The sequence below is a fragment of the Thermobia domestica genome, chromosome 14, assembly GCF_964235325.1.
Source record: "Thermobia domestica chromosome 14, izTheDome1.hap1.1, whole genome shotgun sequence".
Lineage (NCBI taxonomy): Eukaryota > Metazoa > Arthropoda > Insecta > Zygentoma > Lepismatidae > Thermobia > Thermobia domestica.
In genome coordinates this window covers 17,297,181-17,441,359 of record NC_137467.1, presented here as the reverse complement: position 1 = coordinate 17,441,359, position 144,179 = coordinate 17,297,181, and positions in this window count along the sequence as shown.

The following is a 144,179-nucleotide window of genomic DNA, read 5'->3' as shown; positions in this document are numbered from 1 at the left end:
GGTAGTAAGTCTCCATACAAATGACTAATGTTTATTTTTTTACGTTCCAGGTAGTTGAACCAAAGTGAAAGAAGCAAAAGAATGCCACTTACGAAGGAAGAACGTATCATTCTGTTGGCTGGTAGTGGTACCACGCGTCATGTACCCCATGAGTTCAATGAAACTCACACAGAACGCAGATAACCCATGACACAGTGGCCAAACTCATTCAGAAATTCAAGAGGACAGGTTCTGTGACCGACGAACCTCGATGTGTAAGACCGAAGACGGCAACAAATGAAGTTACGTCAACGATGGTGCTGGCAGTGATGGTCAAAAGCCCGAAAAAGGGAACCCGACGCCTCTCTGCAGAAATTGGTATCAGCCAAACCAGTGTCATGCGTATCTTGCATACTAACAAGTGGCACCCATTCAAGCTACAAATGTTGCAGAAGCTGTCAGAAGACGATCCTGATCGCAGGGCAGAGTTTTGTGAATGGGCACTAAACATGTACCACAGTGATCATGATTTCGTTAGTACCATCCTTTTTTTCAGATGAGGGAAATTTTTATGTTAGTGTTGAGGTGAACACGCAAGATGTGAGATACTGGAGTGATACCAACCCACATTGGATGTCTGAGTGCAAACAGGAAGGTGCAGCGAAACTCATGGTGTGGCGATGGGGTAACAGGATTGATGCCCCTTTTTTTATTGAAGGAAACCTTAACGCCAAAGGTTATCTTGACACGTTGAAAAATGACATCTTCATGTCAATCTTGGATGACAGTGGGGACTTCCTTGCATTTTTCATCAGGATGGAGCACCACCCCACTACGTCATTGAAATGCGCCGACGGCTGGACCAGCAGTTCCCTGGGCATTGGATCGGTCGATGTGGGTCCGGTGGAGTGGCCACCAAGGTCAGCAGACCTCACTCCCATGGATTTTTATATGTGGGGCCACCTGAAATCGAATGTGTACCAGGAGAAAATTCGGGATTTGGATCATCTTAAAGGAGCAGTTCGAGTTAAAACCAAGTTTGGTGCAATAGAAAGAGTAACAAAAAATAAGAGACCCGTATTTTTTTATATCTTGATAGGCCGTCTCGTTCAGCTTCTACAGACATTTGTTTTTGATGAATCGTAAATAGTGACGTCATTGGTGGGACTTTGGATTTAATAGATTGTGTTTTGGATTTGTTAGCAGTCTTGCTCTGTGTTGAATTTTTGATGGACGTTTTAGTTAGTTGTTTTTCCTATAGCATTAGTATAAAAAAGAGTACAGAGAGAGCAGTAATTACGTTTGTTGTGCGAAACAGTGTTTCTTCCAGACATGTTTTTAGGGTGGCATTGTCTCCCGGAGCTCTGAGAGATTCCCCCGGAGGAGACCAAAATATTACGTCTATAATGTAATAAATATAATAGTACTGTGTAAAAATAATGTGCCTCGCCGAATACTAAGTGTCCCTTTACCCCCTCTCCCCCGGATTTTTTTCTTAAAGAAACACTAGTGTGAAGTAGAAAACACGTGTTAGTACAGCGCGTGCTGTGTCTGTGAAGTGAAGTAGAAATGCCTAACACCTGCTGTGTTTTCGGTTGTAATTCTTGTGCAATTGAAGCTGAGGACGTAAAGTATCTTTTCTTACGTTTGTAAGTCGTGAGAAATCACCAGATCGATATAAATTATGGCTCAAGAAAATCAATGAAAAAAAAAATGTACCAAATAAAATCACTCGTGTTCCAAACATCTTGAAGAGCCTGCCTTCAAGAAGTCAAGTCTACTGAAAGAAAAGTTAATGCCAGTGGCGGATCTAGGCTGGGGCCGGGGGCTTAGGCCCCCCAGTTTTTGAGTGACAGAATTGATTTAAAATTGATTTAAGCTATTATTTAGATATTTTTGAAAGTTTTTAGTAAACATGATATACATATCATAGTCTGGGTTCTGACTACCCCCCCCCCCCTGAGTTTTTACCGTCTAGATCCACTTCTGGCTAATGCCAGGAGAATTATTTACACGCAAACAGAAAGAATGCTGTTCCAAGTATATTATTCACAGGTTTAAAATCCGAGCCATTGAACAAGCACAGATCTATGTCCAATTACCAACGTACAAATATCGTACAAGACGCAATTGACGGTTGTAGTCAAGACGAGGCATTAGAGGGTAATAGAGACGATGTCACTCATGATTCTGAAGATACTGCTTTAGAAATAAGCTATACAATGTGAAATATACCGGCTTGTAGAAGGAATCAGTGACTATGACTGTTCCTCAAGACATTGATTCATCGTTTAATTTCTCTGTATCATGTGACAATGATGATGAGACGGGTGATGAGAGTTGTTCCGCGGACAGCTATGAGAATAAAAGAAATTTAACCGGTGAAGTGTTTTTCGTATTCTGGCAAACTTTACAGATGTTATTTCATTTTTGCCTCATATGTTGCGCTCCTGTACATACCTTGAAGCACAAAATTAGGGTCAGCGTTAAAAATTGCAACAAAACGTGAAAATGAACATACTTATGTTTGGGAATCGGAAGAATGATTAAAGAAAAGGTACTTAGGTGTTGCAGCAATCTCGTCCGCCATACATATTGGTTTCGATTTTTTTTTTTTTTTTTTTTTTTTTTTTGGTTGAAACGCTGAACTCATGCTTTATAGAATACGTTTTATAATATAAAAACGTTTGTACAGCCCACCATCAGATATCATTTTCTATATGCAGATGATATTTGTAAGTCTTTGCAATCAGTTCTGGAAAAGGAAACCGCACCTCTCACAAACGAAATGCTTGGCACTGTGTAGTGTGTAAGCCTGCTCTCGCTACTTGCCCACCTATGACGTCATCACAAAATCTTTCTTCCTCTGTTACTCGCTAACGACTGAACGTATCGCGATCAAACAAACACCATTCCTTTTAGAATTTTCAACTCTACAAATGGAAATAAATTGTAAAAAATGCATTTCTAAGTCGAACTGCTCCTTTAAACAAACAATCAGTGCAGCTTGCAAACAAATAACAAGTGCAACATTGACAATTGTTGCTCGAAATTGGTTGGAGCGCCTGTCATTTTGTCTCGACATGCAAGGGGAAACATGCGGAACATATTTTATAACTGTAGTGTAGTATTATCATCATTTGTATGGAGACTTATGACTCACCCTGTATTTAATTATAAGTTGATCATATGGCGGTAGCAGTAGGGTCATTTCAGGAAGGGGCAGGGTGAAAGACTCCCAAGATTCGTAAATGTTCTTGTTTCTCATTAATACAGGGTGGCCCAAAAGTAAGTATACAGTCCCACACTGATCAGTCATGAGATTTTATATAATTTTCTTATTGTTCTCCACACATTTATTGATTTAGTTTCTTCCTTATCTATTCTTAATTTATTTTCACTTATACCTGAAGCTTGGTACAAACGAAACCAAATAAATTTATTATTTTAATAAACTAAAATGTCATACTTGATCGATGCTGGTCTGAAAACCTACTTTTGAGCCACCCTGTATATTACTAACAGAATATCCGTTTTTCGCACGGGGAGAACATGTTCCATTTTGGACATAAAGAACTGAATTTGGCTTTAAACGGCATCGGAAGTTTCACTGTTCATCTCATCGACCCCGATAGCTATGGATTCGACACTAATATTGATCAGAGCTCCTTCGTGGCTAAATGGTTAGCATACGCGCCTTTGGCGTGGGAGACCCGGGTCCGATCAACGGCGGGAGCTCATATGGTTCCGATTCCATGTTAATCAATAGGTCCACGTTGCTGAACGGGACATTAAACTCAACTCAACAACTTAAACTCAACTCAACAACTAATATCAATCATTTTTTATATATTTCTCCCCCTTCCGCTCCCTTAAGTTGCACCGTCAAAGTGAAATGATAAAATACATTCCAGGCCCAAACATAATCTATGTGGAAAATTTGATCGAGATTGGTCGGGTGGTTCAATAGGTATGAAGTCACAAAGATAGCCACTTTCATTTAAAATGGTGTTCCAAAACAACACCGACAACGTTTAGGAGGTAATTCCTGACACCAAAACAAGACAAAATGTATAGACCAATCTGGGTGCACAAATGCTTGCTTTTGGAGTTATAAGCTGCCGAAAATATGAAAAAATGAACTTTGACAATCCATGGTTCCACAACTATGGAATCTACCGTAGTCGGATCAAGACTTCACTTAGAAACTAGTATGTTCTCTATCCAAATATTCATGTTATAGAGTCCTAAGGTACTCATGTCACAAGTTTTATGGAGGTAGTTGGTGAGTACTTCAAATTATATGCCCGTAGCCAAACTCCCTCTATAAAAATTGTTGCGTGAGTACCATAGAATTCTGAAACGGATTTTTGCGTATGGCACATATTAGTTCCTAAGTGAAGTCTTAATCCGAGTCCGGCAGGTCCCATAGTTTTGGAGCTATGGTCCTTTAAACTTAATTTTCTCATGTTTTCGGCAGCCTATAACTCCGAAAGGAAGCATTTATGCACCTAGGTTGGTCCATACTTTTCGTCTTATCTTGGCGTCAGAAATTATCTCCCAAATGTTGTCGGTGTTGTTTTGAGACATCCTGTATATATTAGATTTTACTGTGGATTATTCACGAAAAGTTAGAATCATGCAATATTTCATTTACGAATACGAATATGTTTTGCCGCAGATTTTTCTTTTTTTTATTTGGCATTACCTAATCTCTAAGCAAAATTACCACATTCCATGTCGTTTTGTTAAATCAAAACTTCGAGTCTGTTTTGGTCACTGGGAATGCCTCCTCTGGGTAGGACATTCTTCAGATAAGTATGCAGTCATTTACTATTTCTATTGATGCAAATATTTCTTATTTTCATTTAATTTAGTTAACTTCATTTTTTAGAAGTGTAGCTTTCCCTAAGACACCTCGTATATTGCAGTTAGCGCAACGCACTAAAATTACATGTCACATTGCGAGACAAAATCTAGTTCTTGTCAATGAACAGTCGAAAGAAAATGTTTCCTGTTGTTTTTCTTATTGCATTTCAGCTGTCACTTGTTTCCTTGCTTTATATATATATATATATATCGCTTCTGTCTTTTCGGAAGGGGAGAAAGCACACAATTTCATTAGACTCCTCACACGAACTCGTGCTTTCTTTAAGCTGGAACAAAAATAAAAATGAAATCTTTGAGCTTTACGTCCCACGGTTATGCTGGGGAGGCTAAAGGAGACGGTGATGAGTAATGAATGAAATGAAGGAACTGGGAGGAAACGGGAGAACCCCGAGGAAACCCACGCACACGGTGTTTGTCCACCACAAAGTTCACTTGGCGAGGGCTGGGATCGAACCCGGGATCCCAAGTACCAGAGGTGAACGCTCTACCACTGAGCCACCGCGGCCTCCGGAACAAAAACAAGTAATAAAGAAAAATAGATGAATATAACATTGTTCTTAAATTCCAACGACATATTATGGTATTATTTTTACGAGGTGTGATGAAAAAACACGGTGAATAATTTTATTGCAAACAAAGTAATAATCTTACATTGAATTTGATGTAATCTCCTTCAAAATACTGTCCTTGCCTAACAATGCATTTACTCCAACGTTGAATCCATGACTGGAAGTCTTATTTTGAAAGGGCGTTCAGCTGCTCTGTCGTGGTCCTCTTCATGTCAAGAATGGTGTCCAAACGTTTTCCTTTAAGAGGCCTCATCCCTTCGAAATTAAAATACCGCTAATTTTACAGTAATTATGTGATATCTTCAAATAGATAAAAGATAATTGAAATGTGAAACAAGAGCGCCCTAGACAATTTTATTTTGCGTGAGGTAACGTTATCACAAGTCATTTAGTGGCTTTCCGTTTTCAGCTGTTTAGAAACGCGAGAATAAATGCCGATTTTCAAAATGGCTCGAAATCGAAAGCAGATAAGTGAGTCGTGATAACGGTATCTCATGTAAAATAATATTGTCTAGGGCGCTCTTGTTCCACATTTCGATTATCTTTTATCTATTTGAAGATATCACATAATTACTGTAAAATTAGCGGTATTTTAATTTCGCCGGGATGAAGACTTTTAATGGTTTGGTTAGGTGAGGTATGATGAGGAACTGGTTCCTACAAAAAACACAATTTAGATATTTTGTAAGAGAATTTTTAATGACTTGAGCCCCCTAACATATTCATGCCCCTGCCTCGAAACCTCTGTGACTGGTTTCAGGCCTGGCCTGGACATTACTCGTTTTTGTACCAACTCCTTTTTCGCTTTTAAATTGCTCCTACCACTTGTAAACAGTCTTCAGAGTAACAACATTATTGCCATACACCAATTCAACATTTCATGAGTTTCTTTGCCTTTTTTTTTTTCCAACTTGGAACAGAACTTACTGTATACATTATTGATGCGCGACAGACACGGTAAACACAACCTCATTCTAGCGGCAAAAGACGCGGACTAACAAGTCAGAACATGTTCCAACTTGACGCTGCCTGTCTCAACGGGTCACGCTATCGGACAAATTACGTCAAATGGTTGTAGCATCATTAGTTGCTGCTAAAGAAAAGAAAATCATCCGCGGTAATTTTTTGATCATACTTTGTAAATTATTGCGTTTGGTTCTAACGGGTGTGTCAAATGTCAGAGTCATAAGTCAATTCGTTACGGTTAGGGATGCGCACGAGACAAGATTTGTGGCTGTTTCGTCTCGAAAATGTGCTGTAAAAGTGATGTCTCGACTCGAAAAATGTATATTTTTCTATTGAAAGAGCCGTGTCTCGACTCGAATTTTGTCAGGAAAATCCTGTCTCGACTCGTCTCGTGCGCATCAGTAGTTACGGTTAAAGATACAAAGAAAGGAAAGTTATTCGAAATAGGCGGTTTTGAATCAAAAATTCTGGAGTTTTTCTAACTGTATCAGTCATTTAGGCTCCGCACTGGTAAGGTACCCTATATTAAATGAAAATATAACGTTTCCAGTTCAGCAAAGTGTTCGAACGAAACGTAAGGGCACGTCAAAAATTAACACTATGAACGTCCACATTATTGTGTGTAAGAACTTCGAATACCTCAACTTTTTTTTTAACAGTGTTGTATTGTTGGTATGATGAGACGCAAAGGAACAACCAACTGAACTGGCAATTTTGCTTTTTAATTTAACATAGGGCTAGTGATGCCAATCTGTGGGGAAAACCCATATTGTGGGTTTTTGACAATGATTTCTCGAAATGAAATAAAGTGAATTTTCGTATATATATATATATATATATATATATATATATATATATATATATATATATATATATATATATATATATATATATTAGAATTTATGGGATTTTCCATATATCTATTCCACTGACACCATCAAAATTGTTAATGGGCGAAGAGCAGACAAAAGAATCTTTAATAATCTTGAAGTCAAGGCTAATTATCAAATTTTGCTACTACAAAATACACATTAGTGTTAGATTTATGCAATGAATTGTGAATCTCAAAAGAAACAAGTGCCAAGGAACGTCACTTATACTCTGGTACTAAAACAAAAAGAAGAGAAATGAAAGAAAGACCAGAATTAACGGAAGAAAATAAAACAAGAAACGTCCAACTTTCAAATCGTTTCATACGAAATGATTGAAGAATGAAGTTTGTCCAGTTTTATTACATTCAGTCGAGTTGAGTTGAGTTGATTTTGAGTTTAACGTCCCTTTCATCAGCGAGGCTATATGAGACGGGGACCTACTGATTAACGTGGAATCCGAACCACATGAGCTCCCTCCGGGAAACGAACCAGAGCCACCAATACCAAAGGCGCGTACGCTAACTGCTTAGCCACGAAGGAGCTCTATGTTTAGCAGAAGATTGTGGCAGAAGAGCGTGATGGAAATACCAAACTCACAACAAAATGTAAGCCTTTTTATTTTCATCAGCATTTTCAATTACCTCTTTCAATTAAGAAAAATATTTGTTCATAAACTGTTTGATAAGCGTAGACGATCGTAATTTTTGAATAATTCCCTCATATATTGAAGAAAATGACTGACTACATTTATTTCACTGTTTATGTTTTCTAAGTTTAGATAATTTTGTTATTAGTATGGCGTGGAACATTCAAGAGCAAAATGGGTATTTCTGCCTCTTGAGAGGGAATTTTATAACGTTTCAGATTAGCATCACTGCATAGGGCGCCTTATCAGTGTGGAAGGGCGCCAATCCTTGTTATATGTACGTATCGTTATATGTATTTTTTTATGAATATACAATATTTGGCGTAATTTGAATTCAATATGTCTTAAAATCCTCATATATGCCTTCTTAGACCCTTGTCTGGAACCAAACACCCAAATGAGCGCCCTTCCCCCGCAAAGTTACAGAGAAATCGGCGCCCTTGCCAGTGTGAAGCACAAACGGCTAGTGATTAGAAAAATTTCACCATATAAGCCTAAAAAGCAACTATTTCCAACAACTTTTGTACCTTTCCATTTTTCTTGAACTCATAATGAAATTGGCCCTGGACTTTTACCACTCACGGGAAGTCACATTGATTTCTTACAGTTTAACGTCCAACGGTTATGCCCTTTAGGCTAAAGGAAAACGAAAGATTAAGGCAAGTGAATGATGATGGAAGAATTCTGTGGAAATCAGAATGTGGGAGGAAATAGAAGTACACCGAGAAAACCCACGGAGGAAGTCATGTTGGTAAAACATTAAATTTTATTGTTACATACCAAGCGAGGAAAAGTTCAGAAACTTGTATACAAGATTTTGTACTTTGCTAACCTTTCTTCGTTTAGAAATAAAATAGAAAAAATGAAATGAAATCTTTGAGTTTTACGTCCCACGGTTTATGCCGGTTAGGCTAAAGGAGACGGTGATGATGAGTAATGAATGAAATGGTGGAATGAAGAAAGTGGGAGGAAACGGGAGAACTCCGAGAAAACCCACGCACACGGTGTTTGTCCACCACAAAGTTCACTTGGCGGTGGCTGGGGTCGAACCCGGGACTCCAAGCACTAGAGGTGAACTCTCTACCACTGAGCCACCGCGGCCCCAGAAATAAAATAGATTTCGATTTGATGTCGTTGTACCATTGCGATTTTTCTCAAGAGCCGCCACTGGTATCTTCTACTCTTTCCTAGACAAAAAAAAAAAAAAACTATTTAGAGCAAGGACAAATGTGTAGATTATAGCAGTAAATGAAAATCTCTGAAACGAAATGAAATATTTCAGTTTAACATCCCACGATGATACCCTTTAGACCAAGGGCGCCGATTTCTCTGTAAATTTGGGGGGAGGTTCATTCAAATGCAGAAAGCATATATATGAGGATTTTAAGACAAATTGCATTCAAATGATGCCAAATATTGTAAATCTATAAATACAATAAGGGGCTCACATGAGCTTTGGGGGGACCCGGGATCCCTCGGCCCCCAGGATCGGCGCTCTTGCTTTAGACTAAAGGAGACGCTGATTAAGGCAAGTGAATGATGGTAGAATCATTGGTGGAATGAGAATGTAGACGGAAACGGGAATAGCCCGAGAAAACTTACGGACACGATGTTGCTCATCTCAAACTTACTTGGCCGGGGGGTCGAATCCGGGACCCCATGCATCACAAGTAAGCGTTCTACCACTTAGCCACCGTGTTTCCCACTAAAATATGAATTGGATATTAATGGGAAGAGTAGGACAGGCACAAGAAGGCGCTAGGTAGAAGATATAATAAATTTATGGCTCGCTTAAACATACATGATGAAAAAAGACTCATTAAATGTACGAAGGGGACGTGTGAATATAAAGAAATATTCTGAGAGGAAATCGTAATACGACAGTGGAGAATAATGGACAAATATATCTCTATGGAAGAAATATTAGGAAATTTGAGGATACTATAAACATCCATCTCTTGAAATTTGGACTAAGTTTTAACAAACATCTCATGAATTTAACAGAATGATTATAAATCTTGTAATTCTGTAAAAGTGATATACGAGGCGTGTCCGCAAAGTAAGCTTACAACTTATGTAGGCTGGCAGGTAATATTTTCGTGCTAAGTTGGGTGGTGTACTGGGTTTAAGTGTCAGCAATCCGCCTCGCTCTCGTGGCTGTTCCTCATTGCTACGTCGAGTTTAATGAGGATAGTATGTTTTCACAATGACTGCACCGATTCCGAATCTAACCAAATGGGAAGTGTGTTCCGTCATAGATTTTCTCCAAGCACATATCCCAGTGGATATTCACAAAACTGAATATCCTGTTTCCGTTCATCTGAAGAAAAAGTCCTCCAACCATGTGATTTTATGCGATACCAAGATATTTTGCACTATCTTCGTTTATGCGCATACCACCCGTCGCTGACGCGCCTGCTCCCCTGCTCTGACTCCGTTAAATAGTATCCTTGGTTTTACGGGCCACTTAGCACAAGTTGGTTTGTGGTTTTACCTAGTCGTTTTTATAAAATACGCCCAAACAAATATTTATACCTGTAAAGGAAAATCATCGTAGAGTGAATTTGTACCCATGAATAACTCCTACTAAGAAATATCTTCTAAAAGGCACTGTGAGTAAATTTCCTGATGAAATGATTGCATGTAATAGGATAGCAAGTACTAGGATAGCACTTAGTCATTTTCGGAACATTAGTCTGCACTCATATTATCAATATGTATGAAATTATTTGGGCATGCGTCAGGGTAATAATAATATAGACCGTCTTAGGGAGTCATGTAAAGCAAATAATAATAATAATAATAATAATAATAATAATAATAATAATAATAATAATAATAATAATAATAATAATAATAATCATCATCATCATCATCATCATCATAAATTGTTTTTTTTTTTACTTTGAGGGGCTATTATTAATACGCACTATTATGTTAGGATAATAAGGTACATTAGGTTAACCTAGTAGGATAGGTTATGTTAGGTTAGGTTAAATCAGTAGCGCAGAGTAGAGTAGGTTAGTTGACAGGCCGGTTGCCAGCCCAAAAATGTAGGGGGGGGGGCGGATGAAGTTAGGGGGGTCCCGATCCAAAAATATTACATTTCATCACCATATTATAGTTCATTTGCAAGCCTACCGTGAAAATTTTATTGGGCCCGGCCCCCTAGACCCCCCTGGATACGGGCCGGTTAGTTGAGCATGATAAATTAAGTTATATACGTTGTATTTACAATTACTTTAATATGGTTGTGGTAGTGATACCAGTTGAGTTGAGTTGATTTTGAGTTTAACGTCCCTTTGAGCAGCGAGGCTATATGAGACGGGACCTACTGATTAATGTGGAATCCGAACCACATAAGCTCCCGCCAGGAAACGAACCCGGATCTCCCACGCCAAAGGCGCGTACGAGGTAGTGATACGAGTTCCTGTTTCATTTGTAATGGTTTCATACTAGTAACGCATGCTTCCATACTTGTAAGCAAAATACAGCTTCTTTATACTGTGCAGAAATAACGCAACGGCGGAAAATAACTGATACATTCACTCATTTTAATCGTGATGTAACAATTGTCATGTTTTCAGATTAATAACCCCACATTTGTAAGCACAAAATACAGTTTTACTACATTGTGCAAAAATACCCCACTGGCGGAAATTAATAGCTAATACAGTCCTCTTTAGTGTGAAGTTACTCATTGTAACCGTAAATTTACCCTTTGTATGTTGTCCTATTCTCAATCTGCACATATCTTTGTTTTTAATACAGCACTTGTTTACGGCCTATTTTCTTCCATGCGTTCCTTAGCATCGGTGACGTAACTAGTCGGGGGGGGGGGGGCAAACGGGGCTTGTACCCCCTGGCGCTGGATTGGAAGAGTGCAAAATTGGGAAAATATTTGGGGGAGCGTTTTGATTTGGTTGGTCAAAGTTGTGCTAATGCGAGTTCTTGCCCCGGGTGACAGCTAGCGTATTTGCATCGCTGCTTAGCATCACCCTATTGTGGTAATTTGTATGCTGTTTATTCCATATTCTGGAATAATTATTGACCAAAGATATTAATTTCTCCTTCACGTAATCAATTTTCAGACCACAACGATAGCATTCAGTTCACAAGTGAAGAAAATCACAACAGAAAATTACCTCGAGTAACTTGCAGTAAAGAGAACACCTGCACTAAAGAGTACACCTGCAACCCTGTTTTGTTAAACGTCACTGAGCAAGCAGAACTATTGTGTATGTATGTGTAAGTAGCCAATCAGCGCACTGTCCACTTCATCGTCCACTGGAAGAAAACAAACACATTTGCTTCTTGGCAAAGGACAGGAGATATGAAGCTTGATTTACATTTAGGTACCGGTATAACCAGGTTCCATTTAAAACAATGTGTGTTTATTCTACTTTTCCGTACCGTTAAAGGAGAGAAAAGGGAATAATGAAAAAGGAAAATTTCGCTATAATCGCACCCTTAGGGTCATTAAGTGTAGGAATTTCACGTTGGCAATCACATAGAAAGAATGGAAGAAAGTAGAAACACGTACAGAATTTTAATTGGAAATCCAGTTGGTAAGAGGCCATTTGGAAGATCTAGGCACCTAGGCGTAGATAGGAGGTCAATATTAAGACGGATTGCACTGTAAATAGTAATACAAAGTAGAAACTGGATCCAGTTGCTTAAAATCTTTCAGTTTAACGTCCCAGTATCAGTACTAGACTAAGGGACAGGGATGATTATGGAGAATCTGAGAGGAAACGGGAGTTCCCCGAGAAAACTGAGAATTTATGTACACGATGTTGTCCACCGCACTTACTTGGCCGGGATCGAACCAAGGACCCCAAGCGCTCTACCACTGAGCCACCATGCACCACTTCAGTTGTTTAAGGACAGAAGTCATGAAGAGCATTTGTGGACGCGAATTGGATCTTCGGGTTCCATAGGCCATTGAGTTAGTTATTTACTGACATGAGATGAAAGTTCACGTTTTCCTTAAATAATTCTCCTCCCCCCCCAAAATGGGGGGAGTGGTCAAACAATTTTCTTGTAAGAAAACAAAAGCTATTTTCAAACTTTAGAAACAGATTGCCTACAGATTTCTTCATGTATTGCCAAAAGTTCAGGTAAATATATATTTTTTTAGTATCAAATAAAATGTCACACCGTCCATCGTCGTGAGCAGATAAAGTGAAAAAAAAAAAACTGATCGACAGGGAAAGTTTTCCCCCAGGTAAGCTGCTAGAAGATGATTTAACGTGATGGAAATGAAGAGGAAAATAACGCATGTATTAATTTCCGCTTTGCACGTTCGTTGTAATTTCCTGAGGGCTGTCCGACCAGGCAGATGTGCAACGAGTGCGAATAAATGGGGCTTAGGAGTGAGTGAGACGGACACACACACACACACACACACACAGAAAAATCAATGAAAGGCGAATGAAACGTTAAAATTAATCAGCAAAAGTCTTTACTTACGAGAAAATTGAAACTCATGATCGTTTAATTAACAAGTAAAACTGACAGCTTACCGTATACGATGTAAGGCTTGGCAAAAGTGACCATAATTTTGCTAAGTACGTAGAAGTTTATCCACATGTTTTCTTTCAATGTACTTAAATATTCAATAGTTTTTCTAAGATAATGTTTAATTCTATTTAGAGATAAATTTTTACAAGAGGTATTTGAGTCACTGATAAACGTATGTGTGCAATTTATTTAATTGTTATGAGCAGGGCAAGGATTTATAGGTACTAACAAGTGGCTTTATATGTATAACGAAAAGCATATATTTCTGACCTTCCTATGGTCCCGGGAATTACATGACCATTACAATGGTGGATGCACAACACCCATGTCCTACGCAACTATACAATGTACACTGTGTGCATGAAATTCCACAGCAGACGACCCACTCGTCACCCACTTCTTACGACACGTAACCGCTGACTTCGTCACGTTTGGGTACAGGAACACACTAATTGGGCCACGGATGATTGGAAAAGTGTGTCTTGGTCCGATAAATCATAATTTGTGCTACTTCTCTCGGATAACGGTGTCCATATGTGGCACCAACAGCACGAAGCTGTGGACACTTCGTGCATTGTGCGTACTGTACAGGACGGTGGAGACGGCTGTATGGTTTGGAAATTCTTCTGTTGGTACGGACTAGAACCATTGGTGTACATAGGCCACAGCGAGACATCCGTTGTGTACTTGCAAGTGTTAGAGGATCATGTACACCCTACAATGCAACACTTCTACCCAATCGAAAACGGCATGTGCCAGAACGACAACGCACGGTGCCACTGTACTTGCTTGGCTTAAGGAACATTCCACGGAGCAGCATAATATAAATTGGTCCCCTAACTCACCCGATCTTAATACTATAGAACATTTATGGGATGAGTTGGAACGAGCTCTTCGCACCGTGATTCCTGCACTGACTTTGTAGGCTCATTATGGGATGCCATAAGGAAAATATGGTGTCAGATTCTCGTGGAAATATATCAACAACTACAAGAATCAACGTAATGCCGTATCCAGATCGTACGCTGAGCAGAAGGTGGAGCAACAAAGTATTAGATAGGTGGTCGCAATTCAGTGAACACTCAGTGCCTTTATTTCGATAGGGCGAAAGCAGCAACTAATGACCGAAAACATTTATTTATGAATTCAGGATACATTCCAACATGGCTCTTTATTCTTTTCTGAAACCGGAAATACTACTACTACTTCCGGTTTCAGTATTGATTCCTATACAACAGAAACTATTATTGATGTGGATTCTTCGTCTCAAGAACAAGTTTCTTATCCTGTTGTCTTTGGAAACTACGAGTCGGTAAGCGGTCGAAAATCGTAAAGTAAAATGCCCTTTGCTGACTCTTTGCCGACTGTTGCCAACCCGTTAGAGTCGGCAAAACAGTCGGAAAGGTCTCTTTCCGACCTTCTGCCGACTCCTTATGCAGGTCTCTTTTCGTCAGCGGTGCCGGCGCTTTTACTGCGCTTTTACGGCTGTTTGATAAGGCAAGTATTCGTCGCGGTCGAAAATCGCGCGGAAAGACGCCGGTGTCCGGCGCCAGCAATTTGACCGCGGCATCTGGACAAATTGTCCGACTGTAGGTGGCATGATCCTGATGGGGTAGAAGATGCTTAGTCTCGCGGAGCTCTGCGTCCATAGCAGATATTTCTCTTTAAAACTTAAATAGCAAGGTGCATAGTTGCAAAACGAAAATGGAGATTGATCCAGGAAGACTTATAACGGAGATTAAACTAAGACCATACTTATGGAATCCCTCTTGCGAAGAATACAAAAATTGTGACATTCATGCACAGGTATGGAAGAGATACAGTGGCTCAATAAAGAAATCGGAGATATACCTACTTACACATTCCAAGAGTACGCTTCAGAGGAAAAAAATATATTTTAATTACTCTATATTATTTATTTATGGAAAATAGAAACAGAAATAACAAAACTCAATTTCATGACGTAAGGTCGCATTGAGTCACTGTATGTAACCTGTGAAAATATGGACAGTGAATCAAAAATTAATAAGGGAAGTACACCGGCCGTCATAAATTAAGCAACAAAGACAAAATGTGCAATAAAAAAGAAATAACGGGGAGAGTGACGGTGAAATTCACAGAAAATGATGTCATAATAGAACAAGCATTGACGAAGGATCGGGGAAAGATTGTGCGTAAGAACACGCGATTATGCGGCCCTTACACGACATCGTAAAGTACGAGGTACAGGCAAGGACTACATAAACTCACGGAATTGTTTGCTGACAGTGTGTGCAGAGTGCAGAGGGAGTGCAGAGTCTAGTGGAGTAAAACAATGGAACATGGCTACGAGGTATCATTTGCCAGATCAATTACGTTGGCGTGCCATCGGTAGATTGGAAGCACGGCAGAGTCAGGCCGACGTGCCTGGTGGCTCAATGTCGATCGAGCAGTGGTCATCAGGTTATGGAACAAGTTCCGGAGAACGCAAAATGCTTCAAGAAGTTACAGCGGTTGTCGATCACGTGTGTCATAGGGTAGGGATGATCGATATTTCGTTTGAGAAGTCGAAGAAACAGATCTGCAACAGCAACTCAAGTGCCTGTGGAGGCTGTTGCTGCCGCTGGTGGTCCTCTTCAACGAGTACAGTACGCAGGTGACTCCACAAAGATGAATGTATGCCAGAAGATCAATGGTGCTTGTACGCCTTGCGCGGTGTCACAAGAGGCAGCAATCAAATTGAGTTAGAACGCATGTGATTTGGACCCAGGAGCAATGACAGTCAGTTCTTTTTACTGATCAGTTTAGATTTTCTCTGGACGGTGATTTTCGACACAAATTGGTATTGTGAGAAACAGGAACCCGTTACCGTCCATCCAATATTCTTGAAAGGAATAGATATGGTGGTGCAGGTGTGCTTGCGTGGGGTGGCATTTTGCTTGGAAAACATACTGATCTGTATGTACTCCCACGTGGCACAATGACAGCTCAGCACTATAGGGATGATGTTCCGGATCGCGACGTTGTACCCTTCGCACGTGCCAGAGATCAGTGATTCATTCTACAGGACGATAATGCTCGACCCCATAGAACACAGATAGTCTATCAGTACATGGAGCAACACCATATTCAACGAATGGAGTGGACATCGAGGTCACCGCATCTTAACCCAATCAAACACATGTAGGATGTTCTAAGGCGCCGCATTGCAAGTCTTGTACTCCCTCCACGAACTCTCCAAGATCTCCGGCGGGCTCTTCGTCGACAATGGACCCAGATACCAAATGAGCTAATATAAACACTTATTATCAACATGAGATGACGTTGTGAACCCTGTATTGTTATGCGCGGTAATCGTATTCCTTATTAGTGTCAGCAAACCATCCTTTTGCTGCTTCAGTGTTTCCCAGTTTCAGTGCCACCTACGTCCAGCATGATTTTTCCCGACGAGTGTACTTTCATATGGGGAATTTCCCTTTTTATATGGCGTAAAATAGGTGCTTCTTTAATTTCAATATATCTAATAGTTTGTTCACCAGCATGCGTTTACTTTACTTTCCTTATACACCTCAGTATCCATTTGTTGCTTAATTTATGACGGCCAGTGTAATTTATCTATAATCTCTATAGTCTATCATGTCAAACCTTAGGTGCAATAACCCTGGTCTCGTAGCAAGTTTTTGTAAAACCACATCCTCATTCAGCGGGGAAGGCACAATTGGCGTAACTAGGGTGTTTTGGTAGGGGTTTCATTTTCTAAACGTTTCTCTTTTAATGTAAAATTAAAAAAAAACTTTTTATGTAGTTCACTTTCATGTAACATATATCAAAGAAATTTTATTATACCATAAATTAGTTTAAAATTGTGTATTTCCTATGATCTTTGCTACTGTAATTAGCTAAAATGGCTATTTTAGCTTAATTACAGAAACCTGCAATGTCTATATTACAGTTTTGCACACAATTTGTGTAAACTGAAGTGAGTTGATCACCTTGGTTTCTTCCAGTCAATAGTGGCTGCGGTGGCTCAGTGGTAGAGCGTTCGCCTCTGGTGCTTGGGGTCCCGGGTTCGATCCCAGCCCCCGCCAAGTGAACTTTGTGGTGGACAAACACCGTGTGCGTGGGTTTTGTCGGGGTTCTCCCGTTTCCTCCCACTTTCTTCATTCCACCATTTCATTCATTACACATCATCACCGTCTCCTTTAGCCTAACCGGCATAACCGTGGGACGTAAAACTCACAGATTTTATTTCATTTTCTTCCAGTCAATAATAGATAAATAGAAAGCTTCGTTTAAAACTTCTTTCAGTAACTAAGGGATGATTCTGGAAGCGTCTAGTTTTGTTACTTTTAGTACCAACAGATGACATACAGATGTTATATAGACGTATGACTTAATTGCTTTGAAACCTAACAGGGAACACTCGAAATATATTCGTCCCATCAGTGATTTAATTGGACGGAAACACACCTAAAGACTGTTCCAGAAAATGTTTGTCTTAGATATATTGTTGATTAATAACCAATTGGTTCGTGAGCGATTTGCATTGTAGCTATTTCGATAAATATTTCTTTCCAACTAAATCTTTAAAGTTACGATAAATCTTGTAACGAAAATGTCTTGTTTCTCGCAGCAGCTGCCGAATTAAAGTAACGAATACGTTTCGTTACAACCTTAATTCTTATCGTTGTTATTGACATCTGATCAGAGGTCGCGATTTAAACGAACGACACTTTGAAATAACTGTCGATTTGATAACATGGCATTGATATCAGGGTTGCCACACTCCAAACTCGCGATGATGCCAAACACAGGTCTTAATTATGCTAGATTTTCAAATTATCCTTCCTAACTAATTTTAAAGACCCGCCCCTACTTATCTTCATTATTTTAATGAAGTGTTTCAACTGTATTTATGTACAAAGCTAATATGACGCTGTCAGGAATGATAATGAAATAAATTGGTAAATGGTACATTATAGGGGAGGAAGGTCGAATTTATATTTTATGAATGGATAACATTTTAAGGAACATATACACAACATGCCGCTTCCGACACAGCCCTGAAGCATTTCTTTTAGTGTATTACTAGCTGTCACCCTGATGCTCATATCCCTCCCCTCTCAAGTTGTAAATTGAAAGGGACAGAAACATCCCAGATAATCACATATTCAGGTCTCAGTTGGCAGTAATAAAACTATGGGTAAGTAAATATGTTTTGTAGAGTCACGTTTTGCTATATTTGAACATTTCTCTGAATTCAACAACAAGTTACAATCACGGAAATACTGACTAGTTTCATTACTCCAAACATCGCTTCAACTAAGAATAATAATTCCAGACAGTTCTTGAACCATCTAAATGTTCGTTCTTTTACTGTTCACCAGAGGGAAGAATGAAATTATGCTAGATTTGGCCAAGATGCTAAAGTCAAGATGCTAGATGCTAAATGCATGTGAATTATGCTAGATCTAGCACCAAGATGCTAGATATGGCTTCACTGATTGATATTGATAATATTGAAGGAAGTCCAACTGGGACGCCCAACGTTTGTTTCATCTCCATGTGATAATTACAAGCGTCTATATCCTATTTCTTTTTATCTCACATTTCTATAATAATTATTATGCTAATGCCTAGATTATAAGCAATAACAAATATATATACTTGCTCCGTTATTCTTTTAGCGAAAGAAAGCTTGGGACAAGAAGTTTCTACGTTGTTTATAAATATACGGGAACCTATCCACTGAATGTTTCTTCCCTTCCAACTCGATAGACAGAGTCTTCCGTTCAATCATTGTGGAGTAGCAAATTTAGAAATATATCATGTGCAATTAAAGCGTCCACCAAGTGTGAACTGCATGATGTAATTCGATTGCTGCGGGCGGAAGGGCATAATTCAGCCATAGTTCATTGTCAAATGAGTAAGAACTACGGTATAAACTTCATAATGGCTGTGAGCACGAGTGTTGTAGAAAGCTTACAGAAGGATTTACTAATGAACACGGCGAGGGTGACCAATGGGTAGTAAGATTGAAACCATATCTAGTGCAATCGAAGCGCCCACCAAGTGTGAAGTACATCATATAATTCGATTGCTCCGGGCCGAAGGGCGTAATACAACCGCAACTTATCGTCGAATGAGTAAAGATTACGGCAGAAACTTTATAAATGATGGCTGTGGGCACGAGTGCTGCAGAAAGCTTAAAGAAGGATCTACTGGCATATACGATGAGTGTGCCAAATGAGCAGTGAGATTAAGCGCCCGCCAAGTGTGAACTATATTATGTAATTCGATTTATCCAGACGGAAGGATCTAATACAGCCTCAACTCATCGTCGAATTAGTTAAGATTACGACAAGAAATTTTTAAAATATTAATGTGTGAGAAACTGTTGTAGAGAGATTTAAAGGATTTAACGATCTACACGACAAGGATAGCCAAAGGTTAATTAATTAATTAATTTTGAGTTTAGCGTCCCTTTCAGCAGCAAGGCTATATGAGACGTAGACCTATACCTTAACGTGGAATCCGGACCACATGAGCTCTCACTGGGAATCGAGCCCGGGTCTCGTTCGCCAAAGTCGCGTACGCTAACTGCGTAGCCACAGATCTCTTCTGTTGCTGAAGTTCATTCCCAGAAACTGGGGAACGAATACAAAACACGTTTACCAAATACTTATGTTTTAGAACTAGATATGATTTTACCATTTACAGTTATGAGCAATGGGTAATACAGGGTTTGCCTAGATGATTCATCGATTTCCAGGCAAAGTACACGACGTAGAAAGACGGTTGATACATGACAAGATTCATACACTCACCAAATTCCTGGTACATTCCACAAATGTTCAATGTGTACGCCTTTGGTCACCCGGCACACATCCAAACGGTAATCTAGTTCCGTCCATATGTTCACCAGCATGTTTCCGTCAGTATCCGTCATAGGAACAGTGATACGTTACTGCAGTTCTTGCAGCGTTGTTGGCATTAGGGGGACATAAACTTTGTCCTTAAGGCGGCAGACTACTAAATATTTTTCAAAAGCTAACAACTTTTTCTTTTGCCCTTTTTTCGTAAGTGAAAAGAGAGAATGAAATGTAACTTACTACAATAATAGATAATGTTATTCTACACCCGAAAATACGAATCGGAAGAATTTTCAGTGTTGCTATCCATAGAAATTACAGTTTGACCAGAATTTGAATTACTCGAAAATCTAGATTAAGGCAGCGACTAGAAAAATTAACTCAACGGTAATTGATGACCTATCATGGTGCCTTTGTTCCTTGTTAACTATTTTTTAAAATAATATTTGTATTTATTTTGTAATAACTTACGCAAGATATTACAAAAGAAATACAAATATTATTTAAAAAGTAGTTAACAAGGAACACAGACAGCATGATAAGTCATCAATTACCGTTGAGTTAATTTTTCTAGTCGCTGCCTTAATCTAGATTTTCGAGTAATTCAAATTCTGGTCAAACTGTAATTTCTATGGATAGCAACACTGAAAAATCTTCCGATTCGTATTTTCGGCTGTAGAATAACATTATTAGTGTGCTAAGTTACATTTCATTCTCTCTTTTCACTTACGAAAAAAGGGCAAAAGAAAAATTGTTAGCTTTTGAAAAATATTTAGTAGCCTGCCCCCTTAACACAACCCCACAGGTTAAGGCGTGAGAACTGGGTGTCGGTGCTTTGAAACTCGATTTATCATTTAGGCTAACCCTGTATTTTTAAAACATGACTTAGTGAAAAACTGATGCGTATTAAATAGATTAGACAATAGTACGAAACTTTTAAAACAAATAATAAATTGTCTAGCTCTTACTTAATTCAAAACACTCTATTGAAAGTTTCTAACGTTAGAACAAGAGCACGTGAGACAAATAATAAATTGATGTAGTAGGACTATTTAAGGCAAGCTGCTATGATTATGTAGTGAGAAAAAAACTCAAGAAAATTTACAAAAAGAAAGATAATGATAATTATATTTTGAACAAGGATCTTATAAAATAGAGGATCTACACTTACAACAAAATGTTGAAGCCATACGTCACAGTTTCGCCACCCCTACTCGACCCACTCTGCCCAATAGGATCGCAATGTTTTGAGCCAACAATCATAGCGGAAACGAAAGTATCCAATCGGACGATGGCAGAAACGAGAGTAGCCAATCAGACGTGCCGATGCTCGGTTGTTTTTTGGCTTCATCGATTTAATAGGATAAAGATACATATGGGCAGATCCTCCATTTATAACATCCTTGATTTTGAAGTATTTAAATTATGCAACAATATATGAAGTGTCAAGCTATAAATTTTAAGATAGATTGAAAACTGTAGTAAATTAAAGAACATTACAATCACTTATTTACTTTTTTTCAAACACTTATGCTTCTAAATATACGAGGGATGATCGAAAAAAGGTTAAAAGCATAAAACTTTTACGTTATTTACTGTAACTTAACGAAAATTTATTTGTAGATTAACAACATGTCTGTCTTGATGTAGGTTTAAAGATTTCGGATTCTGATTATGTTTACCCGAGAAGCGGGCATTAAAAATGATGACTCGTTTAGAAAAGTGGTCAAGAGTGAGGTCAGTGGTGCGGTTTCTGAGCAAAAAAAAAAAAAAAAAAAAAAAAAAAAACATTTGTTGACATTCATTGATAGATTGTACAGGTGTATGGAGAGGGCTAAATTTCAAAGCAACATGTAGGGAAGAGGTGCCGTGCCTTCAAAGAAAGACGGACCAACATTGTTAATGACAACCCTGTAGACCCAGTACTTCAACTACTGACGTTACGCTTGGAACGACTAGAGCACCCCTTCTACAGCCCTGACTTAGCCCCAGTGACTTTCACGTTTTCCCTGTTCTAAAGCAAAAAATGGCTGGCAACCATTGTCTGACATGTGATTATGTCAAAAACGTTGCCTCATGGAGCCTAAAAGAACTTAACGCGGATGCAAATGGTACAGAAAACTTTATCTATCATTGTGATAAGCGCTTGAACACAAAGTGTGATTACATCGAGAGTTATCGTTGAATGCCCTCTATCATGAAGTGTAATGATCTTCCAGTTATGTCTCACATATAAGCCATAATAAGCTTTGGAACCTTTTCTTTATAATCCCTCGTACTTACGTCTAAATTCAACAAAGTGATGTATTTGTCTGATCGCTGTTCCTAGCACCATAAATAAAGCTTTATTATTATTATTATTATTATTATTATTATTATTATTATTATTATTATTATTATTATTATTATTATTTTCCCGTAAAGGCACAGAATTAAGTTTATCAAATAAAGCCTACAAGAATACAATTGGCTGAAAACAATAGTCAAGTTTGCTTAATAGTTGCTAGTATATAATTGCATGCTTCGATTTGAATTGTAGAATAGTAATTTATTTCTCCCATATTAGTTTCAATGTATTCTATATGACTCACTGGACATTTATGAAGTGCATGTTATGTATGTGAATCAGAAAAGGCTGGAAGGGCAGAGGCTGTTAAAAGATGCATGTGCTTATATGTGTTTCGATGGCTCTCGGACAGGGATATGTGTGGAGTGGGAAAAAGAGACAGGGGAACGGATAGATGTATATAGCATCTCTGTAATTGCTGAGTATGCATTAAACGTGTATTTCAGAACCGGAGGATTTAATTGATAGAGCGGGCTCGCTTACTCAGCAAATTTCTCCGTATGTGATCGATAACAAAGCGGTCCAACTTTGTTGCTTATCAGCCAATCAGATCGTATCATCATTGATTCATAAGAAGAAATAAAAATAAAAATAAAAATCCTTCACAAAGTTCACTTTACAAAGAACACATCCATTTTTTTGCGTTGTTCCAAAAAGAATCTGTTCACAACAGAACTTTTAGTATTATTATTATTATTATTATTATTATTATTATTATTATTATTATTATTATTATTATTATTATTATTATTATTATTATTATTATTATTAGGAAAACAAAAATATACATAGTATAGTTACACCTCCGCTAGAAAGGTCACTCTCGTGTTTGCTCTTAGGTAATTCTACGAAGATGAGATAAAAAAAAAAATCATTTCTATGGAACGTTACATACTAAAGTATTATTCTCTTTGTTACGAGTAATTAACGTTGTTGTTCAAAGTGAATATAAATTAATATATTCTATTGAAACCTGTAATATGGTGTGTGTATATTGTGTGTATGGTATTTGTTATTTTTCTACATTTTACGATTTCACACACACACACACACACACACACACACACACACACACACACACACACACACACACACACACACACACACACACAAAACCGAGAATGTTCGAAGAACATTGCTAGAACGAACTTAAAAATAATTGATTTTTATTATTAACTTCTACAAGCTTTTGTTCTATGTACTTTATTATTATTATACTCATTAAACAATTCTTGTAATACAGGGTGGCCCACAAGTAGGTATATAACCGTGCATTGATTCCGTATGACAATTTATTAAGATAATGAAGTTATATATTTCGGTCTATTCCGACTTTAGCGTATAAGTGAGAAGAAAGAAAAATCAAATAATAGAGTAGCATAAGTCTGGATAACAAATAATAGAGTAGCATCTGTCTGGATAGCAAGTCTGGATAAGTCTGAATAAGTGGATAACAAATAATAGAGTAGCATCTGTCTGGATAGCAAGTCTGGATAAGTCTGAATAAGTGGATAACAAATAATAGAGTAGCATCTGTCTGGATAGCAAGTCTGGATAAGTCTGAATAAGTGGATAACAAATAATAGAGTAGCATCTGTCTGGATAACAATAAGTACATAATATGAAATACCGTGAGTTGATCAGTACAAAACTGTATATCTACTTTTGGGCACCCTGTATATCTACCCTTTTACAATTTTCTTGAGTACTAATATTTTCCACATGTTTTGTTTAAGAGTTCTTTTAAAACGTTCTACGATATTTTGTTTTATCAAAACAACAAACATTACAAATGGATTTAGCAGATATGCAAAATATTGCAAAGTATAATAATAATTACAAATATATATTATGTTTTTTCACGATATGCATATTTCAAAACAAAGAAAGGTCTTGAAGTTATAAAAGCAATAACATTTTTTTAAAGTGAAATTAATCATTGTAGTGCTCGAAATGGAGGACACAAAATTGAAAAATTTGCAAAATATCATCTCTTAATCCCAGATACTGATTAACGTGGAATTCGAACCATATGAGCTTCCACCGGGAATCGAACTCGAGCAGAATCCTTATGTTTCCTACGGAAATCTGTACGGAACATATGTTATCCGCATGCTACATATGTACTACCCTTTTCCTACTTAGTCGTTAGATAATGCCGCTGCAGGACGTCTGGCATCTAACAGTCTTCCGTATATTACACACGTATGTGTATCTTACATATGCCAGCTATATGTTATATACGTCCATCTGTGTCTGAGATTCTGACCCCCTATATACAGTTCTTTCGTTCGTACGGAAAGTACGTTTATTCGGAACACTTACACGAAAAGTATAGATAAAATATACGTTTACTACATACGGTTATACGTTAATTCCAAAAACTACAGGATTTACGTATATCACCTACGTAGGCCACATACGTTTTTTTCTCAGTGCAAATCTTCAACGTTAAGAAACAGGCGTTTTGCCTAACACCCGGTCTTATAACACTTAGATTATGAGATAAACACATGTTTCATTATGTCAGACATTACCTCCTTAAATTGCTCAAACATATTTTTGAATAGTCTTGAATAACAAGTAATTATTATGAAACATAGGCAAAAAGCCCACAGGAAAACTTGACGCACATTGTAGGCGGAAAAGGCAAGCCAATGAAACATACCCAAAATTAATTTTAAATCACGGTAGTCTGTAAATATATGCAATATTACAAACATCGACGTTACACTGGTGGCCATCATTAAAGGGTAATAATGATCTAATTATATACCTCACAGGATACTGAAACATCAGACAGATAGCAGGAAAATCGTTGTTCCAGCTTGGCATGGAAATACGAGGTAACATAGATATAAACAACACACACCAAGCATACACACACACATATATATATATATAGACTTCATTCTTCCCACATTTATAGATATACTTGAAGTGTATCACAACTTCCGCTTTGGTTTCTATGCAACAGTTGCCAAGTCGTGATGCTTCTTCTGCCTCATCGGTAGCTTGAAAAGAGGTGGTTTGGGGATGAAAAAGAAAATGGGGGGACGGGCAGGAGTGTAGGTAGAAGAAATTTTAGAGACGAACTACAAGAGAACGGTATATATATATATATATATATATATATATATATATATATATATATATATATATATATATATATATATATATATGTATAAAGGCAGGAAAATAGGATCTCTATGGTTCAGGAAGCACACAACAAAAGAAACAGGACAAGATACAAAGAAACATGAAGAAATCATCACAGATAGTTGAACAAGAAGGTATCACGAGAGCTCAAAAGGAATCAGAAATGAAAGAAACACAAAAAAAGTCTATTGAATAAAAGAACTAAAAATAAAAGAATCCTATATATGGGAGAAGTTCTATATAGATGTTACTCGTATATTTAATAGAACAAATATACTTAAAAAAAAACCTGAACACAGTTCGTCTTTTTTTTCTGTGAATGTGAATGCTAGACAGTTAAATGATTTCATCGACCAATCAAAGGATGCCTTTCCTTCTTCCTAGGAGAGTTTTGATTCCCGAAAAGAAAAGAAAAGGAAACGTTAGAAAAGATTTTTTAAAAAAAATCAAATTTTGAGACATTACAACAGTAGCAAAAACATTTTTTTTTTTCCTGAACGAAAATAATAGTAATAAAACAAAATAAAATACAGCATATTTCCTTTTTGGTACTTGCTTTTCTTGTTTTCTAAAAATGAAATCGGAAAACTTATACGACTGTCCGTTGCTTTGATTCAATTTTTTTCTTGAAAAAATAAATAAATTAGGAACTCAAAATCTAACAAATATTTCTTTGAATGCAGTTCCTTCGGCTAGTTTTTCAGTATACTGAAATTATCTATCATTCAACGATTCAAATTCTTGTTATTAGATGAAAACGAAAACGTTAAATGTTCAGTGTTTTTTAAAAGTATACTTTCGTAACAAAAACGTTGAAAATTTTGTCCCATCAATATGGACTGTACTATGCTACGGGACAACGTTCATGGCATTTGAAGGCACTGCTGCGCGTTCCCTTTAAAAGCTGTTAACGAATGGGAGGGCTGCGGTGTTTCAAAAGATGTATTTGTTAGCAGCTCACCTCCTCGCGCTGGAGAGCATCTGCTCAGCCACAGTCCATCCCTACATGGCAACGTTGCTTTACAGACTTCGTTCCATTCGCCTAGCACACACGCCATTAACTGTATCCCACGCTTTAGTCTGTAATATTGGTTGTTACTAAAATAAACACTGTATTATTCACAGATCTAATTTCAGTATATGATAATTAACGAAATGAAAATGTGGCTTTGATTGTAGTTTCCTACTTCAATAAACGGTTTGTGTCACTAGATGGCGTTATACTGTCAGGAAGCAATCGGTAACCCGATTGTTTAACGCCAACGTTCGGCCTGAACCAATGAAATCGTGGTGAGATCTTGGCAACCTACGCTGGGAAATTTGCTTCCATTGGACGAACATCAGAGCATTAGCAACGTCGGTCTATGCGGATTGGTGGACGTGATAGCAGCGCTCATAGTCACGTGCCAATGGTACTGTCGCGCACAATAGTGTGATACATATGCTATGTAGCAGATTGACTAAGTAAGGTTAAACAGTGGATTCGTCCAAACGTTCCCAGCGAACAATTATTCAATATTTGACTACAGAGAGTGCTAGTTGACCAAGAGTAAAACGTTATATGAAAAATTGAAATAGGGGTGAGTGTCACACAGTACAATGCCCAGATTATGCACTGAAGTCGATTGCGAATATACTACAGTGGTTCTATTGGTCTTGCGTCATCCTTTACCATGCAGCTTTGTCAGATCCGTTTTTTTAGGTATTGTGCCCCTTGGCCCCAAAATGCGCCCCACCATTCTGGGCCCAAGCACATTTTACTTCCCTTTCTCCTCTTATTTGTTCGTATCCGGTATATACGTCCGCTTACATTGCACCCTCTTAAACGGTGCAGGATGTACAGAACCAAACGCACGGATTATGCAAGTAGCCAATAACCAATAGCCTCAGCTTCGTACGTCAGTAGCGTCGTAATGACAAAAGTCGGTTGCACTATAGTATTTTCATTATATATATTTCACTTTAATTTCCCTCTTGTGGACATGCTCTTTTTCCGCATACAATATAGTTGAGGCTCGATCTTTCAAATATGCCGCCACACCGTGCTCGTGGGTTTTCTCGGGGTTCTCCCGTTTCCTCCCACTTTCTTCATTCCACCATTTCATTCATCTCTCATTATCACCGTCTCCTTTAGCCTAGCCGGCATAACCGTGGGACGTTAAACTTAAAGATTTAATTTCATTTCATTTTTTTCAAATTTGCCACCCGGAGTCTGGGTAGGGCTGTTCCGATAATCGAGTAATTGATAACAATTCGATAAAATTTCAAAAACTTTCGTCGATAAAGAATTTTAATTTTATCGAATTATCGAACTTTCGAGACTCTCGAAATGTTCGAGACTCCCGAAATGTTACTTTTCTGTACGCTTTCCTTTCTCCTCACAAATACAACTTTGCAATAACTTATCAGATGATAAAAGTTGTTTGACCAGTTTGGCTGCAAGAAGGAATCATTGCAGAGGTGAAGGAACCGAACTGCCCATCACTACATTCGATAATACTCGAACTTGCGATAATACCCGAAACTTCAATAATACTAGAACTTTCGATAATACACAAAACTTCGATAATACCCGAAATGTCGATAATACCCGAAACTTCGATAATACCCGAAACTTCGATAATACCCGAAATTTCGATAATACCTGAAACTTCGATAATACTCGAAATGTCGATAATACCCGAAATTTCGATAATACTCGAAATGTCGATAATACCCGAAACTTCGATAATTTCAAATACTCGAACGGTTTCGAGTAACCGATAACAACTCGATAAATTTTCACTCCCGAAGTTCGATAGGTCCTCAGCCTTATCGAACACCCCTAGGTCCGGGTACATATCGCATGCGCGTAAGTACGGGCCTGAGCCTCGACCCAAGTGCGTGATGTGCAAGGTATATACAACGATCCACTTTCCCCGATAACCGCAAACAGGTCTTTGAGCAATATGGGAATGATTATTGACAATAAACAAGTGAATTTCCATTAGTATTGTGAGACCACGGTAGATTTCCAAACTATGTGAATTAAATTTTGAAACCAAAAATATCTGATCACCAGGCACTGGCGAACTTAATCAAAAAAGATTGTTTCAATTGAAAGAAAATAATTTGGATTTGTTCCTCGTGTACTTATTTATTTGTTATGGTAAAAGTGTTTCAACTAAAGTGAGGTCGCGACAATTGGAAAGATTTGAACGCATTTGATTTTAATCATATATTTTTGTGTAAACTGATTGCTAATAAAAAAATGTTATTGGAATTATGCCTTGTCATTCATATATGTAATTGTAACGGACCATTTTGACATATGGTCCTTACAGTAAATCTATGCTGTAATAGAAATCCAATACGTCAACTTCTACGTTATCTGCATATCTGAAAGGTTGAAATAGTTTGTTTATTTGATTGAATTTGTCGTTGTTTCAAAGATTATTTATATCTAGATGTTCAATTTATTAGTAAATGTGCAGATTCGGAATAATGAACTATATAATAAAAATCTAATTTTGTAATTAAATATATTTAAAATTATGTAACAAAATAATTATAAATTTTACCATTGTAACCCTTTGGAAATCTAATCTACAATTTTGTATTTTAATGAAAAACCGAACTCTTAATGAAAAAATTATGTAAAGAAGAAAAAGAAAAAAAGTGTTGTAGTTACAGAATTTATTGACATGATGGTTTAAAAAAATGTCATGAAAATTAGTGTCAAAAGTTTTAATTGCGTTTTAGTTACTACAAAACGTGTATGTTGTTCTGAATACAGGGATTATACTAGCTGTTAGTATCCCATATTTAATATTATATATAAAATATATAATTTAAACCACGTATCTCTGTTTTTCGATTGAATAGATATGTTTGTAAGTGAAGCTAATAATTATATTATGTTCGAGTAAGTAGTTGAGATCCCTGACCTAATCTCGTAACACCTAATGATGTCCCAGTCTTCTTTCGTACTATAGATGAAATTTAGTTTCCAGTTATGTCGTTGGTTATAGTCAGCTAAATATATACAGATGGTCGTTGTGACATCCAGGATGACATGGTGAATGAGTACTGTATATTTTGATAGCTACTGACTACGTATGATTGTCAGGTGTATATAATAATGTCACGGTGAATGTGTAAAATAGAGGCAATGCTGCAATATGTTGATGCTGGTGCTGAAGAGCCCGCGTATGATTAGTTCGAGCGTATTGTTCTCTTCATAGTATTCACGTCTGTGGCCCATAGTTAAGAAACCTGATCGACACAAGGTAGCATGTAATACAGTATCGGCTTTTGTATAGCCCGCTCACCCCATTCCTTGTCACCGGAACTAGGAGAGTCACTATTACTACTTATATCGAGAACAGAACCCAACCAACCCCTGCGGGGCTTCTAACCCGTTCCTATTACTACTACTATTGCTACTAACTACCACCACCACTACTACTACTACTACAACTACTACTACTACTACTTATACTAAAACTTGCATACCACAACATTTACATCTTAAATCTTTATAACATGCGATTCAGATTCATTATAAACTAGTATGAATCGTTAGAATCACTATGATTCGTTAAAAATCACTGGGGGGAGCGGGCAATACTCAATCCACAGTATCTCTTATTTAAGCATCCTTATATTCAATTACCTTCATTTTGTGTTGATCATCTCATGGCTGATATTCCAATTAGACATATGGATTCACATAGTACTTCTACAGAGCAACGGATCACGACCAGGGAACTTGGCAGCGTATTTAGTGATATCCGGGCCAAAACAAAATATTAATCTATTTGGAACCGTCTCGTGTTGCCTTGGTGATATTAATAGTCGTGACCCGGCAATGTGAAGGGGCGGCTACATAATTATTAATAATATTTGTTAAGATTATGGATTTACTTTTTGTATAAAGGTAACAAAAGTTCTGTCATTTTTTAATGGAGGTCTCTGTTCAATTAACACTCACACCGTGAGTTTAACGTGAATGGAGAAAAGGCGAAGGTCAGTTGTTCGTGTGGGTTTATTCAACATACTACTTGGTTGTGGCAGTTCAGTTACACCATGAACTTGCGTAAGGACGGAGTGAACATGGGACCTCTACGGACCGTCATAAGGGCGTGTATGCTGTACAAGTTCAAACTGGTGTCAAACGCCGCTGCAGCGGAACGGAAGATATGCCAAGCCTTTGCTGAGATTGTCGTGACTACGCGAACAGTGAAGTGGTAGCTTAACAAGTTTAAGGACTATGACGAAACATTCGAAGACGTACCACATGCCAGAAGACCAACACATGTACAAAATGAAGATCTTCAGGCAGCAATTGAGGCGATAAGTTGCTAGACATGTGAGGAACTAGGACAAAAATTCAGTGTGAGTGGAGAAACCATTCGGCAATACCTCCATCAGCTTGGGAAGCACTACAAGTTGGGTCGATGGGTCACACATGATTTGTCTCTGGGCCAGAAGGCAACGCGAGCACACATCTGTGTTTCTTTGCTGTCTCGTCTGAGGAAGGAGGCATTTCTGGACAGGGTGTTGACATGTGATGAGAAGTGGGTCCTGCACGAAGCTCCACGATGCCGTCATCATTAGTTAGCATCTCATGAACCGGTTCCACAACAGCGGAAACCAGCACTGCACCAGAAGAATGTCCTTCTGTGTGTTTGGTGGACTGCTCGCGGCATCGTGCATCGGGAACTGCTACCAGCTTGTCAGAGCATCAATGCAACTATGTACTGTCAGCAGCTGAGCTCAAAAAAAAAAAAAAAAAAACTCAAAACTTCTGAATCTCAAAGAGTTTCAGCTGTTACAGGACAATGCTAAGCCACACGTGGCTAGGATGACCCGGGACACTATTCTAGGATTTGGATGGGAAACACTATTCCGCTATACTCAACGGACATTGCATTGTCCAATTATCACCTGTTCCATTCCTTGGATAATGACCTTAGAAGATGCCAGATCAAATTTCTAGTAAAGGAGCAAAGGTGCAAAATACACTTGATACTTTCTTCGCTTCATGGCCCTCCAAGTTCTACCGCGATGGAATCCATGGCCTACCAGAACGTTGGCAGAACGTCGTCGATGCTGATGAAGATTAAGTGACATATCGATGTTCGAAGGTGGTGGGTAAAACGCGACAGAACTTTCTTGGTTACCTTTATGTAATTAAAGATCTGAATTATGAAGTTTCTTGCATATTGTTGCTCCGAAATATTCCCTGTATGTTTCCTTTGATTTATTTCGGGTGGGATTCAGTTCCTTTCTTTGGTCCTGCGTCACTTCCGGACTGAAACGGATGGGAATGCTACAGATATTTATAGAACAAGTCCTTCAGAACTTCATTTTAACGTAAGTTTACTTCTACCTTTATCTGACAAAGTGGGAAGCTTCCATTAGGTATTGGTTAGGGCTTTTCCAATTATTTTCAAGTAAGGCCAAATTTGCTACCTTCAACTTCTCGCCGGTTCGAGATGGATTTGAATTGGTATATTTGCCGATTTTTGAGAACATCGATAATATACCTATATATAATATCATGATTAAATGATGATTCAATGGTGATATGAGATATTGCCATACAATGACTTCAACACTACATAAAAAGTTACTAGGGATGGACAAAACAATTTTTTAAATAAAAACCAGAAACCGGCTTCTAGAAAAACCGAAATCCCAGAAACCGACATTTCGGTTTTCTCCCAAACCGGTTGGGTTTTTCCATCGAAATCGATTTCGATTTTCTCCAAAAGGCAGTTCGGTTTTTCACCGAAACCGGTTTGTTTTTATCGCCGTAACTGGTTTCGGTGAAAACTTTTCGAAAACACATAACACTATTTCTGTGCAAGTGGTGTTATCCGGAGAACAACGAAACACTATTCTGGTCAGAAATAAAACCAATTTTGAAAAACCGGAACCGATTTTGAAGAAAACCGAAACCGGATTCGGTGAAAAACCGAACTGGTTTTGGAGAAATCCGAAACCGGTTTCGATGAAAACCAGACCGGATTTTTGGAGGAAACCTAAACCAGTTTAGGTGGAAAACCTGTTTTTTGAACATTTTCGAAAACTGGTTTCGGTTTCCTAAAAACTGAAAACCGAAAAACCTGTTTTTATGCCCACCACTAGAAGTTACCATCTGTTGGGACTGTTTAATTAGATATTGATTCAATTGGTGAAAAGAAAGTTGAGAGAAATCTAACTAGTCAGGCATACATTACCGGTGAAACTTTTTAAAGGTAAGTACATAGGTAGTATATTTAGCCTATAGCCTGATGTAGAAAAGAAATTAATGTCAAGGACATAAATACGTACTACATGTGTCCAGGGGCGTTATTTAGGGGCGGCAGGGAGGGGCGTCATTTGCCCTCCCTCTGAGTTTGAAATTTATATAGATTTTATCAATAGAATAGTAGTAAGTCAGTGAAAAACACGAAATTTTACCTATATCAAGGGATCTTCCCCCCCCCCCCAAGGCACATCTGAAATGACGCTACTGCCTGTGTCATAGTTAACACAGTTAAGTGTTGCAGTCGGCAGTTTACTATATCAAAGACACGGGAATAGCTTGGAGAAAACAGATATTGTCCCTTTGATCACGTATGGCAAGATAGCCCCCCGATTTTAGAAAATTGAAATAATGACTAGGTCATTCGTTTGTACTACGTTTGTACCGTTTGTACCGAAAATATTTTCGCTTGTACCATTTTCCTTATAGGGTTACTTGAGAGGTCAACTGGGGGACTATCTTGGCGCCAAGATAGCCCCCCCCCCCGTATCACAGCACAAAAAATTGAAATACACCATTCGAAAGTAAATCGCTTGTACCGTTTGTACCTAAAAAAGTTTTGTTTTCTACTCTGATAGTTTTCGAGAAACAAGGGATGACATTTGGGGGCTATTTTGTACGCAAGATAGGCCCCATAATGTGTACTTTTTCCACGCCCATTAACAAGTATTATGTGTTTATTCATGTGAATTTATGTGTATTTAGAATTCTAGTTGTTCATATCCAAATAGAAAAAAGAATTCGGAAATAACTCAACGTTAGAATTGAATCGGCGAGTGGGAAAACAGTGTAAGTCCAAAATAAGCCATTTTGTAGTAAAGGCAGAAATAACCACTAAAGATGTAGAACTACAAGTTGTTATGAAGAGCAGTACAATTTGCAAGACCTCGCACGTTATAACAGAATGCTATAATGTCGACTGTACATTTGTGGCATTAACAAAGGAAAGTTCTTTCTTCAAAGTAATAAAGAAAACTCTAGCTGTTACTGTCTTTGGCTGTACACGAGGAATGTTCGTAAGCACAATACAACCTAAATCAAAGTTTAGAGATGCGGAATTCTTAAGAATTTATAATTCTGTGCGCACAGTCACCAGAAAGTTTGTAAACTTATACAAACACACATACACTAGTGACCCAGTATTCGCCCATATATACATATTTACATTCACGACACGCAGATTTTCTTCTCTTACGTAAATTAATCCTCTTCACAATCAATTTTCTGGTTGGGAAAAACATCCATTCTTCTTTGCTCTGCTGTAACTTTGAAAGAGGAACAATCAATACCATTAGCTTCGGAAGAAGAACGTACTACGGCTACTACATTCATGACTTCAGAGCTTAGCTTGTTCCTCCTTTTTTTTTTTAACGTTTGTTACAATGCTGGACACACGCTTACCTTCCGCATTTGAGTGAGGCAATGTTAGTACTAATGATACCAATTTTGCGAGGTTTGCAAATTGTAGATTGCCTTCAAAATTTTTGATTTGGGAAACATGAAACCACATTTCGTTTGTTGGTTTATTCTTTAGAGCATTCTTTTCTTCATCGTTTAATTCATGCCGGAGACGCCTCCATTCTGCAATCAAATCGTTGCACGTATTCAGAAAAATGACTTCGAAGATGCCCGATATCAATTGGCTTTTTTTTTTTTTTGAATCGAGAGCTACATCCGTGCTCAAAAATTCCATTTCATTAAACAGTGGCGAGTCAAGTGGAGGCCGTGCTTGTATCTCTGTTGTAGCCTCAATATAAAAATCAAGACAGCAAAGCCTAATAGCTTTCACACCTTCTTCAGGTAATTCAAGCAAAAAATCTTCGCATTCTTGCCCAAGAAATACTTCATCTAACGGCAAAGATTTCTTGGGTTTGAAACATTTATGTTATATTGGTGTACAATTCAGCTTGCAAAAAATTTTGGCCTAGTGTTCGAAATAATTTCCTTGAGTTTTCTGCAAGAAATGGAATCAAAACCTTTCGGGATTGAAAAAGTGCATTAAAGGAGTTGAAAAAAATTTAGAGCACATTTTAGAAAAAAGAAGTATGCTTTCGTATAAAAATTGTTCAGTTCATTTAAAACAACTATTTAGTTTGTCCTCGAATACAGCTAGTTGGAAGTAATTGTGAAGCACTGACCAATTTTCCAGTAGCCTTACAACGCACTGATGAAGGGATAACCACCTGGTACCGGGCACTTTCAAAATACTTTTTATCTTAACATTCATGTGCTCCTGAAACTCGGTCAACACTGCGCATCGCTTCGAACTTCCTGTATGTAGAAATAGCGCGAAGCAATTCCTCCGGAGCTCACGGTAATTTTTCGCATGCCTTGCTAGCGCCTGGCGCAGCTGAATGACAAATGCACTTCATCATTATTAACTTCGCACAGTCATTCTTTAACAATGAGGGAAACGAATTGTTCGTACCCATCATCGCACGCCGAGCCGATAATGTTCTTTAGTGGGATGTCTTTCTCCCGTAAACATTCACAGAAAGCGGAATAAATGGCATTTGCTGAATAATCTTTAGCGTTCAACTTCACTAACTCCAGTAACTGGGTTTGGACCCGACCATTAAATGGTGAAACGTATTGGGCCATAACACACGACGTTTTTTTGGCACGAAGTATCAGTGCTTTCATCAACGAGAATAGAAAAGGGGACTTGCTTTAAAGTTTTCAGCAATCCGTTCTGTTTCGGCCCGGGCCAACACATTTTTTACTATCGCAGTACATTTTGACCTCCTTAATTTAATGTTTTTCGCAATTCCGAAGTCATGAAATACATCCTTCAGAAGTGGTTGATCAACCATCTGGAAGGCAACGTTGTGCTCAGCGAAGAATGCTGCAATTTTAATTTCCGCACTTTTCACGGCTTCAGATGTATCGTTTGGCTTTGATGTTCGCACAAAATCTTTCAACGATTGCACAGAGCGCAAACTTTTCATATTAGATGCATGTTTTTGTCCCCGAGAATGTTTTTGAAGATCATTTTCCCCACAATTTAGCACAACATTGCAAGCAACACATCGGCACTTCAGATCAGAATCCCTCACTGGCTGCAGCCAATTTTGAAATTGCGGGTCTTGCATCCATTCAGGTCTAAATTTTTTAAACTGCTTACGAGGAACTTTCTCATCCGCGGAGAGTTCATTTCTTTTTGCCCGTTTTTTTCACTAGAGTTCCTGCAGATTCACGCGAACGACTGTCTTCCATTCTGTTACCACTTAACAGTGTGCTATGCTGGTGATATAACACTTCAGATCGTAAGTGAGAGCTACGGACTCCTTCTTTCAGTTGCAAGAAACGTAAGCCAGAGCTACGGACTAAACTGGAAACGCACCAACACAACACGTCCCGAACACGAATCCAAACCAAACTGTTATAATAGTTGGAATGATAATTTAATTGAGAAATATTTCATCTTATTGCATTGCATTTAATTCAACAATGGGAAGATTAATTTTAATAAAATATTTTAAATAAGCATTGTTGTAATGTTTCGAATTTAACTGAATATGTTGATCGATGTGTAATGTTGATGTAAAGTATGTAAATTAACGAATGTAAAGCAAGATAACTTGTGAGAAGTTATGTGAAATATGTGCAACGGATTATGTTTGGAACAAATAGGATATTGAATTTATACTGAATTTTAATGAGATTAATCAGATACGTAAATACATTCAATCTATAAATGATTGAAGAGAGGTTCAAATTTCCCTGGAATATTGAGAGATTACAAACAATTTCCCTTTTTCCCTTTTCTCCACAATTTACTCAAATTTCCCTACGCCAAGGAAAATTTCCCTTCAATTGGCATCACTGACGGGAACATGGGAAAATCAGAATGCAGAATCCTTTGTATGGACCGACTATAGATATTCCTAACTCAGCAGATGTCCTCCTTGTTGATTTGCTAGGACTTTGTGTCAAAGCAACGCGAACTGCTTCAATGTTTTCGGGGGCGCAGACACTTGGTTTGCGCCGCCGATTCTTCTCCACCACAGAGCCAGTTATTTAAAATTGACGATACCATTTCTGAATAGTCTGTTTACATGGAGTCCATTTTGTACGAAAATGTGTACGAAAATATCTGTGTGTCGCTACAAAACATTTCGTTTCTGTAAAAATAAATAAATAAATAAAATAATTCAGTTTCTGTTCAGCATTTAATCTGCCCTTACGTGTCATCTTAAAAACTGCTGTTTGGTGCAAAGTAAATATTCGATACTAACTTCTCGTGACATCTACCAGATTTTCCATAAACCAAAGTATATGAATACGAATTTTCAACATTCCATCTATAATATTACATGTGCAATAAACAAGACAAATGGTATGACATTTTTGTGCGCCGCTCTGTACTTGATAATGCCGGGTGACTGTGTAACAATTGAGACTAGGAACCCGTTTTCTAACTGAACGCCCGAAAATATCCTCTGTCAGCTTGGCGAATAAGAAGTTATTTCGAACAACACCGGAAATATCAATACAAGAAGTACCGCGAATGTCCCTTTAGTGCAAATGTCCGCTTCCATAGATGAAATAGGCATAGGCCGAACAATAATTCCTCTTTAACCTACAGAATGTCCCATTATTATGTATATGACGTTTTCAAAGACTGTGGTAAAGAAACTAGCAACGTAACTTGAATATAAATACATTATTCTTATATCTTTCTTTACAAGATTTTTAATCTCTGTTCTCCATGGCAATCCACCAATGCACCCTCCAAATCGATACATGCCTGGACACGAAGAGCAACGTTGTCACTTGCAACTTGACAGACCCGTACTGGTATCTTGTGGAACTCTTCTGTGATAGCTTCCCGTAGTTCGGCCAAATTGCGTATGTCATGTTGATACGCTTTGTCTTTTAAAACATTGGTGATAAATCGGGAGATCGAGCTGGCCACTTCAGAGACCCACGTCCACCGATTCAGCGGTCCAGGAATGTTTCGTTCAGCCCTACCATCCTGTCTGGCATACACTAACTGTTCTAAGTCCAGTAACTGTTATCTCCGCACTCAGGCTACACAGTGTTGTCATATCAAAATGTTTTGTCCAGAATTACAGATACTACAGCCAGTCAAACACTATATACATAATTATGGGCGACCCTGTACATCTAAGATGACACTGAGATAATGGTGTAAATTGCCAGCAAGAGTGCACACAAAATGGGACTAGAACACACAGAAATTCCTGTTTACTCAACACCTAAGACGAGATAATGATAATCTAAATTCTTAGTAGAACTGTAGGCGAAACAGGGAAAGAGCAACCCGGAAAACATCTTTAGATGTCCTGTGGTTCTGCGGCGTTCTTAGTTAGGTCCAAGGCAATTACGCAGTGAAGCAAACATTAATTAATTAATTATGTAAGTTTTAGAAGGATTAAGAAGAAAAACCGAGAAGGAAAATAAATTCAAGAAGAGAATTAAATACGAGCAGATGCAAGGTCAAAGGGTGAATCGGAAGACAAAAGACAAGGAAGATTCTCAAAACATTTCTCTCTTCTTTTGCTCTCTCATTGAAATCTCATCTGGCAGTGCCATCTGTGTATCACCATGGTAACAACAATGCTATTACTTTGTCCCAGCTTTATCCCAAAGGACCACAAGTCTTCAGATTAGATGAAAAAGAAAGAGGAACTGGTTTCGGGGCATGTCAGTTGAAATGAAAAGATGAACAAGGATGCCACGATAGATTGTTATATAGAGCTTTTCCCTTCTAATTTATTTCTGACGAAAGAAATTACGAATAAGAGTTTAGTGGTGAATGTAAAGGAGGAAATTAAAATGTGTGTGTTTCGAATATGCTATGTTGTAAAATTTCGACAGCCGTGTACTAATATATTGCAATTCTAATCTATTTTTTGGGAATATTATAAACTTGATGTATACAAAAGGACGCATGTTACGTTTCAATCAGCTCTCCTTCAGCAGTAGTCCAGTAACTAGAGCACCTCTTTGATGCACGAAGTCCTGAGTTCGATTCGGAATCGAACGGACGGAATCGAGAGCACTACGCATAGCGTCATATCAGAGATTACCAAAGGGCATGGGATTGTCCAGCGACATAAGATTAGGATTAGGAATTAGTGATGTCAACCGGCTCGGCTCGGTTCAACTAAGCCATCGGTTCGAGCCGGCTCATGTGAGCCATCGGCTCGGTTCGGCTCAGCTGAGGTGAGCCATCGGCTCGATCCGGCTTGGTTGGCGTGAGCCATCGGCACGGCTCGGTCCGGCCCAACTGAGCCAAGGGCTCGAGCCGGCTTGGTTGGCTGAGCTGTTGGCTCGGCCCCTCGAGCCGTTGACAACACTATTAGGAATTAGATTTCTGGGCTTTTGGCATCTATGGCCATGTAAGTCCGTCACATATGATGATGACGTCCCTCAGTGATCATACTATGCGAGGAAAGGGATGGAAGGAAGAATTAGGGACGATAGGAAGAGGTCTGGGACCTGTATGTAAGGTACCATCACGGAATTTGCTGATGTGAATGAGAAAAACCCAAGAAAATCTCATTTAGAATGACCTCCTTTTTTTATCAGTATATTGCGTATCGACTAGAGCAGCGATTCCCAACCTGGGGTCCGCAAGCCAAATGGTGAGAAATGCACCCTTTTAAATTAAATGATCGAATTAATGTCATTTTACGTGAGAAGCGATATTCGACCTACAAGAAGTTGCCTATATACTCCAACGGATTTTTTTTTTTTTTTTTTTTTGACAGAGCCAGAAAGCCTGTAGAGACTGATGTACGTGCTGTAAAATATCTTCAAACGAAAATCTTCTTTGACACAATAAATGACTCTCAAAGGGAAGAGGGAATGAGAAATTCTTCCTCGGATTTTTTTTCATTTGTCAAAAAAGCTCTTGACTAAGCTTGTGTTTCTGTGTTACGATGTTTAATGCCATTTGCCACGACATACTTTTGTGAATCAATGTTTTCTGCTCTTTTTTTTTTTATCTGAAGAATAAGCACAGGAACAGACTTGATGCTGAGGCGTATCTTTGTTTAATAATTTCTTCGTTTGATCCTGACATTTGCAAGATACTGGCTGAAAGACAATACCAACCATCACATTGAATGTAGTCGTGAACCTCGGTGAGTCATACACTTATTATCAAGTTAACTTGTTGAAGTTCACACACACACACACACACACACACACACACACACACACACACACACACACACACACATATATATATATATATATATATATATATATATATATATATATATATATATACTAATATGGGTATTTACTAAAACTATAATTATATTGCAAGGGATCCACCACTTATATTGTAGACTCTAGAGCTGGCCGCAGTATAGGAAAGGTTGGAAAAGGGTGGACTAGAGGACAGGACAGTCAAAATCAGGTGCAATATAACCAGGAAACTAAAGAATAGAAGAAATGCTTCAAACCAGGGGCTCACCCACGGGAGTAGAGCGCTTACCTTTGGTTCGTGGGGTGCTGGTTCGATCCCCGGTGGACAGCATCGTGTTCGGTGGTAGTTTTCGGAGTAGGCCTACTCCTGTTTCCTTTCAGTAGTTCATTTCACCAATTCTTCCATTATCATTCATTTGTTGTCTTATTCATCGTCTCCCTTAGCCTAACGGGCATTATCATGAGACATAAAACTGAAAGATCTTTTGTTTCCTGGACGGACAGACGAACACACGGACAGACAGAACAAGATCAGGTACACCAAATCTCTCAAAAACAAAATATTTACGTGGGGCCGCGGTGGCTCAGTGGTAGAGAGTTCACCTCTGGTGCTTGGGGTCCCGGGTTTGATCCCAGCCCCCGCCAAGTGAACTTTGTGGTGGACAAACACCGTGTGCGTGGGTTTTCTCGGGGTTCTCCCGTTTCCTCCCACTTTCTTCATTCCACCATTTCATTCATTACTCATCATCACCGTCTCCTTTAGCCTAACCGGCATAATCGTGGGACGTAGAACTCAAAGATTTCATTTCATTTTCAAAATATTTAAGTAATTTAACTTCTCATGCTTATGATTTGCGAAAACAAAAAACAAACTCCTTACTAAATAAACTGATTATTATTTTATGAATAAAAGATGTGATAAAATTACGTCAGGATAAACTAGTACTGAGAGGGGTGTTACCTCGTAGCGTACACAAAAATTCATCAAGAGGGGGAGAGGTTAATCTAATAAGTTCATATATTTTCAGGTGTTCGTGTTCGTACCATATTATGAAAAATGAAATCTTTGAGTTTTACGTCCCACAGCTAGGCTAGAGGAGACGGGGATGATGAGAAGTGAATGAAATAGTGGAATGAAGAAAGTGGGAGAAAACGGGAGAACCGCGAGAAAACCCACACACATGGTATTTGTTCACCACAAAGCTCACTTAGCGTGAGTTGTGATCGAACCAAGAACCCCATGCAATATCACAATAATGGTAAATGCTCACGTTTACACACTATTTTGTTCAAGGGGAGGGGATTAAGCCACGATCCCCTTTACATACCTTTGAGTACCAACAATGAGAACCCATATTTTGCCAGAGACTTGAGAACGAATTCATGGTCGAATGAGAACCATAAATTCATAAACAGTAAAAATCATAAATATTTATGACGATGTCATGTTTAACCATAACAAGCAAGTAATTTCCTGTCTATTAAACTTCCATATTAGTCTGTTATTCATTTTGGTTTAAAATATTTAATAATGTCAACAGGAGTCAATTTAGAAGTTATAACAGCACTATAACGATAGCTTTCTCCTAAATAAAAAATGCCAGTCAGTGAGAGCCACTTTTTTGTTGTCACTGGAGGGTGGGATGGGGGGAGAAAAGTGGAAGCAACAAGCAGTTTGAGTTGAGTCGCGTAGATCCAAACGTCTCGAAAACCTATTGATCAACGATGTGTCTCTACCAGATGTCAGCATTGGCGTCAAACAGCACGGCTGCCCTGGAAACAGGCGCCAAGTTGAATAATTCATGTCATGGTTTGTTTAACATGATTGAATTTTTTCGTGACGCTCAACCGGATCGAAAGGTACCTCCTTTTTAGTTCTCGGTTATTTGACATTATCCTAAACGGTCATCCGACGCACTGTTTATTCATGTATAGGTTCGTTATTGCAGGTCCTTTTTTTTCATGATTAAAAACTACCCTTTTAGCTTTTCTCGTTCCAGTACATTGAGATTCATCTTTCGGGTATTGTTTCGTTGACAAGTTGCAAATTGAAGTATTATTAATTTATCTCACAAAGTTGAAGTTAGTATATGTCTATCATCATTAACATCATAATGTATTCTCCGATTTTTGGTAGCTATTTTTATGAATTCTTTCAGTTTAACGTCCCACGTTTACGCCCTTTTAGGCTAAGGGAGACGGATGATTAAGGCAAGTGAATATTGATGAACGAATTGGTAGAATGAAAATGAGGGAGGAAACGGGAGTACCCCCAAGAAAATCTACCACAAACTTACTTGGCCGGGGTTCGAACCAGGGACCCCATGCACTAGAGGTAAGCAGTCTACCAATGATCCACCGTGCTCTCACACCTGTTACTAATAGACTGCCCGCTGAAAAGCTTTTATGCACCAAGGTCTTCAGCTAACTTCTTCGTCTTCCTTTGTCTTCAATTATAGCCTCTTTCGCCTCCTTCTTCTTTTTGAAAAATGAAATGAAATCTTTAAGATTAACGTCCCACGGTTATGCCGGTTAGGCTAAAGGAGACTGTGATAATGAGAAATGAGTGAAATGGTGGAATGAAGAAAGTGGGAGGAAACGGGAGAACCCCGAGAAAACCCACGAGCACGGTGTTTGTCCACCACAAAGTCCACACGGCGCGAGCTGGGATCGAACCAGGGACCCCAAGCACCGGAGGTGAACGCTCTACCACTGAGCCACCGCGCCCCCTTCTTCTTTTTCCTTCCGCTGTATCTCTCTAAAATGTCTCCCAGGAACCCTTCTTAGCATTGCTCAGCAAGTTTTTCCTCCCCTTTTTTAGGAGTTGATTTATCAAAAAACTACTACCTATTCTATCAGGCCTTGTTCTCTTACTGTTTTAAATTACGAGGGGTTGCTGATAAAGATTGAGCCTTACCAAGGATAAACTGAGCTAGGCAGCTGAAACTCCCACACTATTCCTCATATTCCCCTAGTAGGACACTGCATTTGCGACATCTATTCTGCAACTTTTCAAGTCCTTATAAATAGAAGTATTTTATCTGCTGCTGTAACCACTCATCTGTAGCATAAGTTGCCGCTTGAACACTCTGTAAACGGTGACCGTTGAGATGTGTTTTAGATTCGGGAACAGATGGTAATCGAATGGAGCTAGGTCAGGCGAATAAGAGGGATGAGGCAACATTTGAAATCCTAAGGTGGCTAATGTGTCCTGTGTTTCAGATGCTGTGTGTGAGGAGACATTGTCCAAAAGCAGAACATCTTTGGAGATCTTACCACAACGTTTGTCCTTGATGTTTTCGCGTAACTTTCTCAAGAGACCACAGTAATATGCTGCATTAATCGTTGCACCCACTGGAAGATAGTCCACCAGCAGAACTCCGTCCTTATCTCAAAAAATTGTTGTCATTTGTTTCTGTTCAGACCTCTGCACACGGCACTTCTTTGGCTTGAAAGAAGAACTGTGCCTCCATTCCTTAGACTGTTCTTTAGTCTCGGGATCATAACAATAGATCCAATAGATCTCATCATCAGTTACGAGTTTCTCCAAGAAAACAACCCCACTTCTTGCAAAGTGCTCCAAAACTGTCCGCCAAGTTCTCACTCTTTCCTGCTTTTATTCCTTCATCAGAAGTTTGGGTATCCACTTTGCTGCAACCTTCCTCATATACAGATCATTATGAATAATGGTACAGTCCGCAGCAAAAAACCTGCAACATAAGCATGTAAGTTTATTGTGAAACAACAAAGTCTTTTGCTCCAAAATAAGTGTGCAGGGGAGGATGCCGAGGTTTCTCCTGGCGTCATTCCTGTCATTTAGACATTATGTTGATCCCCTGCGCTATTAGGCGTAGTTTCACAATAAACTTACATGATCATGTTGCAGGTTTTTTGCTGCGGACTGTACCAACTCTTTCACATGATATGCCCAAACATGTAGCAATTCTTTTGACTGATATTCGACGAACTTCCATTATCATGTCCTGGTTGGCTTGCACATTTTCGGGAACAGACACAGAAACAGGTCTGCCACTGGATTTCGAACTTTCAACATCAAAATGGCCAGTTCTGAAGTTTGACAGTTGTATATGACGGCCCATTGCACCCCAAAGTTTGTTTCATTTCATCGTAGGTTTGCCTCGCACTTTTCCCTTGAGGTAAACTTCATGACGGTCCTATGCTCCTCTGGACTGAAGCTTGCTGGAGGTGCAGCCATGTTCACTTCTGAAATGAAAAAAGAAAAGGATATTAATGTCATACAACATTGCGTTTTGCAACGTAGTCTATACAGAACTAACTAACTAACTAACTCTATGGCCTATGGAACCCGGAGGTTCAATGCCGCGTTCACAAAAGCTCTCCATTGACTTCTATCCTTAGCTAACTGCATCCAGTTTCTACTTTGTATTCCGATCTCTGCGAGATCCATCTTAATATTGTCCTCCCATCTGCGCCTAGGTCTTCCTAATGGTCGATTTCCGAGTGGTCTTCCAGTCAAGACTTTGAAAGCGTTTCTACTTTCTTCCATTCTAGCTACGTGACCCGCCCACCTAAGCCTCCTAGACTTCACAACCCTAACAATGTTGGGTAAACCGTATAAACTATGTAGTTCCTCGTTATGAAGTTTCCGCCATTCCCCATTCCCGTTCCTCTTGGGTCCGAATATTCGTCTCAGGATCTTGTTCTCAAATACTTTCAGTCTATGTTCTTCCCTCAGAGTAAGTGACCATGTTTCGCAGCCATACAAAACAACAGGCATGATTACCGTTTTGTATATTTTAAGCTTCAAATTCCTCGTCAGAATTCGCGACGACAAGAGATTTTGAACCGAATAGTAACACGAATTCCCCGCTTTTAGTCGACATTTAATTTCTCCGCGAATATGATTTTCCTCTGTTAATATTGATCCTAGATATTTGAAACTATCCACTTTATCAAAAGTATTATTTAATATTTTAACACATCCATAATTTGCCGTATTACGGTCCCGACGCACTTCCATACATTTAGTTTTATCTGCATTTACTTCTAAACCCATGTCCCTGCAAGCGTTTAATAAGATCTCTGCATTTCTTTCTATTGTTCTCCTATCATCACCTATTAAATTTACGTCATCAGCATATGCCATAACCTGGTGAATACCGTTCAACTCTAGGCCCTGGTTGTTATCTTTGATTTTCCTTATAGCGTATTCCAGAACGAAGTTAAATAATAATGGCGACAACGCATCTCCTTGTTTGAGACCATTTTCGACGTGAAAGCTCGTGGACAAAAATTTTCCTACCCGGACTTTACTTTGGGATTCATTTAAACATATCTTAATTAATCTAATTAGCTTTCTCGATATTCCAAGTTCTGTAAGAACGTTGTATGATGTTTCTCTCCTAACCGAGTCGTACGCCTTTCTAAAATCAATAAATAATTGATGTACCGGGGTATTGTATTCCCACTTTTTTTCGAGTATTTGGCGAATGGTAAATATTTGGTCGATAGTTGATCGATTCCGTCTAAATCCGCATTGATAATCTCCAATAATTTCATCTGCGTATGGGGTCAGTCTTGCTAATAGAATATTTGAAAGGATACATAAGGGTATATTTGAAAGGGTATATAAGGCAAGTCTATACAGATCTTGCCTTATATACCCTGCTAATTTCAGCTTCTTAGCTCATTTTTTTCTTGGTAAGACTTAATCTTTATCATCACCCCATCGTGAAACACAACAATACACTAAGCAAAGCTATGTGGTATTATATATATAAACATTATCACCTAACAGTTTCAACATATTAAGAGTATCTTAATCAGACTTCCACTCCTATTGGCTACCTTGGAGTTGGTCACGTTTTATATACCTTCCGGATATCAACTTTTAATTAGACTCCGCCCCTTCATTAAAAGGCGACACTTGCGTTTTTATATTTTCACTTGTTCAGCTGCACATGAAATGTGCAATTAAGAGAAAAGCAAAAATAAACAAAGATCAAAGGCGGGGGGTCATATATAAAGTGGAATATGGAGAGTGTAACAACATTTACATAGGAGAAACGAAAAAAGATGGAAGAAAAGATAAAAAGCTGCACAAAGATGACATAAGATTGAAAAGGGACAACAACGCTATATATAAGCAGTAGAAAGAGACAAATCACAGGATAGGATGGGAAGGAGCAGAGGTCATACAAGAAGGAAACAGGACTTTGGTGAGAAAATGGAAAGAAGCCAGGGAGATCATGAAATCAGGAAAGAAGTTGATGAATTGGAATGGAGGATTTCTATAAATAAACAATGGGAGTGGATTTTAGTTAAAGAAGAAAAAAGGATATGGAAGAAGAAAGAGAGAACAAATTAGTAAGAATACATAATTAGTACGTAATTAGTAGTCAAAAGGAGTGGAATTCTGATGAACAGACAATTAGTGTCTTAAAACTGTTACGTGAATGTGTTCTTAATGTATATTTTTAACACGTAAGTTTCCTCAGTGCGTTGTTGTGTTTTAGTTTTTCAAATGCTATAATATATATTCACCCTGTCTGTCCATGTGTCTGTCTAAATTCCTTTATATATATTTATACCCTGTTTATCCATTTGTCCGTTCAAACTCCTATATATATTTACCCTGTCTGTCCATGTGTCCGTCCAAACTCCTTTATATATTTACCCTGTCTGTCCATGTGTCCGTCCAAACTCCTTTATATATTTACCCTGTCTGTCCATGTGTCCGTCCAAACTCCTATATATATTTACCCTCTCTGTCCATGTGTCCGTCCAAACTCCTTTATATATTTACCCTGTCTGTCCATGTGTTCGTCCAAACTCCTTTATATATTTACCCTGTCTGTTCATGTGTCCGTCCAAACTCCTTTATATATTTATCTTGTCTGTCAATGTGTCCGCCCAAACTGTATTATACATTTACTCTGTCTGTCCATGCGTCCGCCTAAAGTCCTTTATATATTTACCTTTTCTGTCCATGTCTCCGTCCGTCCGGCGGGAGATACAAAATCTCAAGGACTACTTTTGAAAGACCACAATCAATTTTGCCTGCTTAGGATATAAAGGGTCAGAATTTAGGAATTGAATTGTTTGACGGAGGCGATCTATGTACTGTAAGTGGTAAAATATCAATCATTTCCGGTTATTATAGAACAAAACATTAATAGATAATGACAAATGCTTTCATACAATCAACTAAAAGTCCAGAGATATGTTTCAGCTCCATTTTTAAGTCCATACTAAAACTGGAACTGATAGAAATTCTCAACAACTTCCAGTTTCAATATTTGGTCAATATAGACCAAAGACGATAAAGAATTGCGAGAAATGCATTTTTTGGAATGCATTTAACATTATAAGAATAGGTATAATAGGTCCTCTCTTTTAACACTCTATTCAAACCGGAAGTGATAAAAATCAGCCACTTCCGGTTTTGATAATTTCTATAGGGTAAATCAGTTTTCTGCAATCAATTAAGCTACCCGAGAATATATTTCATCTGAATTATAATCTCTCTACTAAAACCGGAAGTGGTAGAAATTTACTACAGCTTTCGGTTCCAATACTATTCGAGAAAATGTTACACCTCCAAACCAAACTTTTTCACGTGGTGTACACGTGACACTTCTACTTGTTTCTCTGTTACTGTTAATAATAACTGTTATTAATTGTAATGCGCCGCTCTTACTGATCTGTGCCTAACGCATTACATCTTGAGAAAAGTAGTGAGATGCATTCTGGTCTGCACCATATGGTATAAATATAAAAAAAAGAATAATATTTTCGAATCGATAAATATAAAAATAAAGTGTGAAAGTAGAGAAAAAAAGTTTGGAAAGTAGAGATTAAGATTACTGAAGTGAATATAAAATATAAAGTAAATCCCTCACTGTTAAATGTGGATTTAAAGCATATATAATGTTTGTCCGCCACAAACTTCACTTGCCGGGAGCAGGGTTTGTACCCGGGACCCCAAGTACCAGAGGTGAACGCTCTACGGGGACGCGGCAGAAGTCCTAAATTGCAGAAGTCCTAAAATGCAGAAGTCCTAAACGGCATTAGACCTAAAATGCACAAGTCCTAAAAATTATTTCGCGGCACAAGTCCTAAATGGCAGAAGTCCTAAAGTGCAGAAGTCCTAAAGTGCAGAAGTCCTAAAATGCAGAAGTCCTAAAGTGCAGAAGTCCTAAAATGCAGAAGTCCTAAAAGGCAGAAGTCCTAAAAATCATACTGAAGCAGAAGTCCTAAAGTGCAGAAGTCCTAAAGTGCAGAAGTCCTAAAAATCTCTTGTGGCGCTACCATCGCGTCCGTAAGAAGAATACTGTCAATCTGTTAGTCAAAGTTTTAGATATACTGTTTCATATTATAGAACCTTAGTTCTTACAAGTTATTTGTATAAATACATATTCTATCGTTCTGAAATAATAAATAAATAAATAAATGAAGCCTATTGTCCTTTCTTACTCTTTCCATGATATATTTCTATGTTGACAAAATTTTAACTTTCTACCAAATGTGATTCCCAGATCTTTCATAATGTTTGTTTTTCTCTATTTCCACACCATTGACTTCATATTAGAACATAATATTGTGTTTTAGTTATGTACGTCATAAATTTTGCTTTCCTTGTGTTGTTTTGAAGTAAATTATTTTTACACATATATTTCTTGTACAGAAGTCTTTCTGTAGCAAATAATTGTCATATTCGTAATTAACTACTCCTGGGATACGGCTGTTTCGGTGTAGGACGTTTTGGTGCAGGGCGTTTCGGTGTACGGATTGCTCGGTGTAAGGACGTTTAGGTGTGAGGCTGGTTCGGTGTAAAAGTTCTAATGTTTACACCGAAACGTCCACTCTTCAAAATGAAAATTATTCGTTAGGGAGAAATAAATTCAGGAAGTAGAATATATAAATTAATAAATAAAATAAAAATTAAATGTTTCTGTAATTGGCAAGGGTTACTTATTTATAGTGAGTCCCCTCGCTTCACTCTATGTCAGAACTTCTTATATCCTCAAATGTTATAATTATTAATTGATTGGGAAAACGTTTTACGGTAATGATATATAGTAAAAAAGTGTGTGATGCATAAACATTGTGTACACCACACACACCTTATTACGGCAATAACTGTGCACAAATCGCAAAATGCTGCACAATGTTTGAAAGAAAATTTTCAAACACAGATGGTTTTTCTTCCAATAACTGCTTTTATATCATGCATATCCAATAAGATTAGCAAATCTAGGAAAAGAAAACTGATTATGAATCAGTGATGAGATCTTAATTATATTATTACGGAGATGTAAATTCATGTTATAGTTGTAGAGAAGGACAGTGTCAGAAAAATGTCTCAAGAAAATTTTTAACGGCCTAAAGAACACAACAAGAGGCTGAATCCTACCAGTTGTTCCTGCAGAAATTGTTTCTATTATGAGTTACTCTTTTGTTCTTAAACGTGTTTAATAATTACAACAAATGAAGGATGTTTATAATAGAATGTGAATGAATACAGTTTTAAAAGAATTAAACTACGTCAACATGTTAAAATAATTAAAAGAACCTAATTAATTAGCCACTTTGTACTCTCATTTGCTTAACTGGAATAACCGAGGCCTAAAGGAAAAGAGGTTTCTGCCCAAATCTTATAAGCAGTGGGATATTTTAATATTATAGAAATTGACCCTCCTTCCCCTTAGAAGTGTAATTTTCAAGATACTGAAACATATAGTATTTTATTACTTTTAGTTAAAAGTTCAAATACCGAGTTTCACGCATCTAGCTTAAACAAATCCTTCCTTAATTTATTTACATATTTTCTGAGTAAGTAATGGGGAATTCGAACATAAAAAAGTGCTCCCTTTGCTCTTTCCTTTTTATGTGTTCAATTTTCAGTTTTTTTTTAACAGGAAAGATTATATGCCAAGTTTCATTTTACTAGCTTCAGAAACTTGCGAGATATACTACCCTTTAAAAAACTCTTGCCCCACCCGTTTTACGATACTTATTTCCAAAAATTCTTTCTTATGTCCTGCTTTCATAAGAAAATTATATTTTATAATTAAAATTTAACGACTCTACTTGTAGTAGTATGCCCAAAAAATCACTCATCTTTACTCTTTTATATAAGAGTACAGAAGATAAATACAGTCAAACAAATGGATTTCCATGAACAGTTTCCGATTTCTTATAACTACCTGATTCGTACATTTCCCACAAGCTGTGATTTTAAATTTACGCTCTGTCAAGGTCCAGGTTTCAAAAAGGAACTAACTGGAAATATAATAATATTATGTATTTGTGTACATGTGTAATATGTATAAATTTATTGTCTTATTGAAGCTTTCGTAATCTGGAAATAAACTTTTGATTTGCTTTTAATATATAAAAATCATGCTCCCCTAGAAAAATTTGCAGGCTACACCCCTAAATGACTATGTAGTAATTTCTGCAAAAATGGCACAGGACCTAAAATTTAGGTCTAATGCCTATATTTTTAGGACTTGTGCCATTTAAGACTTATTAATGTCACCCACTGTATTGCATAATACATGTTCTTTGCTCAATTTTAAATTTACTGCGTTCTTTATGTATACAGTTGGTATTTAATGTTCACTCGTGAAATGTCTAGTGAGCTTTTGTCCTAATTAAGTAAACTTTGGTGGATTTTTGTCCTACTCTTAATAAAATACGCTCCGCACAGTATATATTGCAATTCTGAATGTTTGCTTGGTTTCAGAAGTCTGGTAAAATATGCTTTTTAAACATTTTTTATTATTTATTTATTTATTTATTTTTGTTTTAGGAATTTGTCTTGGGATTCTCGTATCTCCATTCGAAAGAAACGAATTTCTTAACAAATTATGTAATTAATTCTTAGAATGAAATAGGTTGTATTATGTAATTCGTGTATAAGTGCAGAACAGATAGTGATAATAACGATCTTAGTAGTACAAATATAGCTGTTACTGTTGGAATTAGATACGTTCGTAACATTATTGCCAACTAGTTGCTGCATCGTCCCAATTTCGTGTGGTGGTGGCGAATTTCAGAACTAAAGCAAGTGAATGATAAAGGCACAAGTCCTAAATGGCAGAAGTCCTAAAAGGCACAAGTCCTAAAAGGCACAAGTCCTAAAAATCATATCGCGGCAGAAGTCCTAAACGGCAGAAATCCTAAAAGGCAGAAGTCCTAAAGTGCAGAAGTCCTAAAATGCAGAAGTCCTAAAGTGCAGAAGTCCTAAAATGCAGAAGTCCTAAAGTGCAGAAGTCCTAAAGTGCAGAAGTCCTAAAATTTAGGTTTAGTGCCCATATTTTTAGGACTTCTGCATTTTAGGACTTCTGCACTTTAGGACTTCTGGATGTCACCCCGCTCTACCACTAAGCCACCGCGGTCTCTGTCCAACGATGTTTGAATTATTCACATGGGACACATGTATCCCGCTGGTAGTCAAAGGGTTAGGTAAAATTAATTGTAACGATGTGTTTAGTAGCCAAGTCCTCCCTGACTGCAGCATCAACTTCAATGATTTTTGGTGTACGAGTCGAACAAGACCTAACTCAGTTAGATTTTTAGCTCATTAGGTTTGTCGACCGGGTTTCCTATATGGAGAAAACGGACGTAAAACAACATCATTCCACTGCAAATATATGGGGTGAAATTGAACAACAACAACAACAAAAATCATTTTGTTTATTTAACTTGCATAGCAACCAGTTTTCTTTCTCTTTGTAGACACATTAAAATTTTATTTTCAGGATTTCCATGCCATTGATTATTAAATTACGTGTATAACAGACTGGAATTATGATTCTCAACAAGTTTTTACTTTAGTAATTTCGTTCAATGAATCGATTCGTAAGGAACTAGTATCTCGGAACAAATCATTAAAAATCATTAGGAACCAGTTGCTCATCATACCTCACCTAACCAAACCATTAAGAGTCTTCATGCCGGCAAAACTTCTAATTTTACAGTAATTATGTGATATCTTCAAATAGATAAAAGATAATCGAAATGTGGAACAAGAGCGCCCTAGACAATATTATTTTACATGAGAAACCGTTATCACGACTCACTTATCTGCTTTCGATTTCGAGCCATTTTGAAAATCGGTATTTATTTTCGCGTTTCTAAACAGCTGAAAACGGAAATCCACTAGGTGACTTGTGATAACGGTACCTCACGCAAAATAATATTGTCTAGAGCGCTGTTGTTCCATATTTTAATTATCTTTTATCTATTTGAAGATATCACATAATTACTGTAAAATTAGCGGTATTTTAATTTCGCCGGGATGAAGACTCTTAACAGTAAGTAATCGTGTGATTTAGCACCAGTAACGAATCTAGAGGAACAGATAACGTTCTCAAAACCGGAACCAACAGATTCAAATCACTGAATCGAGTAAACATGAATGAAATGACCGAAGTAAAATACTTGTCTGATTCTCTTCTAAATATGCAACTACAAGATTATTAACCAAGGAAGCAGGAGTAAAAGTAGATCTGAAAAGATAGGGGGGGGGCCGTTAGGTAGCGGCACGACGCCACACAGTTCCCCTGTCTATCTTTGCTCATTGTAATTTTTTAGGAACTGGGGAGACGTCATACATAATTCTTGGAAGTGGGGGAATGACGTGTCCCCGCGTTCCCCCGCACTTTTACCCCCTGCAAGAATGTAATAACGATTGGTAGTTTCAGCTGAAAGCTTTGTAGGAAAGGAAAATAAAGTTTTGTGTTTCTTGCTATGAAGATAGTATATGTGGAAACACTTCAAGAATTTCCATTATGTCTAAATAGAAGATAATATGTTTCAATAAAAATTACTGATTTTGATCTTGGATGATTAATAAAGGAAGGTAAACAACACAACAAGTTAATTGTAGAAAGAATAAATATAACGAATTATTAGATAGCGCGTAATTCGTAAGAAAGTATAGAAATAAATCAAACAGAAATCAGTTTATGTGGCTTAGAACACACACTAGCCAAGCGGATAACCTGATCACTATCACTGTATTTCAACCGAAACTCGTTATCTAGGGGACGGGGAAGACGCTTCGACTAGTTTCTACAAACCTATCCTCGCTATGCGAAGAACGGGCATTCCAGTTTAATAGAGAACGAATTTGCATGAGGTAATGTCCATCTCTCAATTAAAAGTATTTTAAAAGGTTTCTGTCCTTTGCATATAGGTGACCCACAATTTACTATTGGAATTTGGGTTGCCTACTCAGAAGGGGCTATATGAGCGTAATATCCACAACAGTCAGTTACCTTCAGTTAGAGCCACAGCTTGCGCTGCAAACGCCTTGCCCATTTACCGACATTTCTGTTTGGTAAAACTGCGCTATGATTGGTTGTTTTTTTTAAAAGAAGAAATTAAGAGTCACTTGTCCTTTTAAGCTATTGTTAAGATAATCAGTAAATAAAATGTTTTGCACTAAAATTAATATATTATCGATTTATATTCTTTCGATATCTCCTAGAAAGACAACACTGTGAACGCTCCACAATTTCAAGGCCCTACCTTCAAATTCTGAGACCTGTTAACTTCGCTGGAGTATTCCTAAGGTTTTCTTCACTCCCATTACACGAGATTTCCTTCTCGTGTAATTAATAATGCTCATTTGGTTACAGCTTAGCGTCTCTTTCAGGACCGGGGTTATATCGGACGATTAAGAGCTTCACGTGGGATTCCGAAACACACATCCTACCGGGAATCAAACGAGGATATCCTGTGGAGACAATGTTGTTAGTATCTCCGCGTAATATGACCTTTTGGTAGTATCTGAAACCTGGAGCTCCCATTCCCGCAAGTGTTTAGGTATAACCCTTAAATTTATCACTCTACCCATAAATTTATTCTTCTTTCCCTTAACTTTTATATTCTTTCCCTAAATTTAGTATTCTGTCAAATAAATTTACTATTTTTCCCCTTAAATCTACTATTCTTCTCCTAAATTTACTATTCCATACTATAAATTTACTATTCCATACTATAAATGTACTATTTCATCCCTACATTTACCATTATTCTCCTAAATTTACTATTCGTACCCTAAATTTGCGATTCTTTCCCTAACTTTACTATTTTCCCTCCAAATTTATTATTCTTCCCCCCTAAATTACTATTCTTTCCGAAATATACTATTTTCCCCCTAAACTTACAATTCTACCCCATAAATTTACTATTCTTCCCACAAATTTACTATTCTTCCCGTAATTTTGCTTTCTCCTCGAAACTTCCTATTCTGTGCCATAAAATTACTATTCTTTGCCTAAATTTCCTATTCTTCGCTTAAATGTACTGTTCTGTCCCAAATATTTACTATTCTTCCCTCTAAATTTATTACTCTTTCCCTAAATTTAGTAATATTCCCATAAATTTACTATTCTTTCCCGAATTTGCTATTCTGTTCCACAAATTTACTATTATTTTCCCCTAACTTTACTATTCTACCTCATAAATTTACTCTTATTTCCCCATAAATTTACTATTTTGCCTCATAAATTTACTTTTTCTTTGAATTTGCTATTCTGCCCCATAAATTTACTATTTATCTAAATGTACTATTTGTTTCCTAAATTTATAATTCTTTCCCCTAAATGTACTATTCTGCCCCCAAATATACATTTCTGTTCTTAAATTTGCCCAGTCTCTAGTTTGATTTAACGTTTTCAATTGAAAATTAGTTTTTCCCCTCCAAATAATCTCATGAGCCCAACCTGCACCCTAAAACCCACCTGAAGTCACTTCCAACTAAAACTTAGATAGATAAAAGAAAATGTTAAGCATATGCAGAGTGATATTATAATGAGATACGTACTTCATGAAATTAAGAACAGTGGTAGCACATAGTTGATAAGACATCTGCCTACCGATTGGTGGGTAATTGTTCTCGTACTACCAATCACGAGGGAGATTCTGACAATTGAGTGAGAATTTTTTTTTTACCGTTCTGCTCATTGAGATGATATTTTTTTTCTCATTCCTCCAGTTGCCAGCTTAATTGGTCTAAACGGCTTCTTGTTATCTATAAACCCTTATTGCTCTATATATAGTAATCAACTTGAAAACGAAAAGTGGTTGATTTTTGCCACTTCCTGTTTGAATAGATGGTTAAGAAAGAAGGTGGTACTTATTCTTAGAATTCTAAATTGATTCAAAGAAAACGTTTCTCGCTACATTTTTATCGTTTTTTGCTTGATATGGGTAAATATTGAAATCGGAACTTGTACTGGATTTCTTATCACTAAGGTTTTACTAGAGAGTTAGGGATGGAGATTAAATGTATTCCTGGGACGTTGAACTCATTGCAGGAAATCGTATCTCGCTATCTATTACCGTTTTTGCTCTATAGTGAGCAACGTTGAAACCGGAAATGGTTCATATCTACCACTTCCGGTGAACTGATCACCTCTATCAACGAACTCAAATTCGTAACTTTTGATTCTCTACGCCCTGGTCAAAATTGATGATCATCGGTCAAGTATTTCTTGATATTTTGTGTTTTCCGGACGGCATTCCTTCAAAAGTGTGGCAATCTCCTCACAGAACTCTCCACGTGACGTACATATAGCCACCCGAGTGACGTCACCCTACAGACTGGCAACGCTGTTATCTAGTCGACTAGCCTTCGGAGCAGGTATAACCTATGAGCAGCGGGAGCGAGTCGTCCACTTGGAACTCGAAGACAGAAGGAGCAAGTAGTGATCTCCCAACGTGAAGGAAGAAGAAGGAGAAACATCTGCTTCACTGTTTGATATAACTATCTTTATTTTTAAAGAACAGTGGATTAATATTTAATTGATCTTTATACTGTAGTATACTTGGAACTGTAAAAAATAAGTATTGGCCCTCAGCCTAATAAATATTGTCCCTTAACTCATTCACTTTGTTTATTGCCACATGCTGTTAGTTGTTAGCTATCCTTGCAGATGGTTCGTCTGTGTTTTTGAGTACGTTATGAGGAAGAGCATGCCTGCTGTTTGCTACTTTGGGCGGCAACAAGTGAAATTTTTACTTCTTATGAGGGTTTTTTGGTCTCTGGGTCATTTAATTTACAATGCTGTTTTATGCTCCTTTTAATTAAATGAGCAGGCACCTACCTACATAAGGAAAAGAAAAAAAAATGTTCTATTTGTATGAACAAGTATGGTGACCGGACCGACCAGTGAGTTGTTGCGAATCTCTACAAATATTCAATTTTCTCTTTATTGTGCTCAATTACTGTGTTGTATGAGAGATGACACAAATCCCCCTTCGTTTGGTATGTTATACGAAGGATACCAAGTTTGCAAGATATTTAAATATGTGCTGAAATAATGAGTTTCTGGAAGAGATTACCCTTTATTATATTGTAAAAGTTGAAGCAATTCAATCACTGGGCGATTTCAAGTGTGTCTTTTCAGATTATCTCGCCCCGCACCCTGTTCTCGCTTTGTTTTCCACAAATTGCGCTGTTACAGTTTGGCACATGAATCTCTGACAGAAAGAAACAGCACCAGATAGTGTTCCCTACCGAACATGAAAAAGAATGTCTACAGCACAACATCATGTCATTGTATGCACGGATTTCGTTAAAGGGGAGGGGGGTACGGATGAGACATGTTCTGGGCAATGATTTTCCAATTGTAAACAACATTAGCCACATCCTTGATCTCAAAGGTATTCAAATTGGATTTCAAATTAATATATATAATAGTCTTAAATGTTTAAAATTCAAATTAATATATTTTTTTGGCCTATGTTTAGCAGAAGGGGTCCAGCTCTTTTCTCTAAAAAGTGTTACAATTTTGGTAATTTCAGTTCACATTCTGTTAGTTTAGGGTAGGTTAGGTTAGTTTACGTTACGTTAGGTTAGTTTAGTTTGCATTATATTACTGTAGGGGTCCTGCATAATTTTCCAAAAAATGATAGAATTTCGCTTATTTTTACTAATATTAGGTTAGTTTAGGTTAGTTCAGGTTAGCTTAGGTTAGTTTATGTTAGGTTAGGTTAGATTTGGTTACGTTATATTACGTCTAAGTACTTGCATCATTCATTTCTCCTGTAAATTTTGTGTTTTTACGTGCTTCTGGACCCCTTGTACTAAACATACTCCTTTTTTTTTCACTGAGAAGTGGGAGTGATAACTTTGATGAATGTTGTTTGCTATTTCTGTAAGTTACATGATCCATATATATATTGATATTTAGTACATTATTTTGACATGATTAACTTGTTTTTTATTTCGTGGTAAAACAGCCAAACTTGTAGATTTTTTCTAATAGGTCTTGGAGACGTATTTACAGACTCCTCTCTGTGAGAGAAATGGCAGAATTAGCAATAATGAAATTGTAATTACATGAATCCACTTCCATTCCGTAGAATTAGTATTATATGCTTGTAAACTTTAACGTTCTAAGTAGTGCAGTGCGTAAATATCAGGTAATATTGCGTTTCTGCGCCTCGAAGAACCGCTATGTGACATTTCTGTCGAAAATGAGTTATGAGGTGCAAATAAACTTGAAAGCTGTCCGGCAGCGTCCCTTATAATGTCATAAGTGAGTATTCAATTGTTTCGCCACAACAATAAAAAAAATAATAGATTGAAATTAAAGGCTTCAGGTTCTCATCACGTACGTATTGATTAATGTATAGACCTTCTCTATGTGCTTATAAAGGCGCAAAACGTGCTATGTAAACACAGAAATAGTAATATAATATTGTTGAAGCAAGTTACAGCAATGTCCAGTGCATAATATACGCATAACCAATTTTATTATATTTTTCAAGTGTTTCCGTGTATATTTGGCAAAATTTTAAGAGTTCGGAATGATTTTTTGCTTCTCCTGAAAAGTTGTGGTTTTTGCACATAGCGATTCTTCGAGGCGCAGCAACGATTTATCTCTTTAAAAGCAAGACCCATATTAATCCTTTGTCATTCCGGCTTTTAAAAGAGAAATGTTGACTTTCAGTTAAGTGTCTATTGCTTTAACGCTCTTCATTCGAATATCATAATTAATACATCATTCTTTCGAGAATAAAACAAATTTTATAATAGGACCAAATTCATGAATGTATAATGTATACCTAGTGGGAAATTGAGACCATTCGGGAAATTTCCCTTCAAAGAATCCCTTTCGGAAAATTTGGAGCCCATGAACCGACACTGGCTGTACGTACATACCGGTATAAAATCTACCTTAAAATATACTCCTGTTCTTTTGTAACTCATTTGCTAAATCTTATTGCGATTTCTTGGATAGTTACAAGGGGAAAAATATTTCCTAATCTTGTTGAAAGATTCAAAATTTCATTGCGAAACAGTGAAAAAAAAATACGAACTAAAATAATAATTTTTAACCACACCACTATTCATCCAAGTATATGTCATGATTCATATGTCATTCTTTTCAACATAAAAGAGACTTTCGGGTACAATCTTACATATACGTGAGTGAGGTACACAAAAATGGAAAGTATAAGACAATTCGGAGAATTTCCCGCCAAAAATTCCCTTTCGGGAAATTTTGCACTCATAGATAAGTGGGGAAATCATAACAGGGGCGGATCCAGGAGGGGCGATCGGGGCCATCACCTCCCAGAAGAGGAACCTTTCTTATTTTATGTACAAATAAAACCCATCCTAGAGTTTGGAGCTCTTAAAAGTAGCTCTAAGTAGCAGTATTACAACCCACCGCCCCCCCAGAAGTCCATTTTCGATCCGCCCCTGGCTGATAAGGACATGGATCATGCACTGTGAACCTTATATCTGTAAAGCTTTTTTGAAACCTGCCTTTGTTCGTAGTTTGACACTGAAACAATCGAGTATTTGTAGTCACGTGAGAAACAAGTAATTCTGATGAACAGCTATTTAAATGTGACGTCATCACAATGTACATGTTTGCCAGCCAACAATAGTGACTTGAATTACTTTCTTGAAGCTTTAAAAAGTCAAAGAATAAAAAAAAAAGAGTTCCAATGAAGGACTAATCTTTCAGAGGCGGAAGGGGGGGGGGGTAAAATTGAAGTATGGCCATGACACATTGTATGTGTCTTGGAATGGTTAAGAAGAAGTGTTGCCCTACTATGTCTTAATATGATTTCTCGTTTGGGAGGTATCTCGTCTCAAAAAATTCCTTGTCTTAGAAAGATGAGTGTTTTTGTTATAAGAGCTCTATTCTTCCTCTCGTGCCTCGTCTCGAAAATTATGTCTCATCTCGTCTCCTCGAAAGTACTCTTAAGAACTCTTCTATACGACTTAATATTTTACCTATCATTATAAACTTTAGATTTTGGAGGTTTATAACCATCCTTAGTATATTGCACATAACATGTCCAGAGAACATCTCACATCTGTACCAGGACTATCAGGATCGCAATAGAAACTTTAAGGATCTTGGATTTTAATAGATTGTCTCTCTCACGGAGCACTATTTGGATGTCAAAAATTATCTATCAAAAACGACTCACAATGAGATTCGCAGGGGGTCCCATTCCAAAATATAAGCTGCGTACACCAAGATTTACTAGGATGTCCACGAAATGTTTATTGGGAAATTATGTTCCCTCGGACATCCCAAGGTCCCTAAACATCTCTGTGTGATATGGGCATATCAGTATGGCATTGAGGATATTGCAATGCCCCGCATGGTTGTGTTTATAAACATTCAACATGTGCTTCTATTTACAAATATCAACCATGTGCATTTTTACTACGGATTATTATATCTGCAGACGACAGACACAACACCGACACCAGTGGTCATATGACGACGAGAGGAAAGCACCACCACCGTCTCCCTTGGAGCACTATATAACCAAGAGGATTACATGGACAGACATCAGTCTCGCTTGGAACACTATATAACCAAGAGGATTACATGGACAGACGTCAGTCTAGCTTGGAGCACTATATAACCAAGAGGATTACATGGACAGACATCAGTCTCGCTTGGAGCACTATAAAACCAAGAGGATTACATGGACAGACATCAGTCTCGCTTGGAGCTCTATATAACCAAGAGGATTACATGGACAGACATCAGTCTCGCTTGGAGCACTATATAACCAAGAGGATTACATGGACAGACATCAGTCTCGCTTGGAGCACTATATAACCAAGAGGATTGCATGGACAGACATCAGTCTCGCTTGGAGCACTATATAACCAAGGGGATTACATGGACAGACATCAGTCTCGCTTGGAGCTCTATATAACCAAGAGGATTACATGGACAGACATCAGTCTCGCTTGGAGCACTATATAACCAAAAGGATTGCATGGACAGACATCAGTCTCGGCTGGTCAATTTCCCTTTCTTGGGATGCAGTGGAGCCCACCCAAGTAGCAAGAAAGCTTTCTTCCAGTTGGCGTGTACTTGGCTTTTTACACTTGCCATTTCAACTTGTGCTTTCATACAATATGCCTTTTGTTGTACTTGCAAGCGATACTTTAGATACTTCGCAGAACGTCGTAGCATCTGTAGCCGTTCATTGGCTATTGACTTGCAGCCAGCGTAAAAAGCTTGCGTCAAGCTTGAATGGAAGACTGAATGCAAGGTTTCCTCCATGTAACTTCGTTACTGGAATCCAGCTTACGGCATGCTTGCACGCTTTCCAATCAAGCCAGATGCAAGCTAGGAGACTTCCAATGCAAGCTTACAATAAACGGTTTGCAACTTGTCTCTGCTACTAAGGTAGGAAGTACCAAACCTAATCCCAAAATCTTTAGGTTGCAGTGGAGCTATCGCTTCCTTTTCCTTTTGGCTTACAGTGGAGCCTAGAGAGGTTTTTAATCATAACCCCGACCTAGCTTGCAGTGGAGGTTTGTCGGGAACCAACTTCTCTCTGCTTGCAGTAAGCAGCGAGTGTCCTACACGTCCTCACGTAGCTTGCTTCAGGATTGCTACTTAAATCGCAAACATTAGAGAATTTGTATCTATTTTGTATTATAGTGAAATTTTGTAATAAAATCCGGTAGTGGGGAAACAATCCCGCATATAATTTGTTCTACCTATGCTTTACCTACACATGCACAAACAGAATTTTACAATATACGTCTAGAAATTCTTTGCAATTTGTTACTCTGTCCAAAGGCTTCCTTATTTCGAATCACCCTGTATATAATTCTTTTCTTTCATTCTTCTCTTTCTTTCTTTTCTTTTCTTTTTGTTGTTACATGTTTTAGTGCTCTGCTACGCTTATCGTCTCTCCTCCTTAAAGTCCGCTACGCCTAAGATTTTTGTATATTATGTAAGAAACTTTAAAAAATGTATATCAAGTTACTGTACAAATGCTTTAAGCTAGCTTTCTAATTTTAATATATAGTACCTTAAAAGCTTCATATTTTAAAAAACAGAATTTGATATTAGTTTATGCATGAGCATAACTTCTCAGCATGCTTTGCAAAGTTCCAAAAAATGTTGATAAAAAAGAAACTTTTCCGGTGGGTTTGGTATTTGAATTTACAAACATTACATATATGTATAGGTATTATGCAAAACTTCATAATATACATTCAAAAGTTTTCCAAACAAATTTTTAGTGAATTAACGTTGTTTTATAGCAGGTGAAATGAAAAACAATATTAAAACGTTATGTGTGTGTGTGTGTTTAGGTACACAATATTAAAATGAAATTTCATACGGGTTTTAAACTTTTTATAGTGCATTTCGTTTTTGTTTTGTTTCTCGTAGAGATGGCAGAATCAGTGTTGCCAACAACTTCTGAAGAAACTAGGCTAGATGGCCTTGATAAATAAGCTTTTTTTCTCACATTGTAGACAGGTCATAGTTCTTACAAACACTTCTTATTTCTCCGTAAACCCACATGAATCATTATGATTGCATTCAGAGTTTTCAAGCTAATTGCATATCCTATTTCTTTCTTTTAATAAAGAGGGGGCGCGATGGCTCAGTGGTAGAGCGTTCACCTCCGGTGCTTGGGGTCTGTGGTTCGATCCCAGCTTGCGCCGTGTGGACCTTGTGGTGGACAAACACCGTGCTCGTGGGTTTCCTCGGGATTCCCCTGTTTCCTCCCACTTTCTTCATTCCAAAATTTTTCATTCATTTCTCATCATCACCGTCTCCTTGAACCTAACTGGCATAACCGTGGGACGTGAAACTTAAAGACTTCATTTCATTTTCATTTTCTTTTAATAAACAGAAACTATCTCTGTGGCTTCAAGAACCGAATAGTTTACTAAAAAATGAAATGAAATCTTTAAGTTTTACGTCCCACGGTTATGCCAGTTAGGCTAAAGGAGACGGTGATGATGAGAGATGAGTGAAATGGTGGAATGAAGAAAGTGGGAGGAAACGGGAGAACCCCGAGAAAACCCACGAGCACGGTGTTTGTTCACCACAAAGTCTACACGGCGCGAGCTGGGATCGAACCAGGCACACCAAGCACCGGAGGTGAACGCTCTACCACTGAACCACCGCGCCCCCTATAGTTTACAAAATTTGTATTAGAAAACTTTCATTCTTGCAATGAATAGCGAAGATTAAAACAATTAAAAAGTAGCAAACGGGGCAATTACGGGAGCAACATTAAAATTCTTTCTAAGTCGATAAGTATTGTTACGTAGTTGTAAAACTGTGGGTAAGGCAGGGGCAGATCCAGGACGGACTTCTTGGGGGGAGGCGGTGGGTTGTCATAATGCTACTTTTAAGGGCTCCAAACTCTGGGATGGATTTTATTTATATATATAAAATAAGAGTTTCCCCTTCTGGGGAGCGACGCTCCGAACGTCCCCCCTGGATCCACCCCTGGGGTAAGGAGAGAGGAGAAGAATGAAAAACAAGTGTTTGTTGTCTGATAAAACACCCTCTGTCTAGAGAGAACTCCTTCGTGGCTAAGCGGTTAGCGTACGCACCTTTGCGTGGGAGACCCAGGTTCGATTACCGGCAGGAGCTCATGTGATTCGGATTCCACGTTAATCAGTAGGTCCCGTCTCATATAGCCTCGCTACTGAAAGGGGCGTTGAACTCAAAATCAACTCAAATCAACCCTCTGTCTAAAGAAATCAGTTAATACGATAATATACTGTATAAAGACAAGTAGGCTAAATTTTAAAAATTACATTTTACTTTCAAAGGAAAAAAGTATTTTTAGAATTAATATAACGGCTAATGAAAGCCAAAAATGGCAAAAGATGTTCTTAAAATAAGCTATATTTAAGGCTATAGGCATATTGTAGCTTTGTATGGCCAAATGCCTCTCCTAATAGGCTAGATTTAGCCAAAAGTAGGCTAAATTGGCATCACTGGGCAAGATTGAACATGTTACAAAGTTTACTTTTAAATTTTGCCGCTAGATGGGGGTAATGTATGCGTTAATACTGAGCGTAGCAGCAGTGGTAGAAGTAATTTTTTTTTCTTGTTTTTCTTCTTTAAAAAGATATTGTTAGAAATAAGGTACTGCTGACGTAAACAAAAAAAAAACTAAGTTTCTTTGCCTTTTCTTTTTCGCTTCTTTTAATCTCTCTTTCCGTTCAATTTCTCACATCCCTCGCGCTTCACCAACAGTTTTCCAACTCTTGCTACGAAGATAAAGTTCTTTTGAATTATTTTTTTTCCCTTTAAAATTGTATGTGGTATTTGTTCTAAGTTCTTCTTGTTCTTCTTTACTTCTATCTCTCCTGGTTCTTGTAGATGAACAAGTCTTAACCTACTTTCTACGAGGTGTTTTTTAAAATCTTTTTCTTTTTCTTATTTTCTTATACGTATTTCTTGAAAGTTCTTAATTTTTTTTTATCCTAAGTCCTAAAGAATATATTCCCTCTTTTTTTCGCGGCTCTTCTTCAAGTCCTAAAGAATAAAATTGTTTTCTAAAATACTTTTTATTTGTTAAAAAGTTTTTTTTTAAAAAAAATAGCTTGTAGGCTTTGGATATAAGGAATTAAACACGAATTTGAAAGGTTTAAAAAATTTAATATTTTGAGACAAATCTAGATTTTCTAAAAAACAAAAAAATATTTTGAGACCTCAAGGGTCACGGGGGCATAGTGAGCCCTCTCCGCTGGTCTAGTGGCTAGTTACGGAGTTCTGGGTTCGATTCCCGATGCGAGAGCCTTTGGAATTTTAACTGTTCTCGATGTTTCTATTCGTGTCCCTGTCGTTCTAAGTTATTGGAAAATGGAGTTAAACTAATAAAAACGATTAAAATAAGTAGAAACCTAGTAAATAAGTAGTTAAGCAAGTTAATGAGAAAAAATATGGAGAGCCTTCAGCTCTAGTGCGCGGGGTTCTTGGTTCGATCCCAGCTCGCGTCAAATGAGTCTTGTGATGGACAAACACCGTGTCCATAAGTTTTCTCGTTTTCTCGTTTTCTCGGATTCTCCCGTTTTCTGCCACTTTCTTCGCATCATCATCGTCTCCTTTAGCCTACCCGACATAACCATGGGACGTAAAACTTAAAGATGTCATTTTTGAGATTTCAAATAAAAGATAAAATATTTTGACTTTGATTTATGTTTCATTTCTCGTTCTTACTACAGAGGAAATAGCTTTATGACATTATTTGAAAGGTGTGGGTAAAACCTCGTTCTTCCTTCCACTTAGAACGGCGGCACAAATTTGTTTTCAACATTAGGGAGGGGGGACGGCTAAGACTGTTCCTATATATATATATATATATATATATATATATATATATATATATGTAGGGTGTTTCAAAACAACACTGACAACGTTTAGGAGGTGATTCCTGACACCAAAATAAGACTATTGTAGCTAAAGACCTTTAAATTATTTAAAAATGTTTTCGGCAGCCTATAACTCCGGAAGGAAGCATTTGTAAACCCAGGTTGGGAATCCTCTCCCAAACGTTGTCGGAGTTGTTTTGAATATTTATGAAGTTGAAAAACAATGTTGTGGAGGATCAAGGGAGCAGAATTGTCTTCAACATTGGGAGGCGGGCAGATTTGAGGTTTATTCTTGGGAGCTATTATATATTATATATCAGGCGATGTAGATGAAGTGGCAGTCGGATAGAAAGCATCACATTCCTCCCCAAAGAAACACATTTCAAATCGGATTATTGGTAGGGGCAGTCTTCCTTAGTTCCAAGATTGGAGGGGACATGTCTCCCTCATCCCCCCGAGATTTACGCAAGTGACTTAGAACACGTATTTTAATCGAGACGCAGTGGTGAGAACCTAGCGCGTACCCTAGGAATTTTTGTTGAGAGTCGTCCAATAATACAATAGACTACTTTATGTAGTATTTATCGGTTGTTATTCTACAGCCGGAAAAAAAGATAACTTATCGGGTGTTATTCTACAGCCGGAAAAAAAGATAACTTATCGGCTGTTATTCTACAGCCGGAAAAAAAGATAACTTATCGGGTGTTATTCTACAGCCGGAAAAAAGATAACTTATCGGGTGTTATTCTACAGCCGGAAAAAAGATAACTTATCGGGTGTTATTCTACAGCCGGAAAAAAAGATAACTTATCGGGTGTTATTCTACAGCCGGAAAAAAAGATAACTTATCGGCTGTTATTCTACAGCCGGAAAAAAAGATAACTTATCGGGTGTTATTCTACAGCCGGAAAAAAGATAACTTATCGGGTGTTATTCTACAGCCGGAAAAAAGATAACTTATCGGGTGTTATTCTACAGCCGGAAAAAAAGATAACTTATCGGCTGTTATTCTACAGCCGGAAAAAAAGATAACTTATCGGGTGTTATTCTACAGCCGGAAAAAAGATAACTTATCGGGTGTTATTCTACAGCCGGAAAAAAGATAACTTATCGGGTGTTGTTCTACAGCCGGAAAAAAAGATAACTTATCGGCTGTTATTCTACAGCCGGAAAAAAAGATAACTTATCGGCTGTTATTCTACAGCCGGAAAAAAGATAACTTATCGGCTGTTATTCTACAGCCGGAAAAAAGATAAGTTATCGGGTGTTATTCTACAGTCGGAAAAAAAGATAACTTATCGGGTGTTGTTCTACAGCCGGAAAAAACGATAACTTATCGGGTGTTATTCTACAGCCGGAAAAAAGATAACTTATTGGGTGTTATTCTACAGCCGGAAAAAAACGATAACTTATCGGGTGTTATTCTACAGCCGGAAAAAAGATAACTTATCGGGTGTTATTCTACACTCGGAAAAAACCGATAACTTATCGGGTATTATTCTACAGCCGGAAAAACGATAAGTTATCGAGTGTTATTCTACAGCCGGAAAAAACCGATAAGTTATCGGGTTTTATTCTACAGTCGGTAAAAACCGATAACTTATCGGATGTTATTCTACAGCCGGAAAGAACCGATAACTTATCGGGTGTTATTCTACAGCCGAAAAAAAAACAATAACTTATTTCAGAGTACTGCTACCCATATATTCAAGTAAAGTGGCAAAACTACGGGAACTAACAAACAAAAATGGATACTATTCATATTAACACTCGTAATATTTAATCGATTGTTTCAGCCAGTTTTTTTTTGCATAATCTTGCCCCCGTTAGCTCCTTGCTATAGGGTAAAGTGGGGGAGAAGGCGGAGAACGCCGTTCCTCACTTCCAAAAATATCTATGATGTCCCTCCATATTCTAAAAAATTACAATGGATAAATATAGGCACTGGGGACGTGACGTCATGCGTTACGCTCCCTTTTCAGATCCACTTTTACCCCTGATTTAAATTAAAGTGACATGATGAAATTAAACTTTGAAATAAATATCACGTTTAAAACTTTATGTAAACCGGTTCAGCGGTTTGGCCGCGACGCAATCATATACAAATATACATCAATTTTTGACGAGTTTGGTTTATCAGAACTCTTTTATGCATTTGCTTCGTCTGTCTGTGTGTCCGGCCGTCCAGGAGATAGAAATCTTAAAAAATATTTGATGGATCACCATCAATTTTGGCTAGGATGTAGAGGGGTCAAAAGTTCGGAATAGAGTTAGTTAATGAGGGTGATATTCAAACCGGAAGTGGTAAAATTAGCTACTTCCGTTTTTAACCTTGATCACTGTAATAGGTATCGAGAAGCGGTTTTCTACAGTCGATTAAGTCTTCCAAGAATATATTTCAGCTGAATCTTTAATTATCTAGTAACAAAAACCGGAAGTGATTTAAATCCACTACAACTTCCGGTTTCAATATTGATCTACAATAGACCAAATATGATTAGCGATAGCAAGAAGCAGATTTAGGTATCGATTTGTGTTCTAAGAATTAGAGATGGCGTGGGTCAATGAAAACTCGACCAATGACCTACTGACCCCCCACTCACCGTGGCCCACGACCCACCGTTACCCACTCTGACCCACCAAAACCCATCATCATCAACTCTGACCCGTAATCCTCGGCCTCCTCTCCGCTGACTAAAAGAATTAACACTTGTAAAAAAAAAAAAACAAAAAAAAAAACAAAAAAAACAAGGCAGTGAAATCATCACTAATCGGAGTTTGAATTTCTACGCTCAATCGCTCAAGCACCGCTCTGTTACAATACCGGTGAATCTGACCTTTACGATTTAAAATGGTAAAGTATTTATCATGGACCATATTACAATGAATTTCAATTTACCATATATATAATCATTTCCTTATTGAATTACAGATACTTTTCAGTGGAAAATAGGATGAAATTTGAATGTCTCAACTCAATTAAGCCAACGCAAAGAGGAAAAAAGTGTAAAATTCGACTGTCTCGAAAGCCAAGTAGTAAGTCTCATTTCTATTATGACAATTACAAATATAAATATCCAAAAGTGTACGAAGTTTTTTCTCACTTATAAGGAGAAAGCAGACTTTGGTAAATGAAATTTGGGGCCATTTTTTGCATGGTGATAGTGCACATTTAAAGTGTTCATATCACAAACTGGGAGAGCGCAATGGCGGCCTAATATAACGGAGAAGAAGCGTCTGAAAGTTTTCGGCTCGTCGCTTATATCATACGATGCGCAAAGTTATCAAATGACAGCGTGACAGAGTCTGTAGCGTCTGTGACTCATGCACAAATAGTTCCGGGTTCGATTCTCACTGGAGTCGACTTTTTTGTTTTATGCTTCAACCAATAAATTAGCCATTTGTAGCTACAAGTAAAATGTCAATTCACCATATGTTTATAATGAATTAAAACAATAGAAATATTCAAATCAGTTGTAAAATCGTGCAATGTTCCATGTTAACTAGCAACAAAATGTAATCTATTTCGTACATAAATTGATATAACGAGTTATATTATAGTTATCACAGTCGTTATATAAAAATGTTCTTGACGCTTCGTGTCTATAACAGTTGACAGTGTGAGGGGGATGAGGGGGAGGAAAAACTGGATGTTGCTACAACCACAGGAGATTTCCCTCTTATTTCCCTTGTAATCAGCGGCGCAAATCTGTCTTCAACATTGGGGGGGGGCGGATAAGACCGTTCCCATATTTTTAAAGTGATGTTGAAAATATTTATGAAGTTGAATAACAATGCTGTGGAAGATCAGGGGAACAGAGTTGTCTTCAACATTGGAAGGCGGGCAGATTTGAGACTTATTCTGGGGCAATTGCATCTCACTTTCCTTTGTAGCAATCACACAAATCATCACATTTCTCCCCAAAAAACACATTTTAAATCGGATTATTGGGGATACAGTCCCTCATTTCCAATATTGGAGGGGACACATCCCCCTCATTCCCCGTGCCAATTGCTCCAGTAATTGGCACACTGTCAACAGATGTAGACACGAAGCGTCAAGAACATTTTTACACGACTGTGGTAACCATAATATAACTCGTCATATCAATATATTTACGAAATAATTAAATTTTATTTCTAGTTAACAGGGAATATTGAAAGATTTTACAATTGATTTGAACATTTCTATTGTTTTAATTCATTATAAACATATGATGAATTAACATTTTACTTGTAGATACAAATGGATACTTTATTGGTTGAAGCAAAAAACAAAAAAGTTGACTCCAGCAGGGATCGAGCCCGGTAACCTTTGCACGTGAGTCACAGACGCTACTAACTCTGCCACGCCGTCACTTGATAACGGTGCACATCGTACAATATATGCGGCGAGTCGAAAACTTTAAGACGCTTTTTCTCCGCTATAGTAGGCCATTGTGTTCTCCCAGTTTGTAATATGAACACTTTAAATGTGCGCTATCACCTTGCAAAAAATGGCCCCAAAGTTCATTTACCAAAGTCTGCTTTCTCCTTGTTAGATCTACTCATCTCAGATAAGTTAATAGTAACAAATGAAAAAGGAATTAATATGGAGGCTTTCAAAGTAAAAGGTAGACGAATTCACCAGTATTCAGAAGATGCTGTCTACAATGCACGAACAGAGTAGGTTGGTGGGTCAGAGTGGGTCACGGTGGGTTGTGTTTCGCATGGGTCACGTTCTGTTGAACCACGACCCAATGATCCCTCACAAATATTCACTTATTTGATCCACTTGCCCCACGACCAACTGACCCACTAACAAATCTTGACCCATTTGACCCACTTGACCAACAACAATCCATTGACCCATTCTATCTCCGCTAAAAATAGGCACCGTCTTTTCTTTTGTTCTATTCAAACTAGAACTTTGCGGAAATCGAATATTTTCGGTTTAACGTTGATTGCTATTGAGCAAAAAACAGTAATAGATAGCGAAAAGCGGTTTTGTGCATTCGAGAATAAGCGTTCCAAGAATATATTAAACCTCCACTCTAATCTCTACTAAAACCGAAAGTTGCATAAATCTACTTTCAATTCCGGTTTCGATCTTAATTGGAAAATCTCACGCTATATAAACCACACTCTTTCACGTGGTATACATGTTATACCGGTACTTATTTTTTTTAAATCTATTTAAGAAGCTCAAAACGTCGCGTATAGCTTAGCATACTAGATAGGTAATATTTTCTGGGACAAAAATTCTGTAATAAGGCTGCTAATTATTCTCTGTACTTGAACTAACTTGTAACGTATGGAATGTTGATTAAACGTCGACCATGCTCAAAGCAGCGTGAAGCGCGACTGTTAATTGTTGAGTTTGTTGGTACCCCTTCACCTACCTCTCCAGGTAATACTGTTTAATGTAGCTACATACACACACAGAAACTGGTATCCAGGAACGAACCAATTACTACAATGTGCAAACTCAACATTATACGTTTGCCTCTACATTACGCACACACAACACGCTAGCATCAATACACATTAACACAAGGGGTTCTCAATGACGTAACAACGCAGTATGTGGACCATTATCCCTATGTTAACAGTAACCAAGTGCTATGGCTAAGGGTCGTTTGCATATGCAATAAGCAATCAGAGGCTGGGCTCGAGTATCAGAGATACACAGATCGAAGATCATTGCAATGGTTGATTTCACAGAGCAACTAAACTATCTATTAAGCCCTGAATCTACAACATTAGTATTGTTTATCTGACGTAAGTACATGTATCCAATGCGTTATTACATATGAATTGTTTACGTTCACACCCCCTATTGTTTAGCAGTTGCGTTAAAATTTCTAGATTTGATATCAGGTTGTGGTATGCCACATGGGTGGATATAAATGGTAAAAACTGGGAGGGGGTTGCCAGAATATGATAAGTATTCCATGAGTTTACTATAAACTTTCAAAAAATATGTAAATAATAGCTTAAATTATTTTTGTCACTCAAAAAACCGGAGGCCTAGACTCTCGTACAAGAATTGATAATTGTACCACGATAGACTGACAGAAATGTTGATAAAGATTCTTTTTTATTTTTTTTATTTTCTTGATGAAACAAAGTGAAATTATAATTAACGGCAAATAGATGGCAGTAATACCTAAGGATACCAAGAATAGGGGAAAGGAAAATTCAAAATTCACAGTAGTTTTTCTTCTGATTTGGTCTGTAAAGTTCTACGAGAGACGAAGCACCTTCAAACTGGGGAATGTACGGTCAGTACACTTTTCTATACCTTTCTACAGTTAGGTCGAGTTTCGCTAAATGGCTGAGTGAAAGAGCACTGACTTTTTAGTGAGAGGGGTCTCTGGTTCAATTCCAGTCTAAGTAAATTTGTGGTGGAAAACATCGTATCCGTGGGTCTTCTTGTGTTTCATTTACTCCCACTTTCTCATTCCATCAATTTTTTTTCTCATAATAATCAATCTCAGCTTACAAGACATAACCCTAGGACATAAAACTGAAATATCCCACTTCTTTATTTTCTTGTAATCCTACTCGCTCTGCTTTAGTTAACTATTCGACTATATAAGAATAGGGGAAGTTGGGGCATAATGACTCCCCGGGGCAAGATGGTCACCCCGGTATATAACGGTGTTCCTCTGATAACAGAGAACTGGTTCTACTGCACAAGCCGTAGTTAGTGTAGCGTGAAGTGTTGAGAAAGGGAGACGTCGCTACCTTCAATAGCGTGTGAAATAAGCGGTGAAAACCATTTTCATGGTACGTCCATATGAGATATGTAGGGAATATTCTACCTGTTGCTGAAAAAAGTAATTATTTGAATAAAACATGTTACACATAAAGATAGTGAGAAAGGTTTGGCAATCAAACAATCAGGTATGATTTCCTTGTGGAAGATGGCGGATAGCAGATAAAGGGTTTTTGAAAGTTATATCGGAATTGGGGCAAAATGACCCCTCAAAATTGTACAGGAGACTAAAATGTCTTCCTGATCTTTCTTACTCTCCCATTGATGTTCTTCCAATCTGGGAACGCGCATGCCACTCAAACTTGTCGTTTATGTTGAAATCGCAAAAGCGATGACGCTTGCAATCACACTAGCACGGAATACTCAATAATCAATACACACAGTACACTATCTCTTAACACACTGACGTATGGAGGTCCCTGTAACCAAGCGTGTGCCTTGTTCTGTCGTCTGTTGGCATGTTAGAGACCTAGTCTCGAATTTTTTTGATAGCCCCTGTATTCCACTTTGTACTTGCCTTTTTTATTTAGCTTTATTTTCGTGTTTATAGTTTTCCGCTCATTGTTTTATAGTTGTACAACTGTTTCATTAACATTTTCAATGAATAAGGATAGTAGCATTTCCTTATCGAAACAGAATATAATTTTGCTTAATATGTATATGCTCCAAGGGTGGGGCCATTTTACCCAGGGGGTGGGGCAAAACGGTCATTTACAATAGGTCAATTTATTTACACATACAACTTGTTTGATAAAACTTTCACGCCTCACATCTATTTACTTTTGTAGAAGAAAGAATAAACAATTTTGTACTGCAAAATCATTGACTTTCCATTCATAGCAACGTTGCAATTTCAATTTCAACCTTAAGGTGTCCATTATGCCCCCACCTCCCCTATATAGGCTGATGGAAGTAATAATTATTTCCTTCTCGGTGGAAGTATGATTCATTCTTAATATAAAATCAGACTAGCATAGAGTAATAATTAATTAATTAATTATATATAACTAATTACATTATCTGATAATCTAATTGACTTACTTTTTTTGAACAAAGCTCAAGATACCTTCTGACATGAGAGGCAATTTTACGGTAAAATGATTAAGAACCGACAACATGAGGAAGGATATTAAAGATGTCAGACAACATATAAGTTCATTTAATTAGTTGCTTAATCTATATTTTGTTTATTGTCACCTGCAAGGTTATATAGTACAAGATCTACAGCTTACAGCTCAAATTGATTTATTGATTTACATTTGCATACTTTGTCAACAGTGAGGCTACGTAGAACAACATGTACAAATTAAATCGATTAATTGAATTCCATTTATTATTTTGTCACCAGCTATATAGAACAAAATCTACAGCTTAAATTGATTAACTGAATTGTATTTATGTACTTTGTCAACAGCAAGACTACATAGAACAAGATGTACAGCTTAAATTAATTGATTGAAATGCATTTATGTACTTTGTCAACAGCAAGACTACATAGAACAAAATGTACAGCTTAAATTAATTGATCTAATTGTATTTAATGTACTTTTTCACCAGCAAGGCTACATAGAACAAGATCTACAACTTAAATTGATTGATTGAATTGCATTTATGTACTTTGTCACCAGCAAGACTATATAGAATAAGATATAGAGTTTAAATTGATTCACTGAATTAAATTTATGTACTTTGTCACCAGCAAGTCTACATAGAACAAGGTGTCCAAGGGGGGCGCGGTGGCTCAGTGGTAGAGCGTTCACCTCTGGTGCTTGGGGTCCCGGGTTCGATCCCACCCCTCGCCAAATGAACTTTGTGGCGGACAAACACCGTGCTCGTGGGTTTTCTCGGGGTTCTCCCGTTTCCTCTCACTTTCTTCATTCCACCATTTCACTCATCTCTCATCATCACCGTCTCCTTTAGTCTAACCGGCATAACCGTGGGACGTAAAACTTAAAGATTTCATTTTTTTTTCAAGATGTCCAGTTTCAGTTGATTCATTGAATTAAATTTATGTACCTTCTCATGAGCAAGTTTATATAGAACAAGATGTTCACCTTAAATTGATTGAATGAATTAAATTTATATACTTTGTCACCAGCAAGTTTATATAGAACAAGATGTAAGCTTAAATTGTTTTTATTTTTATTTTTATCCCTTGTCAGCAGCGAGGGTATACACTGGTTTAATCAGCTATATTCAGCCTAAGAAACATAAGGAAATACAAGTGGCAGATGGAATCCTATTGCTTCTTTCGTGACACCTGGCATCCTCCTTCATTTGCAATCAGCTTTCGGGAGTCGGGAACTTACTTCTTAAAACTACTCTCAAGTCTTGTATTATGTTCTATTACTAGTTGTAAAACATCACGAAAAAATCTAAAATAACACTAAAAATCATTTCTAAATACTAATGCTAATGCCTCTTATTTAGGATTATTTTATGGTGTATGTAATTGTGAAGTGTCAGATTTTGAAAAGTTTCACAGTAGCGACTTCGAGAAATATACCCTTGGAGACATACTACTTGCAGTTTGAATTATTTTAGAGCAAAGGTCAGATGAATGTCTGTCAACTCGATCTCGCTGAGGACTTTCTTCCATTTCATAAAGGAGATTTTTTTTACACTCATACGTACTACCACCGAACATGGAAATCACATACGATGCAAATTCGCGAATTACTTGGAACTACGCAGGCATATATTTGTAAAATACGAAGAGGATATTCAGTTCGCACAATTTCTGCTTTCAAATTGAGTCAGAATGTACTGACAGATGCAGAAGAAAATGAGTGAGAGGCAGCATGCGGCCCGCTATTTACAAGCCTATTTTTAGAGATTTTATTCTACATGGTAGGAGTATGCCTGTTTTTAGAGATTTTACCTAGGTATTGTAAGTGTTAGGAGTATGTGTCACCGCGAGTTTGACATGCCTGACAGGCATGTCAAACTCGCGGTGACATACACTCTCCTAAGATTTACAATAAAATCTCTAAAAACAAGCATGTCAAACTCGCAATGACACACATGCTTCTAACACTTACAATAAAATCTCTAAAAAAAAAACAAGCATGTCAAACTCGCAATGACACACATGCTTCTAACACTTACAATAAAATCTCTAAAAAAAACAGGCATGTCAAACTCGAGGTGACATACACACTCCTAACACTTACAATAAAATCTCTAAAAACAAGCATGTCAAACTCGCAATGACACACATACTTCTAACACTTACAATAAAATCTCTAAAAACAAGCATGTCAAACTCGCAATGACACACATGCTTCTAACACTTACAATAAAATCTCTAAAATTAGAAATTTTCTTTGTAAATCTCTAAAAACAAGCATGTCAAACTCGCAATGACACACATGCTTCTAACACTTACAATAAAATCTCTAAAAAAAACAAGCATGTCAAACTCGCAATGACACACATGCTTCTAACACTTACAATAAAATCTCTAAAAAAAACAGGCATGTCAAACTCGAGGTGACATACACACTCCGAACACTTACAATAAAATCTCTAAAAACAAGCATGTCAAACTCGCAATGACACACATACTTCTAACACTTACAATAAAATCTCTAAAAACAAGCATGTCAAACTCGCAATGACACACATGCTTCTAACACTTACAATAAAATCTCTAAAATTAGAAATTTTCTTTGTAAGTATTAGGAGTATATGTGTCACCGTGAGTTTAACAGTCCTGTTTGTAAAGATTTTATTGTAAGTGTTAGGAGTATGTATGTTACCGCGAGCTTGATATGCCTGTTTTTAGAGATTTTATTGTAAGTATTAGGAATACGTTTGTCACAGCGGGTTTGAGATATCTGTTTATAGACATCTTATTGTAAGTGTTAGGAGTGTGTGTGTCATTGTGAGTTTAACTTCCTGTTTGTAGAGATTTTATTGTGTTAGGTGTATGTGTCACTGCGAGCTTGACATTCCTGTTTGTAGAGATTTTATTGTAAGTGTTAGGAGTATATGTGTCACCGTTGGAAGACGAATAACAATAAATACAGTTTGCTCCAACAGAATCAACAATATCAATCATTAGCAACGCGTATCACGCTCTTTTTGAAAGCGCAATTAAAATTCGTTTGTCTCGTCTCAAAATAAACGCATAAGAATTTAAGGTGAAAAATAAGTGTTATTCAATTTAAATCAAATCATCGGTTAATATGTGTTTCCTTTAGATTATATTAAAACAAAATTAAAATCTTAAATTTATTCGTAATTTTGGGCTATATCTTGTTATCCCATGGCGTGAATGTAATCCAACTGAGTGTCATTTTGGTTAGCTACATAAAATTACACTTTAGCATTACGTTCATTTTAATCTACAGCGTGGTTGTTGTACAATATCAGTTCTTAGAATTATACAAAATCCCAATGTTCTTCAAAATTCCGCATCCGCTTTTACACTCACTCACATAAATTTGTTCACTTGGGTGGCATCTATCCGACATATGACTCATCTTCGGACAATTTATTTAGTCACATGAAGTTGGCCCAACTACATTACAGAAATGAAAAAAAATGTCAAGATTTAATGCTTAATGAGTGCTTAGTGCTCAAGCCCACATAATTAATGCTCAAATTGTTCTACAGATATATTGATTACTTAAGATGGTTAGGTCAGCTTCACGCTTTTAGGGCTTACCTTTGGTGCTTAGGGCTTTTGGTTCTATCCTCGACCAAGTAACTGTGGTGGACAACATCGTGTCCGTGGGTGTCCCTGTAGCACTTCTACTTCCTCCCACTTTTCATTCCACCGTTTTCTCCATCATCATTTAATTTCCTTAATTATCGTCTCTCTTAGCCTAAAGGGCATAAATGTGGAACTGAAATATTTCATTTCATTTTTTTAAACGCTTTCAAAAAGTGGTTTCAAAATTAAAATTACGCTGCACAGGGATTTAGTGCTTAATTAGTGTTCTTCATCCTACATGATCCCAGAATTAGTGCCCAATAATAGTATAATAATAGTATACGGGGCATATTTATGTTTGGGATATGTGTAAAGTTGGTCCAAAGGGCATCATAGTAATCAATATATCTCTGTAACAATTTGAGCACAAATTTTATGAACTTAAGCATTAATAAGCACTAATTAAGCACTAAATCTTGACATACACATTTTGTACATCTGCAATATGATTGGGACAAGTTCACGTGGCTAATTTATTTTCTGTTTAATGCTAAGCAATTGTAGGATTTTTTTTAATTGAGAACGAATGTCCAAGATGATTTGTACTACCTTAAGCCCTCGCGAAGCTTCTAAGCTCATAAAATTGAATCATTATAACGGAAACTTCGATTTTCGTATCAACAGACCGTGGTATACAGAATATTTCTCACTCACAAGCAAATTACATACACATGTTCTGATTACTCTTCCTGTAGTAGGAGTTCTCTAATGTCAGACACATACATATGTAGAACAAATGAACATTGATTGAAGATCGAAAACTAGGAAAGGGAAGAGCAATGTAAAAGTTTGTTAAAGTTGAAAACCATTAACATCAGGGTACTGAGTTTGATTACCCCCTCAGGCCTTGATGATTCACCTGTAGCTACATAGCGTCTTCCTCTCCCCCCCGCCCACGCCCATGTAATTCTGCAATGCACATGCACGCTCAATCAATGCGAACGGAGTTGATAGAAGGGTTTAAATAGGGGGAGAAGGAGGGGGAGTTGGGGGTTCAAATGAAAGGAAATAATACAAGGAGAAAAAGGGTAAACGTCATTTCGCTACTGTCACTTACAAATTGAAGCTTGTAAGAGGAAAAGCCCGAATAATAACTTGTCTTACATCATGGGCTGATACTCGAACCCTTCGTAATAATGACCCGTCCCCTCGGCTGACGCCATTAAATATTTACGGGAGAACTGTAACGTATGGCCACAAGCTTTGTTCACCATGTGTTATATAGTGGGTATGTATATGTTTTCCTACTAATCCTAACATGCTTGCCAACTTAGACTACGGGGCACGATTATATCAAAAAGTATCGCCCGAGTTTCCTCTCGTTCCGTATGTACAATTATACGAGAGTAGACCCAAAAGAAACCGGACTTTTGTTCTAAAAAAAATAATTTATTAATATTAATGAAATGCCATGTGTACCAGCGGTGGTACACAAAGCTTCTCTATGTCGGGCCACGTGTTGCACCCATGGTACACGCAGCAACTACTGTCCGAAGCCTTGTGTTCCACGAGTGGACGTTAGCTCAAAGAAATAGAATGCAAATTCCGGAAGAGAAGGGCTCTCGGTGTGAAGCTTAGCTCACGAATCTCTGCCACTATCGACGCCAACGAAGAATTTCCTCCAAGACAGATGGGTCAATCCATCTGAAGTGGCCCAAAGATGAGGAAAATGGTTGCTCGACCATCTCCGAAAATTATAGAAATAGGAGTGTGATGAACCTTGTGGATGAGAAGGTCAATAGCACCATTCATGTTGTCGTATGTACAAGTGCTCCTGAATGGCGGCCATCTTTGTTGTCGGTGGAATGCCATCTTTTACATTTGCAAGCGTTTACAAAAACTACATTTCCTCAGGACGTACGTATCAGACGAACTCCAAACAAAAAAGAATGTTTACAGAAGAGACTGAGGTATACGGACATCATAAACGGTTGCAAGTGCAGAAATTGGAACTCCACCTACAACAAAGATGGCCGCCATTCAGAAACACTTGTACATACGACAACATGAATGATGTTATTGACCTTCTCAAACACAAGGTTCGTCAAATTCAAATTTTTATAATTTTCGGAGATGGTCGAACAACCAGCTCTGGACCACTTCGTATGGATTGACCCAGATGCTATTGAAGTAATTTAAGTATAATTTAGCTCACGAATATCTTGCCACGATTGATGCCAACGAAGAATTTCCTCCAAGACAGATACTATTGAAGTAACTTAAGTATAGCTTAGCTCACGAATATCTTGCCGCGATTGACACCAACGAAGAATTTCCTCCAAGACAGATACTATTGAAGTAACTTAAGTATAATTTAGCTCACGAATATCTTGCCACGATTGATGCCAACGAAGAATTTCCTCCAAGACAGATACTATTGAAGTAACTTAAGTATAGCTTAGCTCACGTTTCTCCTGCCGCGATTGACACCAACGAAGCATTTCCTCCAAGACAGATACTATTGAAGTAATTTAAGTATAATTTAGCTCACGTTTCTCTTGCCACGATTGATGCCAACGAAGAATTTCCTCCAAGACAGATACTATTGAAGTAATTTAAGTATAATTTAGCTCATGAATATCTTGCCACGATTGATGCCAACGAAGAATTTCCTCCAAGACAGGTACTATTGAAGTAACTTAAGTATAGCTTAGCTCACGAATATCTTGCCGCGATTGACACCAACGAAGAATTTCCTCCAAGACAGATACTATTGAAGTAACTTAAGTATAGCTTAGCTCACGAATATCTTGCCACGATTGATGCCAACGAAGAATTTCCTCCAAGACAGATACTATTGAAGTAACTTAAGTATAATTTAGCTCACGAATATCTTGGCGCGATTGACGCCAACGAAGAATTTCCTCCAAGACAGATACTATTGAAGTAACTTAAGTATAATTTAGCTCACGAATATCTTGCCACGATTGATGCCAACAAAGAATTTCCTCCAAGACAGATACTATTAAATTAACTTAAGCCTGATGGTGCGATTTACTAAAAATAGCTCGGCGTTCAATGTGTTAAGTTATTTACAAAATTCTTTTATCCTCCGTGAAAGTACATTCCATTAGATGTAATGCACTTCTGTTTGAAGCACCTCTGGAACTGTTCAACTTTAATATCGTCCAGTGACGTCTGTGAAGTTCTTTTTTGGTCTCCACATCATTAAAACGCTTTCGTTGTTGATTATGTTCATTCTCGGGAACAGAAAATAGTTTGAGTATGTTTCATGTCCTGACTCAAATTCACACGAATGCTTTTTTATAATCATGTGTGAGCAGGCAAGGAACAAACAAAGCGGCAACACGTCTTCTTTGTTAACCCTCAGTAAAAATTCACTGGCACTAGTTACAACTTATTCCTATGTATTCTGAAATTTCGTCGATCGTGAAACGACGATCCTCGTTAATCTTTTGGCGGATTTTTTCAATGTGTTCGTAGTTTTGAAACGAGCGCCTAGAACAAGTATGATCTTCAACCCTTGTCTCACCACGTTTAGGCGCCCAGACCACTCAAAAATTTATGTGCAGCTCCTAACATCCTTGTAGAAAGTCTGTTGAAGCATTTGGTAAGCTTCCATTACCGAGGTTTCAAACTGGAAGCAAAATTTCGAACACTCTTTTTTGTTTCTTTAAATCTGCTTAATGATTTCGCAGGTGGCAAACGAGAACAGTTGAGAACGATAAACATAGCCTTCTACGCACACGCGTCTCGGGCAACTGATTTTGGAAGGTCTCTACTAGAACCACCTAGCGGGAAAACTCCCTACTAGGAACGGTCGCGCGCTTTGAATCCGGTTTGTTTTGTGTCTTTCTTCGTATTATGAAAACCTGGGCAAATGACGACATCTACTGACAAATTACTCAAGTTCTACCCAGGCTGTTTTGATTGACGATACTTTTTACCGAACCCTCATACAACACACTCATTCGATTTTTCTCTTAATTATTGTACATAAAAACATTGTTCAAAGATGAGCTATAGCCTACACGAATCAATAGATCTTGTTGAACTGAAGCAGTGATGGATCTAGCCCGAGACTCTGAGAGTAAAGGCCCCCTAGGTTTTTCAGTTAACACAATTTTTCGCAAAAATTCGGACCCACACTCCCCTCTTTGGGATATGTATTACAATGAAAGCGATATAGATAACATTCCAGTTGGGATTGGAGCTTAACATACCCAAAAATAATTTCATTTGATCAACGCATGGTTCAGCAATTAGGCCCGCTTTTGTTTGTGTTCAGTTGTGAAAAAGCTTGTGAGTGGCATTTGTTCCATCTTTCTAGCTCCATGATCATTGCCACGTCTACAGAATGGGCAATTTATCTTGACCATCCACTATAACGGACAAACTAAAAGAGAGAGAAAGTCGAAACTTTGCACGAAGCAACTATATGAAGACGAACATCTTTGTATGTATTAAACAGAAAGACTCAAGCAACAGTGTTGCCAACCCAATATAAAGTTATATTTTTTCAAATGGCACTACTTCAGATTATTACATATTTCAAATCAACGTGTCAACCGTAAACTTAAAATACTAGTTTTATTATTTAGTGTTGCAAACTAAGGATATTATAGTACCACAAGCATCCACAGTTTGGAAATGTGTAACGCAAATACAGCACAACGGAGATGTACAAGGTAATGCACATCGAAAGCAGTTTAGTGTTGAATACCATGGTGATGGTATGACTTGTTTCTAATGAATAGGAATGAAGTTACCAGGGCTTGAAAATTTGACTTTGCCATTGATGATCACACACATATACTTACATTCAATTTTTCCCCCTCAAACCTGAATTTTTGTAGCTGGAGCTACCGTTGTCTATGAATTCACTGCTCAACAACTGATGCTAAGAAACCTCGCCAGGTCCAAATGATATCTCACCTGAATATCACTTACTTCTAGCAACCATTTATTAAATGTTAGTAATACTTTTTTTTTCAAAAGAAATTAACAAACACACATATAATTGACTACTTACCTCGACTTGCACGAGCACGTTTTTCACGCTGGTGTTCTGCTATCTCGACAACGTGCTGCCACATACAAATATTTTGTTGAAATTATTCAAGTTGCCTACGATTCGTTCAAGGGTAGATGAGATGCCATTGAGACCTGGAGAGGTTTCTTAGCATCAGTGCTGAGCAATGAATTCATAGCCAACGGTAGCTCCAGCTACCAAAATTTGCCTTCAGGTCTGAGGAGGTTAAAATAATTCATATATCAGAGGTGATTCAAAATAAATATATTTTTTTCAGTAGACAGCTCCTCTAAAAATGTACAGACTGTTTGGAAAGCAAAATAGTAAGTCCTATTGTTATTATTAGAATTACAAATATTAATATCCAAAAGTGCTTGAAGTTCTTTTTTCACTTTGATATACTCATCCCAAATAAGTAAATAAAAAGAAAGAAAAATGAAGGCCCTGAAAGTAAAGCGTAGATAAATTCACCAGTGTTCAGAAGATGTGTCTGCAATGCAGTAAGCAGAGTGGGTCAGTGGGTCATAGCGGGTACTGGGTCGCAGTGGGTCACGTCCTGTTGATCCATGACCCACTCACAAATCTTGACCCACTTGACCCATGGCCCACTGATCTTTGAACTACTAAATGAAATTAAATCTTTTCAGTTTAGCGTCCCACGCATATGCTCTATAGGCTAAAGGAAACCGATGACTTAAGCAAGTGATTGATGATGGAAAAATTGGTGGAATGAGAATATAGGAGGAAACGGGAGTTACTTCCAGAAAACCCACGTGCACGATGTTGTTCACCACAAGGTTGCTTGCTTGGCCGTGGGTTGCACCAGGGACGCCACGTACCAGAGGTAAGCGCTCTACCACTGAGCCACGGTCCAACTCTACCACTGAGCCACAGTCCAACTCTTCTTTTGTTCGAAACTGAAAGACCTGTTCACTCCTATCATGATCGATTAAAGTTATTTAACGATATACAGTATTTTTTTAGCGTTTAATGAAAATTTAAAAAATCCAAAGATAAGACATTTCCCAATTGATATACCATATCTAACTGAGCAAAATGATATGAATCCTCATGCGTAGATTTCGACAAAATCGAGAAAATTATTTTCATTCTGTTTAAAAGTATATCCTCAGTTTTCGATCTGATGGAGTTGGTAGCTCTGCTGAAAGAAATTATTTGCTAATTCGTGTTAGAAGTAATGACACACACACACATACTTCTAACAGTCACACATATACCCCAAAGAGTGATACACGTATCCCTAATACTGACATACATGCATTTAACAGTGACATATATACTCTTAGCAGCGAGACACATACGCCCCTAATAGTGATCATACTCATAACAACAACAAATATACCTCTAACAGTGACACATATACCTCCAACAGTGACATACATACCCCTAGTAGTATCCCACATACTCCTAACAGTCGTACATGTAATCCAAACAGTGATTCATATACTAATAGTAGTGGTACACATACCTCTATCAGTGACACAGTTACTTCTAATGTGACACACATACCCCTAAGAGTAATACACATACTTCACAGTAACAGTGATACACGTACATTCTAGCAGTGACACGTAACTTAAAGTGATACACGTACTTCTAACAGTGACACGCATACCCCTAATAGTGACATACATACTTCTAACAGTGACACACGTACCCTAATAGTGACACACATTCTACTAACAGTGACACATATACTCCTAATAGTGACACAATATCTCTAATAATGACAGACATAGTTCTAAGGTTTGGACACATATTCCTAACAATAACAATTATACCCCTAACATTGAGGCAAATACTTCTAACAGTGACACGCCTACTTCGACAGTAACACAGTGGCACTCATCTCTCTAACAGTGATTCATACTTCTAACATTGGAACATATTATATTCCTAACAGTGACACGTGTATACTTAACAATGGCACACATACCCCTAAGAATGACACACATACTTCTAACTGTAGTACACGTACTTGTAGCAGCGACACAATACCCTAACAGGGGCACGCATACCCCTAATACTAACACACATATTTCTAAGTGACACACATACTCCTAATAGGAGCACGCATACCCCTAATAGTGACACATATATTTCTAACAGTGACACGTTTTCCTAATAGTGACACATATAATCTTACAATGTCACACATACCCTTAAGGAAGACACATACTCTTCCAACAGTGACACGCATAGCTCTAATAGTGATAAATATTGTTCTAACAGTGACATACGTACTTCTAACGGAACACATATACCCCTAATACTGACATATATTCTATTAAGTGTGACAAATATACTCCTAATAGTGACAGACATAGTTCTACGGTTTGCATACATATTTGTAACAGTAGCAATTATACCCCAAACAGTGACAGACATATCTCTAAAAGTGACACACATACCTCTAACAGTGGCACATATATTCTTTAATAGTGACAAACATATTCCTAAAACATGAATTATTTCTAACAAAAAGTGCGATAAGGTATACGTAAAGTGCAATGCAATTTGAAAAACTCGAATAAAATTTCAGTTGGCAACACTGCATAGTGGTTCTCTCTTCATTTGATGATTGTTTAAGTTGAGGACTAAAACACCGAGGATTTGATGAATAGATGGTAATGTTCAATGCAAATGAGAAGGGACGGTGTTTCACAATTTGCGTCACACTACAATTCCCTTTGGACGGATCTCTAGAGAAGAGCATGAGAGATTTAAAAAAAAAAAGTCATTGAGCAAAAGGGGTTTTAGAGGGGAACCAAGGGGGCAGCAGTTACAAGGTATATTTCCATTTTGTTACTGCAAGGTTTTTACCCCCTGGAGAACAAAAAAATACATTTTTAAAAACGAATCGAGATGCGATTGTGATAAACTAAGCGATCTCTTTTCTCTCTTTCTTTCTTTCTTTTTTTTTTTAAGTTTTCTCTATGAATTTAAATAGCTTTGGTACGCACTACGAAATTTATAATTCATGGAAAACAAACTGTTATTTTTTAAATTCAAATTATTATTGTTTTTTCATTTTTTTTTTTTGAACTCACCGGCCAAGCATTAAAATTATCATTAGTTTTTTTTAAAAAAATAACGTAGAGTAAATGCCGGTATTTTCACAGAACTAATGAAAGTATAACTTGCTTTCGGAGGAGAGTATTAAAAGAAGAAAAGGAAGATACTAGGAGTGACCAATAAGTTATCTACCTAGACAGGAAGGAATGCAGATAGGCTCACCTGGTCATAGCTGTTTTTCGATGTTGTCTCCATGGAGGCCTTTATAATCAATGATGGATCCAATAGAGGGGCGTCAAATAAGTTATCTACCTAGACAGGAAGGAATGCTGATAGGCTCACCTGGTCATCACTGTTTTTCGATGTAGTCTCCATGGAGGCCTTTATAATAATAATAATCAATGATGGATCCAATAGAGGGGCGTCCAATAAGTTATCTACCTAGACAGGAAGGAATGCAGATAGGCTCACCTGGTCATCACTGTTTTACGATGTAGTCTCCATGGAGGCCTTTATAATAATAATCAATGGATGAATCCAGATAGGCTCACCTGGTCATCACTGTTTTACGATGTAGTCTCCATGGAGGCCTTTATAATAATAATAATCAATGATGGATCCAATAGAGGGGCGTCCAATAAGTTATCTACCAAGACAGGAAGGAATGCAGATAGGCTCACCTGGTCATCACTGTTTTACGATGTAGTCTCCATGGAGGCCTTTATAATAATAATCGATGGATGAATGCAGATAGGCTCACCTGGTCATCACTGTTTTACGATGTAGTCTCCATGGAGGCCTTTATAATAATAATAATCAATGATGGATGCAATAGAGGGGCGACCAATAAGTTATCTACCTAGACAGGAAGGAATGCAGATAGGCTCACCTGGTCATCACTGTTTTTCGATGTACTTCCCATGGAGGCCTTTATAATAATAATCAATGGATGAATGCAGATAGGCTCACCTGGTCATCACTGTTTTACGATGTAGTCTCCATGGAGGCCTTTATAATAATAATCAATGGATGAATGCAGATAGGCTCACCTGGTCATCACTGTTTTTCGATGTAGTCTCCATGGAGGCCTTTATAATAATAATAATCAAAATGATGGATCCAATAGAGGGGCGTCCAATAAGTTATCTACCTAGACAGGAAGGAATGCAGATAGGCTCACCTGGTCATCACTGTTTTACGATGTAGTCTCCATGGAGGCCTTTATAATAATAATCAATGGATGAATGCAGATAGGCTCACCTGGTCATCACTGTTTTACGATGTAGTCTCCATGGAGGCCTTTATAATAATAATAATCAATTATGGATGCAATAGAGGGGCGACCAATAAGTTATCTACCTAGACAGGAAGGAATGCAGATAGGCTCACCTGGTCATCACTGTTTTTCGATGTACTTCCCATGGAGGCCTTTATAATAATAATCAATGGATGAATGCAGATAGGCTCACCTGGTCATCACTGTTTTACGATGTAGTCTCCATGGAGGCCTTTATAATAATAATCAATTATGGATGCAATAGAGGGGCGACCAATAAGTTATCTACCTAGACAGGAAGGAATGCAGATAGGCTCACCTGGTCATCACTGTTTTTCGATGTACTTCCCATGGAAGCCTTTATAATAATAATAATCAATGGATGAATGCAGATAGGCTCACCTGGTCATCACTGTTTTATGATGTAGTCTCCATGGAGGCCTTTATAATAATAATCAATGGATGAATGCAGATAGGCTCACCTGGTCATCACTGTTTTACGATGTAGTCTCCATGGAGGCCTTTATAATAATAATCAATGATGGATCCAATAGAGGGGCGTCCAATAATTTATCTACCTAGACAGGAAGGAATGCAGATAGGCTCACCTGGTCATGACTGTTTTTTGATGTAGTCCCCATAGAGGTCTATGCACCGTCGCCATTTTGTGAGCAGCAAAGAAATCCCAGGGAAAAAAATAGTTTTTGTCGTGGAGTGAAAGCCAGTGGGAAACAGACGATTGGATTTCTTTGGTGGACCTGAATGGACTCCTATTTGCTCTTAGGATCCCAATAGTGAATCCAGGTTTCGTTTCCTGTCACCAGTTGAGCCAGGAATTTGTCCTGATCTTCCTCAAAGAAGTCCAACAAGTCTTGGGACAGCTGCATTTGGCAACTGGCTACACGGCGTAACACAAAACGCCGTAACACTGCGTTGCTCCGATTGACCTTAAATTGCGCAGCGGGGTTCCCACAGTGGCCTTGACGTGCGTGTCAAGTGTCATGATCCTCCGCCCCTCCCTTCCTGTCTAGGTAGATAACTTATTGGACGATCCTCGTATTCTTAATACGTTGAATAAAGAAATAATAAACACTTCTGACCAGAGTTTATACACTTGTTTATTAAAAACTAAATTACAGTGTAACGGTTTCGACAACTTTAACGTTGTCTTCATCAGACACTAACTCGTCACACACGTTGTCTTCATCAGAGAGTTAGTGTCTGATGAAGACAACGTTAAAGTTGTCGAAACCGTTACACTGTAATTTAGTTTTTTAATAAACAAATATATATACTCTGGTCAGAAGTGTTTTATTATTTCTTTAGTGAGTTCCAGAGTCGTGATGGATAGGGTTGCACGTTGAATAAATTCGCACAATACAGAACCAGTAACATAATTAATTACTATAGTCTAATAATTAAAATAACTTTTTTTTTTAAAAAAATACAATGCTTTTACAATATGAAACACACTGAAATAAAAGATTTGTTTGATGGAGGAAGAAAATCTTTGAGTTTTACGTCCCACGTTTATGCCGGTTAGGCTAAAAGAGACGGTGATGATGAGAAATGAATGAAATGAAGAAAGTGGGAGAAAACGAGAGAACCCCGAGAAAACCCACGAGCACGGTGTTTGTCCACCACAAAATCCACACGGCGCGAGCTGGGGTCGAACCAGGGGCCCCAAGCACTGGAGGTAAACACTCTATCACTGAGCCACCACGCCCCCGTTGAGGGGCCGAAAAATAAAGATATGAAACTAAGATTTAAAGCATTGTATATTGTTCCTAAGGTTCAAGACTAAAGTTTTTAGACATATAAACATGAGAAATATGTTTAAATGTATGTAGATATGTATTTTAATTCAGGTCCTCAATTTTAAATATTTATGTGTTGTTAAGTACCGTTATATGTTATAAACTGAATAATTGCTTGTATTTTAATATAGAAATGAAAAGCGTGAAGCTTTTCTTAATTGATGAGTCCCGCTTCCTAATCAAATGTTGAATGACGCTACTGTCTTTTGTTATAGGGGCCGCGGTGCCTCAGTGGTAGAGCGTTCACTTCTGGTGTTTGGGGTCCCGGGTTCGATTCCAGCCCCCGCCAAGTGAACTTTGTGGTGGACAAACACCGTGTGCGTGGGTTTTCTCGGGGTTCTCCCGTTTCCTCCTACTTTCTTCATTCCACCATTTCATTCATTACTCATCATCACCGTCTCCTTTAGCCTAACCGGCATAACCGTGGGACGTAAAACTCAAAGATTTCATTTCAGTTTCATTTCATTTGTCTTTTGTTATAATTAGAGCCCGGATTTCTATGTAATTACACATTTTTCTTTTATACGTACACTTTGTTCGAAAAAAGTTGAGCGCATTGATTATAGCTATTTAGAGGCAAAATTTTTCTCTAAGTCCAACTTCGGGTATCTTTGAAAAACACTAAACCAAAAATGCTGCTTTAATCCTCCAAGTTAACCTCACCGATTGACAAAAATTGTGCGGATATATTTTCTTATTTTAAGTATAATACAAGATGCTGAAATGGTATTAAATGTAGAAAAAATTAACATTGATTGAAATACTTAATGATACAATGTTTCGAAACTATACATATTCACATGCTCGTTTGATCATTTAGGATTCCATACATTCGTCGTATCATAGATTTGCATACGTAAAGGAACATTTAGATATGTAAAAGAACATTTCCAATGAAAGGGAAGACAGCGAAGATAGTTCTCGAATCCATAGGTTCAAAAAAAAAAAAAAAGGATATAAAACAGCGCTTACATCGGATATGAATGTCATTGTCTTGGAAATTCATTTATATTTCGTAAGAAGCAGCTTAGATAGAGTGGCCATGTTAGCTCAGTGGCAAACCGCGGGAGTTCAAATTGTAAGATCGTCACTTGGATTTCCACTTGGATATTTTCTATTTATATCATCTGTTTACGCCTCGCAATATATATTTCAAGAACGCAAATGATATGTTGTAATGAGAATATTGAGAAGTGACCTCTGTATGACAAATAACTGCAGATAAATACACTACACAACTTATTTATTGTTGTTACACGATTTACTTAATTTGTATTTAACATTCACATATAATATACTGACATTCTGTCAACACCTACCATATCCCAGATGTTATGATTTAAACATAATAATTACTTATGTCCTGAAGTGTTTATACGAATATATATATATATATATATATATATATATATATATATATATATATATATATATATATATATATATATATATATATAACTGATTTATTTTAACGTAATTATTTTATATAAATTTTCATGCATTGAGGAAAGTAGAATATCATACAAAAAGTAATTGACCCAAATGGGATCGAACTCACGACCTTACAATTTGAACTCCCGCGGTTTACCACTGAGCTAACATGAACACTCGAGCTGAGCTCCTTCTAATGAAATATAACTGAATTTCCAAGATAATGGCATTAATATCCGATGCGAATGGTTGTTTTTTTTATTCTCTGTCTTTTTTAATTTACTATGGATTCGAGAACTATGTTCTCTATCTTTCCTTTCATTGGAAATGTCCCTTTACATACCTAAATGTTCTTCTACGTATAGAAACATATGATACGACGGATGTATGGAATCCTAAATGATCAAACGAGCACGTGAATACATAGTTTCGAAATACTGTATCATTAAGTATTTCAATCAATGTTACTTTTTTTCTACCCTTAATACCATTTCAACGTGTCTTATTATACTTAAAAAAAAAAAAAGAAAATAACACATCTGCACATTTTTCTCTCGATCGGTTGGCTTGTAGTTTCGAACCAGTAATTTCGGTTTACTCTTTCCCGAAGATACCCGAAGTTGGACTTGGAAACTTTTTACTTCAAAACAGCCATAATTAACCCCCTCAACCTTTTTGGAACGAGGTATACCATACACGGAGAGAAGAATCAAACACATTTAAAAGGAAAATTTGTTGATTCCGACCGCAGGCGGCTTTCCGGGCGCTGCTCGTGCCACAAGAGATCTGCAAACTGTGTTGTGCAGATTTTCTATAGTGCGTTCGAAAATGAAGTGAAATGTTTTAGATTCACGTCCCACGGTTATGCTTTTTAAGCCAAAGCAGACGGATAATTAACGAAAATCAATAATGTAGAATTAATTCTTTGTGCTCTTCCACCGGGAATCGAACCCAGGACCGCCAGTATAAAAGGCGCACGTGCCACTAAACTAGCGGGAAGACCGTACTGCGTTGGTCCAGGTCAGCCTAAATATTGCCTATGTACTTCTTATTTTTGTACTATGTTGCGTAAAACAATTCTAAGTGCTGCTATGTATAGTAGGTTCACTCAATAGGAGTGCAATTCGGAAAATGTCCTTGAAGTTCCCATCCTGAATTTTACAAAAGTATCCCTTCCACCTTCTATCCCTCTTTTTACTCCATTTGCGGGGTTGCAAAGCCATTAACACCCGCTGTGTATATTCTTTCTTCCCAATACTATGGCTAATATGAAAGACATGACAGGAAATGTAATAACAAGGAAGCTGATATTGGGAACAGGGAATCGAGCACAAACTTGAAGGACAGCATTTGGAACTGTGGCAACTAAGAATCCACGTGGAGTTGACAAGCGACTGTCAGTTGTTTGAAATGAAGATTCTGGTTGGCCATTTAATTATTGGGGGTATTTTCCGTAAGATTCCTCGGACAATGACTTATTTATAGCACGAGTCACCACACGTAGAATGTGACACCCTTTATATACAAACTGCACTCCGGTTGAAGAAACGAAGTATACTCGGCTCTCTTCCTCGTGTGTTTATTTCCAGCCAGAAAGAAATTCTAGACCGTGCACAAGAAAGGGTTCACGTTCATACAAAATTAGATAATGTTTATCAAAGTACAGCATGATTTCCTGTACCCTGCACGTGCCGACGGAGTTCACGCATGATTTCCGACTCTTTTACGGCTTTACAGATTGGTCCTGGCTAAGTCACAAATCTGTACAGCTCACAGATGACGAGAAGAGCCCTAAAACAGGGGAAGCGGGAAAAGGTCAACGACACGGTCAAGTCCATTTTTGGTGTTTGAGGTGAGGTCTATACTTAGATGTCGTCTGCTACTCCGGGTAGTTATCTGTGTGCTATTCCGTGGTGTCATTTGAAACCCCCGTGCGAAAATTGGGCGAGCCCATACCTACGTCACACTACTTCTGCTAGGGTTCTTCTCGTCATCTGTGAGCTGTACGTAGGCAGGTACAGAAAATCTTGTGCATGATACAGAATATTGCTAAATTTTGCCTCGTCGGTTTTTCTAGATTTAAAATTAGCTTTCATTTCTCAGTATAGCCTGATAAATATCAAATAATACTTTCGATAAAATGAATACTTTCAAATATCTAGGATCAATATTAACCTTTAAAAAAACATATCCAGGAAGAAATTAAATGTCAGCTAAAAGCAGAAAATTCGTGTTATTATTCAGTTCAGAGTCTTGTATCGTCGCGAATTCTTTCGAGGAATTTGAAGCTTAAAATATATAAAACGATAATTATGCCTGTTGCTCTGCATGGTCGCGAAACATGATCGCTTACTCCGAGGGAAGAACGTAGACTAAAAGTATTTGGGAACAAGATCCTGAGACGAATATTTGGACCCAAGAGAAACGGGAATGGGGAATGGCGAAAACTTTACGAAGAACTACGTAATTTATACGGTTTACCAAACATTCTTAGGGTCATCAAATCCAGGAGGTTCAGGTGAGCAGATCATGCAGCTAGAATGGAACATAAAGTAGAAACGCTTTTGAAGTTTTAACTGGAAGACCAATCGGAAAACGATCATTAGGAATACCTAGACGCAGATGGGAGGAGAATATTAAGATATGTCTCTATAGTAGGAATACAAAGTAAAACCTGGATCCCGTTGGCTAAAGACAGAAGTCGATGGAGAACTTTTGTGAACGCGGCATTGAACATCTGGGTTCCATAGTCCATAGAGTTAGTTTGTTACTATAAGCTCATGATAAATGAAGTTTTCACGAAATGTAGACCTTAAGACGGAAGGAGGTATGCTTTAAAGTAACTCCAGTGAAACTGACTTTAAACCAACAAATATTTTTGGAACTAGAACAAGAGTTGTGTATACATATACTTTCATATACTTTCTGTAAACCTTTTTCTTGTCGTACGATGAATGGGCAGCCTGCAGTGCAATTTTTTTGATTGATTTGTGTTTAGCGCCCCTTTCAGTAGCGAGACCTTGACCTACAGTTTATGCGAGTTTTCTTTAAATACACACAATTTAATAATACAGTGTATTTGAAAAAGAACTCCCTAGTTTTAATGTGTCCTAGAATCTGTACAAAGTGACATACAGTATTCTTGTTCGTGGTGTTTGATTCATAAACTCTTCAAGTTTGGCTCCCTTGAAGTTGTCAGGTCTGCTTGACCTTGAGACGGCACCAGTGCTGTTTTTTCCTCAGTTCAGTCCAGGCAGGCGTGGAGTGCAGAGCAACTCGGCAACAATGTGTACTCCGTAACAGAAAGCACAGTGTGTTATTTGGCTTGTGAAAACTGAGTCAGTTATAACAGTGCAACGTAATTTTAGACGTCAGTATGGTGGTGAACCACCTACAGCAAAAACTATCCATCATTGGCTTAAGTCTTTCAAGGAAACCGGTAGTGTTTTAAAACCAAAATCACCAGGTAGACCGAGAACTTCTGAAGATGTTGTTGAACACATCCGTGTTTCTTGTGTTCGGAGCCCAAAGAAGTCATTAGCTAGATGTAGTCTACAATTAGGAGTGCCTAAAGGCACTGTGTATGATGTGCGTAAAAGACTTAAGTTGCGCGCCTACAAATCACAACTGTTACATGAAATTAAGCCTACTGATAAAATCGAAAGGTATGAGTTTGCTGCTGACTTTCTACACAGAATTGATGATGATGTCATTTTTTTTTTTTTAAAAAATTCTCTTTTCTGATGAGGCTACATTTCATGTCAGTAGAACAGTTAATCGTCATAACTGCAGAATTTGGAGGGCAGAGCATCCACATGAAGTTATTCAGCATCAACGTGACTCTCCCAAGCTTAATGTCTGGTGCGGTTTGATGGAAGATCGTGTGATTAGTCTTTTCATTTTTGTAGAAAAAACAATAAACGGGGACTTTACTATGGCATGCTGACAGAGTACGTCTTTAGCCAAATGGACGATATTGAGGAGGAACAGGAGGCTTGTGTTTTTCCAACAAGATGGCGCCCCAGCTCATTACAGTAACAATGTGCGTGCGGCTCTTGACACTCGCTTTCCAGGAAGGTGGATGGGCAGAGTTGGCCCAATACCTTGGCCACTACGAAGCCCAGATTTAATTCCACTGGACTTTTTTCTTTTAGGACCACATAAAAAATGTTGTGTACAGTGAAAAAATCAGAGACATCAATCACTTACGGGGAAGAATCGTCGCGGCGGTTGGGACAGTTACACCTGAAATGTTGGTGAATACGTTGCGAGAAATGGAATATCATCTCGACGTGTGTAGGGCCACAAATGGATCCCACGTTCAAGTTTACCAACATTAAACAAAACTTTTAAATAAAAAAAAAACTCTTTCATGATATGTACTCACTGATGTAAGTTTTCATTCATTTCCCAATTAAATTTATACTTAAAACTAGAAAGTTCTTTTTTAAACACCCTGTATTATGAAATTCTCTTTGCATATGAAACACACGGTGCACAATAACAATTAATCAGGAAAATGTGATCACATATGACCTTAACCTGTATCTATTGAAGTATGTGAAAATAGCTACGGACTCAAACGGACCTCTACTGAAGTGATTTAATTTTATGACGATCAAATTGCCCATGAATTCTGACGCTTGTCCTACATATACTGTGTAACAGAACCGTAAAACTGTTTTTAATCTTTCTGATGAACGTGAGCTCTTGAATGCGTCATTGTCAATAATGAAAACTTTGGATCAGTTGATAACAGCACTAATGTAGTATTTAAAAAAAAACAAATAGCTTTTGTTGTTAATTACTAGGAAGAAAATTACTCAGTAGGTGCCGGAAAAGCTAACAATATGAAGTTTCCAATGTATTTATTAAGAGATACAGTATATTAAATGTAGGACATTCAGTCTGGGCTAATAAATGAATAACAGCTCTAAAATTTGAAACAAGTTTGTTTCATTTTATATTAATAAGGAGGGCAGGACTATTATTTTATTAGTAAGTATTCTGTATTTACCCCCTGGGTAAAATGGCCCCATCCTTGGAACATGTACACTCATGTCCAAAATGATTGTCGCATATCTATAACTGTCTTCTTGTAAGAATATAATTTGATAATGATTTTGCATGGTACTTTTAATACTGATACAATGTATATAATCGGGAAATGTATATTTGCTGTAAATTTCATAGGAAAAGAATTATAAATACGAAAATTAGAACGAGTAAAAGAAAATGTTGCTAAATGAACAAAAAAAGTTTTGTTTTCGTTTTATTGTTCTTATTTATTGCTCTTTTGACATGAAATTTGCCACACATATATCTTTGCCGATTGTACACATACTAACATTATAAGAAATACCGGGCGAATTCGTTATCAAATTACGTTCCTACAACAACATATTTATAAGCATGCGACAATAATTTTGGGACATGAGTGTACATATTAACCAAAATTATGTTGTGTTTCGATCAGAAAATGCTAGTTTCCTTATTTATTGAAAATATTAATGAAACAATTAGTTGTACAATTATCAAACAATGAGCGGAAAACTATACACGCGAAAATAATACTAAAGTAAAATTAAACTAAAAAAATACGAAATGGAATAGAAGGGCTATCAAAAAAAAATCGAGACAAGGTCTCTAACATGCCAACCGATGACGGAACAAGGACACACGCTTGATCATAGGGAGCATTGGCTTCATACTATTCACAGGGTAATATATCACCCTGCTCAATTCGTCACGGGATATTTTGGTCCCTTGTACAATTTTAAGGGGCCATTTTGGCCGAATCCCGATATAACTTTCAAGAACCCATTATCTGCTATTCACCATCTTCCACAACGAAATCGTGCATGATTGTTTGATGGCGAAACCTTTCTCACTACATATGTGTGTACCATGTTTTATTCAAGTAATTGCTTTTTTTCAGCTACAGGTAGAATATTCACTATATACCTTATATCGACGTACCATGAAAATGGTTTTCTGCACTTATTTCACACGCTATTGAAGGTAGCGACGTCTCCTTTTCTAAACACTTCGTGCCACACTAACTACGGCTTGTGCGGTAGTACCAATTCTCTGTCACCAGAGGAACACCGCTATATACCGGTGTGACCATCTTTCCCAGGGATCCGGCCCTGGCTGTAATTACCTCTCCATGTGCTTACTCACGCCTGCATGTGTTTCAGTGATACGGGTTTGAGCGCCACTATGTGACAGAAGTGAATTCATGATGATCTAATGTTTGCTTCTTTTTTCTTCACACACTTCGCTTTGTGATCAAGGCGTCCTGAGTTCGATTTCCGGTGAAGACACACGTGAGTCGTATCCCATGTCAAATTGTAGGTTCCATTCTTAGAACATCATCTCATATGGTACTAGTCACCATGGGTTTTTCCTTGCCCAGGGATTTTCACGTCAAAGACCTGCCTTTGGGCAGAACCCCACATCACCATCATGGCCCATAACACATCACTACATCTTGGCTTTATTAATAGGAGTACAAATCAGTGTCACCGTCTCACGAGGGCATAATTACGGCCCTTCATTGAATATCAATAATATAATTTGTCTTTCATACCACACTTATCGTACTTAACATTGAACACAACCACAATAGTCTCTGGAGGCGAGATTTGACACTAATCTTTTCCTGGAATTTTGGAGGGAGCTTGCATTTTATGAGCACATGAAAGACTAACATTTAACTTTGTTTTTGTAATATATCCAAGAATTTTAAAGGGACAATTCAGCTCAAAAGCCTTTCCTCCTGAAAATCCACCACTGACCACAGGTGGATTAGTAATCAATCCCACATGCCCACAAGAGAGGTAATTACAGCCTTACTTATCATTTAGCATCACTAGCGTCGTTTTTCTTCCACGTTGCACTTACTCGATGTTGTACAGCGCCACAATTACCTCTGGTGGCGAAAATTGAAACTAATTTTATTTTCTACACCAATCGCATCTGCATGTTCCCCAATATACTCCTAACAAGTTTGGTTGCATTCAGTCAAGTGGCCACGCCTCCAGAATTTTCTGAACAGCGATTCTTATTTTATGATGATCTGGTATTTCTGTTAACGTAAGTTATTTTTTCAATGTGATAATTGTGTCTGTTTAACAACACTGGTGGGCGAATCCATGGAGGAATCGTTCACAATGTCAGTCACATTTCATCATTCACGGATTTAAATCTTTCCCTGTTTCATGTTTCAATTTCAGCCAACGTCGAGAAACCCAGTTTACACAGAGTGGTAATTTCTGAAATTTCACTAGCAGCTTGTAAACCCAAGGGTATTTTCACCTTTTCTTTACAAGGTATATAGTGTGTGGTTTGTTGGCCTTTACGGCAAGCTCGGCTACAGTATTATAACTAACTTTTTGTACAATTTCCGAAATACATACTGTAAGAGTCATGAATGTTCTTTATTATTATTATTATTATTTTGTTCCGATGAAACTGATGAAAACACTGTACGTGGAATAAAATACGGTAGATAATAAAATATTGCATTATTATTAAGTACTCTGCCTTTCGGCAGGTCTTGGGACTAATGAGTTTTTTTTTTTTTTAAATTAAATTTGGGCCTGGGAGTTTTGCTTCCACGTTTCCCGATTTTCAGCTTCCTCTTTTAACTTCCAATATTTTCCTGTATTTTTCAAATGATCGACCAGTTGTTCTTCTTCCTATTCCTCTCTTTCCTTCCATCTTTTCTTTTATAAGCGGTATGAAGAAGATAATTCCTTCGGAAGATGTGTCCAATCCAATTGGCCTTATAACGAAGGATGCTGGCTAGAAGTGTCCTCTTCGCTCCTATCCGATTTAAAACATCTTTGTTTATTGCTCTCTCTGTCCATTTTCCTCCAACATCACATTTCGGATCTCTCTAAACATTTCTTCTCTAACTTCCGCAATGTCCATGTTTCTGAATCATACAGTTCAATGCTCCAGATATATCACTTCATCAACTTCTTCCTAAGTCCAATATTGAGCCTGCTAGTCAGGCCGGTAGCCAGCCCAAAAATTTAGGGGGGCCTGGCTAAAGTTAGGGGGCCCCGATCCCACAATATTATAGTTCATCACCATATTATAGTTCATTTGCAATCCTACCGTGAAAATTTTAGGGGGGACCAGTAAAAATTTAGGAAGGGCCCGGCCCCCCAGACCCCCCTGGATACGGGCCTGCTGCTAGTTAAGAATGATCTTTTTTTGTTGAATGTTTCTTTGGCTATGACTATTCTTGACCTAATCCCTTTGGCGCACTAAGCATCGTCAAAATACTGTACAAGAATGTAAAATACAAAAATGAGATAAAATAATTTTAAAAATCTATAATTAATTTCTTACGATAGGTAAAAGCTGACGTCACACCTCTCAACTGACCGGTGCACACCGGTTTCGGAACACTGGTATAGAGTGAAAGTAACCCCATAGTTCGTTATTCAAACTGACCTATTGACAGTGGCGTATTTACGATTTTGCTTCGGGGAGGGCTTTGCCTGAAAATGTGAAAATTCTGCAACATATTTCATATACTTTACTCTAGTAAGTAAGATTTGGGGGGGGATTAAGCCCGGAAGCCCCTCTCCTAAATACGCCACTGACTGTTGATGACGAGTTCCGTGCTCTTGTGTGTTCTGTATTTTAAATAATAGTCTTATATTAACACCAAACGCAATAGATTGCAGTTGATTTTCATAATAGGAAGTTCTCTGTACAGTTATTTGTAACTATTGCTTGTAGTACACACGAGAGAAACTGTGTATATGAATTCATAATTTCTTGTTAAGGGAGAGAACACGCGATAAACAGCTGTAACAGCATAATTAGGGTAAAGTAGCAAGTTAATTAGCGAGAAGGAGAACGTTCTATTGATGTACTCCTGTAGAGTGGTAGCATCTGTTGACGAGATTTGGAATTCATTACGTAATAAACCTTCAGATATTCAATAGCTTACTTACATCTCGCAATAGAGTATACATCTGATATGCAAGGAATTAGAGGTAATTTCACATTATTGTCGAACGTTATGGAACTGAAATATGTAATTTTCCTGCAAGTATGTATGAAATAGTTTTAATAAAACGACTATCCTAAGATATATGCAATAAGAGCTATTTGCATGTGATAGAGCAGTAGAATACTAGGATACAAGGAAATGAATTCAACGCGAAAATAGTGGCCCCGCGTAGAGTAGGCACTAACGCTCTCGCCTTCGGTGCGAGCGGTCCGGTTCGATTCCTGGTCGGTCGAAAAAGTGTACAAAGCTTTTTCAGGCCGGCCACCCTGAATGAGGTTTTCCTGGGTTTTTCTCGTTCACGCCAGGCAAATGCCGGGGTGGTACCTAACTTAGGTCCCAGGCCGATTCCTTCCTTCTCTTTCCCCGGATAGTATGCTCGCCGAGTGACGTCATCCCTCAAAACGTGACGGGCTAAATGGCCTTAGATGCCGAAAGTCCAAAAATCTAAAATCCTAATCCTCAACGCGAAATTAGAAACTGGGATCAGAAACTGTTCATAAACCATTGTTGTTAAAGTTGCCTCTTTAAATTTTTCATGTTTCAGTATGTTCATTGTTACATGAAAATGCAAAGAAAGTAGTAAAATTAGAACCTAATTGATGCAAAATGGTCGACACACTTCAAAAGTCGCTTTGACAAGTATTACAGTGAAGTCATGCTGTAACAAATGCCAGTTTCAGAAATAACAATTTTTTAAGCTCCTTATTTTTTCACAATCTTGTCATCATCATCAATAGATATTCTGCCCTTATTGGCAGGTCACTTGCAGCAGCTGAGAAGATTTCATGCTTCAGAGTCCTCCGCTAATCTTTTCGCCTTCACGTATGATCTTTCTGCTTGTATATATCGTCCATTAACTGTAGCCTCTTCGTCCCCTTCCTCTCTTTCCTGCCACCATACTCTGTAGCATGTCCCTCATGATACAGTTCCTTCTTAGCCAATGTCCTAACCAGTTTCTCTTCGTTTTCTCAACCATATATAATACTGTTCATTTCTCCCCCATCATTTCAAATACTCTCTCATTCGTTTCCCGCTTGACTCAGCTAATTCTTTTCATTCTTCTCCACACCCACATTTCGAAAGCTTTCAGCCGTTTGTCATCATTTTTGCATAATATCCATGTTTCGGACGCATACAGTACAATGCTCCACACGCACGAAGCATTTTATGAGTCTTTTTCTCAAATCTTTATTCAAGGTGCCATAATATAGGTTTTTCTTCCTCCTAAAGGACGCTTTCGCCACTTCTATTGTAATGTATATTATTATTATTATTATTATTATTATTATTATTATTATTATTATTATTATTATTATTATTATTATTATTATTATTATTATTATTATTATTATTATTATAATGACCGGACCGGAGGTGAACGCTCTATCACTGAGCCACCGCGCCCCCTCACTAATAAGATAATAACTAATTGTATGTTGGTATAGTTCAGTTAACTGAACAAAAGTGGGAACTTATTAAATCCAATATCCACAAGCAAAATGCTCTATAGAACGCCAGATAATCTATGATCTACAATAGTCAAATAATAGAGCTAAATCGGATATTGTCAACTTTATATAACTACACTCGAATAAAATAATTAATTTCAAACATTAGGATGATACAAACAATAAAGCAAAATAAATTTTATCAATACCAAAAATTACACTTAGAGCTCAACTATAAAAGTCATAAATCAATGTCGTCCAGCGATAACAAGCAAATACAAGCACCGTGTTAAATGGCGTACTAGGTTCCAAGGAGAAAATCCAATAAATATATTACTTACAGCTGACTATTCCTGTTATAATCCAATGCATTCACAGTAATGAACTTTCAATTCCACAAATATCACGTACACTGCCAACACTTAATTTAATTTCGTAAACCAATTAGGTTGAAAAGTTTTAATTTCGGCACAACATATATTTTTTTCCTTCCGACTTGATTGCAGCCTGTGATTTGACGATCCGAGGCAGCGGTGCACGTGAACAAAATTTTAAATCCAAAAAGTACCACCAGAGGTCATAGCCATAAATTTTCTTGAAATGAATTTCAATCCCAAATAGCGTATTATTGTCACAACTAGGCCGAAAGCGTATTATTTTATTTAGTAACAGGAAAAGCAAGGCTAATTATGATTTATAATTATCAATTTCGAAAATTCACAACCTTAGCTATTTAATGGCATGTTACACTATCCTTGTTTTTATTTCACGTCATATAAATATTGTACTATAATGATGAAGGACAAGGGCGCCCATATTGTGGTTTCCAAGGAGGCAAATATAAGCGAGGTTTCAAATATAATTTCAAATTTTGCTATAACTAATGTAAAAATTCTATTGGGCTTTCGATATTCCCAAGTACGATTTCCTCTTAGGGGGGCGAGTGCCCCATCTTGCCCTCCTGATGGGCGCCCATGATGAAGGACTTATTTTAATTATGTACTGTATGTGGTCATTTTAACATAACATTTCCCCTTATTTAAGAATGACCTTTTTCGTTTAAAACAAGCAATTGTATATACAATGATTTCTTGAATAAATACTGAGCAACTATACTGATGCTGCTAGACTTACATGCATTCATTGTTTAATTATAAACTTCATATTTTTGGGGGTCTAAATTCGTGTTGAAGCAATGTAGAGTTTAATGTCCCGTTCAGCAGCAAGACTATATGAGACGTGGACGTACTGATTAACGTGGAATCCGAACCACGTGTGCTCCCGCCAGGAATCGAACCCGGGTCTCCCACACCAAAGGCGAGTACGCTAACCGCTTAGCCACGAGGGAGCTGAAGAAATGTAGATTTTGCAGTGAAATAAGCAGAGCTGACTTCTTATGTATGAGTTGACTTATTTCATTTTGAAAATCGCGGTGGCTCAGTGGTAGAGCGTTTACCTCTGGTGCTTGGGGTCCCGGGTTCAAACCATGCTCCCGCCAAGTGAACTTTGTGGTGGATAAACACCATGTGCGTGGGTTTTCTCGGGGTTCTCCCGTTTCCTCCCACTTTCTTCATTCCACCATTTCATTCATTTCTCATCATCACCGTTTCCTTTAGCCTAACCGGCATAACCGTGGGACGTAAAACTCAAAAATTTCATTTCATTTTTTTCATTTTGAAAATATTAAACTATAAAGGTGAATTATGAGATCTCGTTTTGTTATATTGGTATTATATTGCACGATTTTCTTTCGTCTAATCACTTGAACCTGAGGCATAAAAGATTAACTAAGGTGCCAATCCTCTACTGATTAACAAGACAATCCCAAAGTTGTTTCATATTCCCAAAAAGAGGCAGGGGCGGATCCAGGACGGACTTCTGAGGACGGGGGGCGGTGCGTTGTAATAGTGCTACTTAGAGCTACTTTTAAGAGCTCCAAACTCTGGGATGGGTTTTATTTATCTGGGGGGCGATCGCCTCGATCGGACCACCCCTGGATCCGCACCTGAAGAGGTGATAAAGTCAAAAATAATACATATTTTGCAAGAAAAGTACCGAAACATTTAATCCGAAGTTCAAACACGTGCAAGTAGATAGAGCATCAAACAGATAACAGTGTGTAATGAGCCATTCCGTTAGAGTGATTGTTCCATGTTAGTTTGTAATGTTTTTTGTTTTATTTAATAATTTGTATTTTGTTAACAGTTTAAAGATTTGACAACTTGATATTTCCGATTCTAATGTCAAAGGTTATTTATATTCTGCAGATGAACTACTCGTGTTAATGAGTTATATTTTGTTGTAAATAATGGAACTAATTACATATACGTACACGTATGTTCTTATTGTTTCTGTGTACTGATTTAATTATTCAAAATGAATTTAGCATATGCTTTGACCTGCAAAATTGTTTTTTTTTAATCCAATAATTATGTTAATTTTAATATTTGTTTCAAAATTAATTGTAGAAGCAAAAGATGAACAAAATATGCTGAAACTCTAGATCATGAAATAGCATGGAATCTCATTAATCTGTTATAATGATGTTCTTCATATGTAAAATATCTAAATATTGTTTGAACGACTGAACCCCAAGGGCGGATCTAGGGGGGCGATCGCGGCGATTGCCCTCCCCCCCCAGAAGAGGAAACTTTCTTATTTGATATATAAATAAAACCAATTCTAGAGTTTGGAGCTCTTAAAAGTAGCTCTAAGTAGCAGTATTAAAACCCACCGCCCCCTCAGAAATCCGTCCTGGATCCGCCTCTGCTGAACCTTCCGTACCACATTACTTTTATAGAGGGTTTCAAAATTCGGATGTTTGTAATCGTGTCCTTAGTTTGCAACACTAAAAAATAACTACTATTCTTAGTTTTATTTTGACATGCATGATGTCAAACGTGACGTAATTTTATTTAAAAATAATACATTTATGTTGGGTAGTCAACACTTTTAATTGGATGGTATTGTGTAGTAGTACATCAAACTATGTACAATTATCGGTGTTAGCAAGATACAAAATTTCAGTGGGTTTTGTATATTTTTTAAAAAAGTTGCAATTATATAACATGATAAATGGTCCACCCTGTATATAATATATATAATCATTTCTCAATTCTTCACACAGAAGGGGATTTTCTTCGTAATTTCCCTCCAGTGTCATTTTCTTAATTTTCTATTATTCGCCATTTTAGGCGTAACGAGAATCAAGCAAAAGAAAGGCTCTAATTTCTCTTAAAACGCGAACACTAATTTTGTCTTTTATCTGTTATAAGATGGGATAATTGGTTCGTTAAATGGTGCAACACGAAAATGCCCATAGACCATCCAAAGATAGTTTCATATTCAATAACAAAAAATCCACTACCAATTAGATGGTAAGCTATAGCATAATCATCTCCTAAAAACTGAAAGAAAAATGTCCGACTCTTGCCCCCATCCAACTTCACACAAAAAATACAAAGTATAGATTTATGGTTTTCATTTCGTTAAGATTTCTCCACGCAGTTTCCTGCAGGGCCAGCTCTACCACATAGCAACACGTACATTCATGTCCAAAATGATTGTCGCATATCTATAACTGTCTTCTTGTAAGAACATAATTTGATAATGATTTTGCAGGGTACTTTTAATACTGATACTGTGTGTATAATCGGGAAATGTATATTTGTGGTAAATTTTATAGTAAAAGAATTATAAATACGAAAATTAGAATGAGTAAAACAAAATGTTGCTAAATAGACAAGAAAGTTTTATTTTCGTTTTATTGTTCTTATTTACTGCTCTTTTGACATAAATTTGCCACATACATGTCTTTGCTGATTATATACATACTAACATTATAAGAAATACCGGGCGAATTCGTCATCAAATTATATTCCTACAACAACATATTTATAGGCATGCGACAATAATTTTGAACATGAGTGTACATTTGCACGAGGGGCCAAAATCTGTCATAACTGGGGCCTGGAAGTTGAGGAAAAATCCTCTTTTTTACGAAATATCCTCCTCTTTAATATAATATATGTTCATTTTGGGCCATTGTAGGCCAGAAAATGGTGTATTTTGTCATTTTTGCCTTTTTGGGCGTTTTTTTCTTTATTGGTCTTTTTTTAAAGCTTTTTATAGGTCTTAACGTCTTTTTTCGCACTTCATCTTTCGACAATAAATTTACTGACCATTAACTACTATTAGAATTGCAGTAGAACCCGTCCTACCTCATTCTGAAAAATGGCTTCTAAATTATTAAAATCACTGTAATAAAATGTAAACCATAGGTTAGGATTAGGAAAGGAGCAACGAATCTCTTTGCCCAGGTGAAAATTTTGCCTTCAGCTGTTCCTGCAAAAGGCCAAAATAATAATTTATTTTAGTACGTCTTGCTGCTCATGGCTGCCGAATTCACGTCCGGCGGAGAAGTAATTTTGTTCTTTACCTATTTTAAAGCATAAAATATTGAAATATTTTTTTTCTCACGTGCTGATACACAGATCAATTATAATTTCAGAATGTTACGGGCCAGTGCAAGGGCGCCCATGTTGTGGTTTCCAAGGGGGGGGACAAGTATAAGTGACGTTTCAAATATAGTTTCAAATTTTCCTGCAACTAATGTAAAAATTCTATTGGGTTTTCAATATTTCCAAGTACAATTTCCTCTTAGGGGGGCAAGCGCCCCACCTTGTAATGCATTACAACCTTGTCCCCCTTGATGGGCGCCCATGGGCCAGTGTGGTGCGTCCTGTCTTTCTTTAAAAGTGCTCGGCTTCTAATTGTCCTCCTAAAAGTGTTCAAAATGTAAAATTAAACTTGGACAACAGAAATATTATAATAAAAATGCAAATTGAACGACAAAACAATGCATTTCATTGATCAAGTTTCTTTCAACGGTATATTGTATACTACCAGAAGCTTGTATTTCTTGAGCATTATATTCATAAAATATGCAATTCTGAGTAAATTGGGTCTTATTTTTACGTCCTTTTTTTGTGGTAGTTTTAGGTCTTTTTTATAGGTCCTTTTTAGGCATTTTTTAGGTCTTCAACTTCCGAGCCTTAATCATAACTATATTATTTAAAATAAATATTTCTTGTTTGAAACAGACTTCATGATAATGGTAGTTAAATTTACTAGATTGATCTCTTATTTGGATATTACGTTAATAAATCATGTTTAATTCGCATTAGTTTAAAGTCACGTGGACACCCACATAGCACACTACGTCCCTGGGATGTCCCATTTTGATACCAATCATTCCATTCGGTTCCCGGGATTATCGGGACAATGAGAAGACATCCCATGGACGTCTTGAATGGGACGTCTTGAAGGATTCCCATGTAGGATGTGCACGGGACGTCCCAGATGGGACAGGAGGTCCGAGGGAAAACCAATAGACATCCCTTAATGGTCCCGTTGAATATCCCGTATCCCGGGATATTAGCGGACATCTGGATCTCCCGCGGAAATCCTGTGGATGTCCCGAGAGCGCATTCAGATAATCCCGGGATGTCCCGTCGTCCGTTGCGGGCTCAGTCTCGGACATCTCGTGGACGTACTTGTGCTATGTGGGCAGTGTTAAAGCAAATGGTTAAACAAATACCAGCATGAATTGCTTGATTGTTGTCAAATACAAGAACTCAATTCTCGAACAGTAGCGAACACCTGCTCCAGTTAGTTAGTTACCACAGTTTTGATATGAAAACTAGTCTTGTCTTTGTCATAAACAATTCCTTATAGTTAAAGGTGGAAACAAGTTCTTCTTGTCTAATTTTTAACAGATGTGGGAGGCAAATCAAGAAATAAAGATAAAAGAGCTAGTTGCACTGGAAATTGCAAACTGAAATATTGAGATTGAAGCTCGATATTGAATTCTATAGAAAAGGATTATCATTTTTCCTCTGCAGGTGTGTTTGCTTTGTCTTTCACTGACATAAGAGAATATGGTAAAATTGCACTTTGAGCAGAACGAGTGATTTTGGGTATCTTTTAGTTTCTCCCCCAATCTTGCAAATATAAGGTCTCCAGTGTTACTTACTTCACAAAATATAGCCGAGCGAGCAAAGGGGTTAGAAGCCCAGCAGGGCTCGTTTAAGTATTGGTTTCTATGAACGTTCTGCAGAAAGTGCTCTTACCTAGATTATTATTTGAATAAAAAACTGACACAATGAGATTGTATTTGTAATCAATATTTCTTCCAAACATGCATTTTTGGGGGTCCACTGGCTCCAGAGCTCTGAGAGTGCCCTCCCAGAGGAGCCAAATTAATACGTCTATAATATATTAATAAATAGAATAGCACTGTGTGAAAATAGTATGTGCCCATCTGAATACTAAATACGCCCCTCGCAACATTTTTCTCTGAAAGAAGCACAGTTTGTAATATTTAGGGCTTTCTGAGTACGAGTACACTTTCACCTTGGTTATTCATGATGGGGTAGCACGTCCCTCGTTTCTCTTTCCCCTTCACAAAATTTACAAAACGTTAAATTTATGGTTTTTATATCGTTAAGATTTCTATACATAGTTTCCTGCATTAAAATTTCCTCTGCTTGAAAGAAAATACGAGTAATTAAATCTTTTATGATAAAGCCTCACAAAAGGGGACTGTCCATTAAAATTGACAAATTTATACACTTTCACTCCAGAGACCTCTGGTGAGAATACTAGGAAGTACAGCAGCAGAATAAGCCACTTTCGATCCATAGAATTTTTTGTTTATTTTTTCAGCTTTGATATCTTTCCCTTTCAAGAAATTAGCCTCCATCTGGCCTGTAGCCAAAAAAAGAAGAAAAGGGAGTCATTTTGTGAAAGAGGAAAAAGGATAAACTCAATAGTAGCGAAGACGATTTGTTAACTTCTTGTTATTGCCAGAGTGGAAGCAGCCTATCAACTCGTGTCCACAGATAATGCGGAAAAATGAGAGATAAATTGTATGGAAATAACTTCCAACCCTGCGTTCTATTCTTGTTCGATAACGAGTTTTGCTCTGGAAATTGTTTTATAACCCTTTCTAGTGATTTATGTACGTCTGTTGTCAAGTAGTTGAAGAAGAAATAAATAGTTTTATCTATTTTCATTCTTTATTTTATGTATTTGTAATGTGGTGGAAATTAAAACAGAAAAACTTGACAAATAGTTAATAATTAATTGTATCGACAGATAATACCACAAATTTATTACTCCTTTTATGTACACTTTGTTTCCATTCAATTGCTGTCCAGAGAGGTCTCGCCATATCATGATCTTGAGCCTTTAGTTGGAATTATAGTAACGAATTTTATTTTAAAAGGAAATTAAACAGAGAAGACACACACTCAAACAGTATTACCTGATTGTTTTTCTCTTTCATTGTCCCAAATAACTACTTTTAATGTAAATATTTTTGTAGAAAACTCCATAATTATCACCAAAATTGTAGAATTAGTAGTCGAGACACTTGTATTGTTCATGTAAATAATGAAATTCAGTGTACACCATGTTCTAATAAAATTAGGATGAATAATATAATTCTAAACCAGTGCTGCCAACCTAAAACGTTATAAAATCTTATCTGAAGACCCAGAAGTTCCCATTTAGCTCTTGGGGCCGCCATGGCTCAGTGGTAGAGCGTTCACCTGTGGTACGTAGGGTCCCTTGTTCCATCCTCTCTCAAGCCAATTGAACTTTGTCGTGGAAAAACACCATGTGCGTGGGTTTTCTCGGGATTCTCCCACTTCATTTCACTCATCTCTCATCATCGCCGTTTCCTTCAGCCTAGCCGGCATAAACGTGGGAAGTAAAACTCAAATATTTCATTTCATTTTTTCCATTTTGCTCTTGAATTTCCCATACTACACTGATTACAAAATTTTCTATCAGTGTTTCGAATCAGTGTTTTTATTCAGGATTTCGATGTTATGGTCGCCATGTTGAAAGTGGTTAGTGGATTTCAAAATCGTGTTCGAATTATTTTAACATTTGCAGAGACCTTTGCAACGAGGTATTACTCGACCCCCTTGCCATTTGAAATTTTCGAGTTCTGACCTTACTTTGGACCCCCTTTTTGGGTCACGTAGTTTCTTTTTCTTAGACCCTGAGTCACCATGTGACATATCATTGAAAAGCGTGTGTCTTGCACTTCCCCAAACTGTGGCGCGCACCTTTATTTTTTTTTTGAAAAAAAAAATTGGTACACGAAAAACGGTAGGTACTACGGACAAATGTTTCGTAGGGCGATCTTTTTTTTTTTCCTCGCCTTGTTGAATGTGCATTCGAAACATATCATTCCCACTTGAAAATCGAAGAACGGGGCATGTGCCTCCCATTACACCACGAAGGGGGGCTTTCAGGATTTTGTAAATAAATTCTGCGGATTCTTTGAACCCACATTTGTGATACAATTTTTTAATTTCAACTTGATAGCGTGTACCGTCCTCGAGAAAAAGGTAATGTCTGTGTCGCTCTGGAACACCCTGTACAAGTGAACTATCCGTAAATCCCTATGTTCTACGTTTATCAAATACTTAATGAATAAATATCTTTCTTAATTCAAAGAGATCATTGAAAATATTGTTGAAACAAGCTCATTTTGTCAGAATTTTGTGGCATCGTGCTTTTGTGCTATATCTTCTATTGAAACCAGGGGCGGATCCAGGACCGACTTCTGGGAGGGGGGGGGGCGGTGGGTTGTCATACTGCTACTTTTAAGGGCTCCAAACTTTGGGATGAGTTTTATTTATATATAAAAAATAAGAAAGTTTCCTCTTCTGAGGGGGCGATCGCCCCGATCTCCCCCCCCCTGGATTCGCTCCTGATTGAAACGAAAAATAACGAGGTAAACTTAATTCTCCAAACATTTCGTGTGGACGATGAATGTTTCTCGTTTGAAATGAAAAATGAAACGAAATCTTTCAGTTTAACGTCCCACGATTATGCCCATTAGGCTAAGGGAGACGATCATTAAGTGAATAATGATAGAATAATTGGTGAAATGAGTAAACGGGAGTGCCAGACAAAATCCACGGGTACCACAACTGGAAAGGTTTCTTGAGACCGGACTATGGAGCTTACCAAGAATGTGACAGACGCACCACGCTTGCGCGTCTGTGCACACACACACACACCTTGTCAGCAGTAGTACGAACTCATAGATTACACCATCTCATATGGGAAGGGGATGAAAATGGTACTGAGAAATAACTGATAACATACGTTGAACGTAGTCGGGGATATGCACCTAGGAAAATTTCGTACGTTTTGGAGAGCAATAGAAATTCCTCCCCAGGCTATCCCTTGAAATCATCATTAGTTCATGCAACTCTGAAAATATAAAAACAATGGGCCTTATGTGGAGTCGTTTTTACGTCTGATTAACACCTTACTACGGGGTTGACTAAAGGATGGTTATCAAAATTGTATTCAGAGTCTCTGATTAGGTCGTAGTATTGGACGAAGTTAATCACATGTGACTAGTTAATCTAGAGCAGAGCCTAATCTTTTACCCACGATTTAGCGTGCGACACAATATTTTGTATTTCGTAATTCATGTATTTTCATTTTTACAGACTACGCATGCGCTGATCTACTTTTCCGTAGTTGCCACATTTTTCTCACCCGATGCATTGGGGTTATATAAGTTAATTATACCCAAATCATCATTTTAGTTGTACTCAAAATTGACTCTGAATACCAAAAAGTGCACCTTCCTTAGTAAAGATTTAGTATGTTTACTAACTAGTCTCTGACTAACTCTCGATTAACGAATCCTCTCTGAATACCGCGCAGTGAGTTTAATATAGTAATGTGACCTGAGGTATTGGTGTCTTCTTTCCAAGGCTATCTCGTCCACCAAAGATTGAACCAGGAATCACGTGTGTTAATAGAATGCGTTAATCTTTCTCCTTTAAAAAGAGAATTTGCTTGTTCAACCAAAGTTATAGCAGATTTAACAGTATGTTTGAATATATACCGTATATACTATGTGTATGCGTGTGATACACTCTGTCTTGAAAGGTGGGGCCGCGGTGGCTCGATGGTAGAGCGTTCGCCTCTGGTGCTTAGGGTCCGGGTTCGATCCCAGCTCCCGCCAAGTGAACTTTGTGGTGAACAAACACCATGTGCGTGGGTTTCCTCGGGGTTCTCCCACTTTCTTCATTCCACAATTTCATTCATTACTCATCATCGCCGTCTTCTTTAGCCTAACCGGCATAACCGTCGAACGTAAAACTCAAAGATTTCATTTTTCATTTCGTCTTGAAAGGTTCATAATACTGCGCTCAGTAGAATATCTTACTCTTCGTAAAAATGAAAAGTGTATTTACTTTTATTTCCAAAACGAAACAGCTGGACAGAGAAACTAAAATGACGTGAATAGCATATCCAAGTGGTAATCTGATATAAGACAATGTATTAAAACTAACCTGATATTTGGCATACCCTGTTTTAACCCTAGGACTCCCGGTGGGGTCCAATGGACCCCAAGACTATGTTTGACAGTTCGTCAGTATTGTTTTCCGGGATTCTAAGGGTTAAAACCGCAGAGAGCCTGGATAAGACTGAAGAAGAAATTTTCCCGTTTAAAACGAGACAGCTTCATTATGAACAGAATTTTATTTTTTAAAAAAAGACTTTTCAAAAATTAATGAAGTCCCTTTAAAAAAAACTGAAAATTCATGTTTTTACTGAAAAAATGTATGACATTCAATAATATTAATATGGTAACCCTAGGCTAATGGGAATTTATGCTTTCCAATTACTATTCAATATACGCCTTGCAGAATTGTACTTCGGAATATCGAAAACTCAATTGAATTTTTAGAATAGTTACAGCTAAATTTGAAACTATATTTGAAATGTCGCTTATACTTGCCCCCCTTGGAAACCACAACATTTGCGCAGGCACGTAGCAAAGGGGGGTCAGGGGGGTCCGGACCCCCCCCCCCCCCCTTCGAGACCAGAAATGAAAAAATTAAGGAAGGATAAAACAAAATGAAATGACAAAAAGAAGGATCAGCGTTAAAAATTAAAAAGAAAACTACAGGAAGGTTTTGCTTACTCTTTCTTATGAAGAGATTTGTATTACTTGCAATATGGTGGCGAGATAAGCGAGGTATTCTGGAAGAGTCAGGGAATTTGAAATTTCAAGAAAAGTTATGAAATTCTCAGAATTCCTGCTAGTAGTCAGGGAGATTTCAAGCTTTCGAAAGCATAAGTGCCGTTGTGCGACAGCGTGGACATTTTTAATCATTACTTTTCGTCATCCCATCCTTGCAGTATCAAACATGTTATTTCAAGGACAATTTTCTGTTGCTCCTTTAATCTGTCATTTGGAACCGACAGTAGTTGACGGAATAATAAAAAAAAAAAAAAAAAAAAAAAAAATATGTTGAAAGGAAGTTCTGTTAGCATTTGATTCAACAGAGAAAGGAACGCATATATTGTAAAACTAGTTGAATATACACATGCTTCGCACAAGGGTTGTACTTGGAAGTCAACGCCTGTGGGAGTATCACCATTGATCTCAGCAACCGCGAAAACTAGGGATTTGATACTAATATCGGTCTTTTTGGGCTATTTTTATTACATGTCTCGGTATCCACCCTCCGCTGACTAACGACCCGCATGCTTGCAAGCCATCGCTAATGGAAGTGTCACAATTGATTTCAGCGACCGCGAAAACTATGGATTTGACTCTAATGCCGGGATGGCATCTACTAAACAGGCCCTGGCCGATACCTTCCCAAATCCTTTCCATTGTTAATGTTGTTGGATATTCAATGTAAAACGGCTTCTGAGCTGTATCTGGTGATTGTTAAATAAATAAATAAATAAATAAATATTGGTCATTTTCTACTACTTTTACATGTCCCGGTAAACGCCCCCCTGAGACTCCCCTGGTTCGAATTTCGACAGAAACGTTTAACTTTGGTCTGGAGCCTCGACCAAGATATTCGTGTAAAATTTGGTAACTCTCGGTCAATTTGTCTGGTTCCCAAGCCGGTTCCGGTAAACGCCCTCCTGAGACCCCACTGTTTCGAAATTTGAAAAATGCTTCGTCTTGATCTGGGGCCTGGGCCAAGGTACCCCTGACCAAAATGTGGTAACTCTCGGTCCACTCGTCTGGTCCCCAGGCCTCACACAGGCAGACACACAGACACAAACACAAACAAACTCTTTATTTTATTTATATTAGAAGATAGTTTACAAGACAGTATTCAGTAAGTACTTTTTATAATAATTGAGGTCATAACGAAAGGAAAATTGTTATATTTGAATAAACAGAAGAAGAACGTAAATATTGCAAAATCTTTTTCAATACTTTTTTTTTTATTATTTTACTCGAAATTTCTTCATAGTTTGTTATTAAAATACTTGCCAACATATTCTTATTTTATTGTCCTAACAAACCAATATATATTGATATTAAAGTTATTTAGATTGATCGAGCTCCTGGGCCTTCAGAATTTCATGTCACTCCCCCCCCCCCTGCCTCCGTTACGAAATCCTGGCTAAACGAACCAATATATGTTCCAGTAAAATAGTTTAGAGTGATCGAGCCCCTTTTGTGATGACCACAGTATTTCATATCACGGATCCCCCCCTTCACGAAATCCTGGCTACGTGCCTGATTTGCGCCCTTGCAGACTACGAGTAACGTTTCTTGTCGCTTGTATTTGACGTTCACGAGTAACTGTATAAATTACACTAGCATATATTTTACAGTAACAAAATTTGACAATTAGCATTGGTTTTATGTTTATTTGAAAACTCAATACTTTGTTTCCATCAAATAGAGAATTTGGTTGACATCGGTGAAGTAAATATATGACAAATCCCATATATAGTAGTCTACCAATTCATACGAGAATTTCCTTTATCCCTATTTGAGAAATCAATGAAAAAAGTTACACAAAATAGAACTTTTCTTATGGGTTGGCATCATTGCGCTGCACATACAAAAATCAATTTCAAAAAACTATGCTTATTATTAAAAACTAAATGACAGACTTTACGTTGCGTTGACGGAAACTGTTTCGGAATGGGACCCCTAAACACTAAATAAATCCTAGCATAGTTTTTCCGATTGTCTTACTCCCAAAAAAATGCCCTATTCGAAACCATTCAGATAGCACTTATTTTGGGCGTTTCTCCCAATAATCAGAGATAACTTAATAACGTTTATGATCCAAATTAACAGGTACAGTTTCTCCTGAAAATGAACACTAATTCGTCTTTTGGGCAAAAAATGTAAGATTTGGGGCCTCATTTCGCAACGATCTTCGTAAAATTAGCTGATTGCAACGCAAAGAATACAACAATTAATTATAACTGCTATGTTAGCGATGGCAAACTAACATTCAAATTTTGCGTTGTGTTGATAGTACATACCGCTACGGAATTAGATTTCCGGTCTTATTTCCGAACAAAGACGGCAGCAATGTCGACGACGCCAGCTTTTTATTTCTTCGGGAGAGCAAATGTAAGGACAGTGACTTTTTTTTTTTTTTTTGGGGGGGGAGGGCAGCTATTTTTTCTGTACCGAAAGGGATATGTTTATATTACTTGACTTAATTGCAATACAACATATTTGGGCCAATCGAGGGCAGTTGTTCTTTCAGAAAAAAATGTTCCGGCGGGGGCATACGTAGTATTCCGGGGGGCACTTCTGGTACTATTTATTTATTATTATATTATAGACGTATTATTTTGATCTCGTCCGGGGAACACTCTCAGAGCTCCGGGGAGGCAATGCTCCCCCAAAAACGTCTGGAAGAAACACTAATTGAGGGGGGTAGAGACAGGCATATCCATCAGAAGACGCTATATGTGCATTGATGGTATCGATAAAAAGCAAGTAATACCAAAAGCATTTAGAAACGTGAGTTATTAAAATTTGTAATCGGAAAGATCATTTTGAATAACCCTGGGGCCGCGGTAGCTCAGTGGTAGAGCGTTCACATCCGGTGCATGGAGTCCCGGGTTCAAACCCTGCTCCCGCCAAGTGAACTTTGTGGTGGACAAAAACCGTGTGTGTGGGTTTCCTCGGGGTTCTCCCGTTTTCTCCCACTTTCTTCATTCCACCATTTCATTCATTTCTCATAATCACCGTCTCCTTTAGCCTAGCCGGCATAACCGTGGGACGTAAAACTCAAAATTTCATTTCATTTGAATAACCCTGTACAGTGGCGTATTTAGGGGGTGGCTTCCGAGCTTAAGCCCCCCCGAAATCTTACTTAGTATAGTAAAGTAAATGAAATATCTTGCAGAATTTTCACATTTCCAGGCAAAGCCCTCCCCGAAAGTTAGCAAAGCCCCTCCCGAAACAAAATCGTAAATACGCCACTGACCCTGTATAATAAAGCTAGGCAAGTACGAAGAACAGGATTACATGTGCATCATATCCGCAAGACAATATTTCTATATTTGGGTCACTATTTTAGAAATAGGATAGAGATATTATTTAATACTGCAAGTATTATCGTGCACAGTTTATGTTGTTTCTATAAATTGTGTTCGTAACAAGATGCAACAAGCTTACCATCTAGTGGCACGTAGATGCATTTTCCTCGTGAAAATTAACAACTGTATTCCCTTACCTCGGTTAACGAAGGAGGCTTATAATTAAACTTGGCAACAAAGTTGAGGTTCAAAATTCTCCTGAAGATTAATGTTGAAGGAGTACGAGAGAGCTTTCTCTTCCTCAGAACAGTTTCGCCTGCAAATTGGCCTCATCTATTAGCAGCAGAGGAGAGAGCAATCTCTGTCCCAGAAGAGTGGTTAAAAAAATAACTTTACTCGTAAGGTTAACAAAGGTCAAAGCATCTTCATATGAGAGAGAGAGAAATTTTACAAGAGTGCTTACGTGTGGCACATTATGAAGCCCATACATAAATCAAGATTTCAATTTTCACTTGAAGCAAGTGAGACTCGAACTAAGGACAGCTATAATTAGATTTTAACTGCTGAGAACGTTTCTTGTTTTCTCTTTTAAACAGACCGTACTGAGAATTTTATTAACCAAGGGAGGCGGGTTGAAATTCCCAAGTTCATTTTCTTTTAGAAATGTTGTATCTTTATATATAAAAATGAAAGTGATTACCATTGGCGTATTTACGATTTTGTTTCGGGGGGAGGGGCTTTGCTAACTTTATTCCTGGAATTGTAAGAATTCTGCAAGATATTTCATTGACTTTAACAGAGTAAATAAAATTTCGAGGGGGCTTAAGGCCGGAACCCCCTAAATACGCCACTGGTGACTATATTTGTAACTTTATAACTCTTGAATTCCCGACCGATATCAATCAAATTTACCACATAGATGAGCTTCGGATCTCGGAGTGTTTTTTTATTATTTCACTTTGACGGTAGAATGTAAGAGATGGGGAGAGGATATATATATAAATAAACTTAATAACTCTTGAACCACGAGACTGATCTCGTTCAAATTTGCCACATAGATGAGGTTCGAAATAGGGATGGGCACGAGTCGAGCTAAAACTCAACTCGAATCGAAACTCGAAGCGAATTCGATTCGAGTCAAAGGTAATTTTTTCGAGTCGAGTCACTGTTTTGAGGTCGAGTTTCGAGTCGAGTCGAGTTTGAAAAATGGCTCACTCGTTTAGCTCGTTTCAACTCGTTTTGAAACCATTGCCTGATTAGACTGGAAAGCGAAAGCTATAAGAACTGTAAGCAGTAATGTAAAATATGTTTAGTGTTGCTCACGAGGTGAGACACTGCTCGCATCTCGCCTCGTCTCGATTAACAAGACGACAATGTATTTTTCTTATAACGAGCCAGCCTCAAAGGTCGTGAGCGCTAACATAAGTATATAGTGTAGTTCTCACAACCAAGGCTGAGACCTGCACGGAGAAAGTTTTGAGCCGCAGCATTAGCCCAACCCGTGTAGGGATGTTAACCGGCTTAGCTCGGGTCAACTGAGCGAACAGCTCGAGCCGGCTTGGTTGAGATGAGGCACCGACTCGGCTTAGGTGAGCCATAGTCTCGAGCCAGCTCGATTGGGGTGAGCCATCAGCTCGGTTTGTTTCGGCTCGTGTCGGTTTGCGTGGGTGAGCTGTCTGTTCAGCTTGATAGGGAATGAGCTGTGAGCCGAACCGCTCGAGCCGTTGAGAACCCTAAACCCGGACCAAGCAGGTTTGAGCATGTGTGGCCGGCGCCCTCTAACTTTTAACGATATTTAGTTCGAGCCCAGATACTTGCTCCTCCGGAACTCAAATCCAGAACCTCGTGAACGATGTCCTTGCCTCCTAGACTTCACGATTACCGAGGTCAGCAGTCAACTAGTTTTTAGTATTCAGACACAAACCACCTATCTTTCATGTTTATACACAGTATTATGATAATAATCATTCGACTACATCATATGTTAATAGTTAAATTCACTATTTCTCCTCCCCTTTTCCTTGATTCAAAATGTTATAATAATCCAAGTCAACTGGTATCGTATATTCTCTTTCTCGATTTTATTAGGGATTGGGTCTTTAAAAGTACAAAAACATTTAATCGTATAGCGAGAGATGGAAAGAACTGCGTACCAATTTCATTATTTTAGTAATAGGCAAAACAATCCAAGGTCAGATAAGAACTACATATTTTACTGTGAAAGATAATATAGATGTACATGAAGTAAGAAAACTTTTAAACTACCGTATTTATTGTGCATTTACATAATATACTTTACGGTAATCTACTTGTATGAATGATAACTAACTATTTTACGTAAAGTAAATGGTATAATTTTACAAAACTTAACTTTAAACAAACACTAAATCTTCACTTGCATGTCTCGTCTATGTGCTTAATTTATACTTATCAGTAATGTTAATTGCTTCCTCAATGATATCTTGACTGTGTTTCTTCCAGATATGCTTTCAGGGGGCACCGCCTCTCCTGGAGCTCTGAGAGTGCCCGCTCGGAGGAGACCAAAATAATACGTCTATAATATAAAAATAATAAATAGAATAGTACTAGCAATGCCTCTCCAACATTCGTTCTGAAAGAAACTCTATATCCTGAGGAATTTGTTCGGATCTAAAATGTCCAAATTCGCTCGCGAGCCTGGAAATTTGTGCTCAACTGACTCTAAAGTCAATAACTGAGCCGGAGCACACCTTATATTGAAGGTATGGAGTTCAAGAAACTTGAACACCAATGAAATTAGAATGCGTGAGTCTGAATGACTGTGAGCGCAAGTCAAAGCTCTTATGAGATAACTGAGCACAAGCCACAAAGCGCAAAACTCACTGAAGATTGTGACAGGAGTCCAATTGCCAGGTCGATAGCCTAAGTGTCTTGAAGGCGAGATTGTGCGGAAAGGAACCGCCTAGGCATTTATTACGTTAAGCGCCGCCAGCTAATGAACGGAAGTAACTGATCAAAAATTACAAATCGCCTGTCGGAAGCATTGTCAGTTTTGGCTGATAGGTTAGGTAAGGTTCTGTTCCATTCTGTTCACGGTACTATCCTATTTTAGGGAGAGACATTCATGAAGTATCATCTTCCCTTATCATAAAGTACATTATCTCTTACTGTCTTAGAAAATGATTCTTAGGGTAGGTGTTGCATTATTCTACTAGATGTAGATTGACTTTGGCACCAGCAACCAGGTTAAAAACACCAACCAACTTTTGCTAGGTGGGCACTATAAACATGAATGATATCTGACCGAGACAGAGCAGAGTGCAGTAGGGGGTCCCAACCGATAATTAGGGGTTGCGTCCGTAAGGAGGAGGCACGTCAGCGACGGTGGGTATACACATAAACGAGGATAGTGGAGAAACACTTCATATGGCATAAAAACACATGCCTTGCGGAGTAAACAGCATCTTTACCATTGACAACTGAGGATGCTCAAGAGATGTTCCCTTTGTTGCTGCTTTTCTCCAATAACATTTCACATAGTTGATTTTGCATTACATTTGAAAACTTAACTTCCTTTATTTTTCCTTATTTTTTGAATATTTTCAACATCAGGTTCTTACATTCATTAATCCATCTTTCGCAAAATTTCAGCAATTTTCCTCGTTCTTGGTATTTAACTGCACAAAACTAAACACTGTTAAATCACAGCCTGCACAGATATTCGCCATTTTCTCGATATACTCTCTCTGCAATGGAGAATGTTCGCCATAGGAATATACGTCTTCACTATTCAGATATCGCGGTGAGGCTTAAATGAACTCAACCCACTACCTACACTGTAAGGGATGGTTTGTGTAGTCGTCAACTGTGCTGAATTCAAGATCAATATGGCTCGCAGTTCGGAGTTCACGTTATTAGTAAGTGCTAATCCTTCTTACCATCAATATTATGAAAGCGTAAAATGCAAAGACGCGTGCTCAAATGAGAGAAGTAAGCATGAAAGCAGAGACGGATCTAGACCGGGCAGGGCCCACATAGCACACGTTCTAGGGACGTCCCATTATGATCTCAATTATACCATATAGTTCCCGGGATTAATGGGACAATGAGTAGACATCCCTTGGACGTCTTGTATGGGACGTCCTACATGATTGCCATGTAGGATGTCCACAGGAAGTCCCGGATGGGACAGGAGATCCCAGGGAAATCCCACGTAGAACATACCTAGAACCACATTATCCCACGATTTACCAGTGGATATCTCTTTGAGGTCCCGTTGAATATCCCTTTCCAGGGATATTAGCGGACATTTGGATATCCCAAGGAGGTCCTATGGATGTCCCGGGAGCAAATTCGGATGATCCTGGCATGTTCCGTTGTTCATTGCGGATCAGTCTCGGACATCTCGTGAACTTTAGTGTGCTGTGAGGAGGGTTAGGTCCAGGGCCGTATCCAGGGAGGGTCTAGGGGGGCCAGGCCCCCCTAAATTTTTGCGGGCTCTCCTAAAATTTTCACGGTAGGCTTCCAAATGAACTATAATATGGTGATAAACTATAATATTTTTGGATTGGGTCTCCCCCTAACTTCAGCCGCCCCCCCCTAAATTTTCGGGCTGGCTACCGGCCTGGTCAAGTCCCCCAGTTTTTTGAGTTAAAAATAATTTAAGCTATTATCTATCATATCTATCATACTCTGGGTTCTGGCTGCTCCCCACCACCAGTTTTTACCTTGTAGATCCTCCACTGCTTGAGAAAACGTGATTTCCCCGTTCAAAGAGGCGAGCCCGAGCTCAATGCAAATCAGACATTTCTGGTGGAGATAAGTGACCTTTGTTCGACCTCTAAACCGTTGGTCTTTCTCTGCTGCCTTGATTTCTACAACTGAATAAGCGTAGACGTTTATAGAGCTATTTCATTAGCTTGGAAATTATGCTATTGTGTTAGTCTGCCATTGAGTAACATAGATTATGAACAACTACATTTTAAAAGCAACAGCACTGAAGAATCAATACCATAAAAATGTAACTAGAAAAGAAAATGGCGTTGACGATAAAATGAACGTCATAAAAATAAAAGCGTTTAACAATAATAATAATAATAAAAAAAGCGAGAAAGACAAAAAAAGTTTAGTTTAATGGCGGGATGAACAGGAGACGAGTGTTGTATAATAATGAATCAGGACAAATTTTTCTTTATTGCTTTAAAAATGCAAAGATAATAGCTCATGTGATTATGAAGCATTGAATTACCATGTCATAAACTCGACGAGTAAAGTAGCTTCGCTCGCTTGACGCGGGAAAAGATTTAATGCGTTCATTAAAAAAAGAAATAGATGGCGCTGCTGTTTTCTACATGATTAACGTTCACTATTAGCATACTGTTACGGTAACGCTCTCTTCTTAAAGCTTAGTCATTATACACATTTCATTTATCTGCGTGCTTAAACAGTTTATTTTTATTTTTTCGATTACGAAACACGCAAAATAAGGGAATAATTTGGTGTCCGGGGGTGGGGTATAATTAGCAACGAAACATATACAATCTATATATTAATTGAGTCAGCTTGACAAAACGAATCAATCAATACCGATTTTTCACTACTTCCGGTTAATCACTTCTGGCATATTGGGTCTAATCCATTTTGTCAAGCTGGATCGATTGATATATACGTTGCTGATTATAACCCATCCCTGGTAACTAAATTAGGCTCAGTAAACCGGAAGTAGTTAAAATCGATCATCGATTCGTTTTTTCAAGCTGAATCGATTAATACATAGATTGTACATGTTTCGTTGCTAATTATATCCCACCTATGGAAACTAAATTATTCCCCAAAATATTATTATTATTATTTTACTTTTATATATGTTATTTCTTTTATTTTATTTGTACCGTTTTTGCATTTCAGGAAGAGTACAAAGTCGTGCAAGACATTTTGTTCTTACAACCAACTACACACTGCCACTGAAAATAAGAAATCTGAGACCATCACAGACGCCTGCGCCTATACCAACATCAAATACTTATGAGGTCGTTTCAAAAGCCAGAAAAAATCTTCCAATACAAAACACTGAACTTGGGAAGTATGAGAAAATAGACGATATGAATACTACCTAAGACGTAATCAAAACTTAGATATACACAGTGGCGGATCCAAGGGGGGCTATAGGGGCCTTAGCCCTCCCCCTTGACGCTCAGGTTTACACTGGATAAAATGGGCTTCAATTCTGCTCTACACTGGATAAAACGGCAAACTATGGTTTAGCCCCTCCCTTGGTCATATCCTGCATCCGCCGCTGGATATACATATATGATTATCCTGTTACCCAGGGCTATGAATGACTACAGTTAATAACTAAAGATTGCAAGCAAAGATGCAAGCAGACTTTTCTATTCATGAAAGGATAGACAAAAATTAAATGCGAGCTTCAGGAAGATTACAAAGTCGTGCAAAACTTTTGTTCCTACAATGAACAATAATATACCACCGCAATCAAGAATAAATCTGGAATTGTGAGACTATAAAGGCAGTTGTTCGCAGCATTGAAGACATCACAACAGTACTGAAGCTGAAGGATTATGCAATATTTTCCGTTTCATAAATGCGAACCGAGAATCGTGAAGGCGGGAAAGTCCCCACTCCACTGTTCTTAATTACATTGAAGAAGACTCTACAAGTTACGAGAATATTCAAAGAAGACTTATTGCTACACATGAAAGTTCGCATAAAACCACTAAGAAAACGACCCGCTCGGGACAGTAATAATCCCGGAAGTTAAGTTTTTTCGCGCGCTACTCTAGCCAGCTGTTTTAAGTAGGTCACAAAATTTATATCATAGGGGTCAAGGTGGAACAAAGCGAGCCCTGCGGGGCTTTTAACCCGTTCCTACTACTACTACTACTACTACTACTACTACTACTACTACTACTACTACTACTACTACTACTACTACTACTATTATTATTATTATTATTATTATTATTACTACTTATCTGCACAAAAGTAAGTAAATCGCTTTTTTGAGTATTATTTTCGTTTTATTTTAATTCTTAAATAAAATTTTTAAAAAATAAAAAAAATGCCCTTGGGCCCCGTTTGAACCCACATCAAAAGCTATTTCTGCTACTAAGCACCTAGCGCTAGCAGGCTCGGCCACGAGGGCCTACGCAAGCAAGCGTCTGATTTCTGCTATATGAATGCGACGTGGCAAGAAATGGTTAACGCCAACCAATCAAAACCGTGTATTTCGTTCCTACTTCCGGGAGCATTACTCTCCCGAGCTAGTCCTCTACGAAAGAAGCATTACTTGCAACGCTTCATATTCCAAAGATTTGAGCATTTACAAGCAACTTGCACAGCCCTGCCTCCGTGAGTCAAGTGCGCCGACACTCATTGGACATACCAATTCGAAAAGAAGACCAAAGACACACAAGCAAAATGTGTCACTTGCATAGGTGCTCATGCTGCTAATTATTCCGGATGTCCGCGAATACAATACATTCTACAAGTGAAAAGGAAAATAACACCAGCAAGCACAATCTCACGTTCAAGACCTCTTCAAGGCACCGCTGACATATACACTTCAAGACCTGAGATTACAATATCACACACTATCGCAGCTTCAACACCGAAGACGTCTCCTAATGATAACTCATCTTGTGAAGACATCACCCAAACTATTTGGTCTAGGAATTAATTCGTGCGGGTGGACAAGAGATGGCGCAACGAACGGAGCGTCCCACAGTTCCGTGTATCCACACATGTGTTGCAAACCCCTGTCATCGCGTATCGTTCGTAGTATAGGGCAGTGGATTAAAGCGTCAACAACACCAGTTTGTAGTTAAGTGAACATGGCGCAATTTGTGCCTGATAAAGTGTTTTTGCGGGGTGTCCTGCTGCATTACTTTAACATGCAGAAAAGTGCGACTGAAAGTCATCGTATTTTGGTGGAAGTGTATGGTGACCATGCTCTAGCTGAGCGAACGTGTCAGAAGTGGTTTGCACGGTTTAGAAGTGGTGATTTCGGCTTGGCAGACCAAGAGCGAGCTGGACAGCCAAAAAAATTTCAAGACGAAGAATTGACAGCATTGCTCTAGCAGGATTCGTGTCAAACGCAGGAACAACTTGCAGCAGCATTAGGTGTTGATCAAACAACAGTCTCCAAACGCTTGAAAGCCATGGGAATGATTCAAAAGATGTCACATTGGGTTCCACATGAATTGAAAGACAGAGACGTTGAAAGACGAAAAACCATTTGCGAATTGCTGCTTCAACGACAGAGCAGAAAGGGGTTTCTGCATTGAATTATTACGGGTGATGAGAAGTGGATCCATTACGAGAACCCTAAACGAAAAAAGGCCTGGGTGAAACCAGGTGAACCAGGTCCATCACAACCAAAACGAGATATTCACTGTGCAAAGGTTATGCTGTGCATATAGTGGGATATGAAAGGTGTGGTGTACTATGAGCTGCTGCAACCGGGTGAAACTATGAATGGAGAACGTTATCGACGACAATTAATGCGTTTGAAGCAAGCTCTGGCCAGAACACGACCAGAATGGGAGAACAGACATGATAAACTTATTGTTCAACATGATAACGCTCGCCCACATGTCGCAAAACCGGTCAAAACCTATTTAGAAAATGTCGGATGGGAAGTTTTACCCCACCCGCCGTATTCACCAGACGTTGCTCCTTCGGACTACTACTTGTTCGATTGCATGAACAACGATTTGATTGGACAGCGGTTTACTTCTTCAGAAGATATCGAAACATGGGTCTCTGACTGGATCGCTTCCAAGGATGAGGACTTCTTTCGCCACGGAATCCGTACATTGCCTGACAGATGGGCGAAAGTAGTGGCTAGCGATGGACAATATTTTTCTTAAGGTATTTATGTATTTTGTGTTTGTACTACAGCTTCAATGTGTGCGTACCAACCGCACGAATTAATTCCTAGACCAAATATTAAAGAACTTCTCCAACCTCTGAAGGATTTAAACTTGATCAACATACGCTACGTACGTACATGCCAAAGCTAAAAGCCAATCCAGACCTGCTCAGCAAATTCAGAATCCTCATGCACTTCTTCACTGAACCATTGCCATAAAGTCAAGAAACCTTTTCAGCACTTCAGCACTAAATTACTTGTTATAAGATGCATTTGTCTTCTTTTGTGTGTGTATCGTTCTGTATTTTTGAATTTTGTAATTTTACATTGTACCCAGTATAACACACCTATAATAAATAAATCCTGTTACCCATCTCCAAATGAAACTACAAAGAAATGAATACTTATGGCCCAAGAGAAGGCGTTACCTTCTGCGGCCTGCCCATCTTCAGATGGGAATAAAATTGCACTTTAAAAAATCAAATAGAAAAGTTTCGTTTCACATTCTGGAACTATTTGTATATCAAGATAAGTAAATTCCAGTTTCACAGTTGGAAACTACAGTAGACTTTCAAAGAGAGATAGGATGAAACATAAAGCCTGTTCCTTAGACGTTGAATCCACATTAAAGATCATTACTCGCTATCTCTTATCGTTCCTCAGATGCTGAATCCATATTAAAAGATCATTACTCGCTATCTCTTATCGTTCCTCAGATGCTGAATCCATATTAAAAGACCATCAGTCACTATCTCTTATCCTTCCTCAGATGCTGAATCCATATTAAAAGACCATCACTCGCTATCTCTTATCCTTCCTCAGATGCTGAATCCATATTAAAAGACCATCACTCGCTTTCTCTTATCCTTCCTCAGATGCTGAACCCATATTAAAAGATCATTACTGGCTATCTCTTATCGTTCCTCAGATGCTGAATCCATATTAAAAGACCATCAGTCACTATCTCTGATAGTTCCTCAGATGCTGAACCCATATTAAAAGATCATCACTCGCTATCTCTTATCGTTCCTCAGACGCTGAATCCACATTAAAAGACCATCACTCGCTATCTCTTATCGTTCCTCAGACGCTGAATCAACAATAAAAGACCATTATTCGCTATCTCTTATCCTTCCTCAGATACTGAATCCACATATAAACATCATTACTTCCTATCTCTTATCGTTCCTCAGACGCTGAATCCATATTATAAGACCATCACTCAGTATCTCTTATCCTTCCTTAGATGCTGAATCCACATTAAAAGACCATCACTCGCTATCTGCTATCCTTCCTCAGATGCTGAATCCATTAAAAGATCATTATTTGCTCGTTCTTGCTCTAGAGCCGAGGTGGATTAGTGGTAGAGCGTTCACTTCTGGTGCATGGAGTCCCTGATTCGATCCCTGGTCGCGTCAAATGATCTTTGTGGTGGACAAACACCGTGTGCGTGGGTTTCTTCGGGGTTTTCCCACTTTCTTCATTCCACAATTTCCTTCATTTCCCATCATCACCGTCTTCTTTGGCCTAACCGGCATAATCGTCGGACGTAAAACTAAAAGATTTCATTTATTTTTTTTTCTATAGCTATCAATGAGAATTTTTAATTTCTCTACCACTTCGTGGTTTGAATAGAGTGTTAACTGAGGATATAGCACTTATTGTTGGAATGCTGAATATATTCCAAAAGATCAAACGTCGCTCGCTGAATATATTACCATTTTACTTCTTTGGGAATCAACAGAAACGGGTTCGGATTGAAAGGTTAGTTTCTATTCCGGTCCGGTTAGCAGTGTTTCTTTCAGAAACAATGTTCTGGAAGGCACACTTAGCATTCCGGGGGTGGCACTGCTGGTACTATTCTATTTATTTTTAATTTTTTTTTAACAACCACCAGATACAGCTCAGAGGCCATTTTGCACTGGATATCTAACAACAATGGAAAGGATTTTGGGAAGGTATCGGCCAGGGCCTGTTTACTAGGTACCATCCTGGCATTTGCCTGGTAGGACTGAGGAAAACCCTGGAAAACCCCAGTCAGGATGGGCGGCAACAGGAATCGAACCCGCGATCTGCCGAATGCGAAGCCAACGCTCTACCACTTCAGCTACAAGACATTATTTTTATCTCCTCCGGGGAGCATTCCCAAAGCTCTGGGGGGAGCAATGACCCCCAAAAAACCGGTCTGGAAGAACATTGCCGGTTAGATTAAAGGGTTAATGAATCAGATGGATCCTATTCTCGGAACGCGGAATCGATTCCACGAAACCGCTTCAACATCGTTTTCTCCCTGATTCATGTCAACAGATGGATATAGCCGTTGTATAAGAGAGGGCACGGTGGCTCAGTGGTAAAGTCCTAACCTCTGGTGCGTGGAATTTGTGGCTTAATCGCCGGCCAAGTACGTTTGTGGTGGACAACATCGTGTCCGTGGGTTTTCTCGGCTACTCTGGTCTCCTTCCACATTCTCATTCCACTAATTCTTGCATCATCATTCATTTGTCTTAATCCTTGTCTCCCTTAGCCTAAAAGGCATAATCGTGGGGCTTTAAACAAAAATATTTTATTTTCATTGTGTAAGAATTCTGAAACTTATAGATTGCATAGTTTGGAGGTCTAAGTACAAATTCATATCACTAAACCACTTTTGCTCTATGAAAATATCATATTAAAACCGAAAGTGGCACATCGCTATAACTTTCGGTTTCATTAGAGATATTAAAACAAGATTAAACCTACTCTTTGGACACTAGATTCATATCAATGAAGCCGTTTCTCGCTATCTACGAGGGCCATCCAGAAAATAAAGAACGATTGCGCATCGCGCACGTCGTGGTCCCACCCTAACACTGAGATCGCGTGAGCGGCAGTTAGATTCTTCCTTCACCTCAGTGTGAATCGAGTCTCAATGTTATGTGGTCACACTATTTCCTTTTGCAGTGATTCAAAATGGCTTCGCCAATCGGAGATCCGCAAAATGTGAAGTACGGAGTGTTCCTTGTTTTCTGAACGCGCAAAAGTTGAGTCTATTAATATTTATAGGCAAATAAAGAATGTTTATGGTGATAGTGCAATGAACAAGCCATCAGTGAGGAAATGGTCCATTATATTTAATCAAGGAAGAACCAGCCAGCGTGCATGATGAATATCGAAGTGGGAACTTCAACGTCTAAATGAGAAATCTTTGGTCATCCTGCTTACCGCCCTGACTTGGCACCAAGTGATTTTCACTTATTCCCGAAGCTTAAGGAATTTTACGGTGGAAAAAAGTTCGCAAACGATAAGGAACTCAAACAAGCAGTGACAACCTGGCTCAAATCTTTGGCGACAGATGAATATAGCATCTGCATTGAAAAACTGGTCCCACGTTATAAGAAGTGTCTTGATAACTATGGCGATTACATAGAAAATTACAGTAAGGTCCTGTAGCTTTGTAAATAAATATTTGTGCTGATATGTTTTGTTTTTATTTAATCATGCCGAAACGTTCTTTACTTTCTGGACGACCTTCGTATTATAGTGTTTGCTCTATTGAAACCAGTATAGAAATCAGTGGTTGTAAATTTCCACCACCTTTGGTTTCAGTAGATAGTTGAAGGCGGAAATTTCATTTATTCTAAGAATACTGAATTTGAAAGAAACAAAGCGTTCCTCGCTATCTCTTACTATTCTATCCTATAGCAGTGGTTCTCAACCTGCAGAACGTGAGGAGCGAGCAAGGTGGCGCAAGCTATGGCCCAAAAATAAAATATGAAATTATGAATAAAAGCCAACTTGTAACAAGCATTTAAAAGTTTACTTCAAAAACACTACATACTTGACATTTTGTATTTCTTAATCCTACTTTATTAAAAACTAAATAATTATTTAAGAAAATGAGTATAAAATGTTGTTTCAGTCTATAAGATTCAATTCAAAAACTTATCAAGTAAGGACAAAGGAAAAACCCAGTCTGATGGTTGACATTGCTTTTCCTTCACAAGTTTCTTGATATTCGTTGATAAGTTCAACAAAGCACACCTGAGATTCCTCTCCACTTCCAAACGGTTGCGATACTTTGATTTCATTGTGGTCAACGTTAAAATCCTGATTCACAGGGGTAAGTTGTTAAGGATCACTAGGTGGATCACTAGGTGTTCTCGGCTACTATACTAAAAACTGGCTGAATAGTGCGGCGTTGCCAGATAGTGGCGAGTGTTTACTGATGACAAATAATAAAGGGAATAATCATGGAATTCTGCTTGGATACTTACTAGATAAATTAGTTTTCGATCCTTACCGCCATCTTGCTTCTCGAACTGCAACGCTAGAATCCAGGAATTTTCTTATTGTGACTACTACAGTAAACGTACAAATTTGGCAACGATGCATTATGGCGTTCTGCGCAAGTTTCATCTCAAAATCTATTTCCTTAAATGTAAATTAATATTTTAATACAATGTGAAACATAACACGAGAAACGGTCAAATAATATATCTATTTCGTAATAAGATCGTTACTTGAAAATACTTTACATATAAACAAACATTTCATAAAACGGAGCACTTCTAGTAAGATCTAACAGTAAATGCCATCTTATGTGCTCATTGTAAAACGAATCAAATATTTTATTTTATTTGCTACATTTTTCGATATCAGGAAACACAACCAAATGAATCAATGTCTTGTGGTGTAGATGAAACATTACTCTATCTTAAAGTACAAGATTTTATAATATGTAACGTTTCATTGCGCAGTAGTTAAGGGGGCAGACTACTAAATATTTTTGAAAAACTAATAATTTTTCTTTTGCCCGTTTTTCGTAAGTGGAAAGAAGTAATAAAATGTAACTTACTACAATAATAGACAATGTTATTCTACACCCGAAAATTCGAATCGGAAGAATTTTCAGTGTTGCCATCCATAGAAATTACAGTGTGACCAGAATTTGAATTACTCAAAAATCTAGGTAAAGACAGCGACTAGAAAAATGAACTCAACGGTAATTGATGACTTATCATGCTGTCTACCTTTCTTGTTTACTACTTTTTAAAAAAATGTTTCTACTTATTTTGTAATAACTTATTTATTTTGTAATAATTTATGTAAGTTTTATAAAATAAATAGAAATGTTATTTAAAAAGTAGTAAACAAGAAAGGTAGACAGCATGATAAGTCATCAATTACCGTTGGGTTCATTTTTCTAGTCGTTGCCTTTACCTAGATTTTTGAGTAATTCAAATTCTGGTCACACTGTAATTTCTATGGATGGCAACACTGAAAATTCTTCCGATTCGTATTTTCGTGTGTAGAATAACATTATCTATTATTGTAGTAAGTTACATTTTATTACCTCTTTCCACTTACGAAAAATGGGCAAAAGAAAAATTATTAGTTTTTCAAAAATATTTAGTAGTCTGCCGCCTTAAGGGAATAATTAAAATATGTACTTACTTCCGGGTGGTGATCCACCTTAATAACGGAAGAAAAACTTTTAATGCTTACTTTTGCTAGTCTTAGGTAAATAGGCACGAAACAACCTTTTTTTTTTTTCAAAGAACGGTGACTGAAACAGTTCTCTGGCACCGGAATCGCACTTCAATTCAATTTTTTTTTCTTTCTGAATTTCATGTGGAAGTAGACCTAAATCCACGTCAATTGCTAATTTGCACTGCCACTCTTCTTCACACAAGCCAGGAAAATACCGCTTCAATTTATCGTACACTGAATCTAGGTGTGAGTTGATACTGTGTCTTTACATGGTTAAGTCACACTCTTTATTATCAAGAATTTAATTTAACACGTTAAGTGCCGCGTGAGACTACGTTGGTCTCACATAAAATATTTCCTTACGACCACGTGGTCCCAGGTTGGTCTCAGACAACTTCTAATTAGCTTATGTCCTATGGTGACTCGCTGATCTCACTTTTTTTTTTTTTTTTTTTTTTTTTTACATTAAAAGCTATTGCAGTATATAGTAGTCGGTCTGGTAGTACGAGAAACAGCCTTACCTGTAGAATTGTGAGTCCAAGGTCTGGGCACAATCGGCTAAAAATTTGTGTGGTGATATGTTGGCCTCACGTGTTCACTAAGCCTACTCCGGACCACGGTCTCTCTGGGGCCACGTGAGACTAACGTGGCACCACAAGAAAGAATCAATATTACATACTACCGATACTACAGAATTACCTCAAATAATAAGTTATTCCTTTGAAAGACACACAGAAAGCAAAAAATGAACAAAACACATTTTGGCCATAGGGATTGTTCTTGTTGCAACATAGGTGGCACTTAACGTGTTAATTCAGGAAAAGATGAAAAGAGAGCGTTTTCATACAAGGATCTTTTCCATGAAAGTTCTTATTGCGTGATAAGAAGTTATAGTATGTTCGTGTTTTCTATCTTAGAGTTTGAGACCAAGGGCGCCCATGTTGTGGTTTCCAAGGGGGGCAAGTATAGGTGACGTTTCAAAAATAGTTTCAGATTTTGCTGTAACTAATGTAAAAATTCTATTGGATTTTAGATATTCTTAAGTACAATTTCCTCTATGGAGGGGGTGAGCGCCCCACCTTGCCCCCCCTGATGGGCGCCCTTGTTTGAGACTGTGATTTTTTAATACAAAATATGTCATCAGTAAAAGAAGTATAAAGTTCATTCTTTCCTAAACTTAGGAGAAATACTTCCACATCTGATTTAAACTCGTACACCCTACTTAACATATTACCTTTCGACAACCAACAAACTTCGGTATTGAAAAATAAAGTTTTATGTTCAGTACCAGTGTTTCTTACAGACATGATTTTGGGGGACACTGCTCCTCCGTAACTCTGAGAGTGCCTCACCGGAGGAGACCAAAATAATACGTCTATAATATAATAATAAGTAGAATAGTACCAGCAGATCCCCCTGGAATACTAAGTTTGCCCCTCCCCGGAACATTTTTTTTCTGAAATAACGACTGTTCAGCACTGAAGTCGTCACACAAAGCCTCACACACATGAGTATACAGAGCACTTGACTTTACAAAATTAACAAATTTCATAGCAAATGATAATACCTGCCTCAGGTTTTCTGGTAAATCTTTTGCAGCTAAGGCTTGCCTGTGAATTAAGCAGTGCGAACCAATAATTGTAAGATTTCTGTTCTATTCAGTTTTGCAAATCCAGTTCGTGAAACTAAGATTTTGCTAGAGCTCCATCAGTATATTTTCTTGCATTTTTGTTCCAAATCATTTAAAAAAAATGATAGCAGAAAAATCTCAGAACCTTTGGATGATGTTCCCACACGTTTTGACGAGCTCCTTTGTGGCTAATTGGTTAGCGTACGCGCCTTTAGCGTGGGTGTCCCTGGTTCGATTCACGATGGGAGCTCATGTGGTTCGGATGTCACGTTAAGCTTTAGATCCACGTATCATTTAGCCTCACTACTCTGAGATGGACGCTAAACTCAAATCGGATAAAATAAAAATAAATAATATAACTTGTGTTTCCGTATCACTTTATATTGTAAGGATCCCCACGTTGCCGTACCAGGCAATAACCACGTGTGAACTACATGTGTTAGTAATAAATAAACACAAACAAGCAGACGACGATCCCGAAAAGGAGTCGATCACCATCGCCAACAGTCGGAAGGACGAGAGTCAACGAAGGAAGCCGACAAGACAGGATAAAAAGGACCTGCACGCCTCGACCAACATCAATCTTCCCGGATTGATCGAAACACCTAAAACCCCTCTCACGACGCTTGGTCACCGAGATGTACCTATCCTTATACCCACGACGCTTGGTCACCGGGTTCCTTTCCTCTTTCTTACGACGCACGGTCACCGAGAGATATACCTAATCTACACCCCTCTCACGACGCTTGGTCACCGAGAGTACCTCACCTCAAAGCCCACGACGTTTGGTGACCGGGCTCCTATCTAATCTTACCTAAATATTAATGGAATTTCTTATCATAATTTGTGTACATAAACTTTTTATAATAAAAAGGTGAAGGGAAAAGTCCAAATCCCGAGTACATTTTATTGCTCTACCCAAGAAATTTTACAATATAGTTTTTTTTTTTTTTAGATTTTTGCAAGAACTAAATGTTACAAGTTCAATAAAATGCCACAGTGGCTGTATGATTGTTTTCGCAGCCATTCAGAACACATAGAATAACAATTTCATTCTTAGTTCCGGCAGAAAATTTTCCAGAAATGAACAGCACTGCTTATGATAAATCCCTAGTAGCAAAGACAACTTGTAAACCGCTTGCTGTAAGCTTGAATTGCAAGTCGGCAAGCTTGCATCCAGCTTGATTGGAAAGCATGCAAGCATGCCGCAAGCTGGATTCCAGTAACGAAGTTACATGGGGACAACCTTGCATTCAGTGATCCATTCAAGCTTGACGTAAGCGTTTTACAAGCCAAGTCAATAGCCAATGAACGGCCAGTTATCCTATGACGCTCTGTGAAGAATCTAAAGCATCGCTTGCAAGTACAACAAAAGGCAGATTATATGAAAGCATGCGTTTCAAGTGCAAGCGCAGAAAGTCAAAAGCCAATCACGCGCCAACTAGCCGAAAGCTTTCTTGCTACTAGTGATGTAGCTCTCATTTATTGCCAATTTATTTATCGAATTTTCATTTTCACACGATACATACGCTACGACACAAAGTGTACATGAAACTATGTTTCTCTTCCTAAATGACTTCACGTGTAACCTTACTTTCCGAACACCTTCTGCTGCAGCTTGTTCTTTTTTGTGAAATTACACATGAAAACTGTCTGACAAATGCTAGCAATGAACATTTCATTAAAAAAAAAAAGGAAAAGACAAAAAGAGGAAGACTCAACGATAAAATAATGAAAGCACGAACCATCATTTCTTCCTATCCCCACCTCACCCCACACCCATCCAACCACGTGTCAGCGATTTATTACGTCACGAAATCCACGTGCGTTTTCTGTAGTAGCAGAGTTGAAACCAGTGACAGAGAGAGAGAGAAAGTGGCAAATGGTTAGAGTTTCGGGAGAAGCAACTGAGAAAAGGGTTTTTTAGGAGGAAGAGAAAGTGGAGAGACAAACTTGACATATATTTATGATGTTGTCATAGCATGCGACACGTGCTTCCAGATACATGCTAGTCTAACAATCAAGAAAATAACGGATAAGGAAATTGGATGTTTTACTGCGCATTTAACAAGAATCTCCGCGACAGAAAAGTTTTAACGGTTTTGTTTTAGCTCGTTAATTCTTTAAGCATTTGTTTAAATAAATCCAAAATCGTATTAGTATTTAACGAAACAAAGTACAAAGATAAACATATACCGATCAATAGATATCAATGACCATAACAAAATGACGTCGGTGAGTGGAAAATCTGATGCGTCATTTTTGAGAAAATCAAAGACGAAATCAATCAATCATGGATTTTTTTGTAAACCTAAAAAAAATGATGATGTACGATATACATGTCATCTATTATGACGAAAATAATACTATTGTACACATTCATTAAGCTTTACGTTACGACACTACACGATATTTCAGTTTAACGTCCCTTGTTTATGTCTGTTAGGCTAAGGGTAACGATGATTAAAGCAAGTTGAATAATGATGGAACAGTTGGCGGAATGAGAAAGATGAAGGAAATGGGAGTGCTCTGAGAAAACCCACGAACACGGTGTTGTCCACCACAAACTTACTTCGCCAGAGATCGAAGTAGGGATCCTACGCAGCAGAGGAAACCGTTCTACCACTGCGCCACCGTGCGTCCACGACAATACGTGATATAGTTCATGAGATATAATCCAAAATAATTATTAAATCTAGCTCTTAAAAATCAATACAGGGTGGCCCAAAAGTAGGTATATAGACCCGTACTGATCAGCTCACTGTATTTTATATTATTTCTTACTGTTATCAAACAGATAGACCTAGTTTCTTTCTTAGTTGTTCTTAACGTCTTTTTAGTTATAACTTAAGCCCGGAACAATCCAAGCAAATAAATCCATAAACTAAAATGTTATACTTAATCAATGCAGGGGTGTATACCTACTTTTGGGCCACCCTGTTTTTCTTGAGGGACATGATGGCTTAGTGGTAGTGCACTTACCGTTGGTGTGGGATCCCTAGTTCGATTCCCGGTCAAGTTAGCTTGTGGCGGACAACATCGTGTTCGAGGGTTTTCTCGTGGTACTTCCCGAGTCCTCCCATATTCTCATTCCACCAATTATTCCATCATCATTAACTTGCCTTAATCATCCATCTCCCTTAGCCAAACAGGCATAAACGTGGGACGTTAAATTGGGAGATTCCATTAATATTTCTTTGGGTATAACGTAGTGCAAAGATAACCCATATCAATTGATAGAGGAGAAGGAGCTGAACAACATGACACGTTTGAATAAATTTTGGTACCTAGTTTCCAAGAAAATCGAAAAAATATTAAATTTTATGTTATTGAAAAGTATACCGGTACCGTTTTATATCAATCTGATATAGAATTAATACTTTTTTTTAAAAAAAATAATTTTGTTGAAGTACATAATTTATATATTAGGCTCACGCAAGTGTGATGTGTAAAATTATTATGTTAATACGTCGGTACGTTACTCCACACCACAACTCTTGAATGTGTGCAAATTTTTAAGTTTGATCCCTTAACATCTTAAATGATAACGGTAACTTACATCTGTCCGTTATTATGCACGATAAGAATTAAACAAATGCGAATTTTTCAATTGTACTTTTTTGCAATAGATGGCTACCTATAATGATTACTACGGCCAAGTTTGTTTCTCGACTCAATCCGTTAGTACGTTATAGGGTAACGGTAACATACGTCTGTCAGTTATTTATACCCGATAGGCCGTTAATATCTTCACGAGTAACGGCGATTTTTAACGGTGGCTTCCTGACATCAAGATAAGACGAAAAGTATAGACCAATCTCGATGCAGAAATGCTTCCTTTCGGAGTTATAGGCTGCCGAAAACATGAAAAAATAAACTTTAAAGGTCCATAGTTCCAATGCTATAGGACCTACCGTAGTCTGGTCAAGACTTTACTTAGGAACTAGTATGAGCCCTATCCAAATTTCCATGTTTCAGAATCCTGCAGTACTTCCGCAACAGTTTTTATAGAAGTAATTGGTGAGTATGCATACTTCAAATTATATGTCCGTACCCAAACTCCCTCAATAAAAAATGTTGCGTGAATACCTTAGGATTCTGAAACATTTATTTTTGGATAGTGCACATATTAGTTTCTAAGTGAAGTCATGACCTGATTACGGTAGGTCCCATAGTTTTGGAGCTATGGACCTTTAAAGTTGATTTTTTTCATATTTTCGGCAGCCTATAACTCTGAAAGGAAACATATGTGTACCCAGGTTGGTCTATACTTTTTGTCTTATCTTGGTGTCAGGAATCACCTTCCAAACATTGTCAGTGTTGTTTCGAAACACCCTGTATATATCCTATTCATTCATCAATTCACGTTTCGTGTTATAGTGCACTAAAGCAACAATTTATTTCAGAACTTTGAAAATGGCAAAATTGACCACTATAATTTCGCCAATCTTTCTCATAGCTGTCAAGAACAGTAACTATGGTAGATACAAATATCGGTATAATATACAGAAGTGTGAAAGACAATTACTACTAGACTCAAAACTGGAAACTGTCAACAAATCTTTATTTCTGAGTGGATGAAGGCTTTTCTACGGTATTTAATGAGAATTTTAAAATAAAAAAAAAATCTTAACGGTTTTCCAGTAAGTAATTGCTAATAGATACCGAAAGTTGAAATACAACATTCTTCTTTCTTTGCTAGTATGAAATGAAATGAAATTAAATATTTCAGTTTCACATACCACGATTATGCTCATTAGGCTACGAGAGACGGATGATTAAGGTACGTGAATGATGATAAAATAATTGGTGGAATGATAATGTGGAAGTACTCCGAGAAAACCTACGGATATGATTATGTCCATCACAAGCTTACTTGGTTAGCAATCGAACCAAGGATCCCACGCACCGAAGGTAAACATTCTACCACTGAGCCACGTGTTCCCCCCATTTTGCTAGTATGAAAATGAGATACTTGTAACTAAGAGTTATGGAATTAATTATCGAGCAACTTGCTAGCTTGCTACCATTATTGTAAGCAATTTAACAAGAAAAGCACTTGTCATGCATAAACAGTAGCAAAAAATAACAAGAAAAGCAATTATGTCTAAACAATAGCAAAAATAACAAGAAAACCAATTATCATGCATAAACAGTAGCAAAAATAACAAGAAAAGCAATTATGTATAAACAGTAGCAAAAAGTAATAAGAAAAGCATTTATCATGCATAAACAGTAGCAAAAATAACAAGAAAAGAAATTATCATGCATAAACAGTAGCAAAAAAAGAAGGAAAGCAATTATCATGCATGAACAGTAGCAAAAAATATTAAGAAAAACAATTATCATGCATAAACAGTAGCAAAAAACAAGAAAAGCAGTTATCATGCATAAACAGTAGCAAACAATAATAAGAAAAGCAATTATCATACATAAACAATGCAAAAAGTAACAAGAAAAGCAATTATCATGCATAAACGGTAGCTTAAAACGTACCATGCATAAACAGTAGCAAAAAAAAGACGAAACTGGAGTAAAATTCCCTGCAAGATTAGAGAAATGCGTTAGAAGAACTTCTATATCCGTGGAAGAACGAAACACAAACACAAACAGAAAGGGGAAAAATCAAATGATCTATCCGTTCATGTTTGATACATACTATATTTCTTTTTAAGATGTCGACCTTTTCTTTGATATCAGATATTTGGAAACCAACTGGAAAATAAGCAAAACAAGTAAGGAAGCCATATAATCGAACCAACAGGAAATAAACTGCATATAAGCTGCAATAGCTATAAAAGGTGTTATTTACCCTTATCTGAAATATGATATGTACATTTGGATTATACTGTTTGGTTCAAATCTCTTGATGTTTAAAGAGGCAGACTACTAAATATTTTTGAAAAGCTAACAAAGTTTCTTTTGCCCGGTTTTCGTAAGTGAAAAGAGATAATGAAATGTAACTTACCACAATAATAGATAATAGTATTCTACATCCGAAAATACGAATCGGAAGAATTATCAGTGTTGCCATCCATAGAAATTACAGTGGGTCTAAAATTTGAATTACCCAAAAATCTAGATTAAGGCAGCGACTAGAAAAATGAACTCAACGGTAGTTGATTAATTATCATGTTGTCTTGGTTCCTTGTTTACTACTTTTTAAATTATGTTTGTATTTATTTCCTAATAACTTATTTATTTAAAAAGTAGTAAACAAGGAACCAAGACAACATGATAATTAATCAACTACCGTTGAGTTCATTTTTCTAGTCACTGCCTTAATCTAGATATTTGGATAATTCAAATTTTGGACACACTGTAATTTCTATGGATGGCAACACTGATAATTCTTCCGATTCGTATTTTCGGATGTAGAATACCATTATCTATTATTGTGGTAACTTAAATTTCATTATCTCTTTTCACTTACGAAAAACGGGTAAAAGAAAATTTGTTAGCTTTTCAAAATATTTAGTAGTCTGGCCTCTTAAGGGGTGCACTATTTTATGCAATACCCAATGAAAGTTACGTGGAATTGACTAATATTCTATGATTGAGAGACATCCTATTTGCACTCAAAAATGTCTTTGTTCATAGAATGTTAGTGTATGCTTAGGAAAAAAGAAAATCGTTTCTCAATACTCGCAGGAGAAAACCATGATTCTATGTACAGTGGTTCACTATTTTTTGTAAGATTGTTTCTTTATATACAAGTCAATCTAAACCAGTGTTTATTTTTTCACCTTCCAGGTTTGAAGCGTTGACTTTGTTCTCCCATTTGTGTTTCACGAAAGAAACGTTTTACGTTATATTTATACACGAAAGGAAATGAAATCCGACAACATCGCTCTTACGCGTCATTGGCTTTCTTGAAACGTCAAGAAGTTTGAACTGAACAGTAGCTGTTTATCTAAAATACAATATACATATAGCCCTACTATTTTTTTATTATTGCTAACTGTGGTTTTGTTTCCGTTGAAGAAAGAAAAGCAATTTCAGAAACTTTTTCGATTTAGATCTTTTTTTGTTTATTTGTTTGTTTTGTTATTTGTGTTTTTCAATTCAAATAAGGACAAGGAGTTCTTCAACCTTGGACTTGAACTCATTAATTTCGGGGAATAGCCACGAATAGAAAATAATTAGGGCAAAAGACAACAGGTAATCATCACCCCGAGCAATTACCACAACGAGCAATCACCACAATGGGCGAAAACCACGCAACCATATTTCCTTTCAGGATTCCTAAATATCCCTGCTGCTTGGGGTTAAAATCGGTCAAGGATAAATTTAGGTGCGACTGTAGGATTTTTCAAAGGATGGGGAAGATTGACACACAAGTACCGTCACAAACACACACACATATCTTAATGCGCCTATTCATATAACAGTTCACAGATAATGTTATTCTACACCCGAAAATACGAATCGGAAGAATTTTCAGAGTTGCCATCCATAGAAATTACAGTGTGAATAGAATTTGCATTACCCAAAAATCTAGGCTATGGCAGCGACTAGAAAAATGAACTCAACGTCAATTGATGATTTATCATGCTGTCTGTGTTTCTTGTTAATTACTTTTTAAATAATATTTGTATTTTAATTCTACTGTTTTTTAAAAATTATTTATTTTGTGCTGTTTATTACAAAATATATACAAATATTATTTAAAAAGTAGTTAACAAGAAACACAGACTGCATGATAAATCATCAATTACCGTTGAGTTCATTTTTCTAGCCGCTGCCATAGCCTAGATTTTTGGATAATTCAAATTCTGGTCACAATGTAATTTCTATGGATGGCAACACTGAAAATTCTTCCGATTTGTATTTTCGGGTGTAGAATAACATTATATATTATTGCTGTAAGTTACATTTCATTATCTCTTTTCACTTACGAAAAACTGACAAAAGAAAAATTGTTAGCTTTTGAAAAATATTTAGTAGTCTGCCCCCTTAAGCTAGAATATTGAAATCTGCATAGTGTATAGAATTCCTGACGTAAGGTAACACTAAGGAAAGAGTTTCGGAAATTTGTAGTGGAAGGGGATAAATGAGGGTTTCATGTATTAAGATGTCCATATCTTGGAATCCGTTGAGTTTAGAGAAATGAAATTTAATATTTAGACTTCTCATTAAAATAATTAAACATGTATTTCTGCATTGTTTGATATTTGATGTAGAAAGGAAGAAAAAGGGCGATGTGACACCAAGAAAGAATCGTCCAATTTAACTGCAATTCGGTAGGTACCGTATGTAGCTATATGGAAGGTGTGTAAACAATTAGTTTCAAAGATGGACAACATTGCGAATGGCCACCAGAGAGCAGTAATCTCAGCAGCAAGGAATTCAGCATTTGTTGTGTCAGTCAGTTTTGAAGCGTGAGAAAATGAATCAGCACAGTTAAGAAAGTCGTGGAACAGATATCATACTTCGTGGCAGCATTAGACAGCATTATCTGCGTTCGAAAGAAATCGCATCGTGGGGTTGCACGAGGTTGGCTGAACGTTTAGTGCAATTACCATATATGTAGGGCATCACGATGTCATTGTGGCCCAATGTTGAGGCCAGTGGGTACATGAAGGCACCAACACAGGACATGAAGATTCCGGTCGACAACGACCGACCATAACATGGAAGAATCGTCGATGAACCATGTGATGTCTGCGCCTGCCATCCAGATACAAGTAATGGGCTCCCTGGGTCACCCTGCACAGAGTCCCAACGACTTATATAAGCTGGATAGCGTGTGCACCGTCTCCTGCATAGATTATCATTAACACCAGTGAAAAATGACAGTACGTGGAGTAGTGTCGCACTTTAACCATGAAATACTCATGAATGGCAACAAATCTTCTCTGATAACTTTCAATTCTGCATTACAAGAGGTGACCATCATGTGTGTGTATGTGTGGCAGTGCCGAATGGGGATTTCACATCTGCCCAATATTCTGGGCGACAGCCAGGTGTTAGTCCTGGTATCATAGTATGAGGAGCCGTCGCGTATGTCTTTCGACCGCTTCTCGTTGTAATTCACATCACCTTGACGACACAGCGGGTACTAAACATTCTGCGAGCAGTTACACACGTGAAGGAAAACTAGTGCGAGCAAAACCGACGCACAAGGAAACTAGTGTGTGGGCCGACACATTTTCTTGTGTGTCCATGTTTGGCCTAAAAGAAGTGCCATAGTCCTTGAGGAGATCACATATTCACTTGATTTGATCCCAGCGGACTTCTTACTTTTCCCTAAGCTCAAATTTGCCCTCAAAGGGGAACATGATTTGATTTGATTTTAACGTCCCTTTCAGCAGCGAGACCATATGAGACGTGGACCTACTAATTAACGTAGAATCCGAACTACATAAGCTCCTGCCTGGAATCGAACCCGGGTCTTGCACGCCAAAGGCGCGTACGCAAATCGCTTTGCCATAAAGGAGCTCTCAAGGGGGGCGTATAGAGGATGTTGCATTGATTGAATCGAATGTAACTGTGGTGTTGAACACAATTTCATTAGATGACTATCCTAGCACGTTGCAAAATCTCAACGACTAGTTCGGGAAGTATTTACCGAGGAAGGCAATGTTTTGTATATTATTTTGAGGTAATCACGGAACTTATTGAACGGACTGTGTATGACCCGAGGGTGGAATTTTCCAGCTTCGGAGGAATTCCGCCCAGGCCACTACTTGAAATGAATACTGGTCAAGTGCATCACGTTTTGCTTATTTCTTTCTGTGAGCGACGTCATTTTCTCTCGTTTTTGCTTAAGATGCACACAAGACGATACAAACAAAAGAAATACGAAAGAAATGGTAGACGACGGTGCTGAGGGAGTAAAAAATGGAAGACCCTGGAAGCTGAAATGATGGATGGTTTTTCTTGTTACAAAAGGAAATGAGTTACCTTCACCAAATTCAGAGCGAACACTAAAGGGAAAGAAAAAGATCTGTTATTTAGTGTCAAAGCACAAAAGGCTTACAATGAAATATCTTTTAATTCCCTCTTTAGCTTTATCTGTTACACTTGTCATATTTTTTCTTTCTTTTTTAATTTGTTTATGAACAAGACTTGAAAAACCGGACTTCCTTCTTCTTCTTCTTCTTTTTAAGTTAAACTTACTACCCAAGAGAAAAGTTTTGCGTCTAATTTTTCAAAGTAATGACAACAAGCTATTTTATTAGTTTTTTCCGTGTCTCGTGGCTACAAATCCGACACAATGTGCACTAATTTAAAATATTTCAGAATTAGATTTAGCTTGTTTCGATCACTAGACACTGGGGCAAAGTTCACAGTCGCTTTTTGGGTTCAAATCTAGACTGTTTGATTGGTTATGATATGGTATGATTTTCCCATACTTGTATTCATTTTGAAAGTAAAAGAAAGAAAAATACATCAGTGGCGTTTTTAAGAAGGGCATCCGGGCTTAAGCCCCTCCGAAATTTTATTTACTATATTAAAGTAAATGTAATAACTTGCAGAATTTTCACATTTCCAGAAATAAAGTTAGCAAAGTCGAAACAAAATCGTAAATACGCCACTAATAAAAATGGTGGTGTTAATCCAACACAATGCCTCTGTGTTACCCGATTTCTGTTAAATTTTCACATAATCCTGTTGTTTCTTCAAGTTCTAGACAGTTTGAAGTGAAATGTTAAAATTATCATCATCATCAATATGTCGGCAGATCACTTGCAATTGATAAGTTTCCATACTTCAAGGTCTTCCACTAAGCTCTTCGTCTTCACGTACAGTTTCTCTGTTTTGTTATCAGGCTCGGGCAGGGCAGGAGGGCAGGGATCCCTGCCGGGACTCTCTCTAATATATTGCAGTTTGTTCCGTTTCTAGAGTTCAGTGGTCCCCAGCATTGAATCTAATCTTGAGGTCCCATTATTGATGAAACCCACCAGTATCATAAAGTCCTATTTGGGTCCTTTATTTGTGGCTTCGTAAGAATATAGATATTTCAACAATATGAAAAATGAGGCCCCAGCATCATATTGTCTTGATGTATATTGGAGCACCATCAGACACGTAGTCAGCCCAAAAATTTAGGGGGGCCCAGTAGAAGTTAGGGGGCCCGACCCAATCATATATACTTCATCACCATATTATAGTTCATTCGCAAGCCTACCGTGAAACTTTTAGGGGGCCAGCCAAAGTTTAGGGGGGTCCGTCCCCCCTAGCCCCCATGGATACGGGCCTGGGCACCATGAATACCGAAATGAGACTGACTTTTATGAATTTCTGCTGGAGCCCTCTGTTAGTCGTTTGACAAGTTATTGCAATACCATAAAGACACAGACCAAGTCCCCACCATGAGACCCCATTATCTCGCGTAAGTAAAACTGACAGCTTTATCAAGTAAAGCTATACCTCCATCACAAAAATTTTACAAGGCTCTGTTAAACTTGTATTATTATTATTATTATTATTATTATTATTATTATTATTATTATTATTATTATTATTATTATTATTATTATTATTATTAGGGCAACCCAAAAGCATAAAAAGCACAATAGCAATTTAGACATATGGTTGGTACCTTGAACATGGTTGTGGTTGTCTAAGGGTCTAGAAGTAACTAATTTTAAAAGCATAATAAAGCATAATTTTAGAAAATAAAGCATAAAGCATAATTTTAAATATATAGCACAATTCTTGGAAAATTCTGTATAACTGCAAGTTTAACATACTGTATTAATATTTTTTAAAACCAATAATTACAAAGCAAAATCATTGAGAACCTAACAATGCAACAATGAAAAGCTTACTTTTATTTCTGTAAACTTTTTGGTGTAATCATTTGTTGTAGAGAAAAGAAAGAAAAAGAAGAAGAAAACTTTCCGCCAGAAATGAATAGTACACAAGAACTCCACACTATATTGTTATTTGTACCTCTTAAACTAGAGCATTTTCTGTACTTTCAGTGGTAACTTTTACTTTAACTTTCTGTATGTGTATGAACTTCTAAGGTTGTGGAAGAAAAAACTGGCTCGAGTAAAGCATTATCTCTTTACAGTGCATTGAGTAGAAAGTTCATTAAATATGAAAGAAACTAGTTGCATAAAATATTAATAAATAGATCAAGATATTTAGAATATTTAATGTATAGTAAATATTATACAGTGAATCAAAAAAGTATTCATACACGCAATTTTTTTGACGTAGGATTATATATAAGGGTTAAATAAAAACAATGTTACAATCATCTAAAAATATACATAATTTACTATGTTTCTTCGTAAAAAAAATATCAAAAGAAGAAATCTTTAGATGACAAAAGTAAATAAATGTTCTTTCTCAACTCAAAAAAGTATTCATACAGCAACACGAACTTCAAATCTCGACAAGTTCTAACAATCTCTATGAGAAAATCAAGATTTTAATACTTTGTGTGTATACCTTTAACACTAATTATTGACTCGAGACACCTTGGCATGGACCGAACGAGCGTTTTGGTCATTTCTGGGGGAATCTTAGACCACTCATCCGAAAGTATCTTTTGTAGTGCTTCCTTGCTCGAAGGACGGCGTTTCTGTACTTTTTTGCCCAGATAATCCCACAAATGCTCGATAGGATTCACATCTGGGCTTTGTGGAGGAGTCAGAAGCCGTCGTGGAGCGTTATACAGTAACCACTCCCTAGTTTTCAAAGCAGTGTGCTTAGGGTCATTGTCCTGTTGGAAAACAAAGACCCTGTCAAGACCCAACTTCTGCACACTGCTTGACAAGTTATGGCGCAACACACTAATATACTTATTAGCATCCATGACACCTTCAATAAAAACTAAATTCCCCACTCCAGAAGATGCCATGCATCCCCAAACCATCAAACTCCCTCGAGTCCCTCCTCCGTGTTTTACTGTAGGAATAATATGTTGCGATTGCAATTCAGTGTTTGGCTTTCGCCACACCCATCTTTTGCCATCTGATCCGAATATATTAAACTTAGATTCATCGGAAAATACAACAGTATCCCAAAATTCGTTAGGCTTAGTATGGTATTCGTTGGCAAATTTTAAGCGCTTTTGTCGGTTTACTTCTGAGATGTATGGGTTTTTTCTGGCTGTCCTAGCATGAAAATTGGCACTATGTAGCACATTTCGTATAGTTTGAGGATTCACAGTGCAAGTAGACGTTGACGCGATTTCTTCAGCCAAAGACACAGCACTTCTGAAGGGGTCTTTACGTGCTAAATTGACTATTTTCCGTTGGTCGCGGCGTGTAAGCACTTTTGGGCGTCCTGACCTTCGTCTATTTTCTGTTGTTCCAGTTTCTTTATACTTCTTTATGATGGAACTAACAGTACCAAAGCTAATTGAGAGAGTCTTTGCAATTTCACGATAACTTCTACCTTCTTTATAAAGAGAAACTACCCCATCACGTTGCGTTAAGGGAAGTTCACTCTTCTTCCGCCCCATGTTGACCACTAGCACTCACAATGAGAACAGGCTAACAGACATGCAATGAACTGCAAGTAACAGACAATGCAGGTACAGTACGACTGCTCGAGTTAGACACTACAAGTGTTCAAGGCACAGAACAGGATACCTGTCTCGCTGTATGAATACTTTTTTGAGTCTCATAATTACGTGATTCACATTGTGTTTGTCTCCTTATAGTCTTGGTGGATTTTCAACTCATGCAACTGTTAGTGCTATTCCGTATCTTTGTTTCAATATAAGTTTTATTTTCCTGCTCTCACATATAATTCACCTACGACTAATTTTTTGGGTGTATGAATACTTTTTTGAGTCACTGTACATTATACATGATTAATGTAAACAATCATTGAAATTGACAATAAAGCATAATTTGAAAAAAAAAAAACTAAAGCATAATTACACAAAATATAAAGCATAATGTGGGTTGCTCTAATTATTATTATTATTATTATTATTATTATTATTATTATTATTATTATTATTATTATTATTATTATTATTAATAATAATAATAATAATAATAATAATAATAATAATAGAGGAAGATCGGGCCCTTCAAATGAGGTTCCTCCCCGGGCCCTATACCCCCCCTAGTTCGAGACTCTTTGATATCGTCCATTAGTCTCCTTTGCCCTTCCCCTTACTTTCCTGTCACCATACTCTGTAGCACGTCCCTCATCATACAGTTCCTTCTTAGCCAATGTACCAGTCAGTTTTTCTTCTTCTTTTCAATTATATCTAAAAGTGTTCTTCTCTCTCCCACTATTTCTAGGACTTATCTAATTATCTCCATTCTTCTTCACACCCACATTTCGAAAACTTCCAGTTGTTTTTAATCGCTTTTGGGTAATGTTCATGTTTCTGACTAATACAGTATAATACTCTTCATAAAATACTTTATGAGTCTTTTTTCTCAACTTCTTATTCAAGGTCCCACAAAATAGACTTTTCCTCC